The sequence below is a fragment of the Cotesia typhae genome, unplaced genomic scaffold (genome assembly GCF_013202065.1).
Source record: "Cotesia typhae breed Kobodo isofemale line unplaced genomic scaffold, CoteBio_Ctyphae contig_48, whole genome shotgun sequence".
NCBI lineage: Eukaryota > Metazoa > Arthropoda > Insecta > Hymenoptera > Braconidae > Cotesia > Cotesia typhae.
Window position 1 is genome coordinate 4602027 of NW_027423756.1, and position 144179 is coordinate 4746205.

Consider the following 144179-nt stretch of genomic DNA (forward strand, 5'->3'; position numbering starts at 1 on the left):
ATTTGGATTTTAAATATAATCTACAATTTGTTGAAAATATTAAATTTAACGATAGTTATCTATTTTCTTTATACAGGAATTCATAACGGTACATGTAAGGCAATTGAAAAGACTTTGGGAAGAGAGTTAATCTAGTTACCATGTCGTCACCACATTTTTGAGATCATATTGAGAAGTGCATTTGAAGTATATTGGCCTGTGTCATCTGGGCCAAACGTACCAATGTTCGGAAGATTTAAAAAATCATGGGATGAAATAAATAAAACTAATTATAAATCTGGAATTGAAGATACTGTTGTTGCTGATATCATTTTGGATAAAAAAATGAAATATCTAGTTTAATTGCACAATCCTTACAGGTATGATTTAACTGCGATTTTAAGAAAAAAATTTTCTTGTTTCTGACAAATTTTTAATTGTTTTTGATAGTTACTACAACCCCGAGATGACTATAAAGAATTGTTGGAATTGTCGTTGATTTTCCTTGGAGAAATGCCTCAAGAAGAAATTTTTTTCAAACGTCCTGGTGCAATTCATCATGCTAGGTGGATGGCGAAGGCAATTTACAGTTTAAAAATGTTTCTATTCAGAAATGAATTTAAACTTTCTAATAAAGAATTGGACGGTCTTCGGCAAATTTGTATATTTATAGTTACACTGTATTTAAAAGCTTCGTTTTCATCAACTTTTGCAACAACTGCTGCTAATCATGACTTGCAGTTTTTGAAAAATTTATTCGAGTACAAAAATATCAATTCATTGATTTCTTCAGCAACTTGTGAAAAAATGATTTTGCATTTATGGTATTTAAGTGATGAACTTGCCATTTTATCATTATTTGACGATACCGTTTCATTGGAAGTAAAAAAAAATATTGTTGGAGCTGTTAATACTCGTAACGGTACAGATTCTAAAGCTAAAAAATTTATAATTGATAAAAACGATTTGAATTCATTAACGCAATAAAGTCTGAGTGACTTTGTTTCTAAAAAGTCTTTAAAACTCTTTAAAATCTTTGATTTACCATATGACTTCCTTGATAAAGATATTGAATCGTGGCCTACTAATGACAGTTACATTGAAAATAAAGAATACTTTAACCAATTGAAAGTTGTTAATGATTCAGCAGAACGAGCTGTTGCATTAGTTAGTGAGTATAATCAATGCTTGACAAAAATGAAGAGCAATTCCAATACTTATTGCAAATTATCAAAGAACATCGAAAAAACTACCCAAACTGCAATAGAGGAAATTATTTACAGTAAAAGTGTACCGTTATGTTGAAAATATTGAAAATTATATGGCAGTTGATAATTAAATAAATAAATTCTTCGATAAAAAAGTGAAACACATGTGAAACACACTAAATTGAATTATATATTTAAAAAAATGCACTAATTTTTTGTTTTAATGTAATCAAACATGTCCAAGACTAAAAAAACTAATTAAAAAAATAGTTCATAACATATTTCTATTCATAGAAACTCAAATTTGTCTAAATTTCCTTGAAACTCACAGAATAAATTGAAATTTTTCGAATTATTGATCAAAAACTAGAAAAATTGATATGCATTGATGTTTGACGATGAATATCTCGTAAACGCTCAACTTGATCGAAAAATCATAAGAGACCATTTTTATAGAGCAGTAAATTTCCTACAAAACTATGAGTTTCATCATTCATAATGATTTTTTTCATTGAGTTATAAAATTCATAAGAAATAAAAAATTTTCCCAAAAATAATCAAACTTTAACCGTTAATATCTTTTAAACGGTTGGGTTTACGAAAAAATCGTAAGAGACCTTTTTTGTAGAGCATTCAATTTCCTACAAAATCTAAGGAACAAGATATTTTTTCAAGTAGTTGGAAGCGAGATATAAATTTTTCTATCTGATAATAAGAAAAAATAGAAAACTGTAAGAAGGAGGACCTTCCCGTTACAATTAAGAACTCATGCTTGGAGAGGCTTTCTTAGAGGTGTCTAGGAACCTATTTTTCAGAGTACCAAACGAAAAAAAAAATATTCTTTTTTTTTGAATCACCCTAGTGTGTGTGTGTGTGTGTGTGATAAAGTAAAAATTAATTTTTTAATTTGAATTTTCTATATGCCTCTATGACGCGATATCATTGTCAACAAGTTAAAAAAAAAAGGTTTTTCTCTCAGCCACTCCCATATTTCCGCCGCAGAGAGCTTTAAAATTGTTTAATTTATTCAGGAGATATCGGAATTCAAAATTTCCAAAAAAAATTTTCATTGGTACAACAATCAGAATTATAAAAATCTATTAAAGTGGTGACACCAAAAAGCTCAAATATTCAGAATAGGAAAATTTTCAAGCGTTGTGAACTTCAAAGTAGCGGGAAGTTTCAGGGTTGGCCTACAGGGTTAACCATTTTTTTACAGAGTTTTATCCAACACGTTATTGTCGAATTTAATATGAAACGATTTGGAATATGTAAATCTCGTCTTCTATTAAATTATTTTATTAGGGTGACAAAGTTATTGAAACATTTTTGATAAACTCATTGTATACTTGTGATTTATCAAAATATTCAAATTTTAAAACTTAAATTTCAATAAAGTATCAATTATATCTTACAAAATAACGAAGAATCATAAAATTTTATATTTGGAAGATACTAAAATTAATTATTTTGAGTTAAAAATTTGAGCTTAATAATCGATTCTAAAAGCTAAGGAAACAACTCCAAAACTTAGCCAATTTTAACAGTGTTGGGAATTCCTGCCACCAGAATATGTTTATAAACTATATCATTCATAATGCTCTTTTTGAATACGGTAATAATAATTAAAATTGAATAATTCGCTTAGTAATTTATAGTGAAGTAAACACAATTTCTTCTCAAATTGATTACAATTTAATGAATCTTGACTTAATATACAGATAATAAAATGTATTTTAATCGTTGTATATATCATATTTGATTTGACAAAACAAGTTTTAGACCATTTGATAAAAGAGTTATCAAGTTTTAATATAAAACAACAAAATCGTTTCATATTTTGCGAAACAATAACTTATTATTGATAAATAAAGACTTGTAACGGGTATTTTCCGGGTTTCAAAATGGAGTGTATTTTAACCGGTGATGATTTGGTCAAGACTTATCCAAATATCTATATCCCCTAGCTCGAATGAAATCTCGCCGGAGTCCAGGGTCTTTTCGGAGATAGTTTATATAATTTATAAATGAAATTTGAGCCTGTATATAATTGATATACTATTTACTTTTATTGAAAACAACAAATATCAAAACTTAAGATGATAATACATACAAACTTTATGACAAAATTAAACAATATTCGAACATAACCCGCACACACCGCTTGTTTTCCGTATTTTGGTGCCACCTGGTGGCCAAACTCTGTCTACTACCTTTATAAAGAAGTACACCCTAAATTACGGCCCTATTTTCGCTTAGTCCTGTTTGGGTGCTTGTAAAGCAACCCTTCCGTGTGGCCCGTTTTACCCCCTAGTCCCGTTTGGGTGCTTGGAAAGCAACCCTTCCCTGTGGCCAAATTCCCCCAAATGGTCAAGTCAGCACTTACCTGGTTCCTGGTCGGAGACGAGGTAGGAGTTCCTTGGTTCCTTCCTGGTCAATGGTCTTCTACTAGAAAGATTATAACCACTGGGAAACTTGGTTTACTTTTCCGTCAATCAAAATTGCTTTTAACAATTTTTTGGCTAGTCTTGTCAAGTGGAAAATTCTCGCCACCTAATGGCATATTTGAAACTACGTAAAATCGGGAAAATCTTCTAAGTTCTTTTCCGATTTATTTAATAATGAATTTGATTCTCGCGAAATATCTGTCAACAGATTCACACATTACATTTTCTTTTCAACAGATTTCATTCCCATACTAATCCTGGTAGGGACTTAGAAAAAAATAATTTTACAATGAAAATAATTAACAAAAGCAATTATTCAGATATTTCGAATTTTATTCGAAATATTTAATTAATTGTTCATTTCAGGTAAAATAAATTTTTGTTCTTTAAAAGAACAAAAATTGTCGCCACGCAGTTTCGATTAAATTAGCTTGTCAGTTTTTACTGTAAGCAAACAAACGGCAACATTATTCGCCATCTCTCGCCGCGATGGCGTACTCAAAAATTCTCGCGCATTTTCGAATAATAATAAATCGTAGTCAAATATTTAAAACTAAATAAAGTTTTTCATTAAACAAAAATAATTCCTGGTGTTAAATAAACATTATAATAAATGATAATTATTTTTAAACAAAGTACAAAAAAAATATAAATGAACATCAATTAAAAAAAGCATCTTTGAATACACTCCGGTATTAATTATGATAATAATAATAATAATAATAATAATAATAATAATAATAATAATAATAATAATAATAATAATAATAATAACTTACTCCCAACAACAGCTTGACGCGGTAAACGAAGATCTCCGTGCAAACATCCTGGAGGATTCCACCCTGCTCACTGTGAGCCAGGTTGTGTATGGTGCAGCAGTTTCGGCTTTGCCGAGAGAGAGACAATGTCTCTCGATCGAGGCAAGGTTGAAACAGCGCATCTCACAACTTGGCTTGAAAATTGACATGTCCCGGAAACAGGTCTCCCGCATTCAGTGTGTGATTGAGTACGACACAACTCAAACACCATACACGCCCCGAATTCGGCGCATTGCTGCTGAACTTCGGTGGCGTCATCACACACTGAACAAGAGTACTCTTCATGTCATCAAGAAAGAGTCTCTTAATAAATTGCGGGCTCTAGTGGCTGCTAAAAAGTCATTAGAGAAAAGGCTGAAGCGGTTGGTCGACAACTCGTTGTTTCGATCCAGCCCTTCACGGTTTCTGACACCAAAGACCGATGTTACCGGGAATTATCCAACACCTGAGCGGGTGGAAGCTTTTTGGACTGAGTTGTATGGAGATCAACCAAACGTGAACGCCAACACTCCAGCTCTGCACGACTTCAAAGTATTCTGTCGGGAACACCGTCGACAGAATGCTGATGAAGAGAGCCCTGCAGTCAGTGTGGATGAAGTTCGTTCAGCTCTAAATGGCAGCAAAAATTGGGCTGCCCCGGGACCAGACGGCATTAATGTCTTTTGGTGGAAGAAGTTTACTTCTACCCACCTCCATCTGGCCCGCATATTTACATCGTACATTAGAGCTGACGATCCGATTCCGGACTGGCTTGTAGAAGGGCGAACCGTACTGATACCTAAAAAAAGGTGACTTGTCTGACCCTAAGAATTTCAGGCCTATCACCTGCTTGAATGCGGTTTATAAAATTTTTACAAAAATTTTTAATAACCGTATCTTGCAGCAGATAGAGCCTGTATGGCAACAGATATATGAACAACGTGGCAGTAAAAGAGGCCTGTCAGGTTGCAAGGAGAACCTGATAGTGGATCAAAGCGTCTTACAAGATGCGATCTACTATCAACGCAACCTGTCAATGGCTTGGATTGACTATCGCATGGCATTTGACTCAACTCCACATGAGTTGATTTTATATCTACTCAAATGCCTGGGAGTCAATCCGGAAATAGTGGAATGCATTCGGCGTACAATGCAGCTCTGGCGAACGCGTTTTCACATTGGAAGTGGAAATGCATTGCACGTAACCGGAGTTGTAGAGTATAAACGGGGGGTGACTCCACCGTCCATCTTCCAAGGTGATTCCTTGAGCCCTCTGCTGTTTTGCGTTTCACTGCTGCCTATATCTGTTGCTCTCCATAAAACTCGTGGGTACTCTGTGGGGCCGCCGGGTGATCGAAACTATTCGATTACCCATCTGCTTTACATGGATGATCTGAAGCTGTATAGTGCTGATAAAGATCATCTACAAGCGGCCCTCAACATCGTAGCAGAGTACACACGAGATGTCGGAATGTCTTTTGGGTTGGACAAGTGTGCGGTCGTACATCTGGCGAGGGGTAAGTGCTCTGATACTGGTGATGATGTCGAATTAGTGGATGGGAGCGTCTTAAGCCAATTAGACGCCGGGGAGTTGTATAGATATCTAGGAATGGAAGAGCACCGCATGCATGCGGTCTCTGAAGTCCGAGCAACTCTCCAGAGCGAGTATGTTAGGAGACTCCGGAAAATTTGGTCCTCCGAACTTTCCGGCAAAAACAAAGTCTCAGCTACTAATATGCTCGCTGTCCCAGTCTTACTATACACGTTCGGTGTCCTGAAATGGGCCCGATAGGATTTACGAGATCTCGACATCAAAATCCGTAAGATCATCAATATGAATCGGAGCATGCACCCCAATTCATCAGTCGCCAGATTATACCTCTCCCGGTCCATCGGTGGGAGAGGTTTGCAGAGTTTGGAGCGGCTTCACGACCGTTTGGTCCTGGGTTTAACACACGAAGTTGTCAATTTCACTGCAGACGAGGATGACTTTCTTATGCAAATTGTACATAAACATGAAAATGAACATAAGGGGTCATTCTTGTATAAGGCAGCAATATATGCGGCAAGAACCCTTGGTCTTGGAGAAATAAACGCTCTTATGAAACTCCGAAAGGAGGAATTTAAGAGCGTCATCAGGAACGCCGAGGAAAACCTACTCCTTGGCGAACTGATGGACAAGTCCATGCACAGCGTGTTCTTTAAACACGTGCGTGATCATGGCTTGTCCACCCAGCTGACGTTTTCCTTCTTAAAGTCAGCTGGCCTGATGTCCGAGACTGAAGGGTTCATATTTGCCTGCCAAGATGGTGTCATTAACACTCTTGAGTACTGTAGCAAGGTGCTCCAGGTGCAGCTACCGGACACTTCCTGTAGGAGGTGTAGACAACATCCGGAGACGCTTATGCACCTTTTGTCGGCATGTCCAGTGCTGGCGAGAGGTGCATATATCCAGCGTCACAATGCTGCCCTGAGAGTACTGTACTACTATCTTCGTCATTGCTACGGTATTGACGTGACACCAGTGCTGCCTTATCTGCCAGGAGATATTCCCCAGGTTGTTGAGAATGACAGTTGCAAAATTTATTGGAACATGCCATTTGCAACAACCCGGCGGATAGATCACAACAAACCTTGCTCTTCGACAAGGCCACTCGTGACATTTATGTCATTGAGTTCTCGGCCACGGCTGAATACAACATCTCAGCCAAAGAAGAGCACAAAAGACAAATATATCAGGATCTCCTGTTTGAAATTGGCAAACTTTACCCAGGTTACCGTGTCAAGCTTGTCGTCCTGATTGTTGGCGTCCTAGGAGGGATGAAACAGTCTTTTGTATCCTCACTTGCCAAAGTTCCAGCTTGTTCATCAAAAGCTGAGTTCTTGGCAGTTAGGATGCAGAAGGCTGTTATACTTGGTTCTCTCCGTCTCTTAAGAGAAATGACTTTGGCCTGCTGTGATCACTAACCGCCTTGTTGTGCGGAGTGGTCCAGCAGTAACGGATGGAGCTCAGGCTGGGCCCTCGGAGAATCGGACTCCGGGGATAACCCCCCTGAGCATTTAATAACAAAATAATAATAATAATAATAATAATAATAATGATAACCGTAATAACAATAAATAGAAAATAAATTCTGCCGCTCCGCCGTCTCGCTCGCACTCACTCTTTACAATCACAGACTCTTTAAAAAACTGCTTTGCCCCAACTCGCTAGCCAAAAATGGATAAGCAATATGAACAAAATAAATCTTATTCAAAAAAAAACATTGAAACCTTAGTGATGTATCTGTCATAAAAAAAATAAATCTCAAGTTATACTGATTCAAATAATGATCCCAAGACTCATTTGATCAACTTTTAGCGAATGAGAATTTTTCTATTGCAATTTATAGAATTATAATCTTATTTTAGGAAGCATGTCTTATTTTTCTTTTATACACAGAAAAAAAAAATTTCTTGAGCCAAGAAAATTGTAAGGAAGACCGAAATTATTTTGGAGCAAGAAGAAATTTTCTTGGCTTAAAAAAATTTAACTTCGTTCAAGAATTTTTAACTTCATTCAAGAAATTTTTAATCTTCCTTAAGATTTTCTTGATTTAAGAAAATTTACGCTTGACTCAAGACTTTCTTTCTTTCTGTGTATTTATTGTTTAATCAAAAATGATACTAAAAACAAGTATAAAATTGCATCAGAGGAGAGCAAACCCCTACCCGCTTTACCCAAGAGCTTGTTTTTGAGTTGAGGAATCATGAACGTAAGAATATAAAAAATTAGGCTTCTTTTATCTTATTTTAGATTCAAATAGTACCGAACTAATATGATATTACAAAAACATTTCGCTTGTCATTTACTAGATTCATCAATTTTCTAACGTTTCACTTAATAACGTTATATTGTAACTCCAGCGCCTCATCGGAACTCACTAAAACTCGGAAGTGGTCAGTCAATCTTGATATACACTCGCATTGATACTCACATTTAATTAGATGATTAAATGCAACGAGCTCATGCGAGCTTTAGGCTACCTTCTCTCAAATTAACCAAAAAAAAATATTGAATATTTTATTTGAAAGTATTAAATTGTGGTAAAGTAGTAAATGTGTATATGATCCAACAAATGGAAGACTTTTGAATTCTCCAAGACTATTTGACTCGCTAACCGAGTTGTATTGTCTATTTATTTCTTTAGAAATAGACTCATATGCTCCGCTTATTTAAAGTTTTTATGATGATGATAATAATGATGAGTGGTATTGAGAATCACTGAGAACCCGTAAAGGCTTCCTAAACAATGCTTGACTCACTTTCACTTTTAACCATCACCAATTTCCGCTCATCAATGCAAGTATATTCTTCTGTACAATATGATCAATAAATATTATCAGACATTTATTGTGCGATCCTTTTTATTATAATTTTTTTTTAAATAAAATAATAAATAATAAATGTGCAAATTCTTAAAAATGGTAATTTATTTTTAAATGACATGAAAAATGATAAAATTAAAATGACAGATTTGTAAATTACATTTAAAGGACAAAATTTATATATATGTATGTGTATGAGCTATCAACACAAAATAGACTTTTACACTCTGTTATATATAATTAAAATAAAACATAAAAGATTATATTATTACGAATAATGCTGAGACATTGTTGCACCATCTATAAATATTTCTTTTCATTTAAAGAATAATTGAGATGAAATAACAGCCTTTGTAAAAAATATAATGTAATCATCCCGACACTCGATATAATTAAAAATTAAAAGAAGCTAGAAGAGGATTCACCAACAAATTGATGGAAAATTTATTTAATTCACAGTCGAGAAATTTATTAAATTTTTTAATTAAAAATTGTAATTAAATTGTGAATTGGTGTGCGAGCATAGAATATTCATTTAATAAATAATACTCTAGGAAATGCGTAATGAGTTTAAGTTAATAGAACACAATTACTGCCTCTTTATTAGGTGTTAATATTTATTGTTACATTATCCGTTATGCAATAGTATAATACAATAAGAAAGAGTATTAAAATAGAATACTAGTTGAATTTATTTTCTCAAAGTTGCATATTGTGCTAATTTAAAAAAAATTAATCTTATTAACACAATTATTAGTATTTATGATTATTATGATTCAATTCTTAACTATATATTAAAAAACATCTATGGAAAATACTTTTTGAAGTGTTTACTTTTTTCCATGGATTCCTGAAGAATACTTTTTTTTCAAATAAAATTTTTATTTTAAAAAATTAACTTTTATCCGTATATCAATAATAACAAAAATCGCTTATTTAGCTATACAGCTATATCATATTCAATATTTTTACAAATGTAAGTAGTATTATTCAGTAATATTAAAAATACGCATTCGGTTTTTAATTTTCATTTCCTATGGAAGCTTTGTGTACCAGTTAAAGTCTCAATTTACTATTTAAAGAGGCGACGCAGATTTTATTCCATACGGTATATTATTACATTCTAATTCAGTAATTAAATACTTTAGAAACAGTTCATTGATGAAGAGACGAGTATTAAATACTATTTTTTGTTGTATAGAAAGCCATAGTTATGAATTTAGAATATTTATTGATGTTAAAAATACTACAACTAGCGCTATTCTGTATAATTATATGATCCGCAGTGGGTTCTATGGTTTATTAGCGCGATACTGACTTAAGATTCGTTTGTCCGATGTAAAATATTAATGAAGAGTTTAAAATGCAAAGAATAAGCTCTGAGAAGATTATACAGAAAAAAAGGCTATTTTGATTCAAGAAAATTATTTTCTTGATATAGGATATTTTGATTAAAAAAAAATTCAATTTTTTTTAATTCAATTCAACTATTTTTTATATTAGCACGTATTTTATAAGGTTGAAATAAAAAATTTTCTTTTTTTTAAAGATACTTAATTTTAAGCGAAGACTAAAAATAAGTCTGTGATTTTTTGTTTGGACGTTGACATTAAAACTATTTTACTATAGAGCTTAATTCAAATTGCTTTTTTCTATAGAACATTAATTGCAAATAGTTTTTTTAGATCTTACTCTTCAATGAAATTAATTTTTTTTTTATTGTTATTTTTATCAAATAATGATTTATTTTATTCAGTGATAGAAAGTCTTATAATTTGCCGTCAATTCCGGTGAATTTTCCTGTGAGTTGAAACGCTATTTTTTCACAATAGATAACCATCTACCAGGAAAACATTATTACATAACTCACATAAAAATATACACATTATAGTATTAATCGATCTTTATCTCTCAATAGACTGATAAAACATTTTCCTTCTTAATATCAAAGTGAAAAGGTTAGATTATATATATATCAGAGTGTTTAAAAAAAAAATCGAATATTTTATTTTTTTCAATGAACATTGAAAAATCGTCAGAGTATCTTTAGAAGAAGATCATCTGAAAATATGAAATTTTCTTTTATCATGTAACGAAATTCTGCAAAAGGAAAAAAATATTAAAAAGTTTTTTTCCAAAGATACGCAAATTTAAAATTTTGCGATTTTTCCAGTTTTTGAACTTTCTTTTCGTAACATCTCGGTCGCTATTATAGATACAGGAATGACCTTGTTTAAAAGGGGACACTTAAGGATATTGAAGAAAAAAAGTTTTGGAGTAAAATTTTCAAAAATGCCAAATTTGTCAAATTTTGAATTTTTGAACACCGTTAAAAATGACGATCGACATTAAAATTTTGGCTCAATTTTTTTTCGCATAATATCTTGTACTGATTTTAAAAGATCCTGAAATTTTTAGAACTATGTTTTTTTTTTTTTTTTAATATGAATTTTTGAATTGAAAAAAAAATTTTTTTCGTTTTTTGCCACTCCGAAATAAGGTAAAATTGTGTAAATATAAAGTATTGTAATTTTGAGCACTCAAAAATTAAATGCATGACTTGGAATTAATAAATAATAAATTAATTCCATAAAACTCATCTCTGATCATCACATTTAAATTAAGGAAAAAAATTTTATTCCGGAAAATTGTTCTACATCTAGGTCGAAACTCTTCTATAGGATAAGAATCGTTTATGAAAAAAAAAAAAAAAATGAATGTTTTTCCTGGCCCATACTCTTTCTTATTGAAACTTTAACATTTTAGTTTTGATTCTACGACGATAAGATTGTTTTGAAATCATCTCAATCGAATTATTTTCGTTTTCTTAATTTTGCAATAATTATATGAAGAAATCAAAACTTAAATATAATTCTGTTTTACGAAGTATAATATTATTAAAATTAGCTACTGATAATTGCATTTAAAGTTATATCAACTATCGATGTACACGTACAATTTTAATTTAATTAATTATCTAAAAATGGTCAGTTGATCAATATCTTATAATTATTTTTAGTAACTATCATCGAATCTTAACTATCGTCAAATCGGTATTTCTAATGACCTTATGACTCTCGACATTTTCAATGATTGTTAAAGGCTATCACAACTCTAAATCTAGTAGACATCTGACATTTTTCAAGATTATAAATTTTTTTTTTCATTTTTTCAAAAATTAAGATAATTGTGTTTTTTCGAAATCTAAAAGTCCATTTTTTAGTTTTTTTAAATTTCAAGATTTGTTTTGGAATAATTAAAAAAAAAATGTCAACTTTTTGCTAGTTTAGATTAGACTCCCAAAATTTTTATATGCAATACCAATAAAAAAAAAATAATATCATCCGGGATAATATAAATATATCTGAAATACAATACTATTGGGTAGATTTTTCACGTAATATTAATAGTAACATTTTGTCTTGGTTATTCTCGCGAGATTGATGTCGATTGCATAACCACTATACGAACAGAAACAAGAATAAAGTTAAAACGTCAGGAAGCGAGTAAAGGCAAATATAGTACAAAGGATATTGATAAATACTGAAAGAGTAGCATTTAAATAAGTAACCGAAAAATAGAGAGGGCGCGAAAAGTAATTTAGACTGAAGATCCAATGAAAAGAATACTCGGTACAATAAGAGAACCAATGAGAATACTTCATGAAACGTTTTAATACAAAGAGTTAAAAAAAGTGAAAGTCTACTGCTTCCAGCAACTTATATTTACTATCGTCTTCTCGCTCTTACATACTTTCTGCATCGTATTTATTAACTCTTTATCTCTTTCTTCCGTCTCAACTGAAGAGAAAAAAATGAATATTATTTTTGTCCATATTTTATTTCGTATTCGTAATTTATTCTGATGAATTATATTACGAATTACTTTTGAAAAATTAAATTTTTCAATTAATTTACTTATAATAAAAATTTTATCAAATTTTTAACATTGACAATGACAATTTTAACGTAAAAAGTAAATATTACTGAAAAATAATTTTTTTCAGAAGATATTATTAATATTATAAATTGCTAATTAATGTTGGACTATAATCGCAAGCAAATGAAACCGCACATCAATATTCTTCCAATGAACTAATGCTTTATGCTGTGAAGACTTGAACAAGTTAACAGTGTTAGTTATTTTCCTCGGGGTGCGGCTTCGCGAGCGCCCTCGATTTCACTTTCATCACAAGTCCAACTTTACTTGAATAAATATGTTCGCATTATTATATATTCACTAAAAAAAATGGATAATATCGTTTATTCATGAACTAGAAAAATTAGATCGCTTGATAGAAAGATTTTTTTTTAATTATGTAAGATTTCAACGAATCTAAAACGCTTTTTTAACCGATCGTAAAAATCAATATTTCTAATGAATTTTTTTAGACCGCCGTTATTTAGTATAAATAATTTCTATTATAGATTTCGTAAAATGTACGATTTTATCTTTAATTTATCATCAAAAACTACAGTCTTCAAAAAATAACATAAAAATTATTCAATAAAAATTCGTGAATCTTCCATTTTTGTACAATTAATAATCGTAATGCTATAAATAATAAAATGATAAGAATAAAACATTTTTTTAAATTCTTAATTATGCAAAATTATGTTCTGCTGATTTTAGAAATATTTTTACAAATATCAGAAAATTTTCTTTTCCCTTGAAATAATAAAATTTTAAATAGAAAATATCAAGAATTTTTTAATTAAGGATCTCAAGAATTATTTTTTATGAATTTAGAACTTTTTAAAAGTTTCTAATTATTTTTACTGAAATAAATAAATTTTATGAATCCTTTCTTTTACTCCTCGTCCTCTTTTGGAATAACATAATTTAATCAAGTGATTGTACTTTCCACAAAAATCTAAAAAATTAATTTTGATGTATATTTATGTACAGAAAAAAACAAGTTCTTGAACGAAGAAAATTATAACGAAGACTGAAGTTATTTTGGAGTAAGAAGAAATTTTCTTGGCTTAAAAAAATTTAACTTCGTTCAAAAAATTTTAACTTCATTCAAGAAATTTTCCGTGTTCCTTAAAATTTTGTTGATTTAAGAAAATTTACGCTTGACTCAAGACGTTTTTTCTTTCCGTGTGATATAGTTAATGTATATTGGAGATAAATCACGTGAAAATTGTATAATATATTTCGTCCATACCTAGACGTCGCCCCGAAACTTAATTTTTCGATCATTTTTATTACTTAAATATAGTAAAATTTCCACTTCAATTATCATACAGCAAAAATTAATCAAACTATCGTGATAAAAACAAAAAAAAAATAACAGAATATTTATATATAATATATTTGACTTTATAAGAATGTTTGTTATTATTTTTCGAGAGTAAAAATGATTGAAACACGAAGTTTCGTCAGAGAACCCTCGATTTGACGTAAATGCGTAAAAGATTTAAACGTCAGATGCTGATAGATTTTTACATTTATTTAGTTATACTGCTTGTAAGTATATAGCAACATAAAAAAACCATAGGTTTTGTTATTTTGTGAAGCGATGCCTTCTCTGGACAGACCTTCGTCGTGGAGGTCATTTCGGCTTCCCGAAATTTCTCGTCCGCCAAGTAACCGCATTCCGGCCAAGGATTTTTGTTGAGTATAACGTCGATGACCGCTGACGTATACAATGTTGTTTTTATATAATATTTACATCATTTAAAAAAAATAATTATTAGAAGAGCGAACATAACAAGTTTTCTGAATGATAAAGTAGTAAGGTCGTAAAAAAGCTGAATGAGTCTGTTCATAATTACTTACAGTCGAACCGAATCGATTTTGTTACTCATCTTATCACATAAAATTTTCATTTTATCACAAAAAAGTTTCGATTAATAAATATTTCTTTCGGTGTTCAATATTGTAAATGTAATAAATGTAATTGTATATGGTTTAGAGAGAACTTGAAATACCTAAGGAAATGTAGTAGACATACAGATCGAACAATGTAACTCTTGAAGCTATCTATCTCATTATAATGATAGTAAACTAACAGCGTTGACCTATTGTGTTAAGGTGAGAAAAACTAAAGTGTTATAAATCGTCGCAAATTGCAGTTTAACATTTATTTTGTTGTAACTAAAAGTTGTAAAAAGTTGTAAAAGTTGTAACTAAAAGATAAGGTCTGTATCTATCATTAAAGAAATATACACAGAAAGAAAAATTTCTTGACTGGAGGACAAAATTCTTTGGCTCAAGAAAATTTTCGGGTACCTGAAGGAAGACCGAAGTTGTGTTGGTCGAAGTAAAAATTTTTCTTAAAATTCTATTCTTGGTGGAAGTAATTTTTTCCTTATTCAAATTATCATAAATAGTTGATACAATAAATTTTTATATTTGATCAAGATTTTAAGATACTTTAGGGAAGCAGCGCCTTCTTCAGCTGAGAAGAAAATTTTCTCACCTCGAGAAAATTTTTCTCTTGCATATTTGACACCTATTTTATATTATAATGGCGTGCAATTAATCACACTGAATAAAAAAAATGATTCAATATTATTTGATCTTCCCATTTGACATGTAAATCACTAAAGGTATTAATGAAAATTTACTTCTATCGAGATATTTAATTTTTTGGAGCAAGAGAAAAATTTTCTCGACAAGAAAATTTACTTCTATCAAGAACTAAATTTTTTGGAGCAAGAGGCTAAATTTTTTCAAAACAAGAAGATTTTCTTGACTTAAATAAATTTTCTTGGATCAAGATACGTATTTCTTAAAGCAAGAGAATTAATTTTGTTGGAATAAGTGATATTTCTTGTGTCAAAAAAAAATTTTTTTCCGCTCAAGAAAATAATTAGGAAGAAAAATATTTTCTTGGCTCAAGTGAACCTTTTTTTCTGTGTATGCTCTGTAATTATTTTGTTTTGATACCGCGGCGAATAAGATTGACGAAAATTATCGCAAGCAATAAATCTTTAATGAAATTTAAAAATCAATCAATAGAAGTATAAGGACATATGAGGAAATCATAGAAAATTGCAATAAACAATTTTCGTAAACAAAAAAAATTACATTGAAAAAAAATTTGGGGAGTGATTTGATACCTTATTATAATTTCTGAATACCAAATCCCATATTATTATAAACAGTAATTTTTAGATCAATAACATTACCTTAATATGCTGCTTTGGTATCCAGTATTGAATATTAAATCATTTTTTATACTTGTTGATCTATTTAAATAATGTGCACGGACTTAAAATCAGTCAGATATGTCAAATATAATCAGAATATTAATCGAAAGTAGTTTTTTGCTTCTGTCATTCATAAGGAATAAAAAATTTAATCACGACATTGACAAAGTATTCAATAAAATACACTTTGATTTATGACTAAATATCTCTATTTTGAGTTTTGCTTTAACTTATCGCTATTTATAAAAAATTGATAAAAATTTTCTATTCAAAAAATTTATAAGAATGAGGGAATTTCCGAGATAATTATTCTCAGAAATCAAAAAAATTTTACAGAGTATATAATGATTAAGTATATATAAATAAACTAGAATATATATATATATAAATAGAATATGTATATAAAGATATATATATATATATATATATATATATATATATATATATATATATATATATATATATATAAACTAGAATACTTTTACTTTCAAGATTCTTAGAATTATGTATGATTAAATTCCCAGTTGATTCTTATAATTGTTATATTATGCTTATTATTATTATATTTCCAGAAGTAAACAAAAGCCGAATTTTGTATCGGTGCAAATTTACATCTTAGTAAAGATTGGCAGGAAATTGACATAAAGACAGAGTTAAGAAGCCGAGGTAAACAAGAAAGTAGCTGCAAAGTAACAACAACCTCTTAGCGCACATATACTCTACGACCTAGTTGTTCAACCAAGCTTTGCACTTTCGATTAAGTAATCCTTCGCCACCGATATTATCTTTTATAATTTTATATTTGTCTATAATTCGACTTTTTTTTTTTTTTCTTCAACGGATTCATAAAAAAATGGTAACCTGTTCTGTAGTAATTGACATTGCAAATTAATTTTATGATGCGTCAATACAAATTACAATAATTTTGTCGTAAAGTATTGTACCGCGGGTGGTTATATTTAGAATAAAAAAATCCTGACTTAGTAAATTACGTTTTTTGTCAGCAATTTCTCTCAAGTAAATAATTTCGTGTTGTAATTGCACTGTGTACTTGTGGAATTCAGGTAATTTTTTGAGCTCATTAGTCGACAAAAAAAAATGACCTACTATTATTTTAGAACAAGAAATTTATTATTTAATAAGTAGAGGATATTAAAAATAGTGAATTGAAGTAGGCAAAAGTACACATGCAGAGTCTCAAATATTGGACTGCACCGTTGGGAAAAATGGAGTTGATTCAAAAGAAAAAATTTTTCACTAAAACAAGATCATTTTGAGAAATTTCTTGTTTTGAGTCTAATATAAAAATTTAAGAATCAGCAGTATATATTTTTTATAGCTTTCAACGGTCGGGTTAATTTATTTTTGTTTAAACATGGATCCATGTTTTATCATAAAATATCCATTATCTATTGAAAAATATTTTTTTTGAGCATAACGACTCCCTCAAAAAATTGATGAAAAAATAATTTTCATATTTATATTGACCAACTTTATATATATAATTTATTTAAAGAAAATCATTTTGGGATACTATGGATCGTTTTTGGAAAGTAGAAAAAAAAGTCAGCTAGATTCAAAAAATTTTAGGGATCGCTCAAAATTTTTTCAAATTTCTAAACTTATTAGATATTAATTTTTTTGTAAATTCTTTTTATTGCGATTTAACTATTTTTTACGTAAAAAATTATATTTATTCTAAAAATTTCAAATCAATATTTTGATTTATGAAGTTTACTCGAAATTTTTGAATTTCTAAATTGATGTATTCAAGATGTTTTCAAGTGACTAAAATTAAAGGTAATACCTTAACTTTTGCAATGAGGGACGAATATTTCTAAACTTGAACAATAGATATTGTTAATTAAACTTCAAAATTAAAATTTCACTTTTTGAAATAATATTTTCCAACAATTCTACTATAACTTAATTCACAGTCATTTTGGCAGTGTAGTTCAAATTATATTTTTTATTAAATTATTGTATTATAATTATTCACAATAAATTTGTTTGATTGCTGATCTATCATCTTATAGAAAAAATCATCTCAATCATGAAAAATTGAATTCAGCCATGCAATAGCATTTTATTTTAAATCAATACTGTTAGATGATTTTAAAAGCTTTTGCAAAAAAATATGAGAAATTAAGAGAACTGTAAGCACTTTTTAAAAAAGTGAGAGTATTAATTTTCAAAAATAAGTTCAAGTAGCAATAAAACATTTACTTGATCGCTAGTGCCGTGACCTTGACTCTGGCAAAGTAAGCAGCTGGTTTGCGCCAAGAATAAGCTCATAGTACTTACCATGTTGCAACACTAATATTAGCATTGAATGTGCTATGACAAAACGAATCTCATAATTTAAGATAACTTCATTTATCAAATTAAATATGTGGTTTTCTGTAAGCAAATTACATATATTAATTAACGAGAAAAAATTGTCATATATCAAAAAAAATTTAGTTTGAATTACCGAGAAGTTTAACACATTACACGTTATTGACACGTGTAAGTTTGATCAACAAGAAGAACAGAGTGCGTGCCAATTTAATATTTTAAATATCTTCCCTGTATACATTCTATGTATATGTGAATGAGACTGAGCTTTTACTTCAAAGTTTTATTTTTTATATGTTTGTTTATAATACTTTTATTTGTTAAATTTATTTTCCGATCGCGAAGCATTGATAACTATTAATTTTTAAATGTTATAATGTTTTGTTGATAGAAATTCATATTAATAATTTTTTATCAGAAAAAAAAAAATTTATTTTATTACTTCGTACGATTAAATGAAAATGTAGTGATTGTTTCTTTTTATAACTCGATAAATTTTACATGTAAAAATACATTATCATGATCATGATGAAATTATTATTTGATCAAAAAATTTTGTTTTAGAATAATATTGCTGGTCAGATATTATTGTCATTAAAAAATGATCTAAAACTAAGAAAATAAGTTTCTTAAGTTCTTCTTTTGTATTGTGAGCAGAAAAGTACTTCTATTACAAAGAAGTTTTTTTTCCACAGAAAGGAATCTTCTATGATTGACAGAAGAAATTATTTTACTTGTAATTTTTACATTAAAATTCTATAGATCAAAAAAATATTTTGAGGTTTTTATCTCCTCTTGTGAAATATTTTCTGATAGGGCCAATGTTTACACTTAACCACATTTAGCCTAATCTGGTCATAGATGGTCGTATCATTTGGCAAGCTAAATATAAAAATAAAATAATAGTTTATTATAATTTTTAAAAATTTTATTTTTTTCTGAAAATGTGTAAGCCATATAATATTTGGTATTGAATAAAAATTGGTTTAGTAATTGAGTATGTAATACATAGTTTTAGGTTTTTTCTTTGTATCAATTGTTACATTTCTATGTTATCAATATGTAACAAACGGTACACATATATTATGACTCAAGTTAACTAAATAATATTTCCTTTGACGATAATAAAACTGTCAAAATCGGCTATAAAACGATACTTTACGATAATAGATATTGTTACCATCCCTTATGACAAAAGAATTAAATTAGATGATGTGATAAACCAATTAGGCCACTCGAAGTCCTCTTTGAGAAGTAAGAAAATAATCAAGCTAAGGAAGTATCAAGACGTCAATGATTACCGAGCATGGACCACTAAACCCCCGAAAAATATGTAAACCTCGACAAAATAGCAAACTTGGTCAGTCTGTATAAAGCGCATTACTCTGTCGGCCAAAGGTTCCAATTACTCGGAAAAATCTTAACAGGCAAATAGTATCACTACTATTCTCTGACCAACCTTCTTTAACTTCATTGTAAAAGCTCTTTACTAGCACGGTAACCCGTTCACCCAGATTGGGGTTGATTATCCTAGTTATTAGTAAGAATTGTAATCGTGTAATACAGTGTATCTTGCATTCAATTTCTGTATTGAAGACACAACTTCAATTTCCTGTAACTAAAACGAATGTAACAATATACATAATTATTGCAACGAATTTCATTCTTTTCATTTTTATTTTTCCAATCTTCAAAGTAACTTTAAGATAAAGAAAACGAGGTGTTCACAAGTTCCTACACTGAATAAAAAATTAACTTGAATCAAGAGAAAAATTCTTGAACCAAGAAAATAATTTTGAAGAGTTTCATTGTCTTGCATAAAAACCAAAAATTCTTGAATTAAGTAAAATTTATTTAAACCAAGAAAAATTTCTTAGTTTAAGAATTTTTTTACTCAAATTAAGATGAAATTTTTCAAAATTATTTACTTGATTCAAGTAAATTTTTTTTTCTGTGTATAATTCACCAAACCCACCCATCTTTTCCTTATACTTATCTGAGATCCTTTACTGCCAAGTGGGTCATTAATCGCTTATAATTTTTGATGAAAATTTGCAAAATTGTCTACCTAAAACTGTTTTTTTTTTTTTTTTTTTTTTTTTTTTTTTTTTTAAATAAAAACTTCTTTTTAACAAGAAAATTACATTGAGAAAATTTTATTTTTTCAACTAAAAAATAAAATTATTGAAAATTTGTAACAGATTAATTTTTTGTCACAGCAATGTTCTTTTTTTAAAAGAAATTTTTTCTCTCAAAAATATTTGGTTGAAAAATTACATATGGACATATTAGATCATACCAGGCCACATACGAATCTATCAAAGTTTCTGTTATAATTGTCAGAAAAATTTTTTTAACCAATTGCATTTTCATTGGACAAGTTGGCCTTCTTTTGTGTATTATGCGGTTACTTAAAAAATAATTCAATTTATTCGCTAGAGTTACACGCGTCAATGAAGCGACATAACTATTATCACTATCCTTGATAACTATTAAAAATATATGCAGAATTATTATAACAATTATAACGAAGAAAACATAACATAAACAAGAAAATTGATAAAATAATAGAAATATTCATAATGGAAGATTTATTTTATTTCTGATGCAAGGTCAAAGTTTATTAGTCAAGATTCATAGTGATAGCTTTAGATAAAAACTTATTAAAAAACCCTCGGTGGCACGTGCATAAATTTTATTTGTTTACTTACTGTAAAACAATTGGGATACTTTATTCAAACGAAGGAAGAAAACGTAATAATTCATTTAATTATAATTATAATTATAATTAGTCCCTAAAATTTAGCCATGATATAGTTAATGCTGTTAATTTTAATAAATAAAAAAATTAACCAAGCAATGTTCATGGGTATGTTTACTTATGGTAAGATCAATCAGTCATTTACGATGACCTCTCTGCTTGGGGTAGTCATTAAAAGATAACCAGAAAAAAATGTTAGCGTTACATGAGAGTGGAATCGTTGCAGAGGTCGTCGATTGAGACCTTTCTTCAACCATCATAATATAATAAATAATAACAAAAAGTCCTATAATCACTTAAACAACAAAACAAACTCAACACTCGATTGCAATATCAAAATAGGTAAGTGACGCAGAAGCATGTTATGATTATTCTTCATTACTTGTTATCGTAGCCTTAAATTAGATCATAGTGCTAAAAAAATGATAGTTATATATTTATTACATTAAATCTGATGTAACATCATGAAAGATTTCATTGAAAGTGTTGTATAGGAAATGAAACTATGTATTTAAAATATATCAACGACAACTGATAACCTCAGAGTCCTTCTTTTCGAGTAAGATACACAAAAACATTCAAATGCTGATGCAATTCTATCGTTAGTGAGAACATTGCTGGGGGTCCAAACGTCTTGCAAAATATATATTTATTTTTGTTCGATCAGAATCATTTTTTTTTATTCTATTGTTATATTGGCATATTTTTTATCAGTGCTTTTAATGATTTATTATTTATCATTCATGCACAGAAAAACACGGTTCACTTGAGCCAAGAAAATATTTTTCTTCCTAATTATTTTCTTGAGCGAAAAAAAAAATTTTTTTTTGACACAAGAAATTTCACTTATTCCAACAAAATTAATTCTCTTGCTTTAAGAAATACGTATCTTGATCCAAAAAAATTTATTTAATTCAAGAAAATCTTGTTTTGAAAAAATTCAGCCTCTTGCTCCAAAAAATTTAGTTCTTGATAGAAGTAAATTTTCTTGTCGAGAAAATTTTTCTCTTGCTCCAAAAAATTAAATATCTCGATAGAAGTAAATTTTCATTAATACCTTTAGTGATTAACATGTCAAATGGGAAGATCAAATAATATTGAATCATTTTTTTTATTCAGTGTGATTAATTGCACGCCATTATAATATAAAATAGGTATCAAATATGCAAGAGAAAAATTTTCTCGAGGTGAGAAAATTTTCTTCTCAGCTGAAGAAGGCGCTGCTTCCCTAAAGTATCTTAAAATCTTGATCAAATATAAAAATTTATTGTATCAACTATTTATGATAATTTGAATAAAGAAAAAATTACTTCCACCAAGAATAGAATTTTAAGAAAAATTTTTACTTCGACCAACACAACTTCGGTCTTCCTTTAGGTACCCGAAAATTTTCTTGAGCCAAGAATTTTGTCCTCCAGTCAAGAAATTTTTCTTTCTGTGTGTTATTTTCAATAGTGTTAAGTGTGTTTTACAATAAATAGAATATGCACATATCTAATAGAACAAAATATTCGGATTATCATTAACGTCACTGATGTTATAATTTTGAATAAGTAATTATTAAATTTATTTAAAAAATGAAATTTCCTTATTAGTCGATTGTCGATAGAAATAATCATGTCATTATTTTTTTTTTCGGTGAATGCCAAATCGTGACCTAGTTTACAAGTTTAAATTATTAACTTCAATTGTCTTGATTAATTATTTTCAATTGTGCTGATCAAGTTTTAACTGTAAATTATAAGGCTAATAAATTATTATTATGACTAAATTATTGTTATTATTATTTATGTTATGATTCTAATATCATCATCTTTTATTATAATTCATTATAAATTATAGCAAATAAAAAATAAAAAGAACTTATTTTTATTAATAAAAAGTTGTTTCTCCTTATTTAAGTGGGTTATAATGTTGATTGTTCTTAAAGATGACATGCGCGGGTAACCACTGCACTCATATAATATCAACACATAGTAAATTAACTTTTCTTGTGTTTTGAGAACAAACTACCTTGTTGAATCAACAAAAAATATTTCAACACAATTCAAATATCTAGGTCAATTAAAAAAAAAAATTATCATGTTTTGTGTCATCAAATAATATTGTCATGACCGGTTATTTAATTTTTAAAGAAAATAATGCATACGTCAAGTTTATTAATCATTAATTATCTATTATCTACTTTATTAACAATATCATTAGAAATTTAAGAATTAGTGACATTATTATCAATTATGATAGTTAAAACGTCATTTAGATCAATTGATTATGCTCTATCAAATAACATTCGATGGAATTTTAAATTCCTTTATTTAATAAAGCTTTAACTTTCTCTTTCATGTTTATTTATTTATTTCGTGTAAAAATTATATTAAATAAACAAAAAAACTTTGATAAACAATGGATTTATTGAAAGGAAAAATTTGCATAAATATTGAAATTCCCTGATTTGGATGTTTTTAAATCATTTATTCAATGATCGCATTTCTTGACCTTAAAATATCAACCTGATAGCTATTGATCAAAAACATTACCAAGAATATGACGCAGCTTTGATGTCAATGTATATACATCATAAGTAAGATAAAATACTAATTATTGTTCCTATGTAGATAATCATAATGCGAGATTTTTATAGATTTATATTTCTACGCAAACATATTTTGTATCAAATGCCCATGAATAGTAATTATTTTTATCATAATATTTATTTTATGTGACGTACGGATATTTTTACTGACAAGTAAAAAATTTCTACAAGTATAAAAACAAATCTCGTGCGTTTTCGGAAAAATTATTGTAATCACGTATTTCATTTTATCCCACATTACTCAAAAATCATTTTTACTCTTAGGTTATAGGTCATAGTCAAGGTAATTGCTTGATTCAAAAGAAGAATTAATATTTGAATTGAGTAATTACACCCATAAATATTAAAAAAAAAACAAGTCTTATTATTTTTATTTTTTTGAAAAATTAATATGTTAAAAGTCAGACTAGGAGTTGTTTTGAGATTTTTTGCTCATAGAAAAAGTATATTTCTAATGTATTTGATCTCAAACTTGTGATAAATTACAAGAAATTACAACAAGCAAGTAGCAAATCACAACACGAGCAAGTAGCAAATCGCAACAAGCAAGTAGCAAATCTCAACAAGCAAGTAGGAAAACGCGACCAGCAGGTAGCAAATTGCAACAAGCACGTAGCAACAACCTAGTAGCAAATCACAATAAGCAAGTAGCTCATTTTTTGCTTTATAATTATAAAAAGTGAAAATTTTTTTCGATAAAGTGAAATTAGCAAATAATTACTTATTTAAATTTATTTCAGAATTCCAATTTATTAAATTGAGTACTGATTTTTGAAAATTTTCAATTTTCTTAGCGGGAAGTTAAAAATTAACAAGGGCTACAAAACTATCAGTTTAATGATAATAAATATACAGCTGATTAAATTTTTGTTTTTTTGATATTTGTGTATCTTTTGCCATATAACATGCCATATCAAATTGAGAAAAATCGAGCAAACTATTTCAATGCATTCAACTTTTCAAGTTCTCAATAAATATTTTCATTAATTAGATTAATATTAAGACTTATGGATCCAATTTTACAAATAAATTATAAATAAAAAAATAGTTGCCAGGGGACTGAGTTTCTCGTGACCCAGACACATGTTTCCAGCACAAACGGTGTTTTTGACACTAAATAAAATTGCGATAAAGCGCTAACAGCCCTATAATTATCAACTTAAAGCTAGTTAGACCCTTATAAACTTTACAAAAGGTAAAATAACACGCCGGATTTTTTTTCTTGGCTTTGAACTTCTGGCAGGGGACTGTTCTTAAAACGCCTGGGACAAACTTTGGTTTAATGAATTTAATGAAACAAATTAATTTTCGGTACTTTTTATTGAAGAAGATTGTTAGTTAACTAATTAAGTTTATAAATATTATGGACAAAATGATATATTATGGACGAATAATTTAAAATTTAATTTTAAAGTTTCAATTTTGGGAATGGGACAGCCCAGGGGACAGTTATTTCGGTAGTTTATGAATTTATAGCAAAAAGAAACAAAATTTATTTTATTTTAGTTTTCAATCTCCAAATAGAAATGTTTTTTTCCTTTCGTAATAAATTTTTTTAGTTACAAGATAACAATTTTTCTAATAAAAACATGCTTGGGACAGCAAAAACATCCTTAAAGAGAATCACGCATATATCAATATTTTTGAACTAAAGTAATCTTTATATTTATTGTTTTCAGATGATTACGTTTGTTCTTTTCGATATGTTATTATAATTTCTAGGAAAGTTTTATAAAGTCTAAATTAACCATCATATCTTGGCCTGACTAGCTATGTTGTTTGTCATTGTGAATAAGCTTACAGACTAAGGGAAAAGCATGGAATTGAATTTTTGAATTATACTTATCTACTTAATCTGCTACTCGGCGGACAAAAATTTTGGATAAATTTTCGCTGGCTATCTACTGCCATGGAACTATTTATATTCAATAAAATTCGTTTTACTGTATCTAAGTAAATGTAAAATAAAATCGATGATAACGTAATAAGAAATTCATTTATTATCAATTTAATTCTATGAAGAAAATCTTTTGTTTCGTGGAAAATCGTTGAAATAATAAAAATATTTTTTGATTTCGAATAATTTCTTAGTTAAAGTTAAAATAAGATACATTTTAAAATATTCTCATTGAACTTAGCGAATTACACAGTAAAAAATTTTTACACACTAGAGTGCAATATTCTACACACAAATTTTGACATTCAACACAATGACGAAAAATTTTTTACTGTGCACTGTCCACTATAATTTAAGCTAAAAATAATAAAAACAATAATCATTTGACAGAAAATAATTTTTATTCTGTAAAAACACTAAATTTATTTTGACTTGGTGCTAAACTGGTGTCAAATTAATGTTATCATTTTATAAAGTTATCATTAATTTTATCGTACTTAACTGTTCTCAATAATTAGGGAAAAAACCAAAGACATTTAGCGTGTTTTAGTTATAGATATAATGTATCACTCATGTATTTATAAAATTGTAATCTAAATCTTAAAAAATTAAAAAAATATAGCCATTTTTTAGTAAAAAAAAAAGTCATGTGAGCGATAAATTGGTGGATTTAATAAATGAAACGCAATTTTTAGTACAATCATCGAGAATAGTGATAAACATTATCAAGTATATAGTATAAATAACAAATAATGGAGGCATGGATGGTCCGATCTTTTTATTTCAGCGAATGGGAAAGATTTAAACATGCCTTACCCCCATGCGTATGACCTCACTGGTACGTCATATCATTGACCCTTTACATGGATAAAATAATAAGATTAATAATAAGATTAATAAATTATTTAATAACAACTTTCTAAATGGGGATAAATTCGATGACAATAATACATCATGCAATAATATTATGATTATATAGTAAATATTCTTATTCATTTATAAATATTTTTAATATTTATTCAGATTGCTTTAATATTATTGAATCAAATAAATTACGATACTCTTATTTTTCACTGATAATATTTATTTGTAAAATTGAATAAATAATAAAATTCAAAGGTTGCACTTAACAGCCATTGATTTTAAAAATAATAATTTATTTTATAAAAAACCACTCGTGCAGAAAAATTTATTTCAATATTTATGTAATTTTTATTACAAGTTAATTTATAAATTTAGATATTAATATAAATTTACAACAATTTTAACTTCAGAATTATTGTACAATATACTTCTATAAAAAGTTACAGAGCAGAATTATCGATTTGTGCGATTGAATTTCATTATGATTAAGAATTATTGTCGTTCAACAATTGATGAAAGGTAATTTTTTGGTATATGAGTATCGATTGATTTTCTAAATTTAGAATTAAATTATTTTACTTTTAATTACATTTATAATTGTTTTAATTAAACAATCATTTGGAATAGCTCTTCATGCATACTGTTAGTGCCATCTACTTGGTACCGCTAAAGTTTGATTGTTACATAAACCCTGATAGCCAGCGCTTTCTCAGTAAGTAGTTGGCTTCTAGCAGTTACGGTTAACTTGACATCGAGTTAGCGGTAATTTTTTACATGACAACAGTTGTAAGCAAATTGACGGAAATCTACAGCCGAAACTTGAATACAAGTTAACAATCAAACTTGTAGTTAAATTTCCGTTCAACTTTATTACAATTTAACAGAAATACTTGTACAGCAAGTCTTGACGTCTGTTTGCAGAGTAAGTTATAGGTAACTAATAGTTAATCGCTTGCTTTACCAATTCTTTCCGTCAAGTTAGCTTCAAATTGCGGACGTAGTTTGACAGTAAGTTACAGGTAAGGTGGCTATCAGGGAAATTAAAATAATACCTTACAGTATCGAGCGTCAAGCTAGGTGCAACAGCTTTTATTTTTTGATAGTAACTGACCGATTACTAGCAACATTAATAACGATGTTTTCATAGTTGGAAAGTCAGAGACCCAGAAAATTGAATCAATTTGAGAAAATCAGACTTTATGATAAATTATAAGTCATCGTAGGAATTTTCTGATAATTTTTAGATCGTCTATTTGATATTTAAAAATTTTAATATTTTTAAAATGAATTAAAAATTTATTTCAAAGTAGAATAAAAAATATAGTCCTTTAAAAATTTGTGATTTAAAAAAAAAAAAAAATTAATCATTAGAAAGATAAAAATATCATAAATGATGTCTGTATTGATATTTACTGATCGATAATGAATAGAGTGATTAAAAAACATAATAACCATTTTTAATCATATCAAACCATTTTGTTTAATCAGGGTTCCTTCCCAAGGGGTGTAATATACTATTGCGTCATTGCATCAAAAAACTTAGTGTTAAATATTTAACACTTTTATGTGTAAATTTAACATTTTTTCTGTTAAATCAACACAAAAAAGTTTTAAATATTTAACACGAAAATTTTTAACAAAATTTTTTACGGTGTATTACAGATAGAGTTAACCGGCACAATTCAGTAGATAATGATTGTAATTTATCTATTATGAAAAATTAAAACAAAAAAAAATTTAATCAAACATAATATACAGAACTTTATTATAGTACATTACTTACTACGTTTTAATTACTCTTTTGTTTGTAAATAATAATGTTATTTTTCTAATAATTTTTAATCCTGTCAAATCATGTAAATCATTTCAAATCATATCTCTTAAGGGGCATTCAACATTGTGAAATCATTTTTAATCATTTTGTTTAATAAGGGAAAATAAGAAAAGCCTTAGATCACATGTAATTGTTGGCCGAGGCGAAGCCGACCTTACTGTATACTATTTTTTTGTCCGACGAAGGTGGAAAGCGGCAACTTTCGTCCCGCTGCGCTGGCAAATAAAGTTGCCATTTTTCGCCCGGAGGGCAAAAGGATTTTCGGCTCCGCCTCGGCCAACAATAACATGTGATCTGAGGCTTTTCTTATTTTTCTTCCCAAGGGGTGTAATATACTATTTGATTTTAAAAATTATTTTTTTTGCTCGACGGGCAGAAAGCGTCAACTTTCGGCCCGCTGCGCTAAATGAAGTTGCCACTTTCTGCCTTCGTCGAGCAAAAAAATAGCATACACTCCTCGGGAAGTAAATAAGAAAGCCTCAGATCACATGTTTGTTGACCTCGGCTTCGCCTCGGCCAACAATTACATGTGATCTGAGACATTTCTTACTTTACTTCCCTCGGTGTGTAATATACTAAATGTTTAATTTTATTATGCTACATAGTTAAGGTTACAATCTTATAGTATATATTATAAAAAATAATAAAAATTAATATACTCAACATCGTTCAATCCTCCTGGTGGCGTCCAGACCATCTCTGGGGGGAACAAGAACACTTCGGTTGGGGGGGGGGGTCACAAAACCTACCAAGGTTTGATTGTTTTAATGTATCAAACGGGTCCTTTGGAGGTCAAGAATTTCAGTTCATTCTCTAACCAGTCCTGTCTATCTGGAAAGAGTACTTGGAAACCCTGATTCAGAAAGATGATTTGAAATGATAACCTTCATGTTAATTATTCAAATCAGATATTTTTAAATCATCTCAAATTATTTCAAATTAGATTTCTTAATCAGGGAAGAGAATTGTTATACATTATATAATTTGTAATTCATAATTACACATTATTCGAAAAGCAACGAACTTATCGTATACTCCTACTAACTTTTCCAATTTAAAAAAATCCATCTTCTTGGTGAGAAATAAACACATGATTTTTTTTTGTGTATTATTTATTTAACGTAAATTTAGACATTACAACTTTGGTATAAAAACATAAAATAGTGGCACTGGATATATAGTAAACATGAATAATAAATATTCGCAGTCACAATAAACAAAACAATGAGAACTGACAATTAGATTAATCAATGTATGAATTAATTATCGATAATGTGTATACAAATATATAAGACATATTCCAAATGAGACTGCGAACAATAACAATAAAATTTATCATATGCATCAAACGTACTCGTTTATAAAAAGATGACTGATTAATTTAATTTAATTAATAGAAAGCAAGCAATGTTATATTTTAATAATAAAATATAAAAAAATCAGTCGGAAATACATTGTTTCGAATCTTATATCTATTTTAATTCATGAAAGATATTTTATTTATTTTATTTTAATTTTAAATTATTTTTGCATTGAATGGATCTTGAATCAACTATATAGCCGTGCATTAGGATATTATTACGTGTAGTATATAATTGTTTAACCATAAAACTTGCGACTTATGATTATTTATATGGAACGAACGAGAACATAGGAACATAATAATAACAACAAGTGAAAAGCTTTCCAAGCATCGCACGTGATTAGTTATGTTGTAATACCTATTACATATTTATTATTATCATATAATATAATATTTCAATATTTTAGTATTATTAATTAATATTATTACAATAGTTTTATAATGGTGTCATAAAGGTATTATTGTTATCAATTATCGTCATTAATATTATTATCATATTTATAATATAAAGACAGCTAATATTTGAAATACACGATCGTAACACATACACGAGGATACAAAATTTGCATAGCGTTAAAATTACATTGATAAGTAGAGTACGACAAGACCGAATTGAGAAGTGAGGAATTGTAATTATTATTTTCACACATTATCATTATTGTTAATATTATTACATGTTATGTTATTATTTCATTGATATTTTGTAACGATAGAAAATAATTTTAAACAAAAAATCTACTTCATTCCTCATTTCTCTGTATTCGTCTAACGGCACCATTCGCGAAAGCGAATTCACCGGTCAACTCACTTTCGGCGTCAAAAAAAAAAAAAAAATGCATTCTACTCTACTGTACGTCTTAGTTATTATTTTCTAAAAAAAATTATCTTGTTTAAAATTTATTATGAGAGAAGAACTATTATACACCATCCTTACACGGCTTTTGAAACACAATTCTTTTTTTTTTTCTGATTTTTTCTTTGCACTTTTAATTGTATTATCCACATGAATCATATGATACAATTAATAATTATAATTTTGAGCCGTACTGTTTTAAAAGTAAAATAGTTTTTGCTCTCGCGACTATCTGTCCTTAGGAGTGGATTCTATAACTGTCTATTAACATACATTGAATTATTTTAGATTAATATCAGTGTATCAGTGTATATGTTTCAACCGCTTGCGCCCTTAATTCTAATACATCGTCGTCACATTGCATATTAATGCTTTATAATCGAATAGTACGTATATATCATAATTCATATTTTGTAATATATATAGTTATTAAATATTAAATATGTATAATGCATATTATTTATTCATATGTATATAATGTTTATAATACCAGATCCATTCGATAAAAATTAAATAATTCTTCTAATTTCAAATTTATAATCGTCATTTTTTTTTTTTTTTTTTTTTTAATTTCTGCACAATAATTAATGCACCGGAAGAACGGCGACAAGACGACGATAAGCAAGTTTAAATAATCCATTCGTAAATTTATTTTAAATAATAATCATCATAATCGTAATTATTATCTTCATATGGGGCGCCCGCGTTGATTTTCGTTAGCTTATTATAGACGCAACTCTATGAATATCTACGTCAATCCATGGGGGACACAACCTTCGTTACAGAAATAATAATAAAGATATTAAAAAAGAAAGAGTAAAAATAAAAATTAAATTAAAACATCATACATATTTTTTATGTTGCCAAAGAGCGGCAGTGTGGCACAACCATGACTTAATGAACGAGCAAACTAATCAATTTTATAAAAAAAAAAAATGACTTTACAGTTTTTAAAATATCAGTCGTTCAATTTCGGGTGTTGTTATTTTATTAGTAGATATTTTGTTTTTATTGGTCAATGTTTTTAAAAAAATAATAAAACGATATATTCTTCTTCAACAAAAAGCTCGGTCATTAGTTTTCAACATGATCACGAGTCTACTGTAAATTATTTTATGTTCAATTAAATTCTTTCACGGTTATCTTCTTCAATTCCTCCCGTTTGCTTGATAGCTTGTTAGTTATGTTCCAATGAAGATGATATTTATTATCATAAACTTTTTGGCATTTTTCGATCAATGCAGACTCATAATCACGTTTACTAGGTTGATGCCAAACAATTATACAGTTTGTTTGTCGTACATAAATTTTTACATCGTAAATCGTAAATAGTAATGAAACCTATCTATTATGATTAAGAGTATTAAAGTATAATTTAAATGGTAAATCGTTGCAAATGGGCCAAAGCTATAATGAGCAGTGGATTAATTATCGAATTACGCATTTTTGTTGACTTAAAATGATTTTCGACATAAAATTTGTCATTTTGATGACGGGAGGGAATTGTTGACTGATTTAATTTATTGAAGATAATGAAAGATTAATGGCATGTTGATCGCTTGTGTTAGTTTACAGATTACACTGCCACAGTATCGTAGGGTGTGAGGAGTCCCCCGTGACTCCCGTTTGGGGTGGTTGCTTGCCGGCTGGGGACTTCGTTTCTACAACAAATATTAAACAACGTGTTAACAGCATTCACTTTCAAAATACTTATCCTAATTATTTATTAATTTGAAATTTGAACCAATTATAGTAGAACTGCTTTTTACAGCCTTGTGCTTTTTTAGTGGATCAAGTAAATTAGCGAAGGGAAATGATGAATAGCAGCAGAAACAGCACCAGCACCATGATTGATTATTAATTAGCATTAATTCGCATTTAGGGTTTACTGAGCTAAAATTCTACGATGAAAATGTTCATGATTATTAATTTTTAATTATCACACTCCATGTATACGGTATGGAAGATTATTAATGCATGCAATGAATCATTCGCTCCTTAGTAGGGGTTATCCACAATCCACAACCTAGATGATAATGAAGAAAAAAAGCTTAGTTTATCTATTTCAAAAGATATACTTCGATTTTTGGGTTACTTTTTGGTGAGTTATATCTTTTAAAATAAAAAAATTCTAGCGGTAGAAGCATTTGCTATTTTGATTTTTAGTTTTTATTAAGCTAATTGTAATCAAATTATATCTTTTAAATGGTATAGTCAGTTAGCAGACTTACGACTTCCTGAGAAAAGAGTCATGAAACAATAGAAATGTTTTATTATGGATATTAAGTATTAATAGACCCGTAAATTTTTATATACAGTAAAAAATTTTTTTAATCGATGTAATTAATTTTTGTCTTCATCAATTAATATTTCTTTCTTCTTTTTCGAATTTATATTTTAAAGGGCTATTCATAAATTACGTCACACGAATTTCAGAACTTTTGAACTCCTTCCCCTTGATGTGATGTCTCACATTTTTCAATTTTATGCACGTATTTAAAAATATAAAAAAAATTTATTTTCATTTTTTTCTAATATTTATGAAATGATCTTTCATAAAATCAACATAAAGTCAAATCGCGTTCCAGATGCCATAAGGGCATATAAAATTTTTTTTTTCGGGAATCGGCGTATTTTTGTCCGAAATGTGCAGAAATGCAAAAAAACAATTTTATATGCCCTTATGGCTCCCGGGATCCACTTCGGATGCCAGAAGAACGTATAATAAAAATTCTATTATTTTTTTTAAGTCTAAAAAAAAATTTTAGTTTCAAGAAACAATTTTTTTTGCATTTCTGCACATTTCTCGAAAAATACGGTGGTTCCAAAAAAAATTTTTTTTACACGCCCTAATGGCATCGGAAGTGGGTCCCGGGAGCCATAAGGGCATATAAAATATTATTTTTCGGGAATCAACGTATTTTTGTATGAAACGTGAAGAAATGCAAAAAAAAATGTTCTCTAAACTAAAAACTTTTTTTAGACTTAGAAAAAAAAATAGGATTTTTATTAAACGCTCTTAATTAGGTAAATTAGGTGCTCAAACCCTTACTATTCAGAACTCGAGAATTTTAGTATCTCACTTGCATGATAACGCCGCTTCAGAAAATAGATTTTGTTGCGTAAGGGATAATCTTATAACGAGAGTACTAAAGTATTAATAAATATAGATCGAGTTCGTAAATATTTGAAGTTGTTTATTTACATATAAGTTTCGCGTTTGAGTATTTTAAATTTTAACATCTGACGTCACAAAGCTTTTGACACCCCCTGCCCCTTGTCACACAATGTCACATTCTGGTGATACCCTCCCCCCTTCAAGGTGTGACGTAATTTATGGATGACCCCTTACTAAGGTTTTAAACTAAAAAAGTTTTACTTGTCCCCCCCCAAAAAAAAAAAGAAACTGAATTTAGAATATTTGATGTAAAATTTATTTTTTTTTAACTCAACATGGAAAGAACAAGATGACACTGGATATCATCCCAGATTATACTCAGTGGTATCGGTGGTGAAAAAAATTTTCAGATAGTAGCTAGTATAATCCAAATTATACTAGGTAATATCTGAATTATACTCATTGTAATCTGGATTATGCTAGCTACTATCTGAAATTTTTTTTCAGTCAGTATAATCTGGGATGATATCCAATGTCATATTGTTCTATCTGTGAAGATGGAAAAAAATTTTTGATATAGAATAATTTAATGTAAGAAGCTGATCATTAATCATCGAAGAATTAACTGTTGTTTGATTAAAATAAACAATTTTTTACTGTATACATAAAGTAAATATTGACAATGGCATGAAAGCTAATTATGAGGTTTATCAGGAACAAAGTAGTTGGGTCAATGCTGTACTACTTTGTCTAAAATTTGACACCAGATTTTTTGTTATCATAGGATAGAAAAATTTTGAAAAATATTGGAAAAAGAGCGGTTTATGATGGACTTTTCTTGAGGTTAATTTGTCCAGGCGAGCGCTACTGACCTCTCGATAAGTTTGCGCATCTCTTCAGTGGACATGCCATCCTTGCCACGAGCATTAACTGTAAAATAAAAAAGCACACCAACCGATTGACACATTAAATCGATCAATGATTTTTCACAATGACATAAAAAACATGCAAAATGATAATGATAAGCTATGAAACATTTAATGATGATTCGTTGAGTTTCATTGCATTCTTCCTGTGAAAATTGGATTGAAATGAAAAAACTATTTTTCTTTTTGCCCTAAACTAAAAAGTTTTTTTTTTTTTTTTTTTTTTTTTTAGAGAAATCCAATTATTGGTATTTTTAATTATACATTTCACACGGATATTTCATGCATTTTTTAAATAAACATTAAAAACATATAATTGTTAGTCACTTTTGTTAGTTACGTCCTCCGTAAACTGTAATTCCTGGAAACTTATTCATTGGGCAATCGAAAAAAATCAGGTTAATAAAAATGTGCACTTGTGATAATAACATACAGTGAAAAAAAAAATTTGGTTCAAGAAAAATATTTTTTTCATAATTTTACTCTTGTTTCATTTCAAGATATTTAATTCCTATTTCAAGAAGTTTAAATCAAACAATTAAAACTCGAGGTTGAAAAAGAAGTTCTCTATTAAATAATTTTATTTCTTAATGGTACACTTGATTGTTTTCCATATACTTCATCTAGAAATTTTTCTTTTCCTGGATTTTCTGGTTCACGATATTGCTAACTATTTTTAAAAATGTTGTAAAAATTGAAAATCATCGAATTTTATGACAAAAAAAAATCTTAAATAATTTTTTTTATAATATATTGAAATAACAAATTCGTTATTTTAAAGATTTTTTTTAATTAAAGAAAAAAAAACCTGTTTTGCGCAAAAATTTAAAATTCTTTGAAGAAAATAAATTTATTCTTATTTTTCGAGAATTATTTTCGAAAGAAAAATTTCATTGTATTGATCAAAGAAGATATATTTTCAATTGAAAATGCATATATTTTATCTAAGATGATAAGAAATTCTTGAATTAAAAAAATATTTCTCTCGAATCAAGACAATTCTTCCACTGGCGTAAAAGTAAATCCTTAAAACTATGACTAAAACTAATAAATTAGCTACGCGAATTAATCAAGTAACTTAATTTGAACAAATTTAGTTTTAAATTAATTAAAACTTGATAGTAAAAATCGTTCATTAACTCTGCATGATGTAATTATAAGGTTTATTATCCTGGATCTATAATAAACGGTAGAAAAATATTAAACAACAGTTTTGGCATTGAATTTAAAAATGAAATAACTCACCACCGTAGTTACGATTCATTTGGAGTTGATCACGATCGCATTCCGCTTCACTAATTTCATTACTCTCTTTGCTGTCGTTGAAACTGGAGTTATTTGGGTCGTGGTTTCGTGGTGGTGGTGGTGGAGGTTCGGGAGAGTTAGACATAGGGAGATTGCGAGCTGAACCAACACTGCGACGTCCAACGGAACCACGAGAACCATAGTGATCGTATGGAGCTCCGTATTGTCCGTATTGTGACCCATATTGATCTTCTTCGGGCGCGCAGTTGGCTGGATCGTCATATTCCGGTGAAAATACAGTCTGTCCTCCCTGAGAAGGTACTCGAGAGTAACGTCCATTTTGTCGTGGCTAAAAATGAATATTTGTTGTTTATTATCCTTATTTTTAAATTAAAGTAATAAATTATTTCCGTACCATTGATTGTGACCCAGATCGGCTGTGTGCAGAAGCATTGGTAGGATGTCCAGCTGGTGGTCCCATAGTGCCAGAATGTCCATTAGCAGGGTGTGGGAATGTTTGGAATTGCATTGCCTTAGAGGGATCCATTTCCTCACGGAATCCGAGCAAATGGAATGTTGCGTACGGACAAATTTCATCTTCCATACCTGAAGTCATATTAGTAAATCGGGTAGATACTGTGGTTATATCAACACTAATTATACTTTTTAGTATATTTCATGTGATTGTGAAATTAAAAAGTTTTATCATAAATTAATATGTTCATAAAGTAAAATAAAAAAAATCGTTCTCTTCTAAAATTGTTTGGAAGTAAGAACCACTCAATTTTTCGAGTTTTATAGTAAAAAATGTTTTAACAAATCTTATTTTTTTTTTTGTCAAACCCATATAAAGCCGATTGGCGTTAATTTCTAGAATAAATAAATAAAAATGGTCATTTCCGAATACTTTTTCTCATTAAATTACTCAATGTGCGTATTTAAATTAAGAAAATATTTAAAAATAATCTAAACCAATTAAGTAATTTAAAGTATTTTTTAATGATGCTAAAATTATAAAATATCTAACATTATTCGGATTTCTATAAAAAATAAATTATTTTAAAAAGTTCGACTTATAGATTTTTTAAAAACAATTTTAGTAATAAAAATGATATTTACAAAATTTTTTTATTTCTTATTTAAAAAAAAAAAAAAAAAAAAGCCAAATCATATTTATATAGCAAAAAGTAAGCTATTCCCAACTTCCAAAAAATTATTTTCATTTTTACATTGAAGCGAACCAATGACCTATTTTAATTTCAATTATGAAATATATAAATAAATAATTATTACAAATATAAGATATAATTATTTACAATTTTATAATACAATGGAATAAAAAATACAGAAATAACTAATGTGGTAACTATCTTACATTTACAATGAAAAAATTAGTAAGTTGTTTGTGTTCGGTATAATCACCTACCTCGGATACAAGAAAATGTTCAATAAGTATAGTAATCAAATTACATTATAAAAAAAAATTAGAAAGGTTTAACGATATTCAACTATAGAGTGGAAGTGTGATGGATGAAAATGATTGTGTTAGAGAACTAATAAATTACAAGTAGCCCATGCGGACGTGCAATAAGAAACTTTTATGACCACCGGAAAACGTAGAGGACTTACAGAACTTATGTTGTATCTGCTCCGATTTGCGATAAACACCAGTCAGCAAGTAGATGAATCAGTTGAAAAATGACTCGAATTTTATCACAATCAATATTGTTAACCGAAGTTATTTTTAAATGTTACATTTAATAAATTAATTTAAATTAAACACCTTTAAAATATTTGATTATACATTTTTACAATTTCATTAGATCATATAAGAAGTATATTCTAATAGGGGTTAATTCTATAGATAAATTCCATTATATATGCGCAAGCATGTTAGTATACATATTATTATCTATCAGATTAGTATTCGATGAACTAGTTAGACTGGACTTTAGATGATGCGACGATTTGGATACGCGATTACGAATTACCTACCTCTGTGGGATAGAGCGTCAGTACTGCCTATACGAGGTGGTGGCGGTGGACACCTTCGGTTAGGTGCACAGTGTGATAATTCTTCGTACATGTGTCTTCGTGGGTCCCACGTCGAGTGACTTCTAAATGAACCTGTTGCACCTGTACCAACATATGCTACACAACGACTATCACAACCCAATTGCGTTTACCAAGATCCCTTAATCTCACAATTGAGACAGTCAAATGTAATTTGCTTAATATGTAAAAAGTTACTAAGCGATAATTTAAATTTAATTAATCTTGGTTTACGCAAAGGGTACAGCAAGCTTAAAAAATAAATAAAAGTAGCCAATGCATAGTCGGGGTAAACGCAGTGATGATTTTAATTCAGCAAACAAAATTAATTAAATAAGGTGGCGAAGCACCTAATTTCTAGCGCATCAATAAAATTATGTATAATATTTGATTGTGATTTTTATGGCAGTAATTTTTTATGATATGAATGTTTTACAAAGAAAAAGGACAGTTTTAGTTTTATTTCCCGTTACCTATGCCCGTATGGTCATAATTATTCATAGATTGATAATTATATGTTTTTATCTGCATTATATACAATAAGACTTATAAGGCATGACTCTAATTAATACCAAAAAAGAAAGGTAATTGTTTGAAAGTGGGGAACATTTCATTTTTGGCTATAAAAAATTGAAAAATCTACATTTCATCTTTTTTTTACTGTGCATTTCAGAAAAAAATTAAAAGAACAGTCCAAAATAAATTTTTCAAGCTCTTTTGAAGCTTTTTATGTTAAAAAGAAATAAATATTTACCAAAAATAATTTTTTTTGTGAAAATAATTTTAAAAAAAACTTTAATGTTAATTTTTCGAATTTTTAAGATTGTTGCAAAAATGTTTATAAACTTTTGAAAATTTGTTTTTTAAATAAAAATATTTTTAATGAAATTTAAGAAAAAAAAATTAATAAATTAAAAAAAAAATTTTAATCAAGTTTTTATAACCACAAACTGATTCCCACTTCCAAATAATTTTTGACGTAAAAGTTCTCTTAAACTGTCATTTCAACTTAATGGTGGGATTCGATGAAGAAATCAAAGTTTAATTTAAAGAAAAAAACGATCGTGCGATCGATACAACATCTAAATAATTGGAAAATGATGATCTAGGAATGTGAGGAATGATGGCTTACTTATCACTGTACCTCGCTTGATACGATCACAGGTGTTGTAGTTAGAACCAGGTACCGGTGGTAGTTTACGGTTTGGAGGAGCGATGTATCCTAGCTCATCACGAAGATCTGGTCGACGTTTGTCTAACGTTGCACCTACTACACCAGTCTGTTGATAAACGACGTCATCTAAAATGAAAATTTTAGATATTTTACACATCAGTTATTTTCTTTTAGGTGCCGATTTCATTAATTATTAAATTAAATAATAAATTATAAACGATGTAATTAATCGTAAAAAACACTAATTTTTATACATTGGCCTTCATAATATTTCTCGTCGGCGGAAGGAATTCCTCGAAGCCGAGTTTGTTCGGGACCTCGAGTTCTTCTTGACACGGCTACACAAATAACGATAATACCAACGATGACAACAACTATGGTAGCAATAGCCGGTACTACGACATTGATATTCATCCAAGACGGTATCCACGGGAAGAGTTGTCTTACGTCGGTAGTTTCAGGGGCTACATTGTTCCTGATAGGCGGTGCAATAGTACCTGTTTAAAAAAAAACAAAAACATATTGATAGTAAATTTCTACACACCTTTGTCACTGGAACCATGGCCTTTGCCTTTGAGCACACAAATTACGATGACGGCAACGATTATCACAAGAAGGGCAGCGACCACTGGGACAACCAAATTTAAATTGGTCATAAATGATTTCATTGGATCCTCGTCGTTGCTGCCACCGTTAACATCTGGAAGCTCGCGAGCGGGTGCAATGGTGCCTGGAACAAAAAAACTCTATACTATTAGTACTTCCAGTCACCATTAGCACCAGGCAATGATTCCGTTTCACATTTAAGCGTTACAGAATATCTGAATCACACGCCAGAAAGAAGAAAGACATTCCAATACAAGTGTCTAAGTGTATTATGCATCTAGAAAGTAGAACATTCCAACTTGCGCATTGTAAATGCGTTGTTGACTTGATTGAATTAAATTTGATAAATCAAATTCAGGAACTAAGAGCGAAAATTGAATTTATATTCAACCGAGAAGAAACATAGCGATTGGTGATTGTTATTTGAAGTTTGAAGAGAAAAATAGAGATCAAAGTAGAAATTTTGTCAGTAAGAGAAAAAAATGCATTATTGATGATTAGTACTGCATGTATGAATTGGATAATTATGTTAATTAATCCGTTTGAGGTTTTATTGTATAAAAATATACAGAAGATATTTCTTTGATGTAACACGTAAAAATTCATCCGGATTAATAATTTTTCACATGAAAATCTCTCTGCAAAAATTAATCTTGCTCTAAAACTTTTCTCAGAAAAATTTTTAAGATAAAAAGAATAAGAAGAAATCTCAGCAGAAAAAAATTTTTCATCAAAAAAGAGACGGTTACTTTGATGAATGTAGAAAACTAGTGAGAAGAGAGCCCAGACTTGAGAGTTAGGAGAGTGGTGTATGCGATTACAATAGATATCTGATTGCAGTCAGAATCTTTGTAACCAGAAGCCACGATTACTTACCCCCTGTTACCGTCAATGTTGCAAATTCATACTCAGCTACTGCAAATCCAGCATTGTTGTGAGCTGTCACACGCAGATGATACCAGTTTGCTGGGTCGAGATCAAGAACAACGAAATTGCTGCCAGGTTTCACATTATTTGATACTTGATTCCATTCCTGTTGTTGCCTAATGAGTAATAATTTGATATATTTTAATAGTTTGTAAAATAAGTATATTTCTTCAATAAAAATTTTATTCTTACTTCTTCTTGTGTTCGACTACGAAATAAAGCATGGGACATCCGCCGTCAGACCAAGCGTTCAAGTGAAGAGTTATGCTGTTGGTTGATACTTCGATGAATCGTGATGCTTCAGGAATTATTGGTTTCGATCCTTTGGTGCGAGTGTTGAGAATATCTGATGGGTTACCAGTTCCAATACTACAAAAAGATATTTTTATTAATTTGGAAACTCAAATGTGATTATTGATTGACTAAAAAAATTATGAGCTATTGATAAATAACGAACATACCCATTGTAAGCAGTTACATAAATTTGGTAGCGCGATCCGCACCATAAATTCTCGAGTGTGTATTTTTGGGCAGTTGAGCTTATTTGCACTGTTTCCCAATCTCCAAATTCGGGTTTGTAGTGAATAGTGTATCCATGAATTGGTGCATTGTCTGTTGAATGTGGCCGGAGTTTCATTGTCAATGAGTTTGTAGTTGTAGCAGTGAGAGTAACTTGCGGCGAATGCGGTGGTGCTGTGTAATATCAAACAGAACGAAATTAGTAATCTGCTGTTTCTCTGTTGTTTTTTTATCAATAATCTTTTAAAACTTTATTTTAATATTTCAAGAAGTTAATTATACGATAATAGTCTTCATTCATTACAATATAACAATAATAAAAAGTTTTTTTGTATAAAATTTTTGTTCTATTTTAATTAGAAGAAGTCTGGATTTTTTTACCGCATAGAAATTATTTTTTATTTATTTATTTATTTATTTATTAATTAAAATACGCCTATCGGCAATATAAATCAATGGAGAGTATTAAAATTAATTTAAGAGAGAAATTAGTACTGTAAATTTAGCAGACATCTGACTAATTTTTCTTTAATTAAAAAAATAAATTAAGTATCATGAAAAAATTCTTTAAAATTCCATTCATAGATTTTTTTTTATTTTTACAAATGGAATTTTACTTTTTATAATAATTTATTGATTGAAGAACTTCTAAAAATTTTTAGACATCTATCAATTTTAAAATAATTATTTTTCTAAGTTATAGTTAAATATTTTTACCGTGAACGATCAATTGGTGAGTGACAGTATCATGACCAAATGAATTTTCAACATAACAAGAATACTCTCCGGCATCAGCACGATCAACTTCCTTAATAAATAGAGATCCTTCCGGCAATTGTCGAAGTCTATCGCTCGTCTGAAGTTTTGCATCGCGAACTTTCCAAACAACTTCTGGAGCCGGAACACCAACAGCGAGACACGGTAATTTAACATCCTCTTTGTAAGTCGCGGTAAATTTATCGTCGAACGATGCAATCTTTGCAGGAACTGAAATTAAAAACAATTTAATGGAAAAAACAACTCTAACAATGATGACTTATTTCAAAAAATATAATATACTTATTTATATAATTACCTCTATCATTTGGTGTCAGCGAAACAATTTTCGAGGCCTCTCCTTCGCCGATATTGGTACTAGCAGTTACCCAGAAGTCATACCGATGCTGTGTATCCAATCCTTTAGCTTCATAAGTCAGTTGACTTGGAAGTACCTTGTGACTAACAGGTTCTTCAACATTATCGGCTTTAGTGTAAACCGTGTACTGAGAAATAACTCCGTTGGGCTGAATCGGTGGGCGCCATGATACAAGAATAGATTCGCCAGACATAACTAGCGCTTTGATAGCAATTGGCGCTTCAGGTGCGTCTTGTTCCGTTTGACAGTGAATTGGTGCTGACTTAACTCCATCACCTCCAGAGGTAAATGCAAGGACTTGCATGCTGTAGTTGGTGTATTTTTTGAGTCCGTGTAAAATTGTTTCGCTTGATGATGTAATTTTTGTGTCCTTTGTGTTCTCGTCGTACCATGTCTCAGATGGGCCGTATATTACCTAAAAAAGAACCAAGGCATTAAATAGTTACTTTTAAAATTCAAGTATTTATGTGCAATTACTTCAATAAATCATCAGTTAAATTTAATCAGCATAGTTATTATCTTTTATCGTGTATTAGTCAATAGCTTGATGTCATGCTATTTGTAAATCATTGAAACCCGTAAATCATTCAAGCGCGATTGTGATTACTATTATCGCTAAATAAATTATGTAAACCCAAGGTATTAAAATGATTCACAAGATTTATTTTCTAAGATTATTATTTATGAGTGTATTGATTTCACAGTTTATGAAAATTATATTCATAATCTTCTTCGATTTCAATCATCTTTCAAAATTTAAATGGAAAGGCCAATTAAAATATTTTCAATTTTCTTCCCTAATATACAATAAAAACTTATTTTTTTCTAAGGTACCCGCGGGTAAAAAGGCCTAAGTGATAAAAATGATATTTAAAATAACCGCTTCCGTTAAAGATTTCTCTAGTAGAAGCGTCTAGCATAGAAATGTCGCTACAAGTTTATAGAGTCCCGATACAACGTTCCTTGTCTTCTATATTTCATCATCTGTCATATGCTAAAGTAGCGCAGACGAATTCCTAAAAAACAATTTGAGTAAATGGTAAACATTTTTTATAATTTTATATTTAATAATTTAAAATCATTGTTCTAATTTTTATCAACATCTTAAAAAGTATTGTTGCTCAATTTAAGTGATGATTGATCTCTAATACCAAGTTTATCAAATATAGTATAACTATTTCCAGTACGTGTAACCCGCAGGCCTTGTTACCCTACCGTAATAAAATAAGGCTTATTCGTAAGATTTAAAAAAAATTTAATTTTGTGTTTGTTTATGGTGAAAATTACTATTAGTCCATTATATTTTATGGCTAATGTATTAATTTAAAAATTAATGATTCATCGCAATAATTAAATGCAACAATTTCCCCTTACGCCGGTACTTTCCCCTTATGCCGGTACTTTACTTATACACTAAGAAAAAAAATCTTGTTTGAAAAAAATGTACAATGTTGTAATAAGAAATAAAATTGTTGGAAATTCTTCTTTTAAAATAAATTTTTTACTAAGGTATCTAAGAATTAAAAAAATTGGGCTGTTCAGTTCCATACGGCGTAGTTCGGATATTTATTTCAACGCTCAGTCGTCATGCTTGTTCACGTCGTACATTGAGTAAATGTAAGTTTTTTCTTACGACAAAAATAAAAATATAATTTTAATCATCTGGTTACTGAAAAGTTAAGTTACTTACTTTGTAACCAGTGATAACACCATTTGCAGCAGTAAGTGGTGGCGATACCCAAGAAACTCGGATAGTTTGAGAGGTTAACGTGGTGCAAGTAGTGTCATGGGGCGGTTGTTCGGGTACTCCTTCAGCAGTATGTTGCCGGCGTTCTTCACTCATCGGTCCGGAACCAACTTTGTTAAATGCCTGAACAACAACACTGTACTGTGTGTAAGTTTTGAGATTCAATATTTGCAAATGATGTTCTTTGTTGTCTTCCTTTGAAAACTCGACTGTTTCGAACATGTAAGGCTTCTCAGAAGAAGATAGGCGGTAGCCGACGTAGTAACCAAGGATTTCACCGTTCCAGTCTTCTCGGGATGGTGGTTTCCATGTAACCTAAAAATGGTTTTTAATTATGTTAATGATAATTTATGATATCAAGGAATAAAAAGAACAAAATGTATCAATCTTTTATACCTTAAGTGTGTGTTGGTCAAGAGCATCAACTCGTACAGAACTTGGTGGACCAGATGGAGCTTCTTCAGCAGTGATAATCGTGACTGTATCAGACGGATCAGAATTGCCGATTTCATTTTCAGCGACAATGCGAAGATGATAAGTAGTTGCAGGTCTGAGATTGAAAACACCGGCAACGTTTTGCTGAGTCGCTGGTACAATAACCCGGTCGATGTCGGTTTCCCAAGATCCTTTGCTCATTTTGTATTCAATAAGGTATCGCTTGATGGGACTGTTTCCGTCGTAGGGAGCTGCCCAAGAAAGTTGTACTGATCGTCCTGATTTATCAAGAACCTTGAGTCCGTATGGAACTTCAGGAACCTCTGAAGATGAAAATAAAAAATTAGAAAAACGGTTGACCCTGAAGGTCATCCCTGCAACTTCCCGCTACTTTCATAATTAAGCGCTCAAAATTGCGCTTATTATGTTTTTGAACTCGAAGAGCTCAAAAATATAATTTTCATGTAGTTTTGAGCTCTCCGAGCTCAAAAGTCATAGAAGTTTAATAAATACACTATTTTTTGAATTTTCAAACCGCAATAACTTTTGAATGAATCAACGATTTTCACGCAGTTGGCGGAATTCGACGCAGTTTTTCAAATTCTATAATACATTTTTAAACACAAAACTTGATAAGACCGGAAGTTTTGGTGTAATTCGAAAAAAACGCTTTTATTCGATTTCTTTCGTCAACGATAACTCACGAACGAATCAACCGATCTTGACCGGCTTGATGGCGATCGACGTGGTTTTTCGATGTTAAGAGCTGATTAGTTTTTGGAATTCATCGATTGAGCCGTTTAAATGTTATTAAAAAAATACTTGATTGGATAAAATTTTTTTTCGTAGTTTTTTTAAGATTCCTCAAAATCTACCGGTCGGAATCAGTCCGAATTGTATTCAAAATCTAAGTTTGATTAAGCCCTTTCAAATGACACCAACCGCGATCAAATCGGCCAAGCCGTTCAAAAATTATAAGAGGTTTCCATACATACATACATACATACATACATACATACATACATACATACATACATACAGACAGACAGGCAGACAGGCAGGCAGACATACAGACACTAGAACCTCAAAACGTCAAGATCTGATGAAAACTCGATTTTTGGAAAACGGGGTAAAAACAATAACTTACCGATTTTTGAAAATTTTCAATTTTCTTAACGGGAAGTTAAAAATAAATAAACAAATAAACCTCTAATCTGTTCTTAAATATAAGTTAAATTTTAAATTAGTGACGAACCTTGAACAATCATATTAATGCTGGTATCATCACTTCCAAAAGCATTCGTAGCAACACAAGTAAACAATGCAGAATCAGATCTTTCAGTTCTCTTGATACTCAAGTCCGCCAAAACACCATTAGCCAGAATCTCCTCACGAATTGTGTAACGAGAGTCACTCTTTGGATCCAATCGCTTGTTGTTCATATTCCACAAAATTCCAATTGGTTTTTCGCCCTGTGCTTCACATTGCAATACTGCTGGTTCACCACGACGAGCAGTCTGGTTACGAAGTTTGATTTCAAAGTGCGGTGGTGCTAAATTAATCAATTTTTCCATTAATATTTTTGAAAATACTGAACGATTTATTTAATAAGTAAATATTGAAAAATTCTGAAATACCTTGGACAGAAATAAGAATAACTGCAGACAATCCTGAACCGATTCCGTTTACAGCCTCGCAAAGATAGTAACCTTCATTGGTTTTCTGAATGTTATTGATAGACAAAGTACCATCTTCTACGCTGATGTCAGGGTTGTTGAGCTTCAAGTCAGTGTAATCACCGGGTGTGTCACCTGAAAAGTTTTAAAATTTATTGTCAGATTAAAAAAATAATAATTTCTTCGTTCTTTTGAAAACTTTATTACTTTGAACGAAGAAATTTCTTGTGATCAAAAGTACTTACCAGCAGCCCTTTTCCATGTAACCTGAGGCTTAGGGAACCCGTCGGCTTTACATTCAACTCTAGCATCGGAGCCTTGAGCAAATGCCTTGTCAGTCGGTTCAAGAATCCAACGTGGTGGTACTGTTACAGAAGACTATTCGTGAGTTTGAATTACTTTTTAGTTATTTTATTATCTAAAAAAAATGAGAGTAGTCCACAAGTTTTTGATATTAAGAAATAAACATTTTTTTTGTTCCAATAAATTTTAAAAAATGAAATTAGTAATTGTATGACCAAATAAATATTTTAATTGTAACTTCATTGTGTGTTAAAAAAATTAAACTTGTCGGCTGCTCTTATCGTTTTAATGGCATGCACATACAAAGCATTTTGCTCTCGCTAAAAAAATTTTGCTGACATGCAAGAACTTTACTGAGGAGACCCATCGAGTACCAATTAAATGTTAGTAAATAAAAGTATTATTTTTCTACAGTACTGCAAAGACTGAAATTGAATAGCTTTAATTAAGCTTTCAATGCATGCATTTTAAACTAATTTCAAAGCTATGTACAATTGGTACACGTGGTATTATCAATGCACCATTGTAGGAATTTATGATAATTGTTAAGTTAAATTGTTAGTAAAAAAAAAAAAAAAAAAAAAAAATTATATAATTAGATATAAAAGCATGCACTTAACGACAGGTATCTACGAAACGAAAGATGAGACGTGTGGGAGGTGAGGTAAAGGTTAATCAAGGAAATGCAACGTGTATTGTTAGGATGTGAGATCAATGATGATGGTTTAAGGACTGGGGATGAATCGACTCCGCGTAGATGAAGACGAGAAGCGCAAAACCGGGCTCAAGCCTGATTAACAACGAGCGTCATCTGACTTTGTTTTTTATATAATTGATTAATAAATGTATATTCTTGAATTGAATTGAAATGCAGTAAAGCAGTGGCAACGCTAGTAACAAACAGTTCGAATTCTAGCATGAAAATGTGGACCTAGCTAGTTTTTTTTTTTTTTTTTTTCGTGTCAAAAACAATGAACCTGTAACGATGGTATAAATGTAATAATAATGGTAATGTTTAATGATGATCTGATTAATCACAATAATCTATAATAGTAACTCTACGATTTTTTTAACAGCCAAATTTTTCAAGATGTAAAAGATGAAGAAGCCGAATATTCGTCATTCCTAGAGCACAAAATACCTTACACACAGGATACGTTCAATGAACTTGGCGCGAAAAGCCATAAGTATCGCAGCTTGTGCCAGGTGATCATCTTCTGGTAAAATACGTTGAGAAAGAGCGTAAAATTATAGACACAAAAGGTATTGTAAGAATCAATCAAAGAAAATCAGAAATAAAGAATAGAATATTTAAATTGTTTCAAATAGACGAGCGGTAAACAAAATATACTGGGATTTTATCAAAATATATATCATAAATTGGCTGTAGCATGGTAAGAATTCATTAGCAGGTATCTTGCCAATGTTTTTTTTTTTTTTTTTTTTTTTTTTTTTATTTATAAAATAACGACTTGCAGCGTTTGCACTCAGGCAGGAAGGTAAAAAAAATTATGCTTCGATTCACTCATAAATGAGTTGACTCCGCATAGAGACATATCTTACGATGGTTCAATTAATTTAACAGTCAAGGGATTAATAAATATTTAAATTCAAAGCGAAACGTATCATTTTATAGCTTCAATCATGAGTCAATTCCATAAAGCCCCGCTGCTTGATGATGCAGTCGTATCATACAAAAAGAAGCTTTTTTTCATAATTATTATCATTAGGTATATTTAATTCGAGTTTAATACTTTTCTGTTGGCTACGCCCTAACCATAAACACGTAATGTTGATTCATAAGTTACTTTTCCAGAGAGATTTGATGCGACACAAGCATAAGTGCCGGTGTGTCGCGATGTCACTGGTTCGATCTGCATAATACTAGTTCGTAGGCCAAGCTTGCCGATGTTGTGAGGTAGTGATGGAGGCAAAGGCTTTCCATCAAGGGTCCAGTTTATCTGAATCGGTGTATCGCCAACCGGGACCATACATGCCAGCTGTGCTGCTTGCCCCTCATAGATCAGCTGCTCTCCAAAGTCAAAATGACTGATCCGAGGTAATACTGCAATTCAACATAATGCAGAAACGTCTTGGATAATATGTCACCGTTATAGCAATATTTTTTCACTTTTGTATCCATATATGAAAGATATATACTTTTAATACTTTTAATTTGTAGGATCTACGACGGAGTTAGGAGCTAGGACGCATGATTTCTCACTCACGGCTGTTTTCATTAGACTTTTTTTTTATCAGGATATTGAGATAGATGTCAGAAACTTTGAAGTCTCTAATCGTATTGTTGGTTTTCTAAATTTCCTATGTATAGTGTTTTGTCGTGTAGAGATACAAGCACAAAAACCTACCAACCACTCTTAAATAGAATTATACATTTACGCTGGGGTAATACAAAAAATTAACTAATTTCTTAGTTGAATCTTCTATAAAAAAATGTTATTTCACGATTTTTCAAAACTTTCTCCAAAAATCAGTTTGATTTTTTAAGGTCACTCAAAACCTTTAAAAATTCGTCCAAAATTGATTTCTTTGCTTCCAATCTTTTCTTTTGTTATTCTATCATTTTACCATCACAGATCAAAGTCAAAAAGATCATTATTACGACTACATTTTAATTAACAAACTTTCGTCCGATACGTTTTTTAATTCTTTTGAAATTTTTACAAACTATTACATTCAATTGAAATAGCTATCGTGAATTCAAATGATTTCGAAATATCTAAAATAAACTTTGAAAGCAACAAAAATTTTGAGCGACTTTAGAAATCAAATAAGTGATTTCAAATTTTCAAAATATCGATAATTTTAAGAATCTAAAATGTTGAAGTATTGAGAAAAAATCATAATAAAAAAATACGATTTTTGACAAGTTTGAAATTTTGAGTGACCCTTAAAAATTTTTGGATCGAGCTGATATTTGAAAAGGGCTTTCGAAACATGCGAAACTAACCTATTTTTGTAGGAAACTTGAAGTCAAAAGTAGTCAATTTTTGCACCACCCCAATTTATACAAAGTATAACAGTAGAACAAAAAATACGGGATTCCAATAAGATGCAATTACTCCGACTTTTTTCAAAATTTACCATTAAAAAATGAAATGCAAAATCACAATCGCGGCTGTGTTATAAAGTTTTAAATACCGTTGACTTTAAGATGTGCGCTGTGTCTAGCACGACCTGCGGGATTGTCCGCGACGCAAGCATATTCTCCGGCATGTTCTCCTTTTACAGCCGGAATTGTCAAAGCAGAGACTCGGTCTCCTAATGCAGTGATCTTGATACCTTCGTCAACTTCTAAATGACGTCCTTCGAATAACCACTTAAGGGTTATTGGCGTGTCACCTTTTACCACCGCGCACTGAACGATTATCAGGTCACCGGAATTGGTTTCGTCGAAGGAAAAAGGTTGGAGATGTGGAGCAACTGTGGACATCGATTACAATCTATTTGATCTATCTAATCACGTGATAAATATATTTTCTAACAGAAACACTGCTTTCGTCGTAATATTGTGAATTTCATTTTTGATCCATCCGCTCCAATGAAATTTTTACAGTATCGGAAGATAGGAGAAATAATAGGTATAAATTATTCATTTAAAAAAGAATGGAGTAACTAAATAAATAAATAAATATAAGAAGCATATGGTATATGAAATATAACAAAAACTGAGATGCTGTATTATATATTCGAGATAAACTTAAGGAATCGAGAAAAGCGTGAATAAAGCACACCATTGACTATGAGATCGGCGGAAAGTTCATGCCTTCCAGCAGAATTTTCCGCAATACAAGTATAAGTTCCCGCATGGGTTGCTTGTACAGATCCTATGCTTAGTATGGCACCTCGTCCGCCAAGATCCAACACAGATATTCCTGAGTGAGGTGATATTATATGACCGTTTAATATCCAACGGAGCTTCAAAGGCGGATCACCTTCGGTCACTGCACACGGCACTGTTACTACTTGACCCGAGTTAAGAGGCTCCTCGCCAAATGAGAATGGTAATAATTTTGGAATAACTGTAATTAAAAAAGAATAGCAAAAAATCCGCGTAAAAATGAACCGTTTATCATCCCTTGAGTTTTTACACTCTGAATTTGCTGATTTCGTTTTTTACTGTTTTTGCCACGTGAAAGTCATCGTCAAGATCTCTAGGAAATGGTTTTAAAGGAAAAAGGATAGATATGTTAACGATGAGTAATCATAGACGTTATGACATGACTTAAATACCATTGACATCGAGTACCGCTGAATGAGAACTGGAGCCAGCAGCATTCGATGCAATACATGTATACTCTCCTGCGTGTCTTGCTGCTACAGCATCAATTGTCAACTGTTTGACTCGTTTACCAGAGTCTGATACTATAATATCTGAACGATCAGGCCCAATGGGATAACCCTTGAAAATCCAGGTGATCTCCAAAGGGAAATCTCCTTTGCTTACTGCACATTGGATTGACGCTAAATCTCCAGCATTCACGGGTTCGTCGCCAAAACTCAAGGGCAAGATCTGCGGAGCGACTACGAAAGAGTTTTTATGAATATAACGTGAGGAATTGAAGGTAAGTAGGTTCGTCAGTGCTATTTAATTGGTAGGGAACATCTCATCGTTTACGTCCATAATGTTTATCATTGACAGATTATATGTCTAGTCAACAATACCATTAACCGAAAGGACTGCGGAGCGACTGGTGGAACCAGCTTGATTACTCGCTTCGCAACTATATTCCCCAGCGTGTTGTGCGGTTACAGCGTCAATGCTTAAAAGGGAAATCTTCTTTCCAGTTTTGCTTATCATTATATCTGGATGATTTTGACGAGTTATCGGTTGACCGTTAAGACTCCATCTAATTTCTACTGGTTGATCACCTTTTAAAACACTACACATGGCGGAAACCTGTTCTCCCCAATTCGCTGGTTCGTCGCCAATAGAAAATGGCGCGATTTGAGGACTTACTGAAAAATTAATATAATCCGCGGAAGTATTTAATAACAGTTACTACGAATTGACTTTATTTCACCAAATCTTAATGCAAAAGTACGTAAGGGATTCAAGGTAAGTAGGTTCGTCAGTGCTATTTGATTTTTAGGGAACATCTCATCCTTTACGTTCATATTATTCAACATTGACAGATAATATATCTAGTCAACTATACCATTAACCGAAAGAATTGCGGAGCGACTGGTGGAACCAGCTTGATTACTTGCTTCGCAATTATACTCCCCAGCGTGTTGGGCAGTTACAGCATCAATGCTAAGAAGGGAAATCTTCTTCCCAGTTTTAGTTATCACTATATCTGGATGACTTTGACGGGTTATGGGTTGACCATTAAGACTCCAACGAATTTCTATTGGTTGATCTCCTTTCATGACACTACATGTTGCGGATATCTGCTCTCCCCAATTCGCTGGTTCATCACCAATAGCAAAAGGCGCAATTTGAGGACTTACTGAAAAATCAATATTCCCGAAAGTATTTAATAATTATTTCTAGAAATCGATTCATTTCCACCGGTACTTTTCGCGAAATGTCGGAAATAGTCATCAAGTATAGGAAAATAAGTGGACAGGATAGTTCATGAAGGATATAGCATGAATATTAAAATGTACTGTAAATCATTTTAACAGCTATATACCGTTAACAGCCAACACAGCAGAGTGGCTTGAAGCTCCTGCCTTGTTCGATGCGGTACACGTATATTCACCCGAGTGTCTTGCGGCAACAGAGTCAATCGCCAGCATACTATGACGCTTGCCATTAGTTATCGTGATGTCAGTACGATGTTGAGTCAACGGTTCACTGTTGAATGCCCAAGCGATATCCAAAGGCAGATCACCCTTAGAAATAGAACAGGTTACCGATACCGCATCTCCCGAATTCGAAGGCTCGTCACCGAATGCAAATGGGAGGATCTGTGGGACAACTAAGGGCTTGGCTTAACGCATGTTGCTAAATTAGGACTATTACTTAAGTATCTATGATTTAAATTATTGCTGCGTCCATAGCTGCTCCTAAAAACGTAAGTACTAAAAAATAAAAATGTAAATAAAAGGATTGGATGTATAAATAATAAATGGAAACATAAGTTAGCGGTTAAACAAAAAAAGTGCAATTGTAAATAATGATGCGTGCATCGTTTTGTTTTGATTTTACACAAAGTTGTTATTGACAAACGAAAAAAATTCTAAAAAAGAAAGCTTGTACTAATACCGTTCACCGCTAGAATTGTCGAGTGACTGACGTTGCCCGCTCGATTGGTAGCGATACAACTATATTCGCCCGCATGCCTTGCCGCGACAGATTCTATGCTGATGGCGCTCATATGTCTATTGATTCTTGTTACAACGGTATCTGGATTATTAGAATCAATATCTTTGCCATTATGACGCCATTTAATTTCCACGGGAAAATCTCCTTTCACAATCGAGCATGTAGCTGATACCATATCACCCCAGTTTGCTGGACCATCACTCATCGAAAATGGGCCTATCTGTGGTGCGACTGGAAGATTACATCACAGATTTTCAAAAAACAAAATGGATATGATTCTGTTCAGGATTTCGTTCAGGATAGATGAGGACAATATGAAATGACACGTCTCCTAAGGTCTCTAAACGTGAAATGCTCTAAATGATCAATTTGATATACCATTAACCGCTAAAGGTACAGAGTAACTGGTTCCACCAGCAACGTTACTGGCGCTGCATGTGTATTCTCCTGCATGCCGTGCAGAAACAGCCTCTATTGTCAACAAACTCACTCGTTTGCTCGTATTGACAATGGTTATATCGGTATGATCGCGGTTTATTAGCTCGCCATTGAGAGACCATTCTATGTCAATTGGATAATCGCCTTTAAGTACTGTGCAAGTTGCCGTGATCGTATCCCCCCAATTCGCAGGCTCCTCGCTGATTATAAACGGTGCGATCTGAGGAGAAACTATTAATTCCAACAGACATAAGTAATATCACATCACATCATTCGATAATAGAACTTAGCTGATAGTCACGAATAGAAATTTTTTAGTACCATATGATGAGGAAAGTAGGGTTGAAGCGGTCGTGCTTTCGCTTGATTACTGATATCATTACATGTATGAAAAAAAAAAAAAAAAAAAAACATTTCAATAAAGCATATTTTGTATGTTCATAAGCGATTTTGGCACAAGACGAGAAACAATCCCCGAAAACCTACCATTGACTATCAAAGTCGCCGATTGGCGCGCAGTACCAGCCTCATTTGTTGCTATGCAAGTGTATTCCCCTGTATGTCTTGCTACTGCTGATTCTATGCTGATGACACTCATATGCCTACTTATTGCATTTACTACTATATCTGACTGATCGTTACCGATTGGTTGACCATTGTGTTGCCACAATATTTTCATTGGAAAATCACCTTTTAATACCGCACAAGTTGCAGAGACCGGTTCGCCTGAGTTTGCTGGACTATCGGTAAACGCTATTGTACCTATTTGTGGCGAAACTAAAAAGAAAAGGTGCTGTGCATAAACTAAAACTCTCTGGTATATTGATAAAATTATCCGTCCTGTCAATTTCAGTATCGTATTTACCGATGATTTTAAACTACTTTGTTCTTTTAATCCTGTTAATAAATTCTTAAACTTTGGCCCTTTAAAAAAGAAAAAAGGATCGTTAGGAAAAGTAGAGTCGATAATTAAAATTACGACGGAAAGTGAAGGAGACGTCTCATGCTAACGAACAAGACCATACAAGTATTCAACAATCGCACAATTTTTTTAATTCTGTGTACCATTTACTGCTAATGATGATGAGTAACTTGTTCCTCCTGCCGCATTGCTTGCAGTACAGGTGTATTCTCCTGCATGTCTTGCTGACAGGCCATCTATTGTTAATAAACTAACCCGCTTACTCGTGTTAACAATTGTAATATCTGAATGATCTTTCCCGATTGGCTCGCCGTTCAGTGCCCATTGAATGTCTATCGGAAAGTCACCCTTCAATACCGTACAGGGTGCGGTTACTGTATCACCAGCGTTCGAAGGATTGTCACCAAAATCAAAGGGAGCGATCTCTGGAGCAACTACAGATAGGATTCAAGTGGATTATATATTTAAGGAATTAAGGAAGCATTAAACAAAAGCGTTTTGTTAATATAAAACCGCTACACAATTGTGCCAAATGAATTTCGAGTAGTTTTCACTTATAAAATATACCATTAACAACTAACGATGCTGAATAACTCGTTCCACCGGCTTGATTGCTGGCTGAACAAGTGTATTCTCCAGCGTGATGTGCTGATACGGTATCAATTGTCAAGACACTCACGCGTTTACTTGTACTGCCTATCGTAATATCTGGATTATCAGAAAAAATTGGCTCCCCGTTCAAAGACCATTCGATATAGATTGGATAATCTCCTTTTATGACAGTACAAGTTGCTGTAACGGTTTCTCCCGAATTCGCGGGTTCATCTCCGAAAGTGAAAGCTGCGATGCCTGGCTGAACTGTAGAAGAAGAAATTAACTCAAAATTATTCCTTAGAATCTGAATTTTAGCGAGGGAAAAGGAAGTTTCGTAGATACCATAGTAAAAATACTTCTTTAGAACTAACTTAGTTCCATGCCAAAATGACATTAATACCATTAACTATCAGTGATGCAGAATAACTTGTTCCTCCAGCTGCATTGCTTGCAGAACAAGTGTACATTCCAACATGTCTTGCTGTCACTCCGTCAATAGTCAAAAAACTGACACTTTTGCTATTTACTATTGATATATCCGGAAAATTATCATGAGAAATCGGATTTCCATTGAGTGCCCACTCGATTTCAATAGGCCGATCACCTTTTATTACAGTACAAGTTGCTGCAACAGTTTCTCCCGAATTTGCGGGTTCATCACCGAAAGTGAAAGCCGCGATGCCTGGTTGAACTAAGAAAAGAAAAAATAACTAAGAAAGAACAAAATAAAATTGATAGTGTTTCCGAATGTATGAAGCTTCCATGTAGACTATCATGAAAAGGAAAGGAAATTTCGTAGATTTTGTCGTTAACATACAATAAAACAAAGACAGTTTAACATTGAAATTTACTACTCTTTGATATGAATACCATTAACAATTAATGACGCAGAATAGCTTGTCCCTCCTGCGGCATTACTTGCTGAACAAGTATACTCTCCAGCATGTCTTGCTGTCACTCCGTCAATAGTCAAGAGGCTGACACTTTTCCCAGTTCCGATTGATATGTCCGGAAAGTTGTGATGAGAAATTGGATCACCATTTAGTGCCCATTCGATTTCAATAGGTCGATCGCCTTTTATAACAGTACACGTCGCTGTCACCGTATCTCCCCAGTTTGCGGGTTCGTCGCCCATCACAAAAGGAGCAATTTGTGGAGCAACTAAGGATAAATAAACCGAATGGAACAATGCATGAGGTAATTAAAAATATGGATAGGTTGAGGATTGTTATGTTTCGTAGAAAACCTGACGCGCTAAATTTAATTTACTGTGAATATAATATAATGGTCCTGTACCATTGACTGTCAGAGCTGCGGAATAACTGGTTCCGCCAGCAGTGTTACTGGCGCTGCATGTATATTCCCCTGCATGACTCGCTGAGACAGCATCGATAGTTAATAAACTAACACGTTTCGTTGTACTTATAATAACACCCGGATGATCGTGAGTTATTTTTTTGTCATTGAGGAACCATTCAATATCTATTGGAAAATCTCCCTTGAAAACTGTACAGGTCGCGGTGACTGCATCGCCCCAATTAGCAGGTTCATCACCCATAACGAAGGGCACTATCTGAGGTGCAACTAGGAATAGGAATTATTACGGATTTAATGGTTATGTAAGTTTGGAATTGGAAGGATATGGAAAATCTCGTTATTCCGTAGATAACCTGGCTATCTTTGTTAGTAATTACGAAAGACATTTTCACGGATTGTATTTTATACCATTAACTGCCAGAGAAGCTGAATAACTTGTTCCACCTGCGACATTACTAGCACTGCAAGTATATTCTCCGGCATGATTTGCCGACACTGCGTCAATTGTTAGCACACTGACACGTTTACTGCTACTACTTATCGTAATGTCAGGATAATTTTGATCAATTGGTTCGCTATTTAAAGACCACTCAATAGTAATTGGAAAATCGCCCTTGAAGACTGTACATGTTGCTGTGACTGCGTCACCCCAATTTGCAGGCTCATCACCCATGACAAAGGGCACTATTTGGGGAGCAACTAGTAAAAAGATTAAAGTAAATGTTATAATGAGTTTCAAAACATTGAAAAACTTATTTGCGAGTCAATTTCCCCAAGGCTGCTTGAAAGGAAAGGAAAATATTTAGGAAGTTGTGCGACATACGACTTTTAAGGACGTACCATTAACTGTTAATGTTGCAGATTGGCTAGTTCCACCCGCAATATTAAATGCGGAACAAGTATACTCTCCCGCATGACCTGCCGCGACTGAATCGATACTCAAAATTCGATTTTTTCTTGTTGTCGCGACAATATTTATGTCAGAACGGTCACGACGAATCGGTTCACCGTTATGTGCCCACGTAATTTCAATTGGCAAATCACCTTTCAGTACAGAGCATGGGACACTTATCGACTCACCCCAGTTAACAGGACCATCAGCCATTGTAAACGGTGCAATTTGAGGAGCGACTGAAAAACTTCTACATCATTAATCTCAGAAAGTAATTAAACAAAAAAAAATTACAGCGATGGCTTAAATGGCGCAGGATAGGATTGGACAGGACAAGACGTACTGAAGAAATAATAATCTAGTACACTATTTGCACTTAAATAAGGAACAAAATATTGTCTACCGTTGACCGTCAGCTCTGCTGAATAACTTGTACTACCAGCTGCATTGGATGCAACACACGTATATTCTCCTGCATGACTAGGGCTTGCGGAATCAATCGATATAAGACTGTTTCGTTTAGTAGTTGTCACAGAAATGTGAGGATTATCATCAGTGATAGTCACACCGTTGAGAGCCCAAGACAATTCCAATGGAGTATCACCACTTACAATTGTACACACAGCTGAGACAGATTCTCCCCAATTTACTGCCTTATCTGACATCTCGAAGGGAGCAATTCGCGGGGAAACTGTTTAATTTTTAAAAACAATAATTAATAATTAAATCAAACCAAAAAAGATAAATACTACTTCTATTTGTTCGCAGAAACAGAAGTAAAATATCGTTACGAAACTTGAATATACCAGTAATAAGATTCAGTGCCACCTACTCAATACCGATGGCAATGGAATGACAATTACGCTTAACCACCTGTCGACAATGGAGTAGGAAGGGAAAGTAAGTGCCTACGCACTCTTATATACAACCAATACATGCATCACCCACGGAAATCCGTCTAGCTAACTTGTTTGTATTTGTACAAGTATGAAAATACTTCGCCTACGCATACCATTGACGGATAAATCGGTGGAATGAGAAGTAGATCCAGCTCTGTTACTCGCACTACAAGAATATATTCCTGCATGACGCGCTGCTACTGATTCAATTGTCAAGGTACTGGCTCTATTGCCACTCTTTCTCACCGCAATATCTCGATGCTGATGATTGTTATCGGGAGTTATTACCTCACTATCAATTGCTATGCCATTCAATGACCAAATGATGTCCATCGGTAGGTCACCTTTTATTACAGCACACTGTACAGTTGCCATATCTCCAGCATTTGCTGCCTCTCCACCGAATGAAAAGGGAGCTATCTGTGGAGTCACTGTAATTTCCGTGCAGTTATGGGTATTTTATATGGATTCTAATCAGGAGGTTATTCTTATACCGATAAGTATAGGATATAAAAGAGTTTGAGTGTTGTAATAATCATGTCGAATAGAAGAAGCGATGTGTATTAGGAGTTATAAATCACAGAGTTCGTTATCGTTAAATCGAAACGACTCGTTTATATGTGTGTGGACGGCGGAGACGTTTACATACGGCAAATAGCGATTCGATGAGCTCGAGATTTTATTACAGGAAGCAATTAGCTAAAAAGTCCCCGCGCGACCAGTGTAAGATTTGTTTTTGCAGAGAAATAAATTAATATCATCGTTGTCATGCTTAAGTAATACAAAAAATTAAGAAAATAATAAAATTTATCATTACCGCTGACGAAACAGCTCAAAATTAAAATTCAAAGGGAAATAAAAGTACAAATTTATATAGACAACGATGACAATATAAAATAATGAAGCTCAACATAAAATTTGAAACTCTACAAAACATTTATTTCAAGCTACCATTGACCGCGAGAACAGCTATATGACTGTGAGATCCGGCCGCGTTCGATGCGACGCATTTATATTTTCCAGCATGTCTTGCCGATACGCTATCGATGCTCAAAAAGCTGACCCTTTTATTATCAACGATTGTTATGTCACTACTATCGAAGTCAATAATTGGTTGATCGTTGATCATCCACATGAATTTTACTGGCAAGTCACCTTTGATGATCGTGCATGAAATTGAAAGCATTTCTCCAGAGTTGAGAGGCTCCTCGCCAAATGAAAACTGTAGGACTTGAGGCGCGACTGCGAATATAACCGTTCATCTATTATACAATTATTCCAAATTTTCAACTTAATCATTCAGTTCATGGACGTAATTATCAGTGCGCCAAGTAATTGTATTGAAACAAGTAAATAAACATCGAAAACAGAGGTGAGGAAAAAAGAAAGGAGAAGCTGTTTCGAAAAGGAGGCATAATAACTGACGTGTTCATCAATTGTTTCAAATTACTATATCATGATGAACTGGAGAACATATGCGTGCAAAATAATGTAAACAAGCAAATGATGAATAAAAAATAGTCAACTAATATAATGATTAGATGAAAAATGATAAATATTATTTGGATAAACTAAATGAACAAATAAAACATAACAAGCTATATGTATATCACAGCTTATAGCTTCGATCAGATGAATCCGCGAACCGTTTACTGTGAGAGGTGTCGAGTAGAAAGATGTCCCAGCCGGGTTCTCAGCTGTGCAAACGTAATCTCCCGCATGTTTTGCAGTCAAAGAAGATATCATTAACATGCTAACACGATCCGCGACCTTCTTCGCGATCACGCCGGATGAACCGCCCATTTCTTCACCGGGATAGCTCCAGCGTATTGTTAAAGGCAAATCCCCGGTAGGCACAATGCATTGCAGGTTCGCGAACTCTCCGGCATTCATTGGTAACTTGGTGAACGCAAATGATTGTACCGTGGGTGGCACTGAAGGGATCATATGGTACGTGTACGATCATTTATGTTTTGTTACTCCCATCGATTATGCTATTGATTAATAATAATAACTAAAACTATAACATATAACCAAATCGAGAAATGCTTGACACTTATTGAATCAGTGCTGTTTCGAAAAATTAATTAGACAAATGGAGTTATTTTAATTTTTTTTTTTTTTTTTTTTTTTTTCGATAACATTTTATATTTGTGATTCGACGCTTGTGGCACTCACAAATTGTTTTCTTTTTGTCCGGTAGAATCTATATAGTACAGCTGTCCGCAGGTATATGGACGGAATTCGAAGGAAGGAAAGCAGCTTCTCAAATCACGGCAGGTGTTACCAAGGATACGTACCCACCTGCCGCTTGCCCGATGTACCATTCAACCGATCCACATTTTAAATTTAACCCATCGACATATATTCGCTTCGAAAATAAGCAATTTTTTAATAAATTTTATTTCGCCGCTGTAAAAATATATTATTATACATTTTAAAATTAATCAATAAAATTGCAGTTTATAAAAATTCGGATCAAGAGCTGAAAAGTTATTAATTTAATAAATAAAATAAATTTAAATAGATGACAAGAAAAATAACATTTGCAAAAAACTGCATAAATAATTCTGTCATTTTCCTTAGAATTATAATATTTTACAAAAATAAAGAATGAAAAAAAAGACAGAGGCTTAGATAGTTTACATGTATTCTAGGGGATTCCGCAGAGATTTTATTATTCAGTTGGTGAACATAGTATACGGTGCCGCCTGCCATATGGCCTGAAGCTACGAGTGGTACACTCGAGAACCAACGTCAAACTCTTGTATTTTAATGTCATTACCCGGTCTTTCTTGTCATCTATTTGTCGAGTGATTAATGAATAGCTTGCATAAATAATCTAATTAATTATTAATGTATCGCAGTTCATTAAAAAATGATTCAATTATTGCCGTTGCAATTTGCCACAGTAGTTAACAAAACATTAAATTTACATACAATTTTTATTATTCAATAATAATATTGATTTATGAATTAATAAATAATTTACTCTGATCATGTTTGGAAAATCTGAATTATTTATACCTAAATTTTTTAATTGAATCATAATTTTTGATAAATATTTATAAAATTTGAAATTAAAAATTGCACCTACCCATAACTTGAACTTCAAGAGTTCCTCTTGCGCTGTATCCTTGAGCATTGCGTGCCACACATGTGTAAGTTGCTTGATCACTGTGTCTCTCTACGTTTTCGATGATAAGCGTTCCATTTGGAAAAACTTTCTGTTTCCTGTTGATCGGCAAAACACGAGTGTCTCGTTCCCATACAATGCTGTCAATTGGGTAACCGGCGACTGGACAAGTTACTCGAAGAGTTTCTCCAGCGACGATGGCTTTTTTGTCCATGTGTCGGATGAAAGGCAAACCGTAAACATTGAGACGTGCTGAATGCTCCGCTGATCCGACCTAAAGTATTTACCGGTACATTAAATATTTTATTGATGATATAACAACAAAATATGATAACGATCGATGAGAGATTGAGAATGAAGTAATTAACGATAGATATAAATCACCTTTGAAGCTGCAATACACTTGTAGAGTCCACCATCATTCGTGTGAATGCTTGAGATGTTCAAATGCGATACGACATCACCGTTGACCTTGACGTACTGTCCAACCTGGAGTCTTTCCGTGTTTGATAAGCGCTTGCCGTCGAGTTCCCAAGTTATTTCAGGAGTTGGATTACCGCTGGCTACACACTTGAGGAACATGCTTGGTCCCGGTTGGAGAGTTTCTTCTTGGAAAGCCTGCTTTATTTGGGGTGGTTCAACTGTAACCAGATATATTCGATTGTGTGAATTTATTGAGAAACTTTCTGTTCTCTTGAAGATATGACAAATCAAAAAATTATTCGATATTGAAAAAATAGTTTGTTTGAAATTTCACTTTTGATTCAGAATATTTAATTCTTTATTCGAGATATTAACTTTTTAATCAGTTTATTATAACTCTTGAAAATTTTAATCGAAATTAAAAAAAAGTCAATTAATTTTATGGTTTGTTCGGTAAACTTTATGATTACTACAGTAAAATTTCATATAAGATTGCAATAAAATTTGGAGAAAGAACTTCGAAATCTATTTCAGTTATCAACAAATGCGGTAATTTTTCTAATGAATATAGCAGTGAATTTAAAAAGAAAATTTCTCCCGAAATGAAATCAAAACATTGACGTATTTCTTCTACTTTATCTATTATCCTAAAAAAATAAATTCATCGAAGTAGAAGTTTCGTTTTCTTGAGAGAAAGAAGAAATTTCTGCTTAAAACATTAACACAAACTGTAAAAAAAAAAATTTATTATAAATTATCAAAAATTATTCTTTCATGAAGACTTAATTTCATCGGTCAAACATAATGTACTTTTGAATAAAGTGCTAATTTTTACTGACCGGACATACATAGATCTGAATCCAAGAATTTAAAAAACAATAAAAAATTTTTGAAGCAGTACAAATAATTTTCATGGCTTCTATTTAATTACTTACATCGTCCTCCAAGCTTCAACTCAGCCGTCGCTTGAGCGCTTTCTTGATCATTCCTCACAAAACATTGATACATTCCCTTATCTTCTTTCTTGACACTTTCAATTCTGAGAACGGGATCTTCATGCCCAAGAGCCTTGCCATCCTTCATCCACGAAATAGTCTTAATAGGATTTCCTCGGACGTTGCAAGTAAAAGTAGCTGGTCTTCCAAAATCGACAGTCTGAACCCTGGGTTCAATTTCAGCTGCTAATGGTGCCGTGACAGTGAGAACAGTCTCAACGCTTTCGCCTCCAACTGAATTGTTCACAATACAAAGGTACTTTCCAGAGTCTTCAACACGTGCTTCTCGGATAATCAAAGTTCCGCTGACCTGACGAACTCTTTCATTCAGCTGAACTGGCTGTCTGCGTGTCGTACCTTCGATAAACTTGTACCATCTGCAACAAAAAAAATTTCAAGCCATGAAATTAAAATATAAAATGTATTTTCGCGATAAATAGTTCCCTTGAGCAATTCGATCATTTATTTAAATCATTTCTACACACGACCTCAACCGTTTAATGACATAAGTTTGAACTACGGCTAAAGACTCTCGAACTGTATTTTATAGATAAAGATGAGTAAAGCAAATACGGCAAGTAAATGTAAGAGTGTGTTAATAAAGAGAGAATATCAGAAAATCTGTGACACGCGATAACATGCGCGTGTACCTAGAAATCGGTGCAGGGAATCCTTGAGCCGCGCACGCAAGCGCCAATGGCTCTCCTTTAACACCGTCATTCTTATTCAAACCATCCCCGGTACTCTTTGGTGCAGTTTGACCCGATGGTTCTGAAAGTAAAAGGGTCAAAACTCGTTTACCGATTACTTCACGAGAGCACCCACTTCTCGCCTTTTTTAATTTTCAAACTCTTTAATCCTTTATTATCATTCACTCGTTCACTTCTCGAGCCCTAACTTTATAATTAATTTTAAATCTATTGTGTTATTTAACGCTGACTACTTACACATCCTGCTTTTTAGCTCTCCATTGATGAACTTATAATTAGATTGAATAAAAAAAACTTATAAAATACTACCATACCTTACCAGAAGACATCGTTTAGTCCCTACGTTGTCCTGAACCGTCAAAATACTAGGTAATAAGCATGCAAAACAACATCTAATCATACAAATTGAGAAAAAAAAAAAGCGTGCAATTCTAAGGAAAATTGATTTGAAAAAAATCTATAGCATCAGAATGTGAAAAAGAGAAATATTTCAGAACATTAAACTACCTAGTAATTGGAGGGGGGTGTGACTGAAGCGAATGACCAAGAGCCACATTCTGTCCCTCAGACGTCTGAATAATTTCCCCTCCCTCAAACTTTTTCCCTGTAGTACGAGGTGCAATATCGACATTTCCCTCTGTAAGAAGGGGAGCTAATGGGAATTCTGCTGCGTAATTCGATGAAATAGTCTAATAAATATACCTTATGACTGGAACAGGAGACCCCTGAACTGCACAATTTAACGCCACAATACCAGATCTCGGAACGTCGACGAGTTTACCACCCTCATATCGCTCCCCTGCTATTCTGGGGGCTACATTACTGCTTGGCTCTGTAAGTTTTCGAGCAAGGGATAATGTGACATATGGTTGAGAATGCAATTGTCGATAATATTTAATATTCATTAAATATCACAAGAAGCTGTATTTAACGATACGATACTTTGAAAGTAAAATCAATAAACACCTGAATGATAGCACAGGGGATGACTCAATCAAACATGTTAGTTGGAATATTTGTGGTACTCGAAACTTGAACCATCCTTGTTATCAGATTTATCAGGAATGTTTAAAAAAATTCTATCAATGAACTAATAGAGATCATTTGTAAACTGGTAGTGGGAATTTTTGAAGAGTGGATAGGAGATGTCAATTTCTGTAGATATAGTCACTCATTACGATATCTCTAGAACTATAAGACCTAGAGACTTGAAATTTAGCAGAAATATTCCTTTCGCCGAGTAGAGGTCAGCTCAGAACGGATTTTACGACATTCCACCCACAAGGGGGGTTGCGGGGGCGTTAACAATGAAAAATTCCCGTTTTCAAACTATAGCTCCTATCAACTTCAAATTTGGTAGGAATCTTCTATAAGAGATGTAGAGATAATCTATCAATGAATTTTACGATATCTCATCCCCAGAGGGTTGAGGGGGTAGATATTAACAATGAAAATTTTTAATTTCCAAGCTATAGCTCCTATAGACTCCAAATTTAATCGAAGTCGTCTACACGTGATACAAAAATGATCTAAAAACGGATTTTACACCGAATCACCTTCAATAAAGATCGCTGGGGTGGGTGTTAACAATAAAAAATTTTAATTTTTAAAATATAGCTTCAAAAAGCTGCAAATTTGGTAATGATCTTTTATTTGTCATGTAGAGATCATCTCAATACGGATTTCAATAAATTCTACTTTCGATTCGATGGAATGTGGAACCTGTGCAAGTCAAAATAATACTCCAATTGAATTGCAAGTCTAGATCTAAAACTACAATTCTATAAAGTGCCCAGCGGAGCGGGCGGGCAACAGCTAGTGGAATATAAATTGAGAATGTGCAAATGATGTAAAGGTCAAAAACATGTAAGTATACTGTGACGATATTATGTACAAAATCCATACAGAAGCTGAGGTTTTAATAATCGGTCATTGCACGCGGAAAAGAGTAAACTTTGCGTAGGCGACAATATTTATCAACGGATTGGAATCTTTAGAACTACATTATGAAGGCTCACCTATAGAAAGGTGTTGGACTTCCTTGAGCCTCACAAAGTAATGTTAGAATCGTTCCCTGATGCTTCAACAGTTCGTCAAACTTTGATCTTGGTGGCAGACGGGGAGGACCACTGCCGACTGGTTCTACAATAATACTTCTATCAATAAACAGCTTTTGCACAATTTTCACATCAAAGCGCTCTTAATACCGGGAAAGGGCACGCCAGAATTCGTCAAAGGCAACTATATATCGAACTATACATCTCGAATTATGCCATTGCAGACATACCTGAATATCGGAAGAGGATTCGCTTGAGCTTGACAAAGCATAGTAATCGAGGAGTTTGCGGATGACGTCAGAACTGTTATCTTAGCTGTAGCAGCTACTCGAGGAGCCGCGCCATTGACCGGTTCTAAGAAGTAGTTTGTATTGATGATTAAAATTCGTTTAAACTTCCTATATTTATACAATTAATGTACAAAAAGTTATGGTATAACTAACAATATAAATCAGTAATAAAAGCTATACCTAAAGTTCGGTAAAGGGTGCCCCTGCGCCTGACACGACATCGTCACCGTCGCACCGAGGGACTTTCCAAGGACATCGTATTTGGCGGTTGATGCAACTCGTGGCTTTGCGCCATTAACCGGTTCTGTATAACATGCCCATGAACAAAAATATTAAGAAGATAAAGGTATAATATCCTCGTAGAAAGTTATAATTAACAAACCTAAATATAGGAGCAGGGAACGCTTGAGCATCACACAGAAGACTAATTTCAATGTTGGTTAAAACTTCGAATGAATTTATCTTTGCTGACTTAGGAAACTTTGGTGCGACTCTTCCAGCGGGATCTAATCATGGGAATTTTGCGTTAAGCTCATCAGAAATAATTTAAATCTAATACTTCGAATGTAATTACATTGAATCAATTTCATAATTACATAGTAAAAGAGAAAAGTTTGGGAAATCTAAAAGTATATGACTCATGATGCTTATTAAATTTTTAATAAAGAATATGTTGTATTGCTGATTTATAAAGCAAAGTGAAAAGTAGAAAATTCACTGTCGATTATTTACATAATTTTTATTTCGAATATTTCTCGGTGTTTCTTTCACTTAATAAACTGAACATCAGCTAGAATTATATGTAAGTGTATAAGTAAAAAATTTACCAACATAAATAGATATATGAAAGACTAACATTTATATTCTCATAGATATTTAAAATATCAAATCCTTTATAGATAAAACAAATCTAGACATACTCTTTTTCATTAATTTTTAAGAAAAATTTGTTGATTTATTTTGATGTATTTATACTCTTTCTATACTAAATCAATTTTAAAAATTAAAAAATGAATTGAGATTAAATTATCTGTTCGATAGTATACAAATTGTTTCAGTTCCATTAACCGCCTAGACTATGATGACGAAAATAGTCAACTAGAAGAGCAGAAAAAATTTTTAAACCGTGAAACTTTTTCGATTGCTTCACATTATGAGTCGTGCTACATCGTTCGACATAAAACAATACTAAGAATTCAATTTCTTCAAATCTGTTTTACCTGAATGTTGGAACAGGGTAAGCTTGTGCTTGACACAATATGACTATATTGCTATCAATTTTCCTTTCCATCAAACTGCCTTTTTCTCCAAGAATTGAGGGTGCTTTAGTTCCCACAGGTTCTGTTAAGAAACTTCAATGTTTACTACCCATCAATATTGTAGAATAACTAACTAACCTGAACGCTGGTTTGGGAAATGCTTGGGCATCACATAGAAGACTCGTTTCAATGCCACCCAATACCTCGAACGAATCTGTTTTAGCCGACTTGGGAAATTTCGGCGAAACGCGACCGGCCGGATCTAATGAATTTATGAAGCGAGTTAGTAACGTGATTTACCTGAAAGCAGGAACAGGGTAACCTTGACCATGACATGGTATCACGATATTGGTGCCACCACGTCGCTTCATATAGCTCCGTTCTTCGCCTTGGATTGAAGGAGCTTTGCTTCCAACAGGCTCTAACAATCGCGAACAATGAAATCAGTGTAAACAAACGCAATTCAATAAAATACGTATATGTACCGGAAATTTGGGACTGGGTAGCCTTGTCCATAGCATGGGATCACAATATCAGTACCACCGCGTCGCTTCATCGAGCTGCCCTCTTCGCCTTGAATCGAAGGAGCTTTGCTTCCAACAGGTTCTAATTTTCGCGGAGAATCACAATATTAATGTAGATAAGAGAAAATATATGTACCGAAAACTTGGGACTGGGTAACCCTGAGCTGGACACGACATCACGACACTTGTATTTGCACTTTTAGTTTTCCACCCTCCTCTTAACTCTCCAATAAAAGCTGGCGCTTTGCTACCAACGGGCTCTAATACAAAAATTAGGACAGACTTTTGAGAATAGAAAGGATTAATTACCTGAATGCGGGAACCGGATAACCCTGTGCTGGACATGGCATCGCTAATGTAGAATTTAAGTGCTTATTTACCAACCACCCTGAAGCTTTTATGTCTCCCGTAAATGCTGGAGCTTTGCTACCAACAGGCTCTATCAAAAGTAATAACTTAGCGGCATAACATCCGAGCGGACCCTTACAGTTAATCATCAATAAAAATTACATTTACCGGAATGCCGGTACAGGGTACGCTTGAGCAGGGCAACTCATGACAATTATTGAGTCTTTGAGTTTTTCAACCATCCATCCCTTCATTTCACCGGTAAATGTTGGTGCTTTAGTTCCTACTGGCTCTGTCCACGGATGGATTAAGCATCAAAATAATGAAGATAAATAAAAATAATTACTTAAAGCTGGGAAGAGGATAACCCTGGGCTGGACATGTCATCACGATGCTCGATTTTTCTCTTTCTTGTATCCACCAACCCTTAACGATTCCCGTAAACGCTGGTGCTTTAGTTCCAACAGGTTCTAAAAAATCGGACCATACGTCGATTTACAGTCGCGGTTAAATATTTAAACAGCAATGAAGAAATGCACGTGCAGCATAAAGTTTGCTATAAAAATGATTTGTACCGGAAAGCTGGAACGGGATATCCCTGCGCCGGACACGTTATAACTATGCTAGAGCTTGAATGTTGATTCATCCATCCACCTTTCAACGTTCCGGTTATCGTTGGAGCTTTACTACCCACAGGCTCTACGGTATTGAAGTGAATTGATAATGTTTTGCTTAATTACTAAAAACAAAGTTATTTTCTACCTGATCTTTGGAATCGGATGCCCCTGCGGATTACACAAGATACCAATATTAGAACCTTGGTGCCGTAAGAAGAAAAATGACTTGACATCTCCGAGAAACGTGGGGGCTTTGCTGCCCACAGGGTCTAGATTAAATATAGAATAGAAAAGGCATTTGAGAATCATCACTTCCCTCTCGACGTCGAACAAGGTCACATGCGGCCCCCTACACTCTAATAATTTATTAACCGCTTGATCTATCTTTACCCCTCTTTGTAACTCAATCTTATTAATAATTAGCGTACCTAGTTATCGGAGCTGGATGTCCCTGAGCATTGCAGGAAATACTAAGAGCTTCGTTCTTCTCACGATTCAACAGATTAATCTTTAAATCGCCAGAGAAGGTAGGAGCTTTACTTCCAACGGGCTCTGAACGTTAAATTAAGTGACGATATGTATTAAATGTGTAATTAGTGTCCTATTTACCTAGTAACGGGTACAGGGCTCCCCTGGGCAGCACAAACCAACGCAGTGTCTTGGCCTTTTAATCTCCCTATAGTGCGACTTAGGTCATCAGACGACAAGGCTGGTGACTTTGCACCCACCGGCTCTGGAAAGTTTTTTCATTCATTTTGCCACTCTAAGGTCCAATGATACTTAAGGAAATTAATATTATTGATGCTCATTCAAGTGTATTAAAAAGTCGACACATTTTCTTTTCAAATGATTTTGAATTTTTGTTAGGAAATGTTAAAATAAAGACACTATTGAAATTTGAACCCTGAATAACGATATTTTGAAGTCACGAATTGAAATTTTTTATTTTCAATTCAATTCTTAATTATACTCAAGGTACAACAAATTTTTTTTTCGAAAAATGATTAAATTTATTTAAATAATAATAATTTCACGTTAAATAAAAGAAATTTTGAAATCTTCAAATGCGTCCAATTTTAATCTTGAAGAACTTTCGAAAAAGTCAATTTATTGAAAAATCATAGACTTTTTTTATGGCGTTCAGTTCTAACAAGAACATATGTAACAAGGTATAAAATTTTAAAATTAAAAAAAGTTTCTTCCTATGCTATTCAAGGTAAAATGAAAAATTTCGTGACCTGGAAATATCAATAGTACGGGCTTCCATAACAGGATTATTATTTTGATTTTTTTCTTTAAAACTTCTCGGTTATTAAAAAATAATTTTTTGACTGTTATTTATACACCTTAATGGTATGACTAGATACACTTGAGAGAGGAGTAGTCAAATGGGAAATCCCTACTGAATACACGGACAATTATAGTTTATCACATCTGATATTCCATGCGGAATCATTAATTACTCTGACTAATGAAGGGCACCGTCAATGAGTTACCTTGAAACAGGAGAAGGGCTGCCTTGAGCATTGCATTGAAGAGCAATTATAGTACCCTGACGTCTTGCATAACCACTGAATGAGCTATCACTTGAAAATTTGGGAGCTTTAAGTCCAACCGGTTCTGTACAAACAATAAAAACTCTAAAACTCGTTCAAAAAAAAAATACAACCAGGACAGGGTATACATTCTAATGGTAATATGTATATTCACATATCAAAACTCAATTTTTGAACTTATTTACCTCGATATTGGAGCCGGACTCCCTTGAGCATTGCATTGAAGATCAATATCGACCCCCTTACGTCTTGCGTAACCACTGAATGAAAGATCACTCGAAAATTTGGGAGCTTTCAGTCCGACAGGCTCTAAATAGACATTGAAAACTCAAGAAGTCAATTCAAAAAAACGGTACCGGGACAGGGTATTTATTTAAACAACAGTGCTTTTATTTCTGCAATACCGAAAGTAACTTTCGAATATTTTATTTACCTTGAGATAGGAGCCGGGCTACCTTGAGAGTTACACTGAAGAGCAATGTCAATGTTCTGACGTTTTGTATAAGTACTTGATGAACTATCACTCGAGAATTTCGGAGCTTTCAAGCCAACAGGTTCTATTTCGACGACAGAAAAAAAGGGAATAATCGATAAAACAATGGAATATTCATTAACCACAAGAGACAGGGCTTCCCACAACATTGCCGGACATGAACTTTCACACCTACTTCTACTCGTCGAACATAATGTTTTTGCATTATTTATTTTATAAACATTTTTAGGTAATAGCGAACGTGTTACCTCGCTGTCGGCACGGGGCTTCCTTGAGCGTAACACTCTAATGCTATCTGTGATTTGGCACGTTTTGTCCAAGCACTAAGAGAATTTTCGGTTACGAATTTCGGCGCCTTTAACCCAACTGGCTCTAAATTGAAAATCAAAAAATATCGATGATATTTAATAGATGAGATATACTGTAAAAATTTTTTCAAGCGCATGAAAGTTACATCAAGTATTATGTTAAATTTGAATAGTATTAATTCAATAATTTATATCATCAAATGAGAATACACAGAAAAAAAAATTTACTTGAATCAAGTAAACAATTTTGAAGAATTTCATTATCTTGATTTGACTTGAAAAATTCTTAAACTAAGAAATTTTTCTTGGTTTAAATAAATTTTACTTAATTTAAAAATTTTTCGTCTTGATTCAAGTCAATAAAACTTTTCAAAATTATTTTCTAGGTTCAAGAATTTTTCTATTGATTCAAGATCATTTTTTTTCAGTGTATAAATCTACGTTGAAATTTTAATTTGCATCGAAATGAAAAAGAATGTATGCAATAACATCAATTTAAAAAGTTTTTAGATTTTTTTTGGCGTATTAAACCTTCATGTGGCTTTAACCGGCTATGTTAAATAATGTCTTCATCTGTTCGATTTTCTACAACTATATCTACTGGTATTGATTAATAGGGAGAATATGTATTTCCGTCAGAATATTAGTTAACATCGAATCGAATTAATACCATCCAAATCAAACACTATACTTGATGAAATTTTCCTACAATTTTAATGAATCTCACATCAAACCAAGTCTAAAATATTTTTAACTGTGTACATAAAATACTTCCGGGACAGGATAACCCACAAAAATATCTATTCAACCAAAACAATTCAACTACAATACCTTGTTAATGGAGCTGGGTTACCCTGAGCATTGCACATAAGAGCTAAATGTGCTCCTTTTCGTCTAGAAAAAGTACGTGATTCATCATCACTGGAGAAGGATGGTGGTTTAAGACCCACAGGCTCTGAATGAATGTAACAAAGAAAGCGATACTACTCATGAACATTGATATTGATATTGAAATTGATACTAAGTGGTTATATTAACAATAACTTCCTACCTATAGATGGGCACAGGGAAACCCTGCAAAGGACAGGTTAAACTTGCAGTGTCACTTGAACGAACATCCCACCATTCAAGTTTACGATTAGCTGGAAGCTTAGGCTGTGTGCTGGTACTTGGCTCTAAATAAATAATCGATCAGACGATGATTATATATGCATGAAAAAAAGGTCCGTAGGCATGAATAAAAAAAACGGGGACAGGGATACTTGAGCGGGTAAAGCCTTCCACACGATTGCTAGCCCACATCTTGAAAACCTCACGAGTAACTTTTTTCAAACAAGTGGATGACCGACGTATGAATAGGAGTATTCAAGTTTCATTATCTCTTTTCTTTTGTCTAAAAGCATTTCGCTCAGTCTTTGTTCTTGCTATCCATTTCGGATACTTTGGCAGGGTGCCCAGAAATCCGTATAATCGCTTTTACTAAACTTATACCGGGAGATCATAAGGCGATAAATCTGAAAAGCCTCACCTCGATAGTGCTACTGGATATGCCTGCACTGGGCACATAAGCGTAGCTGATCCATTTAAACGAACCTCCACTAATTCAATTTTTCGATTTGCTGTTAGCTTCGGTTTAGTGCTGGCACTTGGCTCTGAATTTATCATTTCCAAATATTAATTTAAATTATACTTTTTTCTTAATTACCAACCGTGTAATCGGAACAGGGAATCCTTGACCCGGGCAAGTCAACGCCACCGCGGAAGATCTTGTAGTCGGTTTTACAACCTTGATGTCGTCATTCGTAAACTTTGGTTTCGTGCTAGATACGGGTTCTATAACCACGAAGATGAAACAAGTTTAAAGACTAACCATGACTAGTTTTCGTGGGACAGGGTTATTATAGGATATATTGGAATAGTCACGAACCGTGAAATCGGCACCGGAAACCCTTGAGCTGGACAAGTCAAAGATACCGAAGTAGACATCGACGTCGGCATTAATACCTTAATATCAGCATTGAGAAACTTTGGCTTTGCGCTGGTCACAGACTCTAGATTAGGAAAAGTAAAGAGTTTAACGATGATATAAAAGTTTAATGACTAGCCAACCGATGCATACCTAAATGAGGGCACGGGATATCCCTGTGCAGGGCAACTAAGCGTAGCAATTTCCTCGTTTGAACGAACAGTCACTTCGAGAGTTCTCACGGAAACCCCTGAGAATTTTGGTTTCGTACTTGCCATAGGTTCTACCCGATAATCAACAAAAAAATAGCATGATTTATTCATTCATTGAAGTTAAAACTAAATTAAATAATGACCAAGTTACCTGAAAGCTGGCACGGGAAACCCTTGAACTGGACATAAAAGAGTTGTCGAAGCATACATGTAGATGCTAGGGTTAGTTGATTTAACATCCAACGAAGTTAGTTTCGGTTTTGTACTCGATACAGGTTCTGCATCGAATTGATATATAATAAATAGCAAAGTGCTCACCATAGAAATATCAGAAGTTAATGCTACGATATTTAAGGATTTACTTCAACTTACTTGAAGAAAGGGACAGGATACGCCTGAGCAGGACATTGCACAGTCACACCACGGCCCTCGTATGTATCGAAAGTCTGGCTTTTGAGTATTGATGAAAATTTTGGCCTTGCTAAGCCAACGGGTTCTACATCAAATTGATGTACCATAAATTATCAAAGTATTTGTAAAGAATCAAAACATCAGCAAATGATGTTACGATGTTTAACTTCAACTTCCTTGAAGAAAGGGACAGGATACGCCTGAGCAGGACATTGTATAATCACACCACGGCCTTCATATGTATCGAAAGTCAGGCTTTTATGTATTGAAGAAAATTTTGGTCTCGCTAAGCCGACGGGTTCTACATCAAATCGACATACCATAAAATACTAAAGTGTTTGCAAAGAATCAAAACATCAGTAACTGATGTTACGATGTTTAACTTAAACTTACTTAAAGAAAGGGACAGGATACGCCTGAGCAGGGCATTGTAGAGTCACACCACGGCCCTTGTATGTGTCGAAAGTCCGACTCTTGTCTATTGTCGAAAACTTTGGTCTGGCTAAACCGACCGGCTCTACGAGAATCAACCCCGGAATTTAAAATAACAAAAAAAAAAGTGATTGGATAATATCATTAATTCCATGCCAAGACAGGGCTTCATCGTCTTTTTCAAAACAACAACCTACCTAAATGTAGCGACAGGATACGCTTGAGCAGGACAAAGCATGGTAAAACTTGAGTCCTTGTTCACCCGGACACCAATATCATTTACTGAAGGAAACTTGGGTTTTGAGCTTGAAGCGGGTTCTGAAGAGAAATTTAATAGAAAATTACAAAGAGTGATAAAGAGTTCGATGCTGGAAAAGGGTACCTCAAAGCGTTCTGCACTTCAATCAAATATTGTAATTGTAACCTACCGATATAGGGGTACTGGAAAGCCTTGAGCAGGGCAAAGAAGAGTAATGCTTTTTCCTACCGAGCCTGAGAATCTCAGAAGATCACTTGGACCAGATAGTTGTGGCCTGGTACTTGATGCCGGCTCTACGTTTCATTAACAAACAAACGTAATTTAAAGTAATAATAGTCCATTTACCTGTATGAGGGAACGGGAAATCCTTGAGCTGGACAGAGAAGGGTCATCGCGCCACCGAGCGTCACTCGAAATGCTTGTGAATCAACCATCGTTTGAAATTTCGGGCGGGCACTTGCGATGGGCTCTACAACGACGGATACACATGTGGTTGTGAAAGGAATAGAAGGTCGAAGAACAAAAACACGCAACGTATTATTAGGATCGGGCTCCATGCAATAGCATCAATGTGATCGTTATTTATTTTTATTCTCCTCTTCTTTCTTATTGTAATTAAAGAAAGAATGAATGGAAGAGAAAACATGTGAATATCGATTGGATACTTCTACCTAAATGCTGGAACAGGAAACGCCTGGGCGGGACAGAAGAGAGTCTGTGTGTGACCTTGACGAATACCAAATGCACGCATTGTGTCAGTCATTGGGAATTTCGGTCGAGCACTTCCTACGGGTTCTGCAATGATGCAAAATGCAAAGAAGAAAGAGAACAAACAAGTTATCTTACTGGGGAGTCTTTAGATTTTTGTTTTTAGTCTTTACCTGATAGCTGGAACAGGAAAAGCTTGAGCTGGACAAAATAGTGTAAGAGGTTCATAGAAGTTAACGGTGTAAGCTCTCAGCTTTTCGGTCATTGTGAATTTTGGCTTAGTACTCGCAACTGGTTCTGCATAGAATGAATAAATAGATGATAGAATCATTGAATGATCAATGGACTCAGAAAAGAGTGATATTGACATGATAAATATGATCCTACCTGAAAGCTGGAACGGGAAAGGCTTAAGCCGGACAAAAAAGTGTCTGCGTTTTGCCAAGATAAACTGTATATGTGCGCGATGTGTCCGTCATCGGAAATTTTGGTCTCGCACTGGTGACAGGTTCTACACGGAATAATTAATTAAAAAAATCAAGCAGAGAAATACGATGCGATAAAGAAAAAAAAACGAAATAAATTCAACAAAGATAGCTCTAACTATAAGAGGATAAAATACATTTTTTATATATATATATATATATATATATATATATATATATATATATATATATATATATATATATATATATATATATATGTGTGTGTGTATTTTAATAAAAAGAAGCAAGAGTAGGCAAGAAGCAACGATAAGACATTCATACGAAGTATACTAATACGTGACCTGAATTTATGATGATTTTTATTTTATTTTTTTTCTTACACGCAAATAAGAAATAAAATATCTATTTATATACCTGAACGCTGGAACGGGAAATGCCTGTGCTGGACAAAAGAGTGTTAAGGGTTCATTCGAGCGAACCGTGTAGGTACGCGAATTCTCCGTCATCGGGAATTTCGGCTTTGTACTGGTGACGGGTTCTATTTTAAAAGAAAACAAAGAAAAAATATTTGTGATAGCTTCCAAGACTCGTCGCCTCATCTACACAATCCACTTCATTTTTTATAGTACCCACTCCACTCATTCTAGGTTGTCTCGTCGTGTAAAGTATAAAGCAACAACCAAATAAAAAAAATTTAACAAATCGCTTGGATAAAGTTTTGTTGCATCAAAGATTGATCTTTCTATAAATATCCATCAATAGAATTGATTTGTTAATGCTTTTTCTTAAAACTGCATCAATTGTGCATACCATTGTTCGATATGAGCAAAATGTCAACTTTCGTCTTACTTACTATAGTACAGAATAACTATAGTTTGGCTCGGGTGTTAAAATTTGAAAAGCAATTCACAAGGGAAGAAAAAAAAAAAAGAAAGTCATATTATAGACTTACTTGTGTATGGGAACGGGGAATCCCTGCGCAGGGCATAACAACGTTACAGAACCGTCCATGGTAGTTCGAAAACTTCTTGAGTCATCAATCGTCGGGAACTTTGGCTTAGCACTCCCAATTGGCTCTAAATTGTACGCACCATCGAGGAATTTCATTCCTCTCTAACGTCCTTTACTTATTTTTTACAGAGAATATTTAAAGTAGTTGCTTTATAGCGGAATGGGGAACCCCTGTATCGAGCACCAAACGATATCACAATAATAACATTGCAGTAATTTTTTTGCTTTAATTTTTAGTTTTTCAACTTTTAAACCCTAAATATCATGTGAAATTTGGGCGTGTGACTACAGATTTGTGCTAAAATATTCTCACAAAAAATAGTTCAACCTAATTTCTAAACAATGTAAAAAAGTTAGCGGTCCTATAACTCAGTAGACCCAATATTCTCTTCATCTATTGCAAAACTATCAACACACTAGTTTTTTATTTAGTACACCTTGAGTACACCTGCAAAGTGCTTCTTTTAATGTGAAATTTCTACTACCATCCCGAGTCGAAATTTAAATCGTAGATTCAACGTATTGAACGTTAAAATCGTCATTTGAACGTAATGAACATTAAAAACGTATGTTAAACGTACTCAACGTATTATAAATGTGAAGAGAACCAATAGTGGGTGAAAATAGTCACATTAAAACTACTCAAATAACTACACATTTTTAATTTTATTAGCAGGAAGCTAAAAATTTTAATTTTTTTTTTTTTTTCTAAAAATCCAGTGGTACAAAATTTTATAAAATTGTGTAAAAAGTTATTATTTTATATACAGATTTATGAGGCCATTTTTGGTATAAAATCATATGAATGATATTTCACAAAATTTTACATAATTTTGGAAACTATTCCGTAAAAAAAAATGATAAATTTAAATTAAAAATGTAAAACCTCCCTAACAGAGCTGAAAAAAAAAATTTTTTTTTATCTATTTAGATTTCAAGCATGTGTATTTATTTAAGTAATTTTAATATTACTTATTTTTACCCATTATTGATTCTCTTCACATTTACAATACGTTGGATACGTTCAACATATACGTTTTTAACGTCCATTACGTTCAAACGACAATTTTAACGTTCAATATGTTGATCCTACATTTTCAACGTCTAATAAGCTCAACCTACGATTGGAACGTTCAATACGTTGAATCTACGATTTAAGTTTCGACTGGGGCAATAATAAAAAATTCATGGGTTCGATGCGATGGGACCGCTGACAAAACAGATGTATGCTTTCGACTCATTTTTGTCAGAAAAATTGTGCACAGTATCTTTAGTTTTGACACCATGACATTCAGCACTATCTAAATCCCCCTAATCAATCGTCCAAATGATAAAATAAAAGTTAATGTCTTTCAGTCATTAAGTGCATGAAAATTCATTTTGTTTGAACTACTTATCTACTTCTAAGCTTCCCAATAAAATGTATCTAGCGCAACTTATGTTGCAATGATTCTCAGCACAACTTACCTTACTATTACACAAATAATGAATTAAGCGGAAAACGTTTGATCTTATTAAAGAAGATAAGAATGCAAGAACAAGTTTCGAGTTTTTGTAAATTTATCAGGAAATCGCGAGAGAGCCGCAGTGACACGTTCGCGTTTTAAATAATTTATTTTTATAGAAGCAGGCGCGGTGGCGCGTGCCCGCAGGGGTACCCTGTCCCAGCATTCAGGTGATTGTCAACGAGCTTGGTCCATAAATCAAATCAACTGCTATTAGGTATACTAAATACTTTAATTTACGAACATAAGTATGTAATTTATATTCCGACTTGACATTTGACATCTCTTTTTAAAACCTAAACTTAACAGTCTAGACTACTAGATCAATAGTAGAGGCTCTATTGATGTGTGTGTGGCAAGAACTTTCAGTTCATTCATCCATTGAGCTATCATAAAGTAAAAATCTTTTTTATTTTTAAATCGATTATTGATGAAGTTATTTTATCATTTGTATCTTTTTCATAAGTTTGTTAAGAATTATCAAATTTGAATAATTTGAAAATTTGAAGAATTCTAAAACGGATCCAAGCTCGTTGACTATTTTATTCTTAAAATTTACTTATTTATTTATTTTTTACGACAAAGCGACGTCAATTTATGTATATATTTTGTATTTATTCTACATTGACATTGACGTTAAAAAAATCCCATTTTCTCTGTCTACTGATCTTTTCTTCTTTTGGTTTATTGATTGAAAAGAGAAAGAATAGATGAAATGGCATTAAAGTGTGACCAGTGTAGCGTTTGTTTGTTTTACAAGTTCGCTGCATTCATGCGTAACAAGTCGCTTTATAAAGACACATAAAATCGATGTCGCTTTGTCGACACGTGCCGATTGTCGGCATTGATCGTATAAACACTGAATATTTATATTTTATTTTTTTTATAAAACTTATTACTCAAATGAAATTGAATTTTTACTATAGAAAAAATAAATTAATGTAAAAATTAAATACTTTGAAAAATTTTAGCTTTAATTTTTTTTTTATACAAAATTTATTATTTTTGGCAAAAGTATTCAAAATTCTAGTGTTTGTACGAAAATTTACATCAAAGACTCTGACATTATAACAATTTATACTTTAATACGCTTAAAAAATAATTTTACTGTAAATTGATTTTTAAATACTCAAAAACAAATATAACGAATTTAAGGAATTTAGTTTTATTTGTCAAAGTCGTTGTTGCATTATAAAAAATTATATAAATAAACCAGAGTGAGAACTCTGACTTACCGGTGATGACAAGGCGTCCTTTGGTGGCAGACAGTCTGGTTTCTCCAGTAAGTCGGTGTTTGGTTCGGCATTGGTAAGTCTTGTAACCATCTTCAGGTCCTACATCCCGGATGTGCAATTCACCAGAAGGCAGTACCAAGTATTTGCCATCTGTTATAATCCAGAAAATGATATTAGTCGAAAATTTACAGACTTAAATATTATGTTTGTAAAATGATACCAACAATGAAAACATGCAACAAGCAGCGTGCAGAAATATGTCGGTCCTGGATATTAATAAATCCGACATTTATAGAGCTCATCATCATGGAATTTCATTTAAACAAATTATGTTATCCATGTGAGAGCTTCAGATTTTTTGCTATCAATTTATTACATCAATTCACAATTCTTTTTTTTTTTTTTTTACCAATTTTAGTCCCGAACAAAAAATTGGAAAAATTACAGTTTCAATTAAAAATTTTCACAAACTTAATGAAAAAATTCTAAAACTCTAAAACTCTAAAATTCTAAAACCATTAAATTACATTCGAAATCATAAAAATTAATGCTTAAAAATGGAATTTTATAAAAATATTATTTGGAGTTTTAATTTTCCCAGATTTTCATTCGGAGCTCCTCTTATGACTACAAAAAAATTTTTAACTAATTTTTTTTATCGTGTATCCAATCGAAAAAATGAAATTTTAACAAATTGACGTTAACCAGTGACTAAAAAAAAAAAAATAAAATTTTAATATTGTAAAATCTTTTAAAACAATTAAATCTTAACACCAAAAACTTGAACTCAACGTTGATTCAATATTAAAAGAAGTTCATCAAGTTCATAAAAGTTTATCTTATTATTTTTAAGTTTATTATTTCTGACAAAGTTTGCGGATAACTTTACACTCTACAAGATTTCATAGAAACTTAGTAATGTACATTAGTTTCAGAATTAAAAATCAATGAACCAAATATTTAAATTTGATGACATCAAGCAAAGTGTCACATAATTAAATGCAGGACAAGTAATTTGACTTGCAAACATTAATTCATCGAAATAGTAACGATAACAAAACAAGAATTGTGGATTGATTTCATTGATATAAAAATAACTGTTGATTGTTATTTTTTGCATGCATAAGTCAGTTGACAGCGGCACTCAATGTTTATGAGAAATAAAATAAACTTACAACTGAGATAAAGTAAATGTTTTTTTATTAGAAGACAATTCTTTTATTTTTATTTTATCAATAAGTGCCACTCACAACCGATACTACTCAACTCAACAATAAGTGCTAAAAATGAATGATGATTGATAAAAGAAGTTTTATTTTTTAATTTATGCAGGAGCGAAAGCAATAAAAGGAAAAAAGGTGGAAATGGTTTTGGAACAGCGCGAGCAGCGGCAGTCAACGTCTTACGAAAATATGCGATTAATTTAATCATTAATTAATTAATTAACTAAAAGTTCATCATCAATTTATGTGCGCAAAGTTCATCACGTGACGGACGGCCGAATCGAATTTATTATCTCAGTTTTTTATAGAGTTTTTATGATAATAGTGATTATTATTTTTATTTAATAATTGAATAAATTTATGTAATTAAAATTACAAATTTTTCAGTTTTTTATATCATAGATTAAAAAATCAATAATCGATTCCATCTTACAATATCAGAGGTTAAAAAAAGAATCTAAAGTTCCATTTGAAAAGCTTCTGATCGATCGGAACGCGAGCAGAGTCTCTCTGGCTCTGACAAGTCATCTTACCAAGTATTCATTTTACTCGTGTTTTTTCTTTCTCTCTTAAGCTCATCCCGTTTCATTTCGGTCTGCTCGATCGGCTTAGTAACACCCACACGAAAATAAAACCTTAAAGACCGGACGCTCTTCAAAATAAAAATAAAATAAATTCTCTGACAAAAGAAAGCTCGATAGAAATAAAAGTAACACCTCTTATCTAGTCTCGATTATAATGAATTATAAATAATAAATAAAAATAAAGAGACAAGTGTATAATACAATAACTCTTCTAATGCGTAAATAAATTTAATAATGTCTGTCATTATCACAACAGTCACGAACGGAAATTGAGACAATACGCGATGCATAATGATAATGACAATAACAATAATACATAATAATAATAGTACATAAATAAATAATAAAAATGTCTTGTATTGAATATTTTGATACCGTAATCAGACTTCGGATATATTTCCGTGGTCTCGTCCTCGACCCAAGAATCGACCTCTACAAATTCAGCAACAAAACTTGGAATGTGACACTTGATTATAGCAGCATTGCCCCGTAAAACGTGCTCATCCATTACGTTCACTGCGTACCGCTGCCCGACCACTGTAACCAGACACCATTTTCCCTTTTTTTACAAAATTCGATCAGGGTATGATGTTATGGTCTGTGAAATCACGGTCAGGCATAGCCATCGCGTACTCTGTACTAGTGATACCATTTTCAAAGTAAAAGCTGTTTCAACATGATACTCATTATCATCATCATCATCATAAAAAAATACCCTCATATGCAGTCAAAAAACTGATAGAAAAACTATCTTGATCCAGAAAATTGTTTTGAAGAAAACCAGTTGTCTTGCTTCAAGAATTTTTGTTTTGAATCTCATCATTTTGGTATGAGAGATCACAATCTTTGATTGATAACTATTCTGATATGTTATCTTTGACCAATACAATCAAATTCTTCATTCAAGAATAATTCTCGAAAATAAAAAATAATTTCGGTTTATTTTAAGAACTCTATAGTTTTGGTTCAAGAATAAGTTTCTTCATTCAAAATAGCACAAAAACGATATTTTAACTTTAATACGTTTTAAAACGTATTCGGGACTTTTTTTATAGAAAACCGAGAATGCAGAAATCCGAGAATGTTTAGTTTTTGACAGTATTCTAGCAAGATAAAACTGTAGATTTTAATTAACGCATATCGAGTAAGATTTAACCAATTTAAACAAAAAATTATTATCTGAGGTAGTGATGTTAACCATTTAACTTTTCGCCTTGAAATTTTACTATTTGATGTAACACGCGCGGTAAGGACGTATAGTAGGAATATAAGAATTTCCAAAAATTTTATGTGAATACATTTTTAAACAACAGCAATGTCTATGAAGTGGAGTTAAAATCAGTGAAAAAATACTCACTCTAACGATATTAATTCTCGGATTTTACTCACACAAACTCGCGATCCGCTGTGATTCGCGCTCTCCCCGCTAATCACTCATGAAGACGTCTCCCGTGCAAAAAAAAATCGGATTCAAAATGAATTTAAGATTGAAATTCATATTTTAACACAAATATGAATTAGTTTTGAGATAAATCTAAATTTGAAATTGATTTGTAAATCGAAATTAACACGCCTGTAAAACTTTTGATCCTGCTTTAGAATTTTAATGAAGACAAGAATATTTAGGATAAACTTCATATATAAAATATTCTTCTTGTCATTAAAATTCTAAAGCAGGATCGAAAGTTCTACAGGCATGCTAATTTCTATCTACCAATCAATTTCAAATTTAAATTGATCTCAAAACTAATTCATATCTGTGTCAAAATATTAATTTCAATCTTAAATTCATTTTGAATCCGAATTTTTGTTGCACGGTCTCTCAAACGCTAAAGGATTAATATATCGTAAAATTACACTAAAGGATTAATATATCGTAAAATTATTCCCATTTTCTTATTTCCGTGTAAGTCGGTAGTATCTTGAATCAACGTAACCGCGTATTTTAATTTTCGAGGAAGAAATTCTTGAACAAAGAATATTTGTATTTTGTTTAAAAATAATCAAATGCTTCGTAAGAGTAAAATTTTCTTCCAGAATTTTGATTTTTTCATTCAAGAATGAATTTTTGAATATCTTGAAACAAAACTAAAATTTTGTCAAAAATATTTTTCTTAAATCAAGTAGTTCTTTTTCTTTTCAGTGTATAATTCCTACCGTACGACATTTGCTCATCATCTGCCCGATAATTTCCCCCGGCGGAATCTATCCAACCATCTACATCAACATGATCAGCGACGAATGACGGTACCTGACACTTGAATATCGCAGCGTTACCACGAATCGCAAAGACATCGTACACTTGTACTTCAAAGTATTGAGAGACAACTGAAAGTTGAGCAATTAAATTTTACATAATTAAGATACGTAGTTGATACATTTTTCATCATACTAATGATAAAAAGTTGTGTATAATTGCCCTAAAATCTTTTATAAGTATCAAAGACGCATACCGGAATAATTTAACGACCAATTAATAGTAGTAATAATAAAACTCGTTGACTACCGCTGATTACGCTTTACACTCTTACGCTGTGAAAATAATTATTCATTCGACTGCAAAACTTTTGTTATTATATTTTTCTCTAATTTTTCTATCGTACCCTCCTCTTCCCTAGAATCAGCCGAATAAGAAGTGCCATCATCAGCAATCCACTCAATAACGTCTACGAAATCTCCAACGAAACTTGGCACGAGACACTTTAATGTTGCTGTGTTACCACGCAAAACAAACTCGTCAATCACTCGAGACTCGTAAAACTGCTGAACGACTGAAAAAATTTTAAATAAAAAGTCGTAATAGTGAATTATAAATCATCAATAAAAAGTAATAAATGCTTTTACGTAAGACGTTGATGTCGATGCCCGGCTAATTATTATGTCATCGCCGGTTAGTTATTGCGAAACAAACAAAAAAAAAAGTATTCCAATAAAATATAGTTTAACAATAAAGTAACAGCAGTTGAGATAAGAGGTTAATTGCTACTTGTTACAGTATTTGATCAAGAATTCATGACACGATTGCTTCGATTTACCATAATCTTGATCCTCATGTCGATAAATAGTGCCGTCGTCAGCTATCCACTGATCCACATAGACAAATTCAGATACGAAACTTGGGATTTTACATTTCATTATTGCACTATTTGCCCGGATAACATACTCGTTCTCGGCCTCCGTCACGAAGAACTGCGAAACGACTGCTCATGTGAGCACAATGCTAATTAATTTATGGATTATGTACAAAGTTAACTGCTGCTTGGTCATTTTAAATTCGATTAGCTTTTCATTAGCTACTCGGTGAAGTATTATTTTTTGCCTGGTTATGACTAGGAAATTAAAAAGTAAGCAATTAGACTGTTTTTCTTTTCTAAATGTATCAAAAATAATTTTGCAAATAATCGAAAAAATAGCAAAATTCAATTTTCTATTAGATCAACATGAGAAAATTTTTTTTCTTTACTTTGGAATTTTCTAACTCATGAACGAATAGTACACAGAAAAAAAAAAATCTTGAGTAAAGCGTAAATTTTCTTAAATTAAGAAAATCTTAAGGAAGACTGAAAATTTTTTTGAATAAAGTTAAAATTTCTTGAACGAAGTTAAACTTTTTTAAGCCAAGAAAATTTCTTCTTGCTCCAAAATAACTTCAGTCTTCCTTATAATTTTTTTGGTTCAAGAAATTTTTTTTTCTGTGTAATACTAGTAGTACCAAGACGTATTATTGTAGAAAATTGAAAACTTTACAAAAAAAGTTTGCAGTATTTTTTCATAAATCTACTCTCTCAAAAGTTATCTGAAGTCAGAGTCGAATGTAAAAGAAGTTTTGTCACTTTTTTAGCAGTTTTATGAGATTTAAGTATTTTTCTCGTTATTTTCAACACAGTAAAAATTTTTCCTTAACTTCGTCAAAAACGTTTGTGCAAAAAATTTTTATATCAAATATTTAACACTTAATTTGATATAATTATGTTAAATCAGCAGATAAACTTGTTAACTATTGAGCATAATGTTATACATAAACTTTTTTGATGCAATGGACATTTTTTTGCCGTAAATATTTTCAACATGTTAAAAAAAAAAACAGTCGACTTTTTTAGACAACATAGTAAACATTTAACTAGAGAATTCACGAATTCATGTCAGTGACAAATTGTAATACCCTGGGGAATTTTATCAGTTTGTTGATACTCAGGAACATAAACTTCTCCGTCTTCGCGAATCCAGGCTTCAATGCTTACAAATTCCGCAATGTAACTCGGTATGCTACATTTTAAGATTGCGCTGTTTCCTCTAATGACGTACTCAGTCATTATTTCGGGTTGATAGGTTTGTGCGACAACTGAACAGAACCCATTTGTGAACTTTTCATAAATACATGAATAATATAAAAAATATTCGAAAAATTTATTTGTTTTTTTATTTAAATACGTTTTAAAGAAATTCGTTGTGGCTGCCACCGCCTTTACGTTCCCTAAATAATTATATTAACAAAGCAATAACGGTATTGTCATTTACAATTTAAATAAAAGCATGGAGAACTAAAGAAAATAATAAAAAATAAACACGTAAGTATGCGGAAGAGATACCATAGTCAGTAGAAGGTTTGTATCTCGAGCCATCGCTTCCCTCCCAAGATTCTACACTCACGAACTCTGCTACAAAACTGGGTATGGTGCACTTTAATATTGCCGCATTTCCACGTATTACATATTCAGAAACTACCTCTGCTTCGTAGTACTGGACCACAACTGTATACATTTTGTAATTTTAAACTTTACGATTTTACTCATTACTCATTACTGTTCAAAGTTCAAACAATAAATTATAATTTAAAGTTAACTAGAATAAACATTGTTTTATTTAAAATATATTCTAAAAAATTCGTTGACGTTGATGCTGCTGCCCTCAATATTCCTCCACTTTCATTTACGATTTCATATTTTATGTGTTATGACATAAAACACATACTATGCTACAATATAAAGTATATACCGTTTTCTTCATTAGGATTAAACGAATTGCCCTGATCATCTTGCCAGCCGACTACTTGAACGAATTCAGAGACAAAGCTCGGTATACTGCACTTGAGAATTGCTGAATTACCACGAATTACGTATTCATTGTTCACTTCAGATTGATAGTACTGGTGAACCACTGCAACCCGTTTAAGTAATGTCTGTATGTTAATGCTTACTATTATGTGATTATGAATTAAGTAAACTGATATTGTCACTGTAATTAGAATACAGTCCAAACCATTTTGCATTAATTGCAACGGCGAGTATTGTGAGTTCAAAGGAGAAGAATGTAATTTAATTAGAACTGTTTTAATATATAAATTCTTACCGCAATCATTAAATATCTTGTATGAAAATATTTTCTTTATTTCTTATATTTTTGTCCACTAATTTTTCTATCTTAAATTTAAATCATATTTTCGATGAGATTTTATATTAAATTCTTGTGTGAATAAGCCATTATTTAAATAAATTTTTCTTTCTATAAGATCTTAATTCCGGATTTTTTTCATAAAAATACATATAATTCTTTGCATGTTATTCTGATTTTAACTTTATTTATATGAATGAAACTTTTTTAAAAATACTTTCAGCTATTTTATATTCATCTTTTCAAATAAATTTTTTTAATTGGTTAATCAAATTTTTCTACATTCTTTTTTTCTTAAATTAAAGTTCTATTGACTATATTTCAAAAATACTTTTCAAGCTAAAAAAAAAACCGAAAGCTTTTTATACAAAGCCAAAAATTTTAAATCATTTCCTCAAAAAATTTTTTGTTGAATATTTAACAATTTTACGTGTAAATTCAAATTTTTTCGTGTTATTTCTCTTGAATTAACGCTAAAAAATGTTAAATATTTAACAAAAATTTTTTTCAACGCAAAACTTTTTACTCCATACATTTTGTATTTTGCTGGTCTGTTACTAAGAGTTAATCCCGCCAACTGACTAATTTAGTTAAATTTTTCTTGGAACACTATTTAATACTATTAAAAGTACATTTATCATGGTTTTATTCGTTTAGTTTTCAAGTATAAGTACTTAAGTTCTAGTTGAAACCATTGCCTCACTACTTGGTCATTTTACGATCTTCCGTACGGGGGTCAAGGTTGTAAATAGAAAAAGAAATCATAATCAGTGGGAGTAGCGAAACTACATCTGTACTATTGTCACTTAAAATTGAATAATTTGATATTGCCAAAACAGAAAATATTCAGTATAAAAATCTAATCATTCAATAATAAATTTTTGGAATTTGTTGAACATCGTGATTTATATTAACTATTATTTTTAAAATTGTTCCATTTTAGTCATGAATGATTCAAGTAAATATTAACTAATCGAAAAATCTCATGCAACGATAATTTAGTTGTTATCAATTATTTAAGTAATAATATAGAGATAATATAGTTATTATTAAGTATGTCTGATACCACAAGAAACTTTTTATTTTAATTTAAACAATTCGCTCGATTCCTTATTATTTATTACAAATTATTTTTAATCAAAAAATAAATCAAAATATAACAGCTAGCCATGAATAATTTGTTTTAGTACACAGAAAGAAAAAAAGTCTTGAGTCAAGCGTAAATTTTCTTAAATCAAGAAAATATTAAGGAAGACTGAAAATTTCTTAAACGAAGTTAAATTTTTTTAAGCCAAGAAAATTTTTTCTTGCTCCAAAATAATTTCAGTCTTCTTTATAATTTTCTTGGTTCAAGAAATTTTTTTTTCTGTGTATCATAAGTGATGTTTCCATGGCCCTATAATCATTACTACGGATCATTAACTTTCTAATACTTTTTAAAAATTCACAAACTTTATTTTAAATTGAATAATCAAAGGCCTTCCGCTCGAAAAGATAGATCTATTAGGCAGCTAATTTTAAATAAATTGCTTTGAGACTCTAAGCACCGGGCAACTTCAGTAACAAATAATTAAATTGCCCTAGAACCTGAGAAATAGGTTAACTCGGTGAATGTTATCAATTACAAGAGCTACGGACCCGTCGCCTTTCACACTTGCGGTTTTTATTGAATGGGAAATAAGATTACCGAGTCCGTCACGGCAGTAGCAAAAAGTTAAAAATAAAATTATGAACATATACATCAATAATAAAACCAAATAAACCAATTTAAATTAGACGTTGACGACAGCTACTCGCTTGATAACTATACAAGATAAATCGTGCCTTTAATCTGAACAAGGATCGTGGGCAGATTGAATGACATACGTTATTATTTTATATATGTTGAGCTTATTCTCATATCGTCCTTTTATTCATTCCTTTTCTACCAATTCACATTTCATCTCATTCATTTTTTAATATCTTAGATCTTATATCATATAATGATACTATTAATGACGATAATGATAAAGTTTATAAAATTGGCACGATACCACTTAGTCAATATAGACATATACAAAGATAATAATACACGCCAATTATTTCAACCGGTATACCACGAGCGTAGAAATAACGAGCTGGGAACGACACTAATGTTAACGAGACGCTTAACACGAGACACGCATACTGTTGCAGAGGATTAAATTTTATAAGAGCTTGAATAAACGAATAAGTAAATAAAGCAAAAATAAAACTCATGTCCTTTGTTAGTTGTGTCTTTGTCTCTTGCAGTTTTTTTACAAACAATTTGAACAAGTTTTTTTAACGAAGTTCTCAAAGTTCAGTGACATGTTGAATTAGTTTTAAAACTTATCTCGTTAAATAATTTAAAAAAAAACTTTTTAAATAATGATTTTAATAACATTTAACTAAATTTTGGAAAAAAAAAATTTCAAATTACTATCATAAAACCATTTTAACTTTACTTTAATCATAAAGGAGATAAAAGCACCAATAATTGACATCCTATTTTATTTTAAATCTTATTTCATTTACAATATTAACAACAATCGTTTATTTTTTATACAATCACTATAATTAAAGATTGAAAAAAAATTAATAGTTGAGAAAAAGATTTAATATTCATTGATTAAAATAATAAAGTTTACTTTCGTATTCTGAAACAATTCATCAACATGAAATATGTTAACTACTTTGCTTAGGTAAGCAAAAATTAAGAGCTGATTTTTAATTATTTTATAAACTAATTGTTTTAACATTTTGTTTTAATAAATAAATTATGTATTAAAAATTAATAATATCAGATATTGTCAATCAATTTAACGGACATCTATATATCTATATATATGTATATGTAGGAGCTGCTCTACACAAAAAAAAAAAAGAATTTACTTGAATCAAGTAAATAATTTTGAAGAATTTCATCTTCTTGATTTGAGTAAAAAAATTCTTAAAGTAAGAAATTTTTATTAGTTTAAATAAATTTTATTTGATTCAGAAATTTTTCGTCTTGATCCAAGACAATGAAACGCTTTAAAATTATTTCCTTAGTTTAAGAATTTTTCTCTTGATTCAAATTAATTTTTTTTTTCTGTGTATAGATAGATTGACTCATCACGATATCTCTGGAACTATAAGATCTAAAGACTTGAAATTTGCTTGGAATATTACTTTTGCCATGTAGAGGTCAGCTAAGAACGGATTTTAAGAAATTCCTTTCCCAAAGGGGTTTGCGGGGGCGTTAATAATGAAAAATTCTCGTTTTTAAACTATAGTTCCTATCGACTCCAAATTTGGTAGGAATCTTCTGTAAGTGATGTAGAAATAATCTATGAACGAATTTTACGATATCTCACCCCCACAAGGGTAGCTATTAACAATTAAAATTTGTAATTTTTAAGCTATTGATTCTATAGACTGCGAATTCTCATTTCAAATTTTTTTCTTCGTGTCAATTATTATTCATTTTTAGAAAAAAGCCACGCGAACGTTATGTTGATTTCACATTGAAAGTTACAATTAATATTAGCTAGAATAATCATATGGATAAAAGGTACAAGCTAATTCGATGGAATTTGGAATTTGTGCAAGTCAAAACAATACTCCAATTAAATTTCAAGTTTAGATCTACAAATACAATTCTATAGCGGGCGGGTAATAGCTAGTTTAATTATAAAATAATAGATGTCAATCACTGGTACATTAAATTTAGGCTGCATCTCTTGACAGGTGAGTTGAGATGGCGATGTTATTTTACTTAAATTTTGTAATAAAATATAAAAGAGAATTAAGATCATTCGAACCGAGACTCGAACCTAGATCCTTTGCTTCCATGTTAAGGGCTCTATTTAGTCAAACTATCAGTTCCAAATGAATTTTCATTAATTTTTAACTGGTCTATTTTAATTTATAAAAGCTTTATTTTTTTTTAATAACTAAAAAAAAAAAATTATTACCAACAAAAAAGTGACGATGTAATCTATAGATCGAGTATACTCGAAAACATTTCCTAAACACGCTAAATTCTGTGACATAGTTTTTGTCAGTCCGCCTTGTATTAATACAGCAGATAACACTTATGATTCACACAAATTAAATATAACGTATGCAAACAATCTGTCCAAGATATTAAATTTATGGTCATTAATTTCGCTTCTAATTCGGCATCTAAGTATACCGTAATCATCTCCAAGAACAAATTCCTCGCCCTGATCCGTGTGCCAGGATAGAATTTTCACAAAATCAGCAACAAATGATGGAACCACACACTTGAGAATTGCACTATTTCCACGGATTGCGTACTCCTTGTTCACATCAGTATCGTAGTATTGCGCCACCACTGTTTTATTGATAATCAAAATGAATACGCATAACAAATAATATCTAATTTATAACAAATAGGTAGAATAACAAAATACAAACATAAATTTTTATGCTTTAAAATTTAGATTATTATATTATTTATTTATTCAATTACTATTAAAGGACTGTCGGATGTCAACTATTTATCGATAAGCTTGGAACTATTTAACTAAGGTACCGGCGGGTAATAAGGCCTAACTAAGAGTGATTTTGAAAAAAATCGAAAATATTGCATTTAGTTATTGCAATGTATCATTAATTTTTAAATTAATACATTAGCCATACAATACAATGGAGTAATAGTAATTTTCACCATAAACAAACACAAAATTAAATTTTTTGAAAAACCTTGCGAATAGGCCCTATTTTACTACGGTAGGGTGATAAGGGAAATAGTTATACTATACTTGATAAAATTGGTATTAGAGATCAATCATCACTTAAATTGAGCAACAATACTTTTTAAGATGTTGATAAAAATTAGAACAGTGATTTTAAATTATTAAATATAAAATTATAAAAAATGTTTACCATTTACTCAAATCATTTTTTAGGATTTCTTCTGCACTACTTTAGCATATGAGGAACTGATTTTCAAAAAGGTATCTTTTCATATTTTAAAAAAGGAGTTTTTTGAACTTTTAAATATTAATTAGTTCAAGAATTATAAAGATTCCTAAATGAAAATCAAATTGTAGCTTCATAACCGATAGCACTTTATAGCAAAATTAAAAAGTTCGATAAAAATATTTAGAATTGAAGATTTTTTGTCTTGATTAATCAAAAATGAAAAGATACCCTTTTGAAAATCAGCTTCTCATATGACGGATGATGAAATATAGAAGACAAGGAACATTGTATCGGGACTATAAACTTGTGGCGACATTTCTAGGCTAGACGCTTCTACTAGAGAAATTTTTAGCGGAAGCGGTTATTTTAAATAGCATTTTTATCACTTAGGCCTTATTACTCGCGGGTACCTTACAAATAATATTTCATGACTCATGATTCATGATTCCTGATAAGCCAACTCTTTTTTAAATATATCGATAAATTGTATGTTAATCGTTTTCAATTTTAAGATAACTCGGAATTCGATTTATTAATTCAGTACATCGACAACAATCGACAAGTTAAATTTCCTCGATATTCATTAACGTAATTAAAAACTTTAGTAAATTTGTTTTGAAACTCATTACAATGGAAGTATAAAATGAAAATTAAACTTTTAATAATATAATTACAAATAACTACTGGAACTAATACAATAAGAGAACGACGATAGCGGTGGCAGCGCAACGATGACTTTTTTATTAATTGAGTTATTAAATTATTGAGATAGTAATAATAAAAAGATAAAAATCTCTTAATTCACAGTGACCGTAAAATATTTGAGAAACTTAATTTCTGTACTAATCTACAAGTATTATTACTATATAATATGTCATCTGTATTCTTTCTTAATATCGATGGTTAATTAATAACGACGCCGTTGTTTGTATTTTATTTAAAAATTTAAAGTTATTTTTTCTCGAGTTGAACGAAATAAATTAAATGACGCTTTTCTCAATAGAAAGTGAAGTACAGCTTGCATACTTGACGAGTCTTTGCTGCAATATCGAGACTTCCGGCATACACGCACATACGAATTATGTGTCTGAGCACGACGGAAGTATCTCGATTACAATGAAGAAACGCTTAACATCCTGTAAAAATGGAATTATTTATATCTGACGTATTCTCTTATCGATTTTTTCTACGGATCAATATTACGTGAAAATATGTACTGATATATTCATCTTTCGCGAGAAAATTTATATTTGATAATAAACTTACTGGAATGGCTTACGAACCTATTTTTAACTAAGATAATTATTTTTACATCGAATGTAAATTCTTTTGAAAATAAATATAAATAGATCAGTAACTCTACTCTCGAAGCTGAAATATCTTCTTTGGAACTAATATAATTTAATATTTCATGAACGAAGAATATTGGTAAAAGCAAAATAACTTTGTTAAAAACTTAATGGAGAATAGAGTACATTTTTGATTAAAAATAATTTTTTTTCATTTTATTCCTAAATCAAAAAAATTTCAGCAGACTTTAAAAATAACAATTCAACTTAATACAATTTTGTAAAATATGACTGTTATAATTAATTTGTCGCGATTTAAGATATTGAATCTAACAATTTTTCTTCAATTTCATTAAATTTAAAAAAATGCAAATAACTGTAATTGTGTCTACGAAAAAATATTTCTGAAAATTTATTAATTCTTTTTTTCCTTTAATGAAATCGTATACAGTCATATTTTCCGCAATCATAAATTTAGTAAAATAAATCCTGGAATTTAAATATAATATACGATAGTTAAGTCGCCTAATTAATGTCTTGTAATTTTCGAATTTTATGTAAACCTATCTTAAGTGAGTAAACACTGATCTTTTATCTAACATGAATCTTAATAACACTCTAAGCTAACGTTTGACACCAAGAGACACCAGTAATTTTTTTGCAAAATAAAAAATCTTTTTCATCTAAATATATAATTTAAAAATTTTTTCAAAAAATCTTAGCTTGAATAATTTAAAAAGTAAGCCTTTAGGAATTTTCTTAATTCTCAAGTAAATCTTTGTTATTTTTATCTACATCATGAAAGCTAAAACCCCATCATGTTGAACAAATTTACAACCGATTTAAGAGAATACGTCTGTATTATAACTTACAATAATCCTAAAAATAATTATAGTGATAATAATTCTCAACTGAATCAAAATAAAAAAGAGTATTTTAAAAAGAAAAATCTTACCGGCGCGAACATTAACATCTCGGCTATGAACTGATCCAGCAGGTGAAGTAGCAAGACAACTATAAACTTGAGCATGAACCTCTTGGCGATAATCTTCAGCTCGGAATGGTGGAAATACCAAGTTTCCATTAGGCAACACCTGCAAGCAATAAAGTATATAAGTACATTGTCGTATGTATCTCATCAGCTCAACCAAATGTTAATAAATAGCGGCTTAAGGCTGAGGCTGTATATCAACAACCGACCACCAAGAGATGCTAAGTGTCGACAGCCACTTGAACTACAACACCGCATTTTCTTTCCGGGTTGACGACCCGGCTGAGATTCTCACCACTGATTTATAAGCCGACCCATTAAAATTCATGTTATTAAAATCAACCACTTTATACCCTTACTCTTTATTTGCGGTGTATAATATAATTAAAAAAAAAAAAAAAAAAAAAAACCAGTAATTTTACACCTTTATTCAATCATCCAATTAATAAATCTAGTTAGTTTTAATTGATAAAATCACCTGTCGCAATCCGGGAACATCTCCTACAGCAGTACCGTCAGCACGAACCCAGATAATATCTGGCTGTGGATTTCCTCTTGCTTGACATTCAACCTCTGCTCCAGTTCCATTAGAAAAGTCCACACGGTTTGGAGGCTCCTTCACAAACACTGGTCCCATTAGTTCGTCCTCCGCCAGTACCACTGCAAATAATGAAAAAACTATTATCAATTTATAGAGATAAAGGTAACGGGTCATTCATATTTAAAATTTGATGTAATCAATCCACTTTTAGGTCATATTTTATCGATAATATTGTATGTATGGATATACAGTTATATCAATTCTTATTATTGTTATATATTATACAATTTGTTGTATTGCTTTCGATGTTATTTATTCAATTCAGACGTAAAGAACTGAAATAATAAGACCTGCTACGACCATAACGGCTGCCTAATTTTAAAACACAGTCACTGCAAAAATGTTATACCTGATTTTTTTTAGTTTTGCTGCATTTCTTATAACTTTTAGATCTTAATTTCAAGTAATTTTTCTTAAAAATATTTATATTCTAGTATTTTTTATTCATAAATCAAATTTTTTATCAATTTTGCGCACAAACTTTTTTTTAAAAAGAAAAATTTTTTAAAATCTGAAAATTGTCAGTTACTGTGTTTTGAAATTGGGCAGCCGATTTATTAACTATATGTTATTAAGTATCCAATTAACAAGTCTTTTGTCTCAAGTTTCACATTTACAATTTATAGTACTTTTAAATTATTCAGTAGTAAATCTAAATATTTTATTGCAATGTAATAAGTCTGCTCGCTACATTAATTTTTATGAGCTCTACCAAGCGATATTAATCAAGAGCTAACTTTAGCAGCATATTCTATATTTGGTCTTCATAATCAATAACCTTTGCTAATCTTTGTGGTATACTATAGTAAGAATCTTTACTAATAATCTTTAAAATTGGCTGTAAATACTTGCTGTGATCTATCATAGAGCGGAAAATTTTTGATTTTTCAAAAATCATGTTGAACAGATTTGAACATAAGAATTTGATTAAGGGGTATAAGTGTTTTGCTTTAGTCACATGATTTTTCAGAAATAATAAAGATAATAGTATATTACACACCGAGGGAAGTAAAGTAAGAAAAGTCTCAGATCACATGTAATTGTTGGCCGAGGCGAAGCCGAGGTCAACAAACATGTGATCTGAGGCTTTCTTATTTACTTCCCGAGAAGTGTATGCTATTTTTTTGCTCGACGAAGGCAGAAAGTGGCAACTTCATTTAGCGCAGCGGGCCGAAAGTTGACGCTTTCTGCCCGTCGAGCAAAAAAAATTTTTTTTCCCCTCCGGGTGTAAAGCGTCAACTTTAGCCCCGCTGCGCTAAACAAAGTTTCCGCTTTACACCTTCGTCAGGGAAAAAAATAGTATACACTCCTCGGGAAGTAAATAAGAAAGCCTCAGATCACATGTTTGTTGACCTCGGCTTCGCCTCGGCCAACAATTACATGTGATCTGAGACATTTCTTACTTTACTTCCCTCGGTGTGTAATATACTATTTTATTAATTAGCCTTTTTCCTGGGAAGATTAAAAAATAATCCGCTAGAGGCAGCACGGGTGGGGGGGTACATATGTTTTGAATTCTCTATTTACAACAACGTTAAACGTACGTCAATTATAATGGAATTAACGGAAGATGATGTACCTGGAGCAAAATTAAGATTTGCAAAAGTGCAAGATCATCTTGTCAGGGACTTGAAACGATGGCTTGCATGTCGTGGCTTAACCGTGTCAGGTAATAAAAATGTTCTTGTTGAGAGGTTAGTAGGTTTACAAATTTTCTTATATATGTCATTGTATTGTTGAAAATTTTAAATAAACTGTGTTGTTTTGTTTTTTTTTTTTTTTTTTTTTTTTTTATATACTTAAGAATTGAAGAATGCATTGCTAATGGTAATGATAAAAAAATTTTTATTGGAATTGATGGTGGTAAATGTTTAGCGGATAAACAGCAACGCATGAAATTACTCAACCCAACTCTACCAAGTTCAACATCCTGCATTTTTCCTACTACAAATTGGACAAATTTTCCATCCCTAGCTATTCCCCGTTCTTTTTGCTATGCTTTAATGTATAACTATATTACTACTGGTCCAATTGATAGTTCAGATATGAATGCTACTTTATCTGATGATGATGAACAGCTTCCGAATTGTGGAAATTCGAAAGCACTTCAACGAGGAAGACAATATTGCTTGAGTGACTTCGTGTTAAATATGGAAGACAATGCGAATAATTTAGTGTATTACTTAAGAGCAGATGTACAATCTTCTTTTCGTGTTACAGTGAAGTACAAAATAAGTATAGCTTTTGATAAAAACAGTAGTCAAATAATAGATGCTCAGTGTCAGTGTCCAGCATCTTCTTCAAAAAACTGCTCTCATATAATTGCCTTACTTTATAAACTCGAAGATTATACGGTACGGTACGGTTATGATGCACTCACAAGCACATCTAAGTTGAAAGAATGGAACAAAGGTAGAAAACTAGGCAATAATCCTGACAATATTTTAACTGTTAGCTATCCGACCAAACGCAAACACGTAAAGAAATCAATAATAAATTTTGTTCCAAAAAAAAGTAAGTATTTGAATGATAACTATGATAAAAATCAGTTCACATCAAGATTTCTTCAAATTGTACAGAGTAAAAAGGCTATTAATTGTATGTGGAATACATTACTGAGCATAAAATATGATGACTATGATTTAAGTCCAGACGAACAGTTAATTTTAGGGCTTAAAGTTGAGCAGTTAATAATAAATTTAACTCCAGTCGAACCTGGAGCTATCGAAATCGAAGTTGATCAAAATAGTTCTGCGTGGTTAACTGAACGACAGCTCAGAATAACAGCATCAGAATGTAAAAATTATTTCACTAGTACCAATTTGACCAATTTACTTAATATAAAATTGTGGTGTAAAAATGACATAAGTCATTTACCTCAAATTGTGTATGGCCGTGAGAATGAAGCTAATGCTATTCTTGATTTTGAAATTAATAATAATTTAATTGTTAAAAATGTGGTCTTTTCGTAAATAAATTATTTCCAGGTTTAGGATGTAGTCCTGACGGTTTGATATTTGAAAATCAAAAAATGATTTCATGCATTGAAGTTAAATGTCCTCTAGTATTAAAAGACTGCTCACCTTTTGATCTAGATAAAGTCAAGAATTCTAAAAATTTATGTTACACTGTTAAAAATAATCAGATTCATTTAAAGAGGAACCACAATTATTATTTTCAAATTCAACTGACGCTCGCAATATTAGAGTTAGAGTACTGTGATTTTATTATTTGGTCTGGGCTTCATATTTTTGCTACAGAGAGAATAAATCGAGATGAAACCTTCATTCAAGCTTTAACAGGAAAATTAGTGAAAGTGCATAAAATATTAGCTCGTGAATTTTTTGAAATGCGACTGCCTAGAAATTTATCACTCATCCTTGTTGAAGACTTATAAAAACATTCATATCTCAACTATTATTATTGTTATTACTTTTACTATTCTTATTTATTTATACTTCTTACTAACAAATCTTACCATTACTTAAAAAGCTTAGCATTTTCATGTTTATTCGTTGTGTTAGTAATTTTATGCATGTAACTTAATGGTTTTAAGTGTTTCAAATTTTATGTTTCAATGTATAGCTGTTATGAACAACGTATAGTTGTTATGAACCATTTTAAATACTACAAATATTATTTTAATTTAGACAAAACATTTCAGGAAAAAATAAAAAATTGTTTTTAAATTTATATTTTTATTGAATTATTTACATTACTAAAGGTTCTTGAAAATTAACAAGCATAGCAATTACAAAAGTTATTTGAGAAATAATAGGAAGCATATTTTTGGAAATTACTCGTTGCATAATACGAAACTCCTTCATACGTCCAATGAATCTTTCGACATGGATTCGAGCAGCAGCTATTTCTCTAGCTGTTCGTATCTCTTCTTTACTGAAACATTTACGTTTTTTTAAAAAGGGTGGAATAACTAATGAGCATTTATATTTATTACACAGTTCTTCGATATTAAAACCCCGATCTGCCATTATTAAATCTCCTTGTTTTATATTATTAAAAAATCCACTTTTTATTGTTATTTCCTTATCACTAATACGACCTTCGAAACCATCCGATAGAAAGCAACATCCTCCAGTTGGAATAATTCCTACCAAAAACTTCACTGTGTTGTGAGATTTGTAGCTTGAGTAAGTGTTCCCTTGTTGATTGAAATTTTTAGACTTTTGCATGTTCCACTCAAAACAATCTATGATAACACGAATATTTTTGAATTTCCTAAATACTTTAGGGAGATAATTTTTCTTGATTGTCTCAGCAGAAGGAAAAATATCTAGTTTTTTAAACTCTTGATACATAAATTGTATCCACGTTGTAAAAATTTTGGAGAGATATCCAATGCTAACGTTAAATCGATAGCTCATGTCAGCAAGTAATAACCCAGAATGAAGTCGAACTAACGTTAAGAAAAGCTGATTTTTAATGAAACTTTATTTTGTGTCCGTTGTGATTCGCGATCCGTTTTAGATTCAGTAGTAAGCCACTTTCTCAGTGATTCAGTAGCAGGAGGTCCCAAAAATTCCCACAAAGTATCAAAATCTTCTGGTTTTAAACCTGTGTAATATTTAAATTTCTTGACATTATTACGACATGAATCGACATCAAAGGCAGTACTCTCCAATTTCTTTTCCAGACATTCAATAACCGTTTTTAATTTTTTTACGTCTGTATCTTCTTCTGTTTGACTTTCAGCATCACACGTTGAAACTATTTGCAAATGTGGTGCAACGTCAAGCTCAGTATTATTTGGAGCCGTAAAGTTATAATTATTTTCGAGCTCAGACGTGAAATTATAATTTAATTGCAGTCTGTCATTACTATTAGTATGTTTATTACTAATTTCTCCAGCTAGTAATTCATCAGTAGCAGCATGAGTAGAACAGATAAGTTTTCGATGCTTGCAATCTTCAGTTCTTGAGTCTTCTTCATTACATCTTTGCTGTCTTTTTCGGTCTTTAGGAATCTAAAAAATCATAAAATAATTAAAAACAAAATTTTATGTTTCATGCCCAATAAAAAAGCAACTTTAGTTTATTAATTACCTTCAATCATCATAATATGCAAACTGATATAATATATAACCTCTTTAAATATATAATTACTAACCTTTGAAACTGTCGCTGGTAAAGGATTAGGATTTTCTATTGTTGGTCCATTTGAATTAATAAAATGTTTTGTACAAACGTAAGTGTGTTTTTTTATTCCATCAATTGTTAAATCTGCTCTTCGTGATAAGTGTATCCACTCCAAACACTTTTTCTGTCGACTTGTGGTTTTATAAAAGGTATAAATTTTACACCATCCTGCTTGTACCGACTATCAGACGTACAATTAGCGAATGCACAATGTTTTGTAGGCATGGCAATTTTAAAATAAAATTTTTTTGTAACAAATATTTATTTATTCCGATAATAATAAGATGTACATTTAACGTTGTTGTAAATAGAGAATTCAAAACATATGTACCCCCCACCCGTGCTGCCTCTAGCGGATTATTTTTTAATCTTCCCAGGAAAAAGGCTAATTTGCTTGGTTATCATACTCTTTAAGGACGTTCATAAACAAGAAAAAGACACCAATAGATTATGGCTATTGGATTCTTTCTCACTCACTGTAGCTGCCTCTCTTTACAGACTATCGCTCACTTACTTCCACTCACGTAAAATATCGAAAGTCACTAACTTCAAACATTTTTTATAAAAAAATGAATACCGCTCGTTTATGTTATTTTTGATAAAAAATACTTGATGTATCTTCAATTAATGATTCTCAGTTTTTTAAAACAATCCTAAGAAATGTACGATTGATATTTAATACAGTCGAATCGCGTTATGAGCCCTCTTAGTGTCTCTCTCTTATTAACGCGAGTTTGGTTAGAAGAAGAAGACAACTAGCTGGACTCATAATGCGACTCAACTGTAAAACGTTCGCTTGAACGTCGGTCTATTTAAAAAAAATTCCTGCGTATAGAGGATACTTATGAGTATAAGTACTCAAAATTTCAAAAAAATTTAAGGAAACGGCTTTTTCTTGTAGCGTCCTTAAAAAAAATATATTTTAAAATTTCAAATTCTTTAAAAAATAATACTTGAAAAATTCAAATAGGAAACTTGTCGCGATAAAAAATGTAAAAAAAATGGTTGATAACTCAATTTGTCAATTTTTTATATAACCGAGAAACCAGATGAAAAAATTCGAACGATCAAATGATTGAGGAAAGTAATGATTTATGATTGTAGTAAAAATAATTTTACTGTTTTTGATGAACTACAGAAAACCAGCAAAAAAAATTAAACTAAGAATTTTTTGCAATTAAAATTGAGCTTCATAAAAAAATAAAATTTTTACTTTCATTTTACAAAAAGCACTTAAATAAAAATTAACAAAATAAAAAAAAACAACAAGAAACATTTTTAATAATTAAAAATACAGACTTAGAGTATCAATCGTACTATTGTAATAAAATTGTATTATTTTTGAGATTTGTAGTTTTCAACTCATTTTAATTATAAATTGTAATTATATAATTTGAATTCACTCTTGATGTTTACAAAAATTTTTTTTTTAATTTTATGGCAAAATCGAACAACGATTGAATCAATATGCTACTCTCAACAGTTGCAATAAATCATATTTCATCATTCACTACCCTTCAATATTCAACAGATCTATCATTATATTACGGATATTATCCCATTATCTAAATATGTAATGGAATTACTAATTAAGTTTAAATTTGATTAACGAACGTTTTACTAAAAAAATACACTTTTAATAAATTATTAGTTAACAGTTTACAGTTAATACGGTTGGAAATTAATATTGACCGTGAATAAATGTAATTTCATTCTAGAATAATTTAATAGCATTTTAATTTCTTAACAGTTTGTGGCTACACTATTTGTAATTAGTAATTGCGTGACGAGCAACATATTATAGTCAACACCGCAAATATAAACAGCAACGATTAATTATACGTTAAGGTAATTCAATACTGTTAAGTGAAAATAAACTAAGGCGCAAAAAATTTCAAAAATCACGCTGTTAGAAAGAATAATAATTGATGAATTGAAAGAAAAAATATTAAAAAAATGTATTCCTTAAACCTTTTAAAGGATATTAGAGATTATTGAGTATTTCAATAATGAACTTAAAAGAATTCATTGACTCTTTCATAGAAGTTCATTGTTTTATAATTATGCCTCTGATAATATGGAACGTCTGCTCTCAACTTATCAAAATAGAAAAATTTTCTGGTTTCGAAATGCCCCGATTACATTCATACTCTTATTAGAAAAATAAATCTGAAAAGATTACCTAAAAATACATTATATCACAGAAAGAAAAATTTCTTGACTGGAGGACAAAATTCTTTGGCTCAAGAAAATTTTCGGGTACCTGAAGGAAGACCGAAGTTGTGTTGGCCGAAGTAAAAATTTTTCTTAAAATTCTATTCTTGGTGGAAGTAATTTTTTCTTAATTCAATTATCATAAATATTTAATACAATAAATTTTTGTATTACTGAATGAAAAAAAATGGTTCCATATTATTTGATCTTTCCATTTGACATGTTAATCAATAAAAATATGAATGAAAATTTACTCTCAAGATATTTAATTTTTTAGAGCAAGAGAGAAATTTTCTCAAGAGAAAAAAATTGATTTCTATCAAGAACTAAGTTTTTTGCAGCAAAGACTAAATTTTATCAAAACAAGACAATTTTCTTGACTCAAATAAATTTTCTTGGATCAAGATACGTATTTCTTAAAGCAAGGGAATTAATTTGTTGGAATAAGTGAAATTTCTTGGGTCAAAAAAAAAAATTTGTTTTCACTCAAGAAAATAATTCGAAAGAAAAATATTTTCTTAGCTCACGTGAACCTTTTTTCTGTGTACAGATTGTTTTCAATGATTTCAAATCCTTTTTTTCTAATAAGAGTATTGCAGGATAATATTAACACATATGTACAAAAAAACACATATAAAAACATTTATTTCGTTTAACCCTTCAGAACTCGCATGTTTTCGAGTATCTCAGTTGCACTGCAGCGACATTTTATGGGCTGAGTGTTGTAGCGTGAAAAAAAAATCTCTTATAGGACAAGTGTTGAAGGGTTAATATAAAAAAAAAAGAAAACTAATTAAGTACATAGTTGTTTTTGTAATTTAAATTTAAATTATAAAAATAAAGTAAATCACAACATATTTATTTTATAGATTTAATCATTCATTTTTAACTATTTTATTCAAAAAATTAAGATTAGCTGAATTTTATTGATAAAGATAAAATGTATCGTGTTTTCTCACTTAGCAGATATATTCTTTTAAAAACATAATATACACCACAAAAAAGATCTTTAAAAAAAGAATATCTGATTATTTATAGCAAGCCTAATATCAACGCGGAGTATTTTGAATCGTGTTTCAGTATTGACAAACAGAATGTTAGTCAAATTTCAATAAAAAAAAGATATTAAAAATTTTAGACATCAAACTACTGAATAAAAAATTAATTTTATAGTTGTAAATAATAAACTTTTATTTTCTTATATTTACTATACAAAGGTCTTTTAAATTATATCAAAAATTTTAAAAATATCAAATTTCAGATATAAAAAAATCAGACATTCAACGATACACTGTGGAAAATGAACCCGTGTATTAATTAAAATAAACGACATTTAGAAAAATAATAACATCCGGTTCGTTAATGATTCAACTTTTTCTCATTATGTTCGTTTATTTTTGTTTTTAACTCATTAATTATTGCGTTAATTACATATTTTATTAGAGAAAAATTTATTTAAATTATTAAGTATAATTTAATGAGCAAGATAAAAAATTTTTTTTTTAATAATACAAAAATGTCAGTAAATTACATGAAAAATAGTTTATAGGACAATCAATAAGTTTGGATTTTCACTCATTTGATGACCGAATAAAATTCATAATAAGTACTCTAAAAATGGTGCAACAAGGCACTGATGCAAACAAAGACCGGTTCGAGAAACGAGGTCAAAAGCTTACTCGTGGTTTTAATTTTTAATAGCGTTTAATAATTTTAATACCAAAAGTTATGCAAATAGAAAAATATTAACAATGTACAATAGAAATTAATTTAATATTCATCGGTATCATACTTTTATTGAACTGTATTTGAATTAGTACTCATTAAAACAATACATCAATTAAAAAGCCATGATTTAGTAATTAGTTAATGAAATGAGACAGCCCAGAAAACTGGGACATTTACTGCAACGCTTCAAAGTCACACTGAGGTTATCTTCTTTCGTAAATTATCATTTAATTTTTATATATGAATGGAGTTATATGTTATTCTGGATGTGGATTACTAATTAGGACTTTAATTTTAACGATATTTATTATTCCACCCGTTGTTATTAGTAAATGTTACTAGTCGAGTTAATTACGATAAATTAATAATTTTGTTTGGAAAATGTTTTGATCGAATAAAGTCAATCATTAAATTTCATTAGCATATCGAGTTGAATTGCTGAATTCAATTAGTATCATAAAATTAAAGTGAGAAGTCTTGATATTTTCTATTCTCTTAACATACATAAATAAAAAATATGACCTATTTTAGATTTAAGCTCTACTTGAGAAAACTAATTATCTTAAAACCTCCACGAAGAATAATTGAAAAAAGTAAAAAAAGTGCGATGGAAAATAGAACAGCAATTAAAACATCCACTGCATACACATTGAAAGAAAAAAAAATATTCGACTGGGGAAAAGCTTTTTCTTCAAATTCGCATTTTTTTTCAAAATATTTTTTTTTACGCAAAAATTTAATATCAGAAAATTAATTCGAATTCTGGAACCAATTTTATTAGTATTGGTAATTCCTGATTGTTATTGATTATCTTATCGTAAGCTAGAAAAATTAAAAAGTCAGGTTTTTTTAAGGTAAAATTATTAGCAGTAGGTATTTATAAGTTGCAGAGCAAGTAAACATCGATAAAAACGTTGTTATCAAAAATATCAAAGTATGCTCACGATAATTATTAATTGTATTAAGATTTTCTGATGAAAATAATATCATTGTTAAATTTACTTTTATTATTATTTATTTCAGCCTTGAGGGCCTAGAAATAGGACTGAATACATATAACCTTACATAAACTTAATTCTATTAATTTACATTTACTTATTTCACTTATTTCAATTATTTTAACTTAATACAATGTGTAGAGTTCTTTCTGTTACTTCTCTATATAAGTATATATTTTCGTGATACATTTTTGCACTTTAACGGTTCTGTCTATCTTATTTTATATTTTATAACTTTTAATATCATTGTTATATATTGATTATAGATAAAGATTGAAGAAACAAAACATTGGAAATTTTCAAAATTAATATTAAGGACGTTCATTGACAAGTTAAAGACACCAATAGATTATGGCTATTGGTTTCTTTCTCACCCACTATAGCTGCCTCTCTTTACAGACTATCGCTCACTTACTTCCACTCACGTAAAATATCGAAAGTCATTAACTTCAAACATTTTTTATAAAAAAATGAATACCGCTCGTTTATATTATTTTTGATAAAAAATACTTGATATATCTTCAATTAATGATTCTCAGTTTTTCAAAACAATCCTAAGAAAAGTACAATTGATATTTAATAAAACGTTCGCTTGAACATCAGTCTGCATAGAGTTTATATGTAAAATATACAAATTTTAAATGCTAATATTTCAAAATTTAGTGCCGCAAGGACTATTTAAAAAAATTCCTGAGTATTGAGGATAGTTATGAGTATAAATACTCAAAATTTAAAAAAAATTTAAGGAAACGGTTTTTTCTTGGAACGTCCTTAAGAAAAAAAAATTGTGAAATTATTCTTTGATTTTTAATTCCAATACCCTTGATAATGAATTTAATTAATCGCAGTAATTAATCCTTAGCGACCTTATCACGATCAGCTTCAAAAGAATCATTTGCAAGCACGCGCATACAAGTGTACGCGTTTTATAATCATAATAACATCCTTTACAATGAATAGCAACTAAAATACTGTCAAGAGCACAAACCCTAGCCGATGCGATGTATAGTTACGTCCCCTTCAAAAGCATTCTAATCTCGCTATAACAAAAAAACACTCAATATACTTCCTGTATACAAAACTAAAGGGTCATAATTTCTATTGAACCAAAAAAAAACTTCCCACACCATAAAGTTTTTTTTGTTCTTGTAAAAAAAAAAAAAATCTCAATTATTCACTTTATAACGGTATTTTCAAGTGTTATATTAATTCTTATTGATGACCATAACTAATTTTCTTTACACTTAGAACTAGAAGAGTTATTTCTATTTAAAAATTTCAGCATTTTAAATTTCTGGAGTCAAACTTCAACCGGTAACCTAAGAACAAACACTCGTGAAAATATGAGACAGATAATAACAGATACATATGTTTTATTAAACAAATATGCCCAATATCACATTCTTTAAGGATTACTTTACTATAAATATAAAGGTATTTGAATAGTGTACTCAACTTATACTACATGGAAGTCTTCTAATTTTTATAGGCCAATTGATCATAATGACTTCAATCAATATATCTAGAAGTTTAGTACTCATATTATATTACAATGTTTTATCTTTCGATAAAAAATTTTTTATTTAATTTTTTATTAAATTGAAATTTTTTCACAAAAATTATTGGTATTTCTAAGGTAACACCGGTCGACAAAAAATTGTATGTACAATCTTGAGATCTTTAAAATATGTTCTGGCATAACTTTCAAAAGAAGTTTTGACAAACCCCGATAGATAGCGTAGAGACGTAAATTTTTTCGCTAGCTAGAAAGTTGACTCCGAAGTTCTACATTCTCGCTTACCTATCATTTATCGTCTTACAAATCCATTTATCTTTTCAATGAATCCTTTATGAGACGGATGAGGCTATTTTTATGAACATTTTTTTTTAATAAAAAATCGAATTTACCTAAAAAACTTTTTCAACTAACAATTCTATGAAACTGTTGAAATCTTAACAGTTTAACTCTTAACTCTAAATGAAATTTTTTCTTTTTACATAGAGTAGAACCACCGGTTTTGAACACCTTAGTGCTAGTTTTGGACATTTTGGAATTGTAAAGAATATTGTAATGGTAAAATAATATTTTTATAGAATTTTTAAACCCTTACATTCATACCATCAGAATTTATGTAGTATCTTTATCAGTAACTTTTTTCTGAATATTTTTACGGTTTAAAAATTGAACGAATGTTTTATAAATCATCAAATTAAGCTCTTTTAAACACTTCCTCGAATCATATTAAAGTCAACATAATTTTTTGATTTTTTTATTTACTAAAAAAATTTAACAATTTGCAGATTTCATAGTCCTAACATATTTATACTTTGTGAAATTCGTTTCTATGAGTTTTCTGATAAAATTTCAATTAACCATTGCACTCAGAACTTTTTAATACGTACACTGAAAAAAAAAAAAAAAAAAAAAAAATTAACTTGAACCCAGAAAAAAATTCTTAAACCAACAAAATAATTCTGAAGAATTCTATTATTTTCAATCAAGACCAAAAATTCTTGAATCAAGTAAAATTAATTTAAACCAAGAAAAATTTCTTAGTTTAAGAATTTTATTACTCAAATCAAGAAGATAAAATTCTTCAAAATTATTTACTTGATTCAAGTTGATTTTTTTTTCTGCGTACCAGAAACAGAAAAAAGGGATTTGATTTAAGTTGAAAATATCAATAATTATTTTAGAGTCAACTTTACAATATCTTAATTGGCTTCAATAATTTTTGAACAATATTAGTTTTATAGAATTTATAAAATGGGAAAATAAGAAACAACTTCAATAATATATTTTAATAAATCCTTACAAATGAAAAATAAAATGAATTGATTTTTTACTCTAAATCAAAAACAAGAAAATATTTCTAAACATAAATACTTTGTAACTTATTAAATTTAACCGTTTATTAAGATTGACTAGTTTGTTCGACCAAGAAATAAGTCGGAGTATAAATGAAAGACATTTGTTCTTGTAATTATTCTGCCAACCTACCAACTACATAGTGAAACTAATTTTTCTTCTCAATCAAAAACTCAATTCTTAAAAATCGATTTTTTTTATTTAAAATTAACAAAATCGTTTAGTTATTATTAAAATGGTTTATTTATAGCAAATTATTTAATCTAGTTTCATAACGATAACCAATGTGTGTATAATTACATCGCTAATGAAATAAAAAGTTACGATTCAAAAATCGGATCAGAATAAATTAATACACTAAAATTAAAGTGATAATAAAAAATAGTATTGACAAATGAAAAATACTCACAGTTGAAAAACATAAAAGACACCATACAGAACATGATAAGATTAATATCACGCCCTCCTGGTGGTTCACGTAGCATCCTCAACAGGCCCATTGTAGTTTAGGCAAGCAGCACACCTGCAGTTGCACAAAATACACGTGATAAAAGACACTTGCCACCAAACTTTCTCAAAATTTAAATAAATAACACTAAAAAACACACAATAATAATATTAATATTAACTATTTATAAATATATAACACTTTATTTACTCATGTGCTTTGCATTTATTTAATCTTACTTGACATTTAAACTTATTAACTTGCTATAAGTGTTATAATTTATAATACTTATGCTGCAGTCAAAGTAGATCATAGACGATTAGCTTTAATTCTGTTTACTAAATTTCATCTTCCACATGTGCTTGAAAATGCAATTATTGTATAATCAAACAATAAATATTGTATTTTTTAATATAAAATATTGTGATTTAAATAACTCGTTATATTAGGACTTTATTATACGTAAATTTATTGCTTCCGGTAATTCATTTCGATTGTTTCAATTCATCATATCTAGGCGCCTTTATCACCTAAATTGATAGTCTCTTTAGGTCAGTTATCCGTTGATATTTATTTTTTATTCATTAGTTTTGAAGTTCGTAAAATAATATATGACCTTTTGCTCTAAAAAAACACTTCAAGTTTGAAATTTTAACCAAATTTAGATACGGGGAAAGATTTATTGAATATCGAGATTCGAAGTTCTAGAATTTATACATCGAAGAATATTTTATCCTTTAAAAAAATTTACGAACGATATGGAACAATTATTTCATCGAAATTTGGGCATAAATGTTTGTATTTAAAATAAAATTACTTTCAAAATTATTATAAGAATTTATTAACTATTTTAAATTCAATTTCAATCAATAATCTGCATGTTTGATCTTCGAATAATTGTAAGTGTATTGAGTATGACTAATACAAAATTTACAAATGATCAAAAAGTCGAATACTAAAGAACAAATCAAAAAGGTACAAAGCAACCTCGTGGCTCAAAAATTACAACTCTAAACGGCGTAAATAACAGCTTTATAAAATTAATGTTTGTTTAAAAATTACATTCATCAATTACATTTTGTTAAACACCTATTGTACTAATTATCATTTTATTTATGATTTTTTTAATTACACATTTATAATTAATCATCAACTTTTTAATCAAAACTTTTCAGCTTCAAAAATTGAGATAAATGATTGCGTTATAAAATCCTAGAATTTAAAACATTAAACATTAATTATTTTACTAGAGCCAATCCAATCAAGACAAAACACTGGTTATCTCTAATTGTAAATATTTTTATTGAACTTTTTTGATTTTGGTATAAAGTGCTATCGGTTATGAAGCTACAATTCGATTTTTATTTAGAAATCTTTATAATTTTCGAAGTAATTAATATTTAAAAATTAAAAAAACCGCTCTTTTAAAATATGAAAAAATACTCTTTTGAAAATCAGCTCCTCAGTTACTAAGCTATCTGTTTATTACAATAATGGCTCAAATATTAAGCTTTAGTTTATATAGAGCTATAAATTAACTTAAATCTCATACACTGTCAGAATCTTCAACATTGTAAAAATTTAAGCAGCCCTGTTATTGGTCCCTGGGCTGTTGAGTTTATGTAATGGAACATAAAATAAAAATAAAAAATCCATAATTGAAATAGCTCAAAAAACATAACAATCTAGAATCTGTTTTTAAACTTTTTAACATGTGAAAATATTAATATTTTTTACTCCATAACTATCTTAACAGCTTGTTACTACAAGATACACCAACTACACTTGTATGATTTCATGTTGCTGGCTAGAATGACGTGATTATATCGCGACTAAGACGACTGGCTGCCAATCTTTTTCCATCTTACACATATGTTAGTTATATATAAAAGAAAATAGGAATTTTCACTGTATACTAGTCAGTGTTACTACTCTACTCTTATAATTCTCATATTGTCCCACCATTCTACACAATTGTCTACCAGTTTGAGATCGTCATCTTAACCTTGGATGATTCAACCAAATAAATTTGTTTTTATTACTCATGAAATTTTATTCCTCTCCCATGTAGGCATAAAAATTTTGGTTAAAAATGAATTTAAAAATACCCTAGAAGAGCAACAGTAGAAATTTCTCGTCTCAATTTTCATCTAATAGGAAGTTATTTATGCTGAAAATTATCAGCGAGGAAATGAGAAATTGTTATATCCGGAAGATGAAAGTAAAGGTGATGAGGTTGAATTTTTTTATGAAATACACGATATATATTTTATATTATAAGCCTACATGCATAGACTTGTATCAGTATGAGGGTGTGTGAGTACACGTGTTAGATAGCGTGGACAACATGAACGAATAGAATCGAGCGGAAGAAGGGGGCGAGTTTCGGTAGTGAAACGAGAAGAGACGAGAAGAGAAGAGATGATACCAAGAGATGTCGAGATGAGGGTCGTGAGGGCGTAAGGGGCTCCAAAAGAGCGCCGGTGAAGTTTCTCGCTCACGCTCTTCTCTGCTTATGTGGCTGTGGGTTTATTGATCGCCAACCTCGAGAGCTTGCTAACCGTGCATCTGCCTCCCATGTCATATAGGACGTGCTCCTCAGGACCGTACCACAGCTAACTGACATCACTAAATCTAAAATCCACCAAAATAAGAGTCTGGATCCAAAATGAATTCGGTGAATAATCTCCAGGAGCAAGAGCAGATTTAAAGACGAACGAAAATATAAAACTTGATTCGATTGGAGTAAAAATAAATCGTAGTTTTTTTCTAGATCTATTTTATTGTGTTTGAAAAGGCATTGTTGTCGGTAGACAGCTGCAATGGGGTAGTTCTTCACAGGGGAAGATAATCTCGGACGCAGGCGTACTAAACACCAGGGCCGGTACTGAGGAAAATACCGCCCTCAACAAAAGCAACCTGAAAAACCAGACTCGACGATGTCATATATGTATATATGTTAGACTACTACCTGCTCTGTTTCACACTGAAAGCAACGTGCGAGCAACTGTTCAATTTCTTAGCTCAAAAAATACAAAAGGCACTTTGTGTGTTACCAATTTAGCAACGAATACTAGGTAGTATACCACCAGCTCCGTTTATACTTCAGAGTCTTGTTTTAACCGGAAACTCAATTTTAAATGCGGCAATTCCTCTTTTCTGTTTAATTTTATTAATTAACTTTGTTTTTATTACTCCAGAACTCTTAATGGTATTTTTTATGAAGATATGATGTGTATGAGGAGTGGGTTATTTACTCTCTCGTGGGAATGACAGATGGTTAAAAATAGAGATAAAGGATAAGAAAACCACAGAGAGAGAAAGAGAGAAAATTAAAAAAAGCCTGTCTGGACCCAAAATTTAAGACGAATAATGGGACAGCTGCAAATGTTCGAACCTTTTATGATTTTTTTGCCGAGCGTCTTTGGGAATCGAAAGTGAGTCTACCTCACATGGACACCCCGCCCGGATTTTGATATGACAGAGTCGCCGGCTTAATACTGACTTTGATAATCAATACAATAGTGACAAGTTTTTTCACAAAATTTAATTAGTTATTTTTTAATCTTCAATGACTTTAGGCATATCAGTAAAAATTTACTGAAGCTTAAAACTCCAAAATGACGCATTTAAATTCAAATTTTGACAACTTATAAGCAACTACGATTGATGATTAATCATTTATTTATTTATTTATTTATGGATTTATGGATTTATTTATTTATTTATTTATTTATGCACCAAGATAATAAATTCAAAGCACACAAGTTATTATTCACACACGTGTATTCACCCCACAACGGTCACTATAAATAATCTCCTTTAATAGAGCACAAAATTGATTAAATAATAAATGCGCTTTCGTTTCTATTCACAAGTAAAACAAACCTTTCGACCAAAGTCTCTGATGATATACCACTTAGATAATGATAATGATGGATTTAATTAGCACGCCAGTAATTTTAAGAGCGATACTTCACTATTAGTGCACAGATAAAACAGCGAAAAATCCGCAAAGATTTTTTATACGAGATTAATAACCGCGACGAAGACGAACGACCGTACTGATCGCTCGACAGCGCTCGAATAAGGAGAGATTCATGGTTCGAGTTGCTTGGGGAGTCAGCAGTCGCGACATGGGAGTGGGAGTATGTTGGATCATGTTGCGTGGAAAAATTAATAATTATTCTCGTTAACAATAAACTTTTCTATAACAGAGCTTTTATTTTTATGGAAATTCTATTTTTTGAGATAATGTTAAAGATAATTTATAGTTTATTATTATTTTTTTTTTTTTGTTAATAAGAATTTAACTTAAATACATAGTAAAAAATTTTATGACTGAAGTTGACAGATATTAAAAATTTTTTTAGAATTGTGTAGCAAATTAATTATTATATAAAAATATTATTAAAAAGTTTCACATGTGAAAATTAATAAAAATTACAAGTGAAAATTTTTAGAAGCATTTTTTTATTGTAATTAATTTGTTATAATTGAAAGCTGACCGCTAATTTCAGTATGATAAAATTTTGCGTCATTGCGTCAAAACATTTTGTGTTAAATATTTATGACAGTAAAGTTAGCAGACGTCCAAAAATTTTTGATTTTTTTTTTATTAATTAAATTACAACTAAAAAGATATTTATAAAAAATTGCACTTAGAGTTTTTCAAGTTTTTTACATGTCAGATTTTTTTTTAATTATTTAATTGCAATTTTACAATAAAAAATTTTAAATGTCGGCTAACTTCAGTATTATAAATATTTAACACTTTTATATGTAAATTTAACATTTATTGTGTTAAATTAACACGAAAAAAGTGTTAAATTAACATAAAAGAGTGTTAAATATTTAACACAAAATTTTTTGACGCATTGAAGCAAAATTTTTTACTGTGTAAATGTTTTTTAAATAAAATTGTGAGTTAATAAAAAAAAAATACAAAATTTTTTTAATGTCTGTTAGCCTAATGAAAATTTATAATTTTGAAATTAGATTATTGTTTTTTTTTATTTATTTTTGATTTATTAGAATAATATATTAATTATAGAATTTATATATAAATTATCTCCAATCACGATTATAAAATATTTTGATTTTTTCTCATTAAAATAAAATTATGTCTCTTTTAAATTATTTTGTTTCTAATAAAATTTAAATGAAAAATATGCAATTATTTGAAAATATTCAATTATGTTCATTTTTAATAGTTGAAGAAAAAATTTTTTTATTTAATCTATTTTTTTGATAAACAGAAGAAGTATTTTATTTATTTTGAATAATCATATAAATAATCGAAGAGTATTAATTCATGTTGATTTTTCAATTTTTCATCATTGATAGAATTTTATTTATGTTTACATTATTTATCTTTGATATGTTTTTAGAAAAAAAAAAAGTTTTGATTGTTCGAAAAAAAATTCAATCTTGATCATTTTTCAATTTTTTATCGTGTTAAAGATTATTTTATTCATTTGTTTTTTCAAATTATAACACTCTTAATAATCTAAAGAAAAAAAAAAAATATATATATATATATATATATATATATATATATATATATATATATATATATATATATAATAGTTTAAAAAAAAAATTATTCATGTTGATTTTTCGATTTTTTTATGGCTAACAATCAATGACGTTTATTTTTGGCAATTTTTTAAAATTGCTCTAATAATTTCAAGTAATTGATTACGATTACACGTAAAAATTAATGATAATTGTACTTGGATTATTGGTTTCGCTTAAATGTCACGTTTCAGAATATTACGATGATATCATTAACATGAGGAAACGTGGAGTATGCTATGTATAATATGGTGATTCATTTTTAATAATGAAGGAATCACGTGTGATTCGGCAAGCTTGTTCAACCCAAGAAGGGAAAGTGAAAGAAAGATAAGTGCGTTATACTCTCGTATTGATCGCTCTTTTTTGTAAGTCATTGACTTATAATAAACTGCCCACGCACTCTAATAATCCAATATTACAGTTGCCGAAATTATTTCAAAATAAGGATACATCTTTTTAACGTTTATCATTTATTGAATTAATCATAATAATAAATGGTAATAAATAAAAAAAAAGTATACAATTTTATTATTTTTCGTTCTTTTTTTATGAAATTTTTAATCAATATTAGCATCATTATTTTGAAATTAAATTCAAAAAACATTAATCTCTATGAAAATTCCTTTAATATTCTTCTGTAAGTAAAAACAATCTCTATCTTTTCAACTGTGAGTTTAATAGATAACGTCTTTGATGATGAATGGAAATTAAAATTATTTTTTTTATAATTTCATCCAGTTGATAAATCTTGAGAGATAAAATTACGTAAAAACTAAAATTTGAGGAAAAATTCTCTAATCTGCTCATAAAGAAATTTTAAAAAAAGAAACTTGGTAAAATATAATTTTTTACTTTTAAACCTATTTTTATGTATACTTAAATTATTGCAATTCTATTTAAAAATGTTGAATATCAAATAATTTATTTGATTTTTACATTAATTCTCAAGTAAAAAATATTGAAAGAACTTTATTAAATTATAATTTTAATAACATCTATTAAGATTTAAATTATCGTACAAAAATAATTTTCTTGACATTCATAAATTTATGATGAAAAATAATTGAAATGAAGTTCGTTATCGCTCATTAAAAAAAAAGAATTAGAAAGAATTCAAAATGATTTAATTTTTAAACATTTTGAATACTTTCTAATCCTTCAAATCCTTTTTAATACTATCTCTTATGGACATTTAACATGTGAAATCATTTTTAATTCTTTTTTTTTAATATAATATTTTATTCCTCTCTTAAATTTAATTTTTTCTTTCTCAATTCGATGTAAAAAGCATTTAAAATTGTTTTACTTGAATATTCAATTTTAATTTAACTTCACCATTATAAATTAACAATTAAAATGATTTTTTTAACACTTATAACTTTTATAAGTTATTACCAGTGTTGATTATCCATTATTTTTATATTTATATTTATATATTTTTTTTAATAATATTAAATAATTATTAATTTATTTTTATTTATTTAATTAATAAAATTAAATTAATATTAAGATATATTAAATATAAAATATATTATACACAGATTATAAAATATTATATACGGACCAAAATTCTTCTCAGAATTTCCACAATTATTTAATGAAAAAAAAATCAAAGAAATCCCTAAAAAATATACAACTTAAAAACAAGACTGACAATTGAGTTCTTTATACCAGATAATTTGTTCCTAAAAAACTGCAGGCAGAAGCGGATCATCCTAGATAAAAGTAGATCTTACTAGCGTCGATTAGGTACAATGTAGTCCGCACTATCCACTTAAACCATAAGAAATCTAATAAAGTTCCATAATACCTCATACCACCCATTCTAAGACATCATCTTACAAACTATAAAGTAATTCTGTAAAATTTTCGTTGACTCATTCTTTGTTTTCTGAAGAAACAATTACTGGAAAAATACTAATTAAAATATGCAATTTTATTAGCAATTCTATAAAATTACCGGTAATAAAATGAGTTAAATGAATATGATCATTGATCATAATTGAGTATGAAATCGATTAGCGGCTGGATTATCGTCAATCCTATAAATACTGATGATGATACCGGGCAATGGAAGGTGATAATATCAATAAAGAATTCATACAGGTAAAATATACCTACAGGCTACGATGTTCGCTGACTTATTCTATTATCTTGATTTTGATAGACGTAACATAAGATAAATCCTAAAGGTGGTTATAATACTTTTGCCGACAATGGGGGGAGAAAGACGCCAGCCCGGTCATCTCGTCTGTAATATAAATGTCTGCTGAACGGGAACAAAAGTTTCAGTGACTCGCTTACAGTTTTACCACACAGAAATGGCTCGGATTAACACTCATTTTTACAAAAGTTCTATTTTGTTAATTTCTGTGATTATTATTTTATTTAGTGACTATACAAGTAAATAAACATTAATTGTGTTGAAATCAATCGATATCTACTAATTTTTTAGTTTCTTTAAACAAAAAAATTATTATAAAACTGTATAAAAATATTTTTTAAATTTGCATCAATAATTTTTTTTTTTTTTTCAAATTTTCCTCATAATTTTTCCGTCAAAAAAATTATCAGATTTTTATTGATTTCAGAATCACACATTATTACAATTAATTTTTTATCCAGTGCATTAATTAATTAATCGATAAATTGATTTTGTTATTTTAACAGATTCGAAGCCTATTCAAATTTTACAGAACAAACCAGGTTACATTGGAGTGTACATAAGACACGGAAATGAACCATTGATAAACATAAATCCGGCGTTAGCTGAAGCCTTCCATGAAGAAATTGTTCAGGCATAATTAAAATTTATATCATTTATTTTCTTTCCAAATTTTTTTTTATCAATATTTATAGTTTTAATTGATCAATTAATCATTAATAATTGATAATATTATTTGTGCAGAACGGAGTTATACCATTAAAAGATCACGAGGATTCAGTGATTCAAAAAATAGCAAGCGATAAGGAGAAGCCAGAAAAATCGCGAAATCCGAGCAACGGAAAAAATTTCTTTATACCTCTACCTCGTCCCTATGTGGTTCACCGAAGCTCATAAAAAAGAGATTACAAAGAAGAAGAAAGATTACAAAGAAGGAAGAAAGTGACGTGGCACTGAACAATCTCGAGGACATGACCTTGAAAATTAAAATGATCTGTATTCTTCGACTTAATGATGTTACGAAATTGTTATTATAATTATTGAGCTGCGCCCAGCCGAAAGATTTTTTATACACAAGTAAGGTAAAAAACAAATAAATGTTCATTTAATAAAATATCTTTTCGTTTGAAAGTTGACCTCGTTTACCCAGCTTCAACCTGTTTTGATTTGTTTTATCAATATAATATTTATAAATATTTTACACAGATGTTGAGTTTCATACACAGGCGCAAGAAGTTATTTCAATAATTTCCCTCTTTGAGCCTCTTCGTGTTCTGCAAAAATACAAGGAGTAAACCTATAAAAGCGGCCGCATTTTATGTCTCATAAATTGTTGAAGCAAAAAAAAACTGTACTTTACCTATATTCGTGTACTTTAAATCTAACTGGTGTGCATTTATATTGCTTAGAGTATAATCCAGCTAAACATCTTGCCGGGTTTTTTTTATCACGTAATAAACAAGTTTTTTCGGTATGATTTCCTGGACACGATCCATCACAATGTCCAACATTTATGTGCTGTAATTTCAATGCAATTAATACTTCTTTATGCACCAATTTATATAAGTACATTATTGATTTATGTGACATAAATCAATTATAAGAATTTTTAAAAATATAAATATAATAGCTTGTAATTATACCCTGATGAGTGGTTTAACATCACTTGTGTTCGATCCTCTTTTGATTTCAAGTTGGCTGTAGTCGAGAATGCTTTCAATCCGCTCCATTCGATGACAACTATCAGCACATCCGCACTCTTGAATCACTTGATAAATTTCATCCCCTGTTAAATATTTAGGCAAAAATGATCAGTTGTAATAGCTGATTTGTAAAATTTATCACACAATTAAAATAAAGGCAGAAAATTTTTAGCTTTAGACACCAATGGCTTTTACAAATTTCAATTAAAAAATTATTGATAAATTTAGTTGTTTTCACTGATAGAAAAACTTACTTCATCCAACAGATTTAATTTTCAAAAAAAATTATTCTGAAGAAAATCGATTTTTATTTTAAGTATATATTCTCTTGGTTTCTAGATTCTTGAATTAAGATCTTTATAACTTCGATTGATAAATAGTTATCACTTTGTTCAAAAAATATATTATATTCAGTTGATATAAGCAAATTTTTTACCCAACAACATTTCTCTTCAATTGATAATTAATTTTTGAACTTCCCGCTAAAAAAATTGAAAATTTTCAAAAATCAAGAAGTTATTGGTTTTTCGAAAATCGAGTTCTGATGAGATTGAACGGCTTGACCGATTTTATCGTAGTTGGCGCCATTCAAAAAGACTTGACCAAACTTAAATTTTGAATGCAATTTGGACCGATTTAAACCGGTAGATTTTGAGAAATCTCAATAAAACTACAAACAAAATTTTTTTCAAATGTGGTTTTTTCGGAATAACTTTTAAACGGCTTTACTGATCGGTTTTTCAAAAAATAATAAGCTATTATCATCAAAAAACCACGTCGATCACCACCAAGAACGTGAAAATCGGTTGGTTGGTTCGTAAGTTATCATTGTCGAAAGAAAACCGAAAAGAGCGTTTTTTCGGAATTACTTCGAAATTCCTTGTTCGATCAATTTAAACTTTAAAATCCTTCACGAGGCTTTAAAAACCGCCAAAAACTGCTAACTGCGTGAAAATCGGTATATTCATTCAAAAGTTATTGTGGTTTGGAAATTCAAAAAAATAGTATTTTATTAAACTTCTATCAGACTTTTGAGCTCGAAGAACTAAAAATAACACATATGTTATAGTTTTGAGCTCGGAGAGTTCAATTTTAGCAGCATATTTAAAGAGTTCAACAGTATTTCGAACTTATTTTATTGAAGTAAAATTCATCAATGAAGAGCTTTTTTATTTTTATCCAAAAATTTAAAATAATTAATCAATTTTTTGAATTGAAAGGACTGAATATCTTAAAGCGAAACTAAAATTCTGAAGAAAATATTTTTCTTCAAATTTTATAAAAATTTATAAGATTAAAATAATGTAAAATTTTAATCTATTTAATTTTATAAAAATTGATGGAATCTTTATTTTTTTTAAATGTAATTAAAAAAATGTAATTAAAATTTTACAAAATATCATCAAATTGAGTAATTAAATTTTATAAAATCTTACACAATAAAAAAATATAATAAAACTTTATCGAACTTTTTATTATAAAATTCCACAAACTTAAATAAAAATCTAGCTTATCTTGACTCTATAGATAATTTACTATCAAATGCATCCGTATAAAAATGAAATAACTTTTTATTACTTACCATTCGGTCCTTTTATGCTGACCGTACCATTCTTGAAAGGTCTACAACCTAATGCTAATTAAATTTGAAAAAAAAAAAAAAAAAAAAAAAAAAAAAAAAAAGAGAAATATAAATAAAATCCAGTGCAATAAATTAAAAGATGCCTTATCCTTGAATGAAGGTATTACCTTTCGAACATGTTCCCAAACAAAGACCAACGTCTACAGCAACTTGATAAGGTGTTCCCGCATGAACGAGTTGTTCAAAAGATGTTCGACTGCATGGTGATTCATGCCAGCAATCGCAGCTATCGATAACTTCAACTATTTTAACACCTTGAAGCGTAGAAATCCTTTCCATACGCGAAGACCTTGGGTGGCATTGCGAACGGGGTGGACACCGCTGATAAGTCAAATAAATCAATTCAAATTAAAATATAACATAATATAATAAAGTAAATAAATAAAATAAAGTATCGATAATAAATTATACCTGCACAGCCGGCTTGCTGACATCTCCAGGGTCGTCCGAAGCGTGACGAGGACAAACTCTCCGACAGTGTCCTGAGTCAATAGATATTATTTCACCAGATACACCTAAAAATATTTAAATAAATATTAATGAATTAATACTTATAAGTAGGTCATTACTAAGTGCAGATACTGAATGGAAGGGCACCACTATTATAAAATCAACCGGATGAACAATTTTACAACGGCAAGTTGTGTAGCTACGTCGCACGCTTCAATTGATTAATATGATATTGGTAGTTACGCTGTTGGCTTCATACATCCGGCTTCACTAAATAAATTTTACTTCGACAATCTACATTACAAAAACAACTCTTTAAAAAAAAAAAAAAAAAAATTATGAAAGAGAAAAAAGAACCTACTCGTTGAAAAAAAATTATAAATTTTTATGAATTTTTTATTACAAATAAATTATCATAAATATGAAAAAATCTATGAGAAAAAAAATAATACTGAAGTTAGCGGTCAGCTGTCAATTTAAAAAATTTTTTTAATTAATCAATTACAATAAAAAAATGCTTCTAAAAATTTTCACCTGTAATTTTTATTAATTTTCACATGTGAAACTTTTTAATTAAATTTTTTTTAATAATTTAATTACTAAAAAATTCTAAAAACATTTTTAAAGTCTGTCAACTTCAGTGTTATGAAAAAAAACTTTACAACTTTTAAAAAATATTTTTTTAACGCTAACTTATTTTTAAAAAAAATAGTTGATCTCTTCTGATTTCAGTACATAAAAATTCAACATAAAAAATTTTATACTTGCCGTAGCCAACTCCAATTTTTTTTTCATGTCTTGCACAGCAACGAAAAGATCGTGTCGGCTTATCTGCAAATTCTCGTTCCAGGTCGCTTGCACTTTCAATTTTACTTTCGGCTATAACTAAAATAAAAAAAATAGTGAAATTAAAAACAAGTATTTATTCACTTAGAATTTATAATTGCAAAGAATGTTGGATTATAATTAAAATATTCAATATTTTATTGCTTATTGCCAATAACTTCGAAGAACTATGAGTCAATACTTACCAGATTGGAGATAAATAATGTAGAGAACCAACAAACCGGTATTTAATAAACAATTTTCTGTTGCATTCGTCATAATTTTGTTTATCAGTTGATATAAATTTTTATTTACGTGGTCAATATAATTCTGTGTAATATAATAGTAACGAGAAAAACATTAAAACATTAAGCTAGTATACATAGTATATGTATTCTATGCCCTTCACAAACTGGGATCTCCAATTAGACTGTCACCGGCTGTCATTCAACAAAAATTACGCTAGAAAAAAACTTTGCTTCAAATTCCCGCCAATAATTAAAAAAAATGTATTGGCTAGAGGGCGCGCATGCACGTGTTATTCAAATACCCACACGTGTTTGAGGGGTAAAATTCATCACATCAATATTTAGATCTCAAGATATAACAGGTATTGACTCCATATTTTCATGTTAAATTGTCACTTAAATTTTTTTTTAAGTGTTATTCAAAATTTTCATTATTTCAAGATGAAATTATCATCTAAGTCGTAAGGAGAAATTTTTCCAATGACAATTTATTTATTTTAGGTTATATTTACAATAACAGAAGGTTAAAAAAATATTCAATAATACATTTTTATAGATTTTGAAGTAAGTAAGATTAAAATTTAAATAAAATCAAAAATTTTGCAGGTTCAAAAAATGTCAAAATCAAGAAAAAGCTTATCGACTCTTTGGGTTACTTGTGACAAATGTCAATCAGCAATGTCACAAAAAGACACGTGCTTCCATGAGTCTACATGTCCTCCGTCAGATGTTAAATGGACTCATAATTATATACGAAATAACATTCTTTACAGTTCTGTTGATACTTATTGTTCAAAAGGTATGCGCATCTAAATTTTAATGATAATTTATGACATTAAAGTTAGCTGTCACTTGATAATTTTTTTTAACAAACAAATTTGCTCCAAAAAATTATTTTTAAAAAATTGCATTTGTAGTTTTTAAAAATTTTTAAATGTCAATTTTTTTTATAAATTTTTTTTTGCCACAATTTATTTGTTTCAAAAATTATCAACTATCTGCTAACTTAATTTTCATTGAAAATTAATTTAACAGATATTTAATCATTTTTAGAACTTTTTTTAACAAATAAATTATTGCAAAAAAAATAATAAAAACAAAAACTGACATGTAGAAATTTAAAAAAATTAAAAATGCAATTTTTAAAAAATAATTTTTTAGTTAATTTAATTGTTAAATAAAATTAAAAATTTGTTAAGTGACAGCTAACTTTAATGTCATAAACTTTATCATTAATTTAATGATACTAAATTTGGCAGACACCTGACAATTCTTAGAATTTTTATGACAAATCCATTATTGTAAAAAAAATATTTTAAAAAATTCGCACTTATAATTTTAAAAACTTCTACATGTGAAAATTTTTTGGCAAATTTTTTTCTAGGTAATTTAATTGTTATAATAATAAAAAAAAAATTGTTTTACATCTGTTAAATTCAGTACTACATTGATTTATCGATATCTGACAATTTTTTTTTTATCAGTCAATCGTTACACCGATAATTAAGAAAAAATCCATTTTTAGAAATTTTAACAAATTATAATTGTAATTTTTTTTTTTTAATATTTTCTTAATACTAAATTAGTTTTTTTAAATAAAATTATAAAATTGTCAGTGGTCTACGGACAGTATCATTAAATTTCTTAATTTTTTTCTAATCATAATAATGATGAATTGTATTAATAAAAAACTTTTGCAGAACTTCCAAAAAATATCACTGAACGAGATTCCCATGAGATGGTTTTCATGTCTCAATCTGCATTAGAATTGTGTCAAATAGCGATTGGCGACAGAGTAATTTTATCTTTCCAAGATGTAGAAATAGTTAAAACAGCGTGGCCCACCAGTGACAAAAGTTTAACTAGTGTATGTTTAACTAAAAATAGTAAGTTGTATTAATGAAACATTATTTAATTTTTTGGAGAAAAAAAAAATTATTTTTAAGGTATTTTTGTAGAATCTTTTAAGTTATTTGTCTTTATTTACAATAAATCAATAATGTTTTATTTATTTTTTGATTGAAATATTTAAAAATTCATCAAAACTGTTCACTGATATAAAATTAAAGCGCTAATCTGATGAGTAAAGACTTTTTTCGCTGAATTCTATAAGAATGCCTGAGTAATAATTGTTTTTACACAAAATATATATATATATATATATATATATATATATATATATATATATATATATATATATATATATATATTTTTTTTTTTAAGCAATGGACGTAAATAAAGTAAGTGGGCCAGTAAAAGTCAGGAAATTAAAAAACCAACCGCTATCTGCTGAAGAAATAACAATCAAATACGTAGGAAGACAAGAACCACCAAAAATAACTCCAGAGTTGCAAATACTTTTCAAAAATTATAACGAAAGAAAAATTTTCTGCATTGGAAATCGTATAAACATTCCATTTTACGGAAAAAATTTACCATTCAAAATAGTTAATATCACTCAAGGTAAAGATAATAATTCATCACTAAATACCTCCAGCAAAGATGACCTTGCTGACGGACTTAAAAATATGAGCATAACTGAAAGGGAATTAAAATTCTTCCTATCTTTATTTACTACAAAATGGAAAGTCATCAAAGACGAGATAAATACAGCAGTGAATAAAAAAAGTAAAATAACAGCAAATGATATCGGTGGATACGATAAACTCTTAAATGAATTACGCGATATTGTCGACGTTGTTTTAGGTAAATGTAAGCAAATTTTAAAAGGTTTTAGAATTAGCAAAAGTATATTACTTTATGGCCTTAACGGGGTTGGTAAAACGACAATAGCTAATGTTTTATTTTCTAGTTATGACGTAAAAACATTTTCATTTAAAGCTAGTGAAATATCCACAAAATATTTAAACAACGAAAATAAAAAAATATCAGACTTATTTTCCGAGGCAAAAGCTGAAGCACCTAGTGTGATATTTATTGATGATATTGATACATTATTTACAAAAAAAGGATTGTCTGACAGTGAAAAACGTTTTTTGGCAATGTTGATACAAGAAATTGATGATTTACAGGAATCTGATGCCAACACTCTATTGCTTATGACTACTTCGAAACTAGACTCAATCGATAGTTCACTGAGACGTTCTGGTAGACTAGATCGTGAAATAGAAATTCCTACACCAACTCCAAATATGCGTTGTGCAATATTAAAAAAATTAATATCTAAAATGCCAAATACTTTTAGTGATGACGACTTCAATGAAATAGCATATGTAACTCATGGTTTCGTAGCTGCTGATTTGAATGTGCTTTGCTCTCAAGCTGGTATGCGAGCAATTAAACGACATCAAGATAATAAGTTAAATCCGTATGTATATGTCAGTGCGCTTGATTTCATGGGAGCTTTAAGAACAGTTAAGCCAACAGCGATGAAAGAAATTTCTGTTGAGGTACCTAACGTTAAGTGGTCTGATATTGGTGGTCAGAAATCACTTAAATTAAAATTATGTCAAGCGGTTGAGTGGCCTTTGAAAAATCCAGATGTCTTCATACGACTGGGAATCACTCCTCCAAAAGGACTTTTGATGTACGGTCCACCGGGTTGCTCCAAAACTATGGTCGCTAAAGCCTTAGCCACTGAAAGTAAACTTAACTTTATAAACATCAAGGTAATTTTTTTAATCACACAGTAAAAAATTTTCCGTTAAAAAACTTAGAGTTAAAAATTTTTATGTTAAATATTTAACACTTTTATGTGTAAATTTAATGACACTGGTTAGCAGACGTCTGAAAATTTGTGATTTTTTTTATTAATTAAATTACAACTAAAAAGATATCTCTAAAAAATTACACTTATAGTTTTTCAAGTTTTTTACAGGTAAATTTTTTTTTTAATTATTTAATTGAAATTTTTTCAATAAAAAATTTATAAAAATTTTGAAATGTCGACTAACTTCTTTTTCATTAAATTTAATGAAGGTGAATTCATCATGCTAATTTTTGAGAATTTTTAGATTAATTTTAACTTAATGGTTGTAAGGAAAATCTAAAAAATTGCATAGAAAAAACTTATGAACATTTCCATATGCATTTTTTTATACTATTTCTTCTGTAACAAATAAGTTGTTTATAATTTATTAAAAAATTATCAGATGTCTGCTAAATTAAATTTAACACGTATTCTGTTAAATCAACACAAAAAAGTGTTAAATATTTAACATAAAAATTTTTAACACAAAATTTTTTGATGCAATGACGCAAAATTTTTTACTGTGCATCTGTAATAATAATTGATGCCACCGATTGAATGTTTGTATTTATTAAATATACAATAACTAAATTTTTAGGGTCCAGAATTATTTTCAAAGTGGGTCGGTGAATCCGAACGAGCAGTACGTGAAGTATTTCGTAAAGCAAACGAAGTTGCGCCATCAATAGTGTTCATTGATGAAATCGATGCTATCGGTGGTGAAAGAGCTACCGGAGGTGCTGCTAATGCCAGTAACAACGTTCAAGAACGGGTCTTAGCACAATTATTAACAGAACTTGATGGTGTGACTGCATTAGGAAATGTTACACTTGTTGCTGCTACTAATAGGCCCGATCGTATAGATAAAGTAATTATGATATTTAATTTTAATTATAGTCAACTTTCTTTTATTTTTATACAGAATTCATGTTAATATTTTTTTTTTATTATAGGCATTACTAAGACCAGGAAGATTGGACAGACTTGTTTATGTCCCATTGCCAGATGCTGATACTCGTGGAGAAATATTCAAAATAAAATTTTTAAAAATGCCGGTTGATGAAATTTCTGTTAAAATCCAAGATCTCGTTGATCTTACTGACGGTTATTCAGGAGCGGAAATTCAAGCAGTGTGCCATGAAGCTGCAATGAGTGCATTGCAAAACGATATTAATTCAGAGGTGTTACTGAGTAAACATTTTGCAGATGCACTAAAAATAGTGAAACCACGAACTTCTGCAAAGCTTATTTCATTATATGAAAATTTTTGTAATAACACTAATAACAAATAGAATATAATTTTTATAAATTTTATATTTTGCTACAAGAGTCAAATAAACAATTATACTTTTATATATCATTTATTATATTATTTTTTATTTTACGGATGATTATATTACACTTACTCAACATGTACAAGGGAAAACACACTTCTCATCTTTTAATACTTTGTTTTTTTTATTTTTATTTGATTGTTATATTAAATTGTTTTATATTTATTTATGCATATAATTATTTTACTGCTAAATTTTACGAAAAAAATAATATTTTTGCAGCAACAAAAATTGATCAGAGATCTCGCATTTGCTGAATTTATAATAAATCAATATTGTTTAATTTAAGAAACATTATTCTAATGAGAATTAATTATTATCACGCATAGAAAAATTCATAAATTATATTTATATTTATATATATATATATATATACTTATTTGTTTATTTTACTTTTATCTCTGATATACACATTATCGACAAAATTTTTTAACATAACGGCTGACACAAGTTTATATATTACTGTTTTGTATAAATATCTTTTTTTCCGAGCAACATCTAAATAATTTTAATTAGTATATTATTATTATATTTTAAATTTTAATTATACTTAAAAATAATAACAAGTATTAATATTAATGATAATAATTAATCGATAATAAAAGATAAAAATTATTACGTGATATTTACATATAAAATATTATAACTAAACATAACTTTTGATAGTGACGTCAAATATCATTGTATATTTACAAACCCGATAAAAAAATAACTTCGTTTTTTATTACTTTTGTAATTAATTTAATTAAAAAAAAAAAAAAAAAAAAAATGCAAAATGTGAAAAAAACTTATTGTAAAAGTGGGTGCCCGTTTTATGTGGTATTTTTTTAAATAAAAAAAAATCAAATTATTAATACATGCACTTGAACGAATAAAAAATTGTAAATTCAGTTCTTAAATGGAAAAAAAAGTTATTAATTAATCATTAATCCAGTTATTACTAATTGGTGGAAAATATTGTCGCGAGTGCAAGAGATATTTCTAACTAATTTATTTATTCAACCGAATCATTCCAATCAAAGCCCATGGGTAGTCGTGGAATATCGCTGCTTGCTGATGATTCATCTTCACTACTAGTAGCAGAAGCTTCTTCGGAAATCATAGCTTCACCGCCAGCTTCTTGGGGTCTAGGGCCGGTATGAGACTCATTAGTTGAAACAAGCGGTGGATTAGCAACTATCGCATTAGACGAGGGATCACTTCGTGGTCGCCTGCGAGCACAAAGAGGTGTAGAATTGTAATTAGGTGCCCATTCGCTATTATTAGTCACAGTATCTGATGTAGAGACACTTTTAGATCGCTCTCTGATATCCAAAGATTTTCTTGGAGCTCTTCTGAGTGAGTTTTGCCGTGAGACAGCTGGTCTTGAATCAACATTTGGTAACGGATCACAAGATTCATCAATTTCTAGTGTCCATGACACTGAATCACCTTTATGGACCATAAATTTAATCATAGAACTTGAGGTAGCGGGTGAATTTTTTTCTCCCGATATAGAATGATCAATGTGCTCTGGACCGAGTGATCTAGATAGTCTCTGTGTTGGTGTTGCTAATTGGTTTGCCAAAACACTCACTACTTCACTTTTTTGTCTTAATCTCCATTGTAGTTCTTCATTTTTTTGTGTCAATCGTTTATTTTGTTTTGAAATTTCATGAAATGAACCCAATAAAATTTCATTTTCATGAGCTATTTGACGTTCATAAGATTCTTTACTTTGTAATTGTGCTTTCAAATCTTCACATCTAGCTTCTAAAGTTTCGACACGCTGCTCAAGAGCTTCTTTGCCCTCAACGTCACGACGTAACATATCATTCTCACTTCTCATTGCGGAATTTTCTTGACTGCGTAATTCTAAAACAGATCTTAATGACCAAATTTCAGCGCGAAGAACAGCCACCTGATCACTACTTAATGACGTACTTTCAATTTCACATGGCGAACTATCAGCGTAAATTAAATCTTTAGATAGTTTTGATTCCCGTTCAATTTGATCTTCCAATTCCTTCACACGTTTCTCTAATTTACTTTTATCTTTAATTTGTCGTTTCAAATTGTCAATTTCTGATTTCAATTTCTTAATCATGCCATTTTTAAATGACATAGCTGGTTTAAAACTCAATTTCAAAGATTCATAATCTTTTTTAAGTGCTTCTAATTCTGATTTCTTATCTAATGACTCTAAAGCTACTTGCTTGCTATTCCAATAATTCTCTTTAGCCTTAATTTCCAACTCTTGCTCAGATTTTAATCTTTCTATTATTACTTCGTGTTCTCGTGCCAATTTGTCTAATGATGTTTTAAGTTGAACTTGAAATTCGTCTCGTTCTTCTTGCCTTGTACTTTCAAGGTCTTTTATACGTTCTTCATAAATTCCTTCCACTGTTATAAAGGAAATAAATATTATTAATTTTCAAAATAAATAAAAATTTTATAAAAAAAAAAAAAAAAAATCAATAACAATTACTGGTAGAGAAAAATACTTACAACGAGTACGGAGTTCATCAATTTCTTTTTCATGGTCTTGTCTCTCCTTATCAAGCGTCTCTTCCAAATTTCCATAAGCATTTTTCAAATTGTATAATTTTGTTTGTGTCATCGTTGTGTGATCTTCAAACTGAAAAAAAAAAAAAAATAAATTCTATTTATATTTTTACGCTTTACCTTCAGTTTAAATAAAATACACTCTTATTTATATTGAATTCAATTTTTTCAATGTTATAATAACGTAATACTAAATACGTAGCTGAACAAAGTAGTCAATAATAATTGAAAATTATAAAATCGACTGTTATTTCGCGATCCAAATGCCATAAGGGCGTATACCAGCAAAGGGTCCCAGTGAAAAGCCTTAAGGGCGTATAAAAAATTTTTTTTCGGGAATCGACGTATTTTTGTCCGAAATATTTAGAAATGCAAAAAAAAATTTATACGCCCTCATGGCTCCCGGGATCCACCTCGGATGCCATAAGGGCGTATATTAAAAATTCTATTATTTTTTCTAAGTTGAAAAAAAATTTTTAGCTTAAAGAAAAAATTTTTTTTGCATTTCTGGACATTTTTCGAAAAAATACGTTAGTTTCCAAAAAAAAAAAATTTGTTTTAGACGCCCTAATGGCATCAGAAGTGGGTCCCGGAAGCCATAAGGGCGTTTAAAAAAATTTTTTTCGGGAATCAACGTATTTTTGAATGAAACGTGCAGAAATACAAAATAAAATTTTCTTCAAACTAAAAATTTTTTTTGGACTTGGAAAAAAAAATAGGATTTTTATTATACGCCCTTATGGCATCAGTAACGCGATTTTTTAAAATGATCTAAATTAATCAAATTTTATAATATTTACAAATAGTATATTACATACCTAGGCCAGTAAAATAAGAAAAGTCTCAGATCACATGTAATTGTTGGCCGAGGCGAAGCCGAGGTTGACAAACATGTGGTCTGAGGCTTTACTTTTTACTGGCCAAGGTGTGTATACTATTTTTCTGCTCGACGTAGCCGGAATGTGGCAACTTCGTTTAGCGCAGCGGCCAGAAAGTTGCCACTTTCCGGCCGGAGGGCAGAAAATTTTTTTAACGTTTAAAAATTTTTAACCGCTGTGAAATCATTTTAAAATAATTACGTGTTTATATCTACATAAAATACAGTGTGTAAAAAATTGTCATAGATTTATAATATATTGTAAGGAATATTTTAATTGTTACTGCAACAGGCACACCTGAAGACACGTGAATATGGAAAAAAAAAAAAAAAAAAAATAGTTTAACATTTAATTCTTAATAGTAGCACTATTTATTAAATTAAAAAAACATGTTATCAATTTTTTTAATATTTGTGAATTATTGATTTATATTGATGAAAAATTTTATACTAAAAAAACTACTAAACAAAAAAAAATTAAATTGTTACATAGAAAATTAAAAAAATTTATAAATACCTGTCGGGTTAAATACTGCACGGTTATGCATAAACCTTGAATAAAATCATCAGCACATTTTAAATCACCATCGAAATCGGTAGTTTGTGCTTCCTGATGACGAGTTTCAATGCTTGTAGCCCTTGGAGCCAACTCCTTAATAATACGATCTGGAATAAGTTCAACATATGCCATCGCGTCAAGTACACCGTCACTTTTTTTTTTAGTCATAGTATAAGTATTTTTTCAATATGTGTATAATATAACTGTACGATATTACCACACAATAAAATTAATTTATTTATTTATCAACGAATACGTTCGTTTTTGTTGCAACAACACTACTATTAGCTAAAATTAAAACAACAGTTTAGTTTTTTACGTATCAATTTTTTTCAACGATTTGTAGTCGTCTCGAACTGCTGATCAACTACCAAATTTTCAGACATCCGGATGCGTTTAAAAGAAGTCTTATCCCTACTATATTTTTTCATAGATATATCTGAGTGCACATCAACCAATCAATTTTTCTATCTATACGTCATTAAGGTTTTTTTGAAAGAAAAATTTTTAGCCTGCTTATCCCATCAAAATCCTATAAAGATTTTTTAAGCAGGTAATTACGTCCGAAAAAAGATTTGTTCTCATTATCATTAGAATACAAAAGAAGAAAATTTTATAAAAAAAATTCCCAAATAGTCTCGACTAAACATTTACCATTTTACTGACTAGACATTAAGTAAACACGTTAATGTTACATGATAAAATACCTATGTCATAAGGGGTCGGTATTTTAACAGTTTAAATAGTCTTTTTTTCAAACTTTTTTATTTTTTTTTTGAATTCCTCTATTTTAATAATAATCAATACTATCTTAAATTTTCAAATATTAGAACAAATTTTTTTATTTTTTTTGTAAATAATGATAAATTTAATGGAAAATATTTTTATAGAATTTTTAAATTAGTAAAATAATAAAAAAAATTCTTAACCCATAAAAAAGTAATTTGTGAGAGCTTATTTATAAAGTTCTAAGGCATTAAACTCGTCGATTTTAATAACCGGAAATACCAATTTCGCAGTTCGTTTCGCGGGATATCAAGGTCAAAATTTAAAACGACCGTAAATAAATGCAAAAATATAAATTTTATAGTTAAAATTATCCAACTAAAAAATAATTTAATGACAAAATATTGATTAAAAAAAAATCTATCGCACTACTTCAGTAACTACTAGACACTAAAACTCACGGACGGAAGTAGTGTGTTACTACTGTAAATCAATGAATTGAATAGTAATATATAAAGTGTCAAGTATAAGGGCGTGATAAAACGATCATAAGTTGCAATACTCGTTTATATTCAGACGTATGTCACGATGATAACCAGTATAAGTGCGTAAGAATGAGCGTACATGTGTATTAAATGTATATGCATAACTATGTAAACTTACTAGTACTACGGTGTACGCGGTTCGACTGAATTAGCTCAACAGCTAAGCTATATAATGTAACATATCTCGTTGCTTGTGTTTCACACAATTTTACACGCTTCGTACAGCATGTCCCCTTTACCCTACTCGACCCTATTCTATATTATCCATTAGCCACCCACCCGTATTGTACCGAAACCGTCCGAGTCACAGAGCATGATGTGATCTACACATTTACATTTTGCAGTCTGAGAAATATGGATGATTATATGTTTCACACGAATAATAGATGCTCCCACGATTGGCAATTTTTTTTACCGCAACTCCATATAAGTGTAGCAATTATTTAATAAGCCCTTATTATTAATGAATAATTATTTAATGCACACCTTTCATCAAACTGGAACCATTTTGCTGTTTTTCATTGGTGCTCACACCATTAGTAAGAGTTGTTGCTCGTCGTATTGAAGATGATTTACGAATTGGCGTTGGGCTTTTATCTATAAATATAAAAATAACTATTTAATAAAAATAAAAATTTTAAAAGTACTTTTAAATACTGACCAAGATTGAGAGGCGATAAATCAAGTGGGCAGCCTTTTTTCGAATCATTATTGAGTGTATTCTGTTTAAGACTACCTCGGCCATTAACAATTCTTCTCTGTTGATTAATATTACCAGGTGATCGTTCTGAAACAATGGGAGAAAAAAATTTTATGAATTAAATAATTATAATAACAATAATAACCCGTGAAAGATATTGAACAGATATGAATAAAAAAAATAAATAAATTAAAAAAGTTGGCATTAAGTGCCAATGAAAAATAAACAGGAAATTTGAATGATACTCGTGTGTAGCTAAACTGTATGCCAGAATATTAAAATAGACGACCTCGATGAAGAAGATTTCAGGTTGTTGAAAAGTTACTCTATCGTGGATTAATATATATATATATATTCAAGCATATTATAACGGTGTTTTAGCATAAGACTAAAAAAATAAGGGGATCAAGTTAATAAATAATTATTATAAATTATAACTTATCGATTATTATACAAGGAGTGTTTATACCTCTCTTCAAACTTCCGAGTCCTATTTTTGATTCTCTTACTAGGTCAGCTCGCACTGGAGCACTTCTGCCCTTAGACCCCTGCTGTCCCATAATAACGGTACCAATACAAACGATTATCTTGGTAATTTAAGTATTATTTACGAACCATTAATAGTATTTCTATATTACAGAGTACATAGTGTCCAAAATTTAAAAAATTTAGTTAATAAAATTTTTTTTTTTTAAGTATTATGGCAACTATAATAATCATTGATTATTTAGACTTTAAATTAAGAGAAAAGAGCGACAATAGCAAATTTGATTGCCTTGACCGTTGAATTTGCTCCGAGCCAATGCCACGAAGCTTTACGAGCAATAGCCTACATTGTCCGTGACTGCCCTTGGAGCCTATTCTGAGACAAATTCCTCTACAGGTATCTAGCTCGGCCAATCACCCAATCGCTTGACAGATTCGTTGAGTTTCACGGCACGAAATCCCTCTCATCCTGTTTCTTTTGGTCTTTTCGTTTGAATCACTCGCATATGTCGCATTGCACCACACCATCAACATCTTATTAAATCTCAACACTTAAATCATTTTAAGTATAGCCAGTAGAAGTGATTAATAAATATCAAAAACAAATTTAAACAATAACAACAACAACTTGTTACTTTAAATTGATTTAATGACTATTTGATCAGGAGAGTTAAGATTAAAGTACGTGCTATTTAAATGGATTTTTTTTAGCATATGTGAGATTCAAGATGTGAGAAACTGAAGTGAACACTGTACTGGTACCAAAGAACTGAATGCTATCTCTGGTACACCCTTTTCCCGTCGGCCTTGGTAGATCAAGCACGTGGCGACCAGGTGGTACACCTGTCTCCCGGATAGTGAGGGGGAATTGGAGGGAGAAACCGGGTAGCAAACCAACGGTAAAGAGTCTAGCGGTGGTGGAGAACGATTTAACAACAAAGAACCAACGGGAAGATTGAGGGAAGGAGCAATGCCGGAAATAAACGTGTATATGCCGTTGACCTATTCGCACTTGCGTCTTCTTCTTCATGTGTGGATGCTAAACCATATACATAACAGTTTATGTTGTTACTCCAAATTCAAACAACTGAAACAGCGGTCTATTATTAAACTTATTTTTACTCCATCTCCATCTCCATAAAAATAATTATTCATCGTTATTTTATTTTATACACTCAAATTTTATGAAGAAACACCAGGAGAGAACAGTTGATTAAACAAAATAAACACCGCAATAAAATTTTGCTTAACTGATTGATCCCGTGAAGAATAATTTAGACCAAACAAGATTTAATAAAAAATTAAAAACGGCTAGCATGACAATACACTTAGTGAACTCGATTGATCTTGGAGTCCCAATACAAGTTATAATATACTCGAGTGACCTGAATAGGAAACTCGGGATGACTGAATCGTTCAAGTAAAGAACAGACCAGTCAAGCGCATGCCGCGGCGTATCGTACCACCGAACACCGCACAACTGCAGAGACTTGGAGGTGTACGAGCTATCACGAGCATCGCCGAGAACAACCGAAGGGCTTGGAGACTAGCCGTCATATCTCGTGGCTGGCAAGAGGGCAAAATACTTTGACTGGATATTATGTAGTTAACGACAACGTGTTATTTTTCTAACATGTTATGTGACAGAGATGTTTTTTTTAAATACTCACTCGATGCTGTGCCCTTGCTTGTAGCACTGCTGATATCGCTCATTGAACTGCGGACTGAGCTACGAGCAGTTTCTTGGGTGGGTGAAGCATTACTTTGACGTATTCTTGATCTCCTTAAAAATTAATAATAATAATTATTATTATTATTATCATGGTACTCATTATAGTGTAAAGTCTTTCTTTTTCAGCTTTTTACTTTAATAATTAAATTTAATGGATCTTATTAACCCTTGATCTTGGGATAATTTGAATAATAAATTGTCTACAGTGTTATTAAAGATACAAAGCATGAAAAAGTTTATTATTGTATTGAAATTTAATTCTATTACCTTTTATCTTTAATAGCATTGCTATTATTATTCGCATCACCGGGCAAGCGCTTAGCGGAAGCCACAGTGACAGCGGAAGATGAAGAAGTAGACGAGGAGGACGAAGAGGAAGAAGAAGTTGCTACAAGATTTTGTAAGATTCTAGACTTCACTTCCTTGCGCGGTGGCCTCGTTCGCTGTTCAGTTTTCCCTGCTTCGATTTTACTCATTACCGCGTCCCAACGACCGCTTTTTCTTGGAGTCCTTGAAACACGACGTTGCTCTTTAACATCTTCTTTCACGCCACATTCAATCATGGCTTTTATTTTTGACGCCACATTTTTTTTTGGCATTTTATATTTTTTCAGGCCTGTTTGATCTGATTTATTTAATAATTTAGGCGTTGATGACCTTTCAGCACTATCATTAACAACATGGATCACAGTTATATCATTCTTTTCTGGAGTCGCTTCTATTGCCATGTCTTCAGGGCTTTTTGGTACCTGTTAAAGATAACGATGTTATAATTACTTAGAAAATAATAATAATATTAATAATGATCATTAATTTTTTTATCGATCTGGCTAATGCTTAATAACTTAAATATCTTATCATTGTTTTTTATTTTTCATTGAAAGATTTTGCCTTGAATAAAATAACTTTACAAATAGTTTTCATTGTTAACCACAAGAAAAATAATTTTAACTCAATGTATATATTAAGAATTGTTTGTTGACAAAAAATCGAAAGGTCGCAGGTTCAATTCTTCGTCTGAATAGTCCAATATTTTTTTCTTAACACAATTCTTAATCAATATACCTGTAAAATTACTCTATCCTTGATAAAATATTTATCGAATAAAATAATCAATTTCACAATACTAATAATTTTAAATGTTAAAAAAAATTAATCAGATATTAAATACTAGCCAGATCGTTTAAAAAAAAATAATTATTCTGACCGTAGTAGAGTTATAAAACACAAATAAAAAAAAATATTTATAATCATGATGACTAGTTTTTAATTAAAGTTGATTTTATAATGACCTGTAAATAATTGGAGATAGTCTGCGGTACTTCAGGCTTAAGAGTCGGTGAGAGATTGGATTTAGGAGAAACTTGGATATCGGGAGTATCACCAGCATTAGCAGTATCTGGAGTGTGATCTTCACTCAATGGTTCTTCCAGATTATAGCGTTCGTCGTGTCGCTTATCAAGATCTGAATATATTCCACTTGAGTCCATTTCTTCGCCAGCAAAGCTTGGACATCGGCGGCCGGCTGGGGCACAGAAAAGTGTACCATCAATAACTTGGGCACGACGATCGCCTCTGCCAATATCTTCATGTGCATCAGCGTCACTCTCGGTAAAAAAATCAGAATCAGTCATAGGGTCTTGTAGTCGACAAGAAGCCGGTAAGTTGTCTGGTAAAACTAATGGTGGATCTGGTCCACGACTTGCTGGCCGAGAGTTTTCACCGTCACCTTGATAACCAGCTTCCAGACTCGTAATACTTGTTACCGAGGTAACAAAACTCATTGGCAATGAAGCATTAGATACTGCAACACCTGAAATTCCTGCAGTTGCTGCGGCTGTTGTTGTAACTTGATTTGCGGCTTGGTCATCAATTAAAAGTTTTATATTAAGTGGTTTTGAATCATCAAGAGGTAATTCTTCCAGTGACGGTGAACGTTCACAAAAATTACCCGGTGCGTCTACGTCAATCACAAATGGAACATTGGTAGGTCTGGAAGCACGTGACGATGATGAAGAGGTTCCAGCCAATCTAGAACCAGTGAGATTCTCGTATGAAGGGGTCCGGGAGCAACCCAATGCAATAGTAAAGTCGGTCATTTGGTCAGGCGTCAGTATTCCCAGGCTCTCGTCATGCTCGAACGAATTTTGCTTATTCAACACTAGGTACTGCTGTGGTGTATTCAAGCAACTTGATCCACTAACATCAAAATTACTACTCACTGATGAGTCAATTAGACAGCTACTTCCAATATCATCGATCATACTCGATGATTCGTAAAAATTACTATAAAATATTTCAAAAAAGTTTAGTTAATTACACTAAAAGTACAACACTGCAGTTAGTAATTAATAACTGATTAACATACCTGAAATACTTTTCATCCTTTCGTTGTGATGATAAATCATGTTGCACATTACTATCAGCAGTCCATACCCCAGATGATTTAAATGTAGTGTCAGGCAGTTTTGCTATAAAAACAAATATCCAATTAATATCTTCTTTTAGATAGAAATAAAAATAAAAATAAAAATAAAATAAAAACTTGTAAAACCTGTATCAGGCGGCGTTGAAGAATAAATATGCTTATCGATCGACCATGTTCTCGGTGTTCTCAAAACAATAGTTTCATCAGAATCATGTGGTGAAAAACATCCAGAAATAATTGATTTTCTATCACGTGTTGCATTTAAAATAGCCGTACTGTGTTTTGACGGCGTAATAATCTTTGGCTTCAATAAAAAAGAGGGGCGCGGAACCCGTGAAACGGGTATTTTGCTCTCACCGTTCTACAAACAAACAAAAATAACAACAATATTAATCACCAACTACATTAACCCATTTTCTTGTTATCACCTTATCATAATCACTATATAATATATTCATATTTAGATTTAGATAAATAATAATCAGACTATCGGCATAGATATAAAATACTACTAAGTAAATATTCAAATACTATCTCGTTTCCCTTCTGTTTTTATTTCATTCTTATAAAAAATTAATTTATCAAAATTACCATCACGTGTTTATAGAGTTATCCGTTCTAGGTTCGCACGATAACCTGGCCAACTGGCTTAGATTAATTTAACTTGGAGGTACATATACTTATACATGTACATAATTCAGGGCATTTGTACTTCTAACTTGACGACGCGCGCACATAAAACGCATGCGCTTTATCTAATTCTACTTGCACTTAAATTAGATATATGCACATTGTCTAATGTATGAACGATGTATAAAGTATAAGTACTCAGTACCTAAAATTACATTATATCTTACATTGAAAAAATATAAACATTTTACAATTTGAATTATTTTAGATGAATTTTACAAACGGCCGTTAGCTCGGTCAATCGAAGTTACATACGAGCTGTACGGCTAACGGCTTTCTTACAATCACACATACCATACACTACTTACATTACATACATTACATTAACATTTTATACTTTACACGCATCATTGCCGTGAAATTCTATGAATTAAAAATAAACAAGGTCGATAATAACGCTTATGTCACGCCGATTGAATGAATCCATTGTTTACCACCACATGTACCTATGCGGCATTACCATAAATATTTTTTTTTACATTTTTTATTTTTACTTATTTAAATATTTATTTACACTTTGATTATTCCCTCCTCCTCCTCCTCCTTGTGCATTTGGAAGCTCTTAAATATATTTATCAACAAGATAAATAAGAATTTAAAACAGCAGACGCATCGTTAAATGAATAATAAGTAGGCTACATGTATATAATGTATGATGAGAGCTAACACGATTTCATTCAATTGCAGGCGGTAATTCGTGCTAATTCACTCCGCCTACCCAACGCTCTATTCTTATTCTTATTTTACTCCGTTATATGCTAACTTGTGCTGTGTTACACCAGTGAATCGACCTACTCATATACCCCATGCTCACATACTCTTATCTATTATAATCATAGTTATCGTGCTTGACACAAAAAGAGCCAAGGAGTATAGCGTCTCACGTCGTAGAATCGTTATTAAGGGTATCCAATTAAATTTTCTTCTTCTTCTTTTCTTCTTTTATTATACAATTAAAAACACACTGTGATTTTATGCTCACATGTGTTTTTTCTTACAGCAAAAAAAGTTGTTATTAAGTCGTAAATTGTTGACTTAGTAAAAAAAGTCAAATGTCAATACGATTAGTATCTTCAATTATTATTCAATGCTTATTAATAAGCAAATAATTTTTAAATTATAATCAGCCGCTAATGTTGTTGATGTTAATTAAAGACCTTGACTCTCAGTTTGTTTTATTAACAATGATTCCTGACCGGATATAATTGTGGACTATCCACCAACTTGTGATGATGATGATGATGACGTTGAGATATATATATGTATTAACAACAGTCAACTATACATTCAATCTGAAATGTTAAAGCACACATTACATTACTTAGATACAAAGATTCTGATATGCGTTCATCAGTCCGTGAATCCGCACGCACACACATTTTAATTCAACTCGTCTCGCACGCACGCGTTTTTCATTCTATTCATTTACAATTTGGATTTTTTCAATCACTACACACACCAGAGAAAATATAAAATTACAATTAACAATACGGAAACTTTAAGCATATGTTACCAGTTCTTATAATTTATTAGAAATCTACTTTTTATAAATATATATAATATAATGTATATATTCCACCGTCAAAATGTTACGGCTAAACAGGTAGTTTTGTAATGTAATGGAAAAAAAAAAAAAAAAACTTTTAAAAATACATTTAAAAAAAACGAATAAAAAATAGATAAGAAGTCATAACAGAAAATGTCGAAAGATATTGAGGCATTTAAAAACTTTGCTCATGTCAACAGTTTTTATGAATTTTTAACCAATGCCTAATGATTGTGTCGTCTTGCATCTTATCCATACATTCCAATTCCACCTGTTTAGTTTCTCTCTCTTGCTCTTTCTCATACTTGCACAAGCAATGGCTGCAATCGCGACGGTAACTTAAACACACGTCAGGAGGGAAACTATGTGTGCATTATATTAAAATATATATCTTTTACTCACACCCATAGCCCATATCATCACTTGCACTCGTACTATTAACTCATTAACATATTTCAAGAATTTCGTAACATATAATATAACATTAAAGCCTGAAAAAAAAAAAAAAAATACATTCACTATTATACATCGATAATATATAAGTAAACAAGAAAATATTATCAAGTTTGCTCTGATTATTTTAAATTAAGTTTATAATTAATCTTTTATCTTAATGTAAACAAATTGATCGATGAATAATTAAAATATTTAATAAGCAAACAAAATATATATTTACGCATGTTAATGAAGCCTCGCCTTATGTAATTGACCTGGCGTCGCATCTTCGCAAATAAACCAGCATTAACTCGTGTGTTGTCGACGCGGCAACTAGAGTTACACTAGATAATATTATATTTACTTCTTAAAAACCACCACACACGTTTTCCGCTCTTTGGCCTCAACATTGCATTGAACCGAGTATAAAATTTCCAGCATAGCAGTCCAACAGTGACACTGACTAGCTACATGTCAATATGTAGAGTCTCCTTGTACATTATCACGGACAAAAACTTAACAGTTTTCTTCAAGAAAAAATAATTTCTATTAATATTAGAATTAAAATTAATAAAAGTTATTTATGAGAAGAAAAACAAATTAAAAAGCACGATTAATGCTTAATCGTAAATCGACCGAACTAGCTGACCATCACTGATCACACTGGTCGATTGTAGCGCAAAGTAGTTGGAGTAATAACGTTGAATGTTGAAGCCGAAGTGTCCGAAGCGTTTGTAGCAGCACGACCTTCGCTACTAACCAAGTCTTACGCTGTATGTTCCATCACATGATGCGGCAATCACATGATGCGGCTTCAAGCACTTCTTGTAAATAGTTTATAAAAAATTCTCTGTCTCTACTCAGTACAGATATATCTTTACACATGGATCTTATTTGCATATAATATGAGTACAAATATATGTTGATAAATCTACGAAACGCCACCGCATTCTATTAGCTCTATCGATCATTCCATCCTCCTCCGCTCGTCAATTTCGTTATCTTTATTTTATTAATAGTTAATAACACTGAAGTTGACAGATATTAAAATTTTTTTTTTGAATTTTATAGCAATTAAATTATTAAAACAAATTTTATTAAAAAGTTTCACATGTGAAAATTAATAAAAATTACAAGTGAAAATTTTTAGAAGCATTTTTTTTTGTAATGAATTTGTCAAAAAAATTTTTAAAATTGACAGCTGACCGCTAACTTCAGTGTTATAATAGTTTTTACTTTTATCTTCCAAAGACTATTTCTTCTTTTTCTTTTCATCTTCAATTTTTGTATTATAAATACTTGTTAAATTAACCGGACACTTTGAAGATACAAATACGATTGAAGAGCATACTTAACTCCAGATACACACCATCGTCTGAGAAATAAAGCATGATAATAAGAAAGAGTAATAATAGACAGCTGTCAGTTTCGATAATCCATACTTAGACTTGGCAATATTTTTGCTTTTATTAGCAAATTATATTTTACTTCCTTATTCTTATTACACGTTGAGCTTGTAACTGATTAAACAACACGCGCATGCCTCAGCAAATACAAAACCAGTGTCACAAGCGAATTTCCTTGGAAATTTTCCGACACTACCCACTTTATGGGTCAACAACATCTTTTATTTACATTTTTTTCTTCATTTAATTACATAAAATCCTATTAATTATTTATTTATTTTCCGAGTATCAGAAAAACACGATTATTAATAAAAACTAAATTTTAAAACTACATAAATAGATAATGGAATACTCTTACCTTCGCCATTCTGAGGGTGAGTCAATTCTACAACAATTTTCCACAATATGCTGGTTTGTTGTTTCTATCGGGCGTAATCTACTTTAATAAAAACTGATCGAATTTAGCGATTCTTCATAATAATTGTAAAAGAAACAGTAATACATTATACACTTATTTTATTTAATTCAGACTTTTGTTTAAACACGAAGTGAAATGCACTAAGTAACTTACTTGTTGGGGATATTTGATGAACCGGCGTCGTTCCGAGCGCCGTATTGATCAACGGCGCGGTCATTGGGGGCGTCACTATTCACCAAGGAAGGGGGGTTTATCCAGTTCTATATCACTTTTGCCTTTGTAGTCCCTGATATTTCGTAGATAAATTTTTCGATTTTTATTGATAGCTGTGAAACAATGCCTAATAACTTTTACTTGAATAACATAATTCTTCTTGAGCCTTTCTAGGAGACATTGTCACTCCAACTTGCTAACTTTCTCTTCTTCATGTCCACTTAATGTCATTTTTTCTAATTTACAATTCAAATATTTACAGTAGTTAATAATTAATGATATTTTTTATTGATAGCGCTTCACTAATTATACACTTTCTTAAAAGAATTATTTTTATCACTGAATCTTCAGAGATGGAATATAATCCAAAACACCAATTAAGTTTTTCTTCCGCTTTCCGCATGTCATTAGAAAACTTGCAGTCTGCAAAAAAAAATTTTAGTTACAAATGAGTTCTGAATATTTTATTCATTATAACGGGCTTAGTGTTTTTTGACTATCCGGCTAATTTAATTAACTTGGCCGAATATAACTCATACATATTGCATAGTCCAGACCGGAAGAAAAATTTCTAAAGTACTATTTCATAAGTCCGAGTTTCAATATCGAATGATAAACGGCCACGTAATTTCAATGTACTTATCAGTAATAGTACAAATGGTTAAGTTATTTCAATCGGTGTGAGTGGGCCATTCCAGACACTTATAGAATCATTATATACTCATTGACATATAATCGATTTTTACTTACAAACATTTTGTTTCTTCTTTTTACTTCTAACTGGAAATTTATTTTTTTGGTCTATTGATTACAAAAAACAAATATATCTTTTTTTTTTATTTATTAAACTTCAATTATTCTTCAACTGGAAAATCAGCGTTATCTTAAGATAGTAATTTTGAAGTAACTTTTTGGTAATTACCATCTGATACCAAGGTTAACGAAACGAATTTTTATCTGATTTATTCTATTTAGAGATAATTTATCTATAAGTTTACCATGTAGAAAAACAAATAAAGTACAAACAACAAAAAATATTTTAAATATGACTGTTTAATGGGAACAAAAAAAACTTATGATTAATTTCAATGATTTAAAACTACAGTTTTTAGTAGATTTAATAGAAATCTAACTATTGCAATGATTCTCATGACGGAACTTTTGAAAAATTTTGTCATATTCCGATTTAACTTGACGAGCTGAGTCAGAAAATACATATGGTTCAAAAGTTTATATATGTATATATTAGAGTGTTTCAAAATGTAACTTCGATGATGGACCTCTCAAAATTGGAATTTTGGTTCCGCTTTTAATAGGAGTTGTGTTTGGGCATTTCCTGACATATTTTGAGCGTAAAGAATTTATTCGATATTCAGAGAATTTTTTAACAAGAGCTTTGTTTGGGCATTCCCGCTGAAATTTCAAAATTTGGCCGGAAGTATCCAAAAAAAGCTTCTGTAAAAAATTCTTTGAATATCAAATAAATTCTTTACGTTCAAAATATGTCAGGAAATGCCCAAACACAACTCCTATTAAAAGCGGAACCCAAAATTCCAATTTTGAGAGGTCCATCATCGAAGTTACATTTTGAAACACCTTTACGACGATAGCGTCGCCAATTTACTATGGATCTTTACCAAACTCAACATACTTATTCTACAGATAGATACCGAAGTCAAGTTTGAGGATGAGCTTAAACCGTCAAGTAATTTAGAAATGCCAGGATTTCAAAATTTGAAAAATTCACATTTCTCCACTTTCTAACTCGAACAACTTTTGAATGAAATAACGTATTGAATCTCTGTAAATTGTAACTGAAAGCTCTTTAAATAAGCTTCCATTTGAGTACCACATTTTGTGTGTAATCTTGAAATTAAGTCCTGTTCCGCTATGCCGACTGTGAAATTTGGTGCTGCAGTGGCTTTATTTTTAGAAAATTTTATAGTTTTTTTTTTGTATTATACAATTCTAGTACTTTTTTTTATTCATTCTGGAATCGACTTCCATTTCGACTGCCGAATGGTTTTTTTATATTATAAGTAAAATTATTCAATACCAAAAAAATTTTTTTTAAAATGTTCAATTTTTTTTTTTTTTTTTTTTTAATTCCAAGCGTGAATTTTTTCTTATGATGATTTGTTTATTGAAAAATTTCTAAAAATTATCAGATGTCTGTTTTTTCAGTATTTTTTTAAACTGTTATTTCATTATACTAATGTTAACAGAAAATGTTACTGAAGTTAGCAGACACAATATATTTGTGTTTTATAATATATTTGTTTTAAAAAATTCAAAGAACTGTCGGGTATTTTCTAACTTCAGATACATTACTGATAAACTGATTTAATCAATCATACTATATTTTTCTTTGAAAAAAATTGAATTATTTTACAAAAAGGTAAAATACACACATTTAAAAATTTTTGAACCTTACAGACAATAATCTTCTAAATATTCCAATCTTCATTTATTCTTTAATAAAAAAAAAGTTTCAAAACTTTTTTTTCATCATAATGCAATTGTTATAATTTAAATAATACTTTTTATTCTTCAGACGATTTATTTTCATGTTAAGTATGATATCTAAAATCTTTGAAAGTTACGCAAAAAAACCTTCAACTTTCAGACAAGTTTTTATCAAAAAAGTTGATTAATACGAAAGAATTAAGCGCGTAAAAAATTACCTTCCGTTTTTTGCGTTTTTTTTTATCTCGAAAGCCCTTAATGACTTCAGATAATAATGATAAAAATCTTTTTTAAGATTATTTGAACATTAGTGTATGTGCTTAAATTAAACTTACTTTTTATCCGTCTGTATTTGTGACATTACTTTGTCATTGAGAAAGCTCATGTTTGTAAAAATAATTATTTTTTCTTTTTATTTGAATTTAGAACCGTTAAAGTAGGTGACTCGGCACTTATGACCCGGACGTTTTAAATGTTTGATATAATTGAAATTATTGTTTCTCTGAGCCCTGAAAAACTATTGAAAGACAGAATTACTTATTATTAGAAAACCATACATAAAATAGGTAAAATAAATACTAATAAATAAAAAAGCTAATACAATATCGTATACATTACCTTTGTAAATAAAAACCACTTTCCTGAAGTATCGCAAACTTTCTACATTTAGATAAAAAACAGAAACAAAAATATAATTGTACCGTAGAAATACTATCGTGTAGTAAATAGATAGTTAAAGACGGGTAAAACGACCACAGACAATATTATATCAGTTATACACACATATCCACATCTAATCTCACATAAAGTTAAGTTGTAATCTAACTCGGGCGCATGCGCAATAATGAATTTATAAAAATTCGAGTATTTTAGGTTAAGAAAGTTTGATACAAAAAAAGAAGGTGCCGGAACATAAAAATTTAACAAAAATGTCAATAATTTTGCGAAATATTTTAACAAAGTTCAAAAAGTACCCTGGTCAAGTTTCTAATTTCTGCAGTGTCGTAAACACAACCGATAATGTTCATGAAGCTAAAGTTAAAATTAATATTCCAACCGCTCCAATAATATCAACAATAACTTACCAGGATGAAGATCAAATGTATCAACAGAAACGGCAAGTTTGGATTGATAGTCTTGATACTATCGAAGAAAAAAAATTAGGTTTGATGACATTACACCCGGCAGTATTTGCCGATAAGCCTAGACTTGATACTCTATATGAAAATGTCCGATGGCAAAGAATGTTCAGATTTGTCGTAAGTTCTTTTTTTATGTTTACAAAAATAATATTAATTGTTAATTATAAAGAAAAGTGATGCTAAACAATCATACTGAAGTTAGCGGTCAGCTGTTAATTTCAAAAATTTTTTTAAAAACTACAATAAAAAAATGCTTCTAAAAATTTTTATTAATTTTCACATGTGAAACTTTTTAGTAATATTTTTATATAATTATTAAATTGCTATAAAATTCTAAAAAAATTTTTAAAATCTGTAAACTTCAGTGTCATTGCTAAACATTAATTTTATTATAAACTAGTTGTACTGATCGCATTAATTTATAATTATTAATTTTTCAGAATTATGCACATGTAAAAAACAGAGCTGAAAGGCGTGGTGGTGGTCGCAAACCTTGGCCACAAAAAGGTGGAGGTCGCGCCCGTCATGGAAGTATAAATTCACCATTATTTAAAAATGCTGGTCGTGCTCATGGTCCAAGATCACCAACGGTACACTTTTATATG

General features: G+C 30.5%; 10 protein-coding genes across 14 annotated transcripts in view; 4 read left to right on the forward strand and 6 right to left on the reverse strand.

Annotated features, from left to right (window-relative positions):
- Positions 1 to 981, forward strand: part of LOC141529629 (uncharacterized) — a 2058-nt gene extending 1077 nt beyond the window's left edge. For both annotated transcript variants that reach the window (XM_074246262.1, XM_074246263.1), the window contains 2 exons: positions 77 to 359; positions 430 to 981. In XM_074246262.1, coding sequence (XP_074102363.1) covers positions 77 to 135 — 59 coding nt within the window. In that variant the 3' untranslated portion in view covers positions 136 to 359; positions 430 to 981. The remainder of the gene's footprint in view (positions 1 to 76; positions 360 to 429) is intronic.
- A 29906-nt stretch (positions 982 to 30887) lies between these two features.
- On the reverse strand, positions 30888 to 111072 carry Dscam1 (Down syndrome cell adhesion molecule 1). 2 transcript variants are annotated; one of them, XM_074246934.1, is made up of 28 exons: positions 110895 to 111072; positions 106968 to 107153; positions 93471 to 93652; positions 92957 to 93095; positions 85385 to 85546; positions 78583 to 78732; positions 69782 to 69905; positions 62176 to 62612; positions 61202 to 61458; positions 60779 to 61091; positions 51505 to 51798; positions 46267 to 46386; positions 45983 to 46156; positions 45601 to 45897; positions 44307 to 44668; positions 43854 to 44225; positions 42104 to 42578; positions 41746 to 42015; positions 40971 to 41202; positions 40702 to 40878; positions 40459 to 40625; positions 39231 to 39473; positions 38935 to 39102; positions 37746 to 37886; positions 36166 to 36356; positions 35751 to 36099; positions 34452 to 34509; positions 30888 to 32122 (listed from the first exon to the last, which is right to left on the reverse strand). In XM_074246934.1, exons 2-28 carry the CDS (start codon positions 107056 to 107058, stop codon positions 32038 to 32040), a joined length of 6030 nt encoding a protein of 2009 aa, XP_074103035.1. In that variant the 5' UTR covers positions 107059 to 107153; positions 110895 to 111072; the 3' UTR covers positions 30888 to 32037. The 2 variants fall into 2 exon arrangements, with proteins under 2 accessions (XP_074103035.1, XP_074103036.1); XM_074246935.1 differs by lacking the exons at positions 51505 to 51798; positions 69782 to 69905; positions 78583 to 78732; ... (3 more) ...; positions 106968 to 107153; positions 110895 to 111072 and adding exons at positions 52560 to 52850; positions 67385 to 67650.
- LOC141530072 (cell adhesion molecule Dscam1-like) lies at positions 55757 to 56139 on the reverse strand. The gene has a single exon (XM_074246936.1). It carries the CDS (start codon positions 56129 to 56131, stop codon positions 55802 to 55804), a length of 330 nt encoding a protein of 109 aa, XP_074103037.1. The 5' UTR covers positions 56132 to 56139; the 3' UTR covers positions 55757 to 55801.
- Positions 56279 to 56697, reverse strand: LOC141530073 (cell adhesion molecule Dscam1-like). Its single transcript, XM_074246937.1, has one exon. It carries the CDS (start codon positions 56561 to 56563, stop codon positions 56279 to 56281), a length of 285 nt encoding a protein of 94 aa, XP_074103038.1. The 5' UTR covers positions 56564 to 56697.
- LOC141529334 (uncharacterized) lies at positions 98017 to 98974 on the reverse strand. The gene is made up of 3 exons (XM_074245833.1): positions 98928 to 98974; positions 98721 to 98880; positions 98017 to 98577 (listed from the first exon to the last, which is right to left on the reverse strand). Exons 1-3 carry the CDS (start codon positions 98972 to 98974, stop codon positions 98017 to 98019), a joined length of 768 nt encoding a protein of 255 aa, XP_074101934.1.
- A 3756-nt stretch (positions 111073 to 114828) lies between the features above and the next one.
- Positions 114829 to 115886, forward strand: LOC141529568 (uncharacterized). The gene is made up of 3 exons (XM_074246176.1): positions 114829 to 114989; positions 115257 to 115384; positions 115495 to 115886. The coding sequence occupies exons 1-3, from the start codon at positions 114908 to 114910 to the stop codon at positions 115645 to 115647; spliced, it is 363 nt and encodes a 120-aa protein (XP_074102277.1). The 5' UTR covers positions 114829 to 114907; the 3' UTR covers positions 115648 to 115886.
- On the reverse strand, positions 115886 to 119788 carry LOC141529565 (uncharacterized). Its single transcript, XM_074246173.1, has 8 exons — positions 119577 to 119788; positions 119314 to 119430; positions 118507 to 118610; positions 118203 to 118416; positions 118036 to 118089; positions 116394 to 116536; positions 116111 to 116268; positions 115886 to 116024 (listed from the first exon to the last, which is right to left on the reverse strand). The coding sequence occupies exons 1-8, from the start codon at positions 119647 to 119649 to the stop codon at positions 115967 to 115969; spliced, it is 921 nt and encodes a 306-aa protein (XP_074102274.1). The 5' UTR covers positions 119650 to 119788; the 3' UTR covers positions 115886 to 115966.
- Positions 119789 to 119853: 65 nt separating this feature from the next.
- Positions 119854 to 124682, forward strand: LOC141529563 (ATPase family gene 2 protein homolog A). 2 transcript variants are annotated; one of them, XM_074246167.1, is made up of 6 exons: positions 119854 to 119980; positions 120225 to 120417; positions 121319 to 121504; positions 121842 to 123247; positions 123926 to 124195; positions 124281 to 124682. In XM_074246167.1, exons 2-6 carry the CDS (start codon positions 120234 to 120236, stop codon positions 124617 to 124619), a joined length of 2385 nt encoding a protein of 794 aa, XP_074102268.1. In that variant the 5' UTR covers positions 119854 to 119980; positions 120225 to 120233; the 3' UTR covers positions 124620 to 124682. The 2 variants fall into 2 exon arrangements, with proteins under 2 accessions (XP_074102268.1, XP_074102269.1); XM_074246168.1 differs by lacking the exon at positions 119854 to 119980 and adding an exon at positions 120004 to 120141.
- Positions 124676 to 140445, reverse strand: Toc (toucan). Of its 2 annotated transcripts, none has more exons than XM_074246161.1 (11): positions 139694 to 140445; positions 135385 to 135619; positions 135199 to 135301; positions 134123 to 135116; positions 133098 to 133579; positions 132769 to 132881; positions 130574 to 130699; positions 130399 to 130509; positions 128600 to 128748; positions 127149 to 127278; positions 124676 to 127043 (listed from the first exon to the last, which is right to left on the reverse strand). In XM_074246161.1, exons 1-11 carry the CDS (start codon positions 139700 to 139702, stop codon positions 125656 to 125658), a joined length of 3840 nt encoding a protein of 1279 aa, XP_074102262.1. In that variant the 5' UTR covers positions 139703 to 140445; the 3' UTR covers positions 124676 to 125655. The 2 variants fall into 2 exon arrangements, with proteins under 2 accessions (XP_074102262.1, XP_074102263.1); XM_074246162.1 differs by lacking the exon at positions 139694 to 140445 and adding an exon at positions 135850 to 137329.
- A 2707-nt stretch (positions 140446 to 143152) lies between these two features.
- Positions 143153 to 144179, forward strand: part of Mrpl4 (mitochondrial ribosomal protein L4) — a 1560-nt gene continuing 533 nt past the window's right edge. Inside the window, exons 1-2 of the mRNA XM_074246175.1 lie at positions 143153 to 143691; positions 144015 to 144179. The exon at positions 144015 to 144179 is cut by the window's right edge and continues 244 nt beyond it. Coding sequence (XP_074102276.1) covers positions 143362 to 143691; positions 144015 to 144179 — 495 coding nt within the window. The 5' untranslated portion in view covers positions 143153 to 143361. The remainder of the gene's footprint in view (positions 143692 to 144014) is intronic.

Coding starts and splice junctions, on each gene's coding strand:
- LOC141529563 (XM_074246167.1), top strand. CDS start 120,234: ATGTCAAAATCAAGAAAAAGCTTATCGACTCTTTGGGTTACTTGTGAC. Junction 123,248..123,925: donor TTAACTTTATAAACATCAAG/GTAATTTTTTTA, acceptor CTAAATTTTTAG/GGTCCAGAATTATTTTCAAA. Junction 124,196..124,280: donor GGCCCGATCGTATAGATAAA/GTAATTATGATA, acceptor TTTTTATTATAG/GCATTACTAAGACCAGGAAG.
- Dscam1 (XM_074246934.1), bottom strand. CDS start 107,058: ATGGGCCTGTTGAGGATGCTACGTGAACCACCAGGAGGGCGTGATATT. Junction 93,653..106,967: donor GTCTTTTATGTTTTTCAACT/GTGAGTATTTTT, acceptor CATTATTTGCAG/TGGTACTGGCGGAGGACGAA. Junction 36,357..37,745: donor TGACGCTCTATCCCACAGAG/GTAGGTAATTCG, acceptor ATATGACTTCAG/GTATGGAAGATGAAATTTGT.
- LOC141530072 (XM_074246936.1), bottom strand. CDS start 56,131: ATGGGTGATGAACCTGCTAATTGGGGCGATGCAGTCACCGCGACCTGT.
- LOC141529334 (XM_074245833.1), bottom strand. CDS start 98,974: ATGCCTACAAAACATTGTGCATTCGCTAATTGTACGTCTGATAGTCG. Junction 98,881..98,927: donor AATTGTACGTCTGATAGTCG/GTACAAGCAGGA, acceptor TAAAACCACAAG/TCGACAGAAAAAGTGTTTGG. Junction 98,578..98,720: donor TACCAGCGACAGTTTCAAAG/GTTAGTAATTAT, acceptor ATGATTTTTTAG/ATTCCTAAAGACCGAAAAAG.
- Toc (XM_074246161.1), bottom strand. Junction 133,580..134,122: donor CTATCTCCAATTATTTACAG/GTCATTATAAAA, acceptor TATCTTTAACAG/GTACCAAAAAGCCCTGAAGA. Junction 132,882..133,097: donor AATGCTATTAAAGATAAAAG/GTAATAGAATTA, acceptor TTAATTTTTAAG/GAGATCAAGAATACGTCAAA.
- LOC141529565 (XM_074246173.1), bottom strand. CDS start 119,649: ATGACGAATGCAACAGAAAATTGTTTATTAAATACCGGTTTGTTGGTT. Junction 116,537..118,035: donor CAGCATAAAAGGACCGAATG/GTAAGTAATAAA, acceptor AATATTTAACAG/GGGATGAAATTTATCAAGTG. Junction 116,025..116,110: donor TTTAAAGTACACGAATATAG/GTAAAGTACAGT, acceptor GTATTTTTGCAG/AACACGAAGAGGCTCAAAGA.
- LOC141530073 (XM_074246937.1), bottom strand. CDS start 56,563: ATGGGTGATGAGCCTGCAAATTGGGGTGACGCAGTCACAGCAACATGT.
- LOC141529568 (XM_074246176.1), top strand. CDS start 114,908: ATGGCTCGGATTAACACTCATTTTTACAAAAGTTCTATTTTGTTAATT. Junction 114,990..115,256: donor TTTATTTAGTGACTATACAA/GTAAATAAACAT, acceptor TTATTTTAACAG/ATTCGAAGCCTATTCAAATT. Junction 115,385..115,494: donor TCCATGAAGAAATTGTTCAG/GCATAATTAAAA, acceptor TTATTTGTGCAG/AACGGAGTTATACCATTAAA.